The sequence below is a fragment of the Chiloscyllium punctatum genome, chromosome 27 (assembly GCF_047496795.1).
Source record: "Chiloscyllium punctatum isolate Juve2018m chromosome 27, sChiPun1.3, whole genome shotgun sequence".
NCBI classification, from domain to species: domain Eukaryota; kingdom Metazoa; phylum Chordata; class Chondrichthyes; order Orectolobiformes; family Hemiscylliidae; genus Chiloscyllium; species Chiloscyllium punctatum.
In genome coordinates, this window is record NC_092765.1 from 25,985,099 (window position 1) to 26,115,402 (window position 130,304).

The 130,304-nt window shown below is 41.5% G+C and overlaps 1 protein-coding gene across 2 annotated transcripts; it reads right to left on the reverse strand.

The window, feature by feature from the left end:
• Window positions 1-11,890: 11,890 nt before the first annotated feature.
• On the reverse strand, window positions 11,891-98,328 carry ncmap (non-compact myelin associated protein). Of its 2 annotated transcripts, none has more exons than XM_072548364.1 (4): window positions 98,036-98,328; window positions 26,923-27,006; window positions 19,015-19,099; window positions 11,891-14,235 (listed from the first exon to the last, which is right to left on the reverse strand). In XM_072548364.1, exons 1-4 carry the CDS (start codon window positions 98,046-98,048, stop codon window positions 14,097-14,099), a joined length of 321 nt encoding a protein of 106 aa, XP_072404465.1. In that variant the 5' UTR covers window positions 98,049-98,328; the 3' UTR covers window positions 11,891-14,096. The 2 variants fall into 2 exon arrangements, with proteins under 2 accessions (XP_072404465.1, XP_072404466.1); XM_072548365.1 differs by lacking the exon at window positions 98,036-98,328 and adding an exon at window positions 97,776-97,797.
• Between the last annotated feature and the right edge of the window lie 31,976 nt (window positions 98,329-130,304).

Consider the following 130,304-nt stretch of genomic DNA (forward strand, 5'->3'; position numbering starts at 1 on the left):
AACATTTAGAATTCTTAAGGAGCTTGACAGGGTAAATGCTGAAAGGATGTTTCCCCTCATGGGAGAGACGAGGGCCAGATAGCATAGTCTTAGAATAAAGGGACACCAAAATAAGCCTGAGATTAGGAGGGATTTCTTCTCTCAGAGGGTTTCAAAGGAATCTTTGGAATTCCTTGACAGAGAGCTGTGTGGCAGAGTTCATGTGTATATTTAAGACTGAGGTAGATAGATTCTTGATCAGTGAGGGAATCAAGGGTCATGGAAAAAGGGCAGAATGTGAGGAATATTGAATTAGCATGATCCGATTGCATGGCAGACCAGGCTGAATAGGTCAAATGGCCTACTGCTATTCCTATTTCCTGTGGTCTTATGGTCGTTGAGTCATAGAATCATAGAGATGTTCAGCACGGAAACAGACCCTTTGGTCCTACCTGTCCATGCCGACCAGCTATCCCAACCCAATCTAGTCCCACCTGCAAGCACCCAGCCCATATCCCTCCAAACCCTTCCTATTCATATACCCATCCAAATGCCTCTTAAATGTTGCAATTGTACCAGCCTCCACCACGTTCTCTGGCAGCTCATTCCATACACGTACCACTCTCTGCCTGAAACAATTGCCCCTTAGGTCTCTTTTATATCTTTCCCCTCTCACCCTGAACCTATGTCCTCTAGTTCAGGACTCCCCGATCCCAGGGAAAAGACTTTTTCTATTTATCCTATCCATGCCCCTCATAATTTTGTAAACCTCTATAAGGTCACCCCTCAGCCTCTGACACTCTGGGGAAAAGAGCCCCAGCGTGTTCAACCGCTCCCTTAAGCTCAAATCCTCCATCCCTGTCAACATCCTTGTAAATCTTTTCTGAGCACTTTTAAAAATTTTTTAAATTATTTTTTATTTCACTCCATGTGAAATAGGGCCAGCTTTATTGCCTACCCCTAGTTGTCCTTGAGAAGGTGGCGATGAGCTGCCTTCTTGAACCACTGCAGTCCACATGCTGCAGCTTGACCCACAATACCATTAGGGAGGACATTCCAGGACTTTGACCCCGTGACACTAAATTAACAGCAATATATTTCCAAGTCAAGATGGACAATGGTTTTTTGGGGGGGGGAGTAGGGAGGTGGTGTTCCCATTTAACTGCTGACCTTGTTCTTCTAGATCAAAATGGTCATGGGTTTGGAAGGTGTTGGCTAAGGATCATTGGTGAATTTCTACAGTGCATCTTAAGAATGATACACACAGCTGTCACCGAACATGGGTGGTGGAGGATGTGGATGCTTGTCAATGTGGTGTCAATCAAATGGGTTGCTTTGGCCTTGATGGTGTCAAGCTTCTTGAGTTTTGTTGGAGCTGCAATAATCCAAGCAAGTAGGGAGTATTCCTTCACACTCTTGACTTGTGCCTTGTAGATGGTGGACAGACTTTGGAGAGTCAGAAAGTGAGTTACTCACCATGTATTCCTAACCTCTGACCTGCACTTCTAACCACTGTGTTTATGTGGCGAGTCCAGTTGAGTTTCTGGTTAATGGTAACCTCCAGAGTGTTGATAGTGGAGGATCCAGTGATGGTAACATCATTGGATGTCAAGGGGCAGTCACATCACATTCCAGCCTGACCATGGATGTTGTAGACTTCCTCACTCTCACAGGTGCATGTCTTATTATCTTGTCACCACTGATTACTATATTTGGATTTATACCAACTGAAATGAACAACTAATATTAAAATTGTTGAAAACCTGAAAGCCTTCTTTAGCTGTTATTGTGTTCCAAATATTGTGATGAGTGAAATGGCCCTCAGTTTCCAAGTAAAGAGTTCAGGCACTTCATAAAGGATTGGCAAATTTAACCCCATACACCATCATGGCACAGTGGCTCAGTGTTTAGCACTGTAGCCTCACAGCACCAGGATCCCAGATTCGATTCCAGCTTCGAGTGACTGTCTGTGTGGAGTTTGCACATTCTCCCCGTGTCTGCATGGGTTTCCTTTGGGTTCTCCGGTTTCCTCCCACGGTGCAAAGATGTGCTGGTCAGGTGAATTAGCCATGATAAATGGCCCATGGTATTAGGTGCATTCGTCAGTGGGAAATAGGTCTGGGTAGGTTGCTCTTCAGAGGGTCAGTGTGGACTTCTTGGGCCAAAGGGCCTGTTTCCACACTGTAGGGAATCTAATCTAATATTCCATCACTACATCATTCCCAATCAAGTCAACAGGCCAGGTACAATGAAAATTGCGAAAGGAATACTAAAGAAATTGAGAAATCCAGCATAAACTGGTATGGAAAGTAGTCCATTCCAAAGACTAGTGTCACACTGCACCCAAATTCCTCTTCCAGTTGTGAAAATCTATTGAAACCAGAAATGGAAACAGGCATGAGTGACAAAATTACAGTGATATGGCAGAATGTCAAATTTCATCTTGATGAACTGCTGAGTCTTTACAAGAGCTGAGCAATGCAGACCCAGTCTTTGCAATGTGGGACCTTTGTTAGAACAGATCAATTAATTCTTAATCAGTGTACATGAACAACCAGTTCATCCTACATCCAAAACCTCAACCTGAGCTACAAATCTTCTCAAAACTCACTACAACCACATCTATCAACTTAAGTCACAGACATCTACTTTCAACTAGGGAAGCTGTGCTCTGCAGGCCGTGGAACAGGAAGACATAACCTCAACACCTGCACATGATACAGAACAACCATTAGTCCAAGTGGTCCACTGTTCCCTAGTGACAGAAATGGATCAGCAACAAAAGTTACCACAGCATCAACACTCACCATGGGAGGAACACTTCCTGAAGAAGAAACATTCCTCTAGGAATGAGCAGGTACATGATGAACAGCCAATAACAATGTGAATGTATTCTATTTGGAATCGTGAATGATCTAAAGACTATCGATGCAATGCATGTGCAAAAGCTGATGAAAATGTAACTGACGAGAGTTAACACACGGTAAAAACAATGACTGCAGATGCTCTCTCCACGCTTCAGGCTCACTGCCTTTATTCCTGAAGAAGGGCTTTTGCCCGAAACGTCGATTTCGAAGCTACTTGGATGCTGCCTGAACTGCTGTGCTCTTCCAGCAACACTAATGAGTTAACACACTGTTTTGTAATTGAATGATAATTTCTTTAGAGATCATGGATATTGAGTAACTTGCAAACTTGTTACTGCAAATTATAATACATACTTTTTTATGAAAATGAAGATGTTTGCAGAAATGCAATTGGACCTTTAGTTCACTTGCCATTGTCATGTGATTTCTTCTGCTGTTAGTGCTTTTAAGTAGCCATCAAGCATACATCACTTAAAACAGAGTCTGTGCATCACCTTATATCTATTCTCGGCTGTTTGGAATCTTATTTGCTTTAGACCCTCCACAGCCTCTGACTAAGACGAGTATTGACTCTATGTCCTTTTTGTTATACTTGAGATTAACAGATAAAGAACTTTATGCTCAGTGAAAGCTGCAGAGGAAGTTATAAAGCAGCCCAATAAGCGGCATAATCCATAGCATATCCTTTTGCCAACTACACCAACCAACAGTGAATCTCTGTGCCATTTACATTTGCCTTCAAATAAGACCATAGTGTCAGCTAATTATGATGTCTTAAAAGCCATAATACAGCTGTCAAGTTAAACAAAGTTATAGGCAGTCCCATCTTGTCGGATATGAGAATGTTTTATTTGATAGAAGGGGAAACTTGCTGCATTAGTCTTTTGAAAGTTCCAAGCAATGTTTGACAATTTTGACCTTGGTTTAATTTGAAACAAGCACCAATGTTCTTCGAATAAAACATCTCATTCAAAATACATTCTGAGACAGATATAAACATAACATGCAGTACTTGTTTATAGCTGAAAAATGTGTTGGTGGAAAAGAGCAACAGGTCAGGCAGCATCCAAGGAGCAGGAGAATCGACATTTCGGGCATAAGCCTGAAGAAGGGCTTATGCCCGAAATGTCGATTCTCCTGCTCCTTGGATGCTGCCTGACCTGCTGTGCTTTTCCAGCAACACATTTTTCAGCTCTGATCTCCAGCATCTGCAGTCCTCACTTTCTCCTAGTACTTGTTTATATCCCTGATATCTTAATTTTGTGTAACAAAATTAGCTGGATTCAATCTAGAGCCCTGCAAACAATTATGAATCCCGACTTGTGGAAGATACTAGGAGTAGAAATAGCCTTTCAATGCAATCATAGCAATTCCCCACATCATCTCCATTATTATTTTTGAAGAATCAGTCCAGTAATTAATCTGTAAAACAGTTAAAAACTAATAATATGAATATTTATTCTCTGCCAATGTGATCATTAAACTCCCCATTCCAATACCAAACTGAAGTCTTTAGCCTATTTAAAAGTATGGCTTTGCAATTGCCGAGCTTCAAGCCTTGTCAACCCCTCATGTAAAAACTAAAACTTGGATTTGACTTTATTTTTGATTGTGGTCTGAATTGGGAAAATAGCTGTCTTATAACAAAGGATGGAGGAAGTAAGTGACTGAAACTCATTTTAAGTTGTTTTTACACTGCTGCTTTTGAGGCACTGAGGCAACAATGTAAATACTGTAGATGGCACAACACCGGGACTTTCCTACAATGTGCGATTCAGCCAGCACAGTTAGCTGATTGGCCTCTGGAACTGTGACCAGCTGTGCTCGCCAAATGTCATTAGCCTGAAGACAACTCTCTGATTGGTTCCTGTGTAGCTAAACAGCATGTGGACGTGCACAGTACAGTGAAAATCTCTCAGACCTCTGAAAGGTAGGAAGTGCGCCTCTCTCAAGTAATATAACTGAAGCTAAAGAAAGTTCTGAGGAAGGGTCACCAGACCAGAATGGTTAACTCTGATTTCTCTTCACAGATGCTGCTAAACCTACTGACCTTTTCCAGCACCTTCTGTTTTTGTTTCTAAAGGAAGCTAGTTGTTTTCTTCCACCAGTTGCTGTAATCTGTTGTTTTAATTAATAAATCAGAGACTTTATAATTTGTGAATTAGTTGCACTGTGTCTGCTGCAAGGATTAGAAACACCTGAAGGAAAAGCTCAGAGAACAAAAAGACTTGGAGAATGAAAGGAACCCCTCCATTGAATCCTAAGATCTGCTGCCATTGAGCTATTTCCTCAGTATTTCTTTTCTCCCCTCTCCTCCAAACATAACACAATGTTTCTTTTGTCTGGTTGGGTCTGTCTATATGTGTGTCTAGGTGGGTCTTAGAAGAGGGTTAAAGTTTTAACTCATAGAGTAATATGTCAACAGTTCATAGTTGTTTATCTGTGGTTAGTAACTATTTATTTGTAATAAATAGTAGGTCTTGTTAAGCACAGAAACCTGGTTTATGTTTTCTGTTAACCTGAGTCTATGAGACAGGTAAATTGGGGATTTTGTATAAATTGATAAGATGTTTAACATATGGCCAGGAATAACATGACTTGATTTTTAGTACACTACCCCAGTAAGATGTGATGCTAGTCATTCAGGAATTTCAAATACAGCATTCATGGACCTGTGGAATTTGCTCTGTCCAATACAACAACTTAGCTCCTGGGCATACAGAAATGCTATTGCCAGACTAGGCTTGAGCAAAGGCTCAAAATACAACTGATCAATCAAAAGCCTGTGCCCAGTGGTGTGCCACAAAGATTGGTGCTGGGTCCACTGCTTTTTGTCAGTTACATAAATGATTTAGATGTGAACATAGGAGGTCTGGTTAGGAAATTTGCAGATTACACCAAAATTGGAGATGTAGTGGCCAGCGAAGAAGGTTACCTCAGAGTACAAGAGGATCTTGAACAGATGGGCCGATGGGTCGAGGAGTGGCAGATTAAGTTTAATATAAATAAATATCAGGTGCTGCATTTTGGAAAGGCAAATCAGTGCAGGACTTATATATTTAATGGTAAGGTCATGGGGAATATTGCTGAACAAAGAGATCTTGGAGTGCAGGTTCATAATTCTTTGAAAGTGGTATCACAGGTTGAGAAGATAGTGAAGAAGGCAATTGATATGTTTTCCTTTATTGGTCAAAGTACTGAGTATAGGAATTGGGAAGTCATGTCACAGCTGTACAGGACATTGGTTAGGCCACTTTTGGAATATTGTGTGCAATTCTGGTTTCCCTCCTATACAAAGGATGTTGGGAAACTTGAAAAGGTTCAGAAAGGATTTACACGGACATTGCCAGGATTAGAGGGATTGAGCTATTAACTGAATGGGCTGGGCTGTTTTCCCTGAAGTAGCACAGGCTGAGGGGTGACCTTATAGAGGTTTATAAAATCATGAGAAGCATAGATAGGACAAATAGATAAGGTCTTTTTCCTGGGGTGGGGGAGTTCCAAAGGGTCTGTTTCCATGCTGTACATCTCTATGACTCAAAACACCAGCAGTTGAATAACTATGTGGTATAATAAGACAGAACACCCTTCTTTCCCCTCAGTACTTTCATATTTATTTCACAGCAATACTAGCTCTCCTTTTTATGAGAATAAAAGTAAAAATCTTTACCTTAGTTTGTGTACAAGTCTGCCAAAAGCTGATGCCCAATTGACCCACCAGGGGGATCTACAGAACTGACATAGCATGCAATACTTAATTTTCAGACGAGTATACCAGCTGCTATACCTTTGATTTACGTCAGACATGTGCAATAAAATGGGAGGTTTCCCTGAGCAATTGGAGAGGAATGTGTAAAACAGAATGAGGGGACAGAGTCTCGGGTTGAGGGGTTAGTCATTTGTGACTGAGGTGAGGAGAAATTCCCTCAATCAGATGGTTGTGAATCTCTGCTCTTCTTATTGCAGCGAGCTGTGGATGCTCAGGTGTGGAGTATATTTTAGGTTGTCATCAGGATCTTTGGTACAGAGGGATTGGAAAAGGGCGGGGAAGTGGAGGTTAGCATGAATGGAAGAGCAGATGAGATCTATCCATACTCATCCTTATTTTATTCTTAATTTAGGTGCCAAACCAATACATTATTAACAAAATCATGAATGTTGACCATTTTGGAACTATAAAGTCATCAATTCTTAAAAGAAAATTTATATTTGTTCGCTCCTGTGTCTATGCCAACTCTTTGGAAGATATTCAATTTAGTAGCACATCCGAACCTTATCTCCAAAATCTTGCAGATTAGTCTCCCTCAAGATCCATTGGTAACGCATAAAGGAACATTGTCCCCCATGTTCAATGCTTTTGTTTCAGGGCACAATGCCTGGATAAATTCCTCTTGCCTGCAGAGGATGGGAACCTGCACATGAATTTATGTAGCTTTGAACAAATACCAGTAAGTCACAGCTTGACCAAACAGTGTTGTCTTGCCTTTTATAATTTTCAACAAAAACATAGGATTAATTATTGAAAACAAAAAATGTGTCAGCTCTGACAAAGAGTCATCTAGACTTGAAACGTTAGCTTGCTTTCTCTCCATGGATGCTGCCTAACCCAATGTGATCTCCAGCAATTTTTGTTTTCAGTACAGATTCTAGCATTTGCACCACTTTTCTCCTTCTTAGGGGTAACTATTATCTAGTACATTCTCTGTGGCATCATCTCAAAAAGAGTCCATGTACTACGTGGCATGGTGGCTCAGTGGTTAGCACTGCTGCCTCCCAGCCCCTGGGTCCCAGGCTCGATTCCAGCCTCGGGCGACCGTCTGTGTGGAGTTTGCACGTTCTCCCCGTGTCTGCGTGGGTTTCCTCCGGGTGCTCCAGTTTCCTCCCACAGTCCAAAGATGTGCAGGTCAGGTGAATTGGCCATGCTAAATTGCCCATAGTGTTAGGTGCATTAGTCAGAGGGAAATGGGACTGGTTGGGTTACTCTTTGGAGGGTCAGTGTCGACATGTTGGGCCGAAGAGCATGTTTCCACACTGTAGGGAATCTAATCTAATCATACTAGCCAGATTCCATTCGTGATTAGTTGGCACCTTGTTCTCCTGCAGTTTAAATTATTATTCATTTTGTATTCTTGTATTTGTCTTGATGAAGCTTAGTAAAAAAGTTGACCCTTACATCCTTATTAAATCTTTTTCCTCTCACCTTAAAAATGTGCCTCCTAATTTTGAACTCCTCCACCTTAGGAAAAAGACCTTGGCTATTTCATCTTATCGCTGCCCCTCATGATTTTAGAAACCTCTATAAAATCACCCATTAACCTCTTATACTTCAGTGAAAAAAGTCCCAGCCTATCCAGTCTATTTTTATAATTCAAATCCTCCATTGCCTGCAACAACCTAGTAAATCTTTTCTGAACCCACTTCAATTTAGTAATATCCTACCGATAACAGAGCAACTAGAATTGCACACAATACTCTCGAAGAGACCTCACCAACGTCCAGTACAGCCTCAATATGACATACCAACTCCCATTCTCAAAGATCTGAGCAATGAAGGCAAACATGCTAAATGCCTTCTTAACCACCCTATCTACCTGTGATGCAAATTTCAAAGAATTATGCACCTGAATCTCTAGGTCTCTCTGTTCTACAACATTATCCAGTACCCTACCATGAATTGTATTCTGTTTGCTTTACCAAAATGCAATACCTCATATTTATCCAAATTAAACTCCATCTGCAACTCCATAGCCAATTGGTGCAATTGAGAAGATCTCTTTGTAATCTTAGATAACCTTCCTCACTGTCCACTATATCACCAATATTGATGTCAACTGCAACTTCCTAACCATGCCTTCTATATTCTCATCTAAATAATTTATTAATGGTAATATAGTTACAATTCAAAATAAAATGTGGCAGGAAAGAGAACGTGCAAGTGGTGTTGTTCATATGTATTTGATACCATCACCCTCTGGTGCAATGGTGACCAACAGGCACACTAATCTCCATTTTGCTGAGAGAAATAGAATGCCCTTGGAATGATGCAAAGTAAACAGATTATCATGCTGTTCAGTATGTAGCCCCAATTTATCACCAGCACTGCCATTTTGGAGCTCAGTGCTCTATCTCTTCGCATCACAAAGCTGAATAAAGATTCAGCAGCAAGAATCCATCACAGATATTTGAAGAGATTAACAACTTTAAGTGTAGTTGCTAGTGAAGTAATTTGCCACTGTTGTATCAGGATTTTGAACTAACCCCAGGGGCCAGTACCACCCTCAAAGTCCCCCTTTACTTACACAGAGAGCCCTTGACACTGATCCAGCTCTGTCAGAGCCGGCTGTCAGAGGGAACATAACCTCTAACAGTCCTGTTTATATCTGTCAGCCAGGGCTCCCTGATCAGACCAGATTAACAGTCCCAATCAAGGAACTCATATTATATGAGGTCCACCTGGTTGACCGTATTATAATCACTGCAGGTTTAGTGCTTCTCTATTTAAAGTTGTTAAAATCTGCAGGGAGTGGTGAGGCATGTGCTGAAGGATTTCATTCTGACTTTAGACATTTTGCATAAACCACTTGCTCCCAAAAATGGATGCAATAGGAGGATTCACCTTTGGCTAAAGCAGGACAGGGTGAATGAACAGAGGTGATACAGAATTGGACAACTTGCTGGAAGGAGGAAGAAGAAGTGGCATGAGAGCATTACCAAAGTCTAGCTGACAATTTAACTAAGGCAGAAAAGAGAAATAATGCATGCTTAAACACAATGATTGGCATCACTGTTGCATATTTTCTATCCACTTTAAACTTACTCCTTGGTTTTAGTTGTGCTGGTCCCTCCCTTAAGCAGTCCGTGCCTTATGTTCAAGGCTGTACCCAATGTTTCAGCAAAATAAACCATAACTCAGAAGTGAAATAGCAGTTCCCTCTTTGTGACCTGAAGTCGTCCTAATAAACGCTTCTCCAATTTTTCACTAAAGCAACTGAAAACACATTGATGAGACAGGTCCAGATATAATCAGTAAGTCATTTTAATTTACAAATAAGTGAACATTCAGCGTGAATTTATAATCAAAACCTATTTCACTTAATTTCAAATACATCCTTATCATTAAAAGTTATAATAAACCATAGTGCACAACCCCACCTCAATAGACAAACTAAATCTTGTGTTGTTAAGTTCTGATTCTGTTTGGTTTTGAACCAAAGGAAACCAAGGTTTTCTTCAGTTACAAAAACAGAAATAGCTGGAAAAGTTCAGCAGATCTGGCAGCACCTATGGAGAAAAATCAGAGTTAATATTTCAGGTCTGAGGAAGAGTCAGTCAACCCAAAATGTTAAGGGATCCACAGATGCTGCCAGACCTGCTGGTCTTTCCCTGCAATTTCTATTTTAGTTCTCGATTTCCAGTATTCATAGTTCTTTCACTTCTTCTTCAGTTAGCTGCACTCCTTTTTGGATCAAAAACAATTGACTTGCTTGGATAGTTTTATTGCTTTATGACCACAAGAATTGGCACGGCTGTCTTTACCGTAAGCCAGTTGCCTCACCCTAAGGATGAATTCTCTGCAGACTCAGTATGTTGGCCTCAAGTGAGTCCAAATAGGTTGGTCCAATTCTATTAGCAACCATTTCATTCATCCATGCAAAGGGAGATCTGATGCACACAGGAGCCTAAATGTATGTTAATGTGCTATGTTTGATGACAAATTTACTGTGGATATATTGCTAAGTAAAACCTGGCGGCAGAGTGGGAGGGCCCCTTCAAGTAAGTGCTCAAACCATTTTTATGATGAGAGAAGGGGGAGTGGCTTTGCAGGATTCCAAGAAATATGTTCAGAGTTAACCCTATTACCATCACTGCAACTCCCATCCCCATCCCAGGACTTGGCTTTCTCCAAATTGGGTCAGACTTCAATGACATTGTCTGATTCTAGAGCCACCGGCTGTATCAATGTAGTACTTTAGGACATGCAGCTTGCTGAAAAATGTTGATTAGATCCACCTTTGACATGGATGGCCCACAGTCACAATGTCCAGGCAGTCAGCCAACCTGCTCCACCATCTGGAAATGACGTCAATCTTTTCATCTCAATTGAAATCATTCAAGTGGGATGGTTTTTGAATGGATTTTGTGTAATGACCTTTGAAAAGGCCAATGAGGCAACTGATTTGCACACACGGCACCCAAAAAGAGCAAATAAAGACGAGAGACCCAGTTCACTCATGTTGGTACAAAAAACAGAAATTGCTGGAGAAACTCCATAGGTCTGGCAATATCTGTGGAGAAACAGAATTAACATTGATTACAGTGACCCTTCTTCAGAACTGAACTTTAGGATTCTGAGTCCTGAAGAAGGGTCATTGGTTTCAAAACATTAACGCTGATTCTCTCTTCAAAGATGCTGCCAGAACTGCTGAGTTTCTCCAGCAATCTTTGCTTCCATTTCAAATTTTCAGCATCTGCAATTTTTGTTTTGCGTCCCTCAGTTTGGTGTTGCTGTTTAACAATCATTGCTCAGCACATCAGAAGAATGCTCATTGTCTTCATTGGATCTTTCATCAAGACAAGAACTTAGTTAATGTCTTGTTAGAAAGACAACACCTCCAAATATGTATCCCTCTCTGTGCAGCACAAACGTTTCAGCTTGGACTATGAACCCACATTTATGAAGCAGGACTTGTTCATATAGCAACAATTTAAATGCAAGTTGCCACTTAACCATGCAGCCAAATGCATGAAAACAATATCTTATGGATGTATTTTGCAACTAAAATTTAGTTATCAAGTCTCAAAATAGGCAATAACGTGGAATGAGCATAATGAATACATTTCACAATAGAATGTGTATTTTCATGGATTCATATTAACACTGCACTATGTTGTAAATAATATCAATTAACCTGTGAATACAGATTTTACATTTTTTGTTAAACATCACACAACACCAGGTTATAGTCAGGTTTAATTGGAAGTTGGACTATAACCTGGAGTTGTGTAATTTTTAACTATGTACACCCCAGTCCAACACCAGCATCTCCAAATCATGACTACATTTATTGTGCACAGGAAATTGCATGACAGGAAGGCATCCACATCTTAAATTCAGCAAAAGTCTGCTGTGCAATAGTAAAAGCAGTTTCACTTTGTGTCTTGATCCTTTAATGTGTCACTTTGAATGTAAACAATGAACATTCTCTCCATAATTTCATGTACAATTCTCTTGCCTTTAAAAAGGTCAGACTTGACATAATAAAACATTGCAACACCTTTAGAATAAGTTGGGCATTTACAGATTTGCCCTATATTTTTGAAATTCTCTTTCCTTAAAACAATAATTTGCTCACAGGATTTTTACCAGCATTGTATTCAGCCCAAATAAACCCTGGGATCTTGCTGTTTTTGCATGATTTATTTTCCTTGATGGCTGTCCACATATTGAGTGATCTACTTACAGCGATTAGGGGTCAGTAAAACTGTATAAGTCAATTATATTGGTCTACTAATAGCAGATTGCTCTAATTCTAATATATGCATTTACATAAAGCAATTTTTAAAAACTATTTAATAGAGATTAGTCTGCTCAAGTATCAACTACACTATTGTATAGTAACTGCACTAATTTCACTTGGCTGTGACATCTGCCAGTATTGCTCATTGCCAAAATACATGGCCATACAGTACTCTGAGAAACATCTTGTGACAAGAGTGACCAAAAAAATTGCAAAGTAATTAGTGACAGTATAATTGCAGAAGTAAAATGCATCCAATAACCTCGACACTGGAAAATTGAAACTTGAAAGCAAACAACGTCAGTGATTCCATGGCTTATGGATACAGTATTGCCTTTTAAATTAAACAACTTGGGTTTGTCAAACCTGGAGAGATAAATAGTCTTAACTCATTACATTCTTTTTTACAGAACATTTCTTGAATGGCAGGAGCACAAATGGGAGAGCATTAAGGACTCCCACACTCTCACTTTAAATCAATCTCTCAAAAGACAAGACAGCAAACTTGTTCCGGGTAACTACAGGTCCATTAACAAGAAATAAAACAATACAATTTATTCCAAGCAACATGTTGAAAGAGTATTCATAAGCAATAACTTAAAAAGCAAACTGGATTTAAAACATCCTGCCCAACTTCTTCATTACTTTGAGGGCATTACGGATAAAATAGCTGTCAGCTTACCCTTGATAGTGTATCAGAATTTTCAGAAAGCTTTTGAAAAAGCTTCACATAAACAAGGTTATTAAATGGAAAGTTGCACAAATGCAGGTAGAACATAGAACTAGATAGGACTGTGTCTTATAAATAGGATACCAAAATCATGAAAGATGTCATGAGAGAATGAAATCTTTCATGATTCAGTGTTGTTTCAAATATACTGAAGTAATCCAAGTAGCAAAGCTAACTACAATATTGTCAAAAATTGCTGCCAAAGGAAAATAAGAGAAGCAATAAAAAAGCATATTTCAAAAATGTTTACATTAGTTACATATCTGGATACAGAGACAGTAAAGTATATTTAACACTGATAAATGTAAAGTATTGCACGTAGTCAAATAACAGATCACAGTTACATACAAATGGCGCTAAGTTAACACATAGAAACTAGAATGAAACTTGCAGTGTACAGATAAAGTCACATGAAGTCATTAAAAAATGAAAATAAAGTTAGAAACATCAAATACTTTGGAAGAGATGCGTCCACTATTAGTCTTGGATTCTTTTATCAGTTTCTCTATTATAACAATTCCATTCATCTAGAACTTTTCAATCAAAGTGATAAATATTTAAGATAATTTACCAAGCAAGTTAATAAAGACAAAATCTTTTCAAAATAGAATTGGATGTTATGAGAGTTAGAAAACACAAGTGTTGGACATTTTATGTTCTTGATTTTCTCATGTCTATATTCTAAGCCAGAGAAAGAGAGAAATTAATTATTTCCACATCAGTCAAAAAATGTAGAGATTTCGTGAGAAGCTATGATCGCAACCCTTGCTCAGGGAATTACAATTGTTGATGTAACTGCTTTCTCTTCAAAATTCTGCAGTCTGGAAAAATAAAGTGCAGTCCAGAAAGTTTGTGAACTCAGAGATAATGGGTCCTTTGAAGAATGGATACAGATGGTAATTTTAGTAACATATTTTTATTTCACACTTCTGTGACCCAAATTATCCAGATTCAGTCTGTAATAGCTTGCTTCTCTGTCCCATTACATTGGGATTTCAGTCATTATTTCCTTTCCAATGGAATATTCAACGAACTAGAAACCTGTGACGTTTGCCGGCTGTTGTCAAGACCAGTCTGTGGAAGTGGGTTTGAAAGTTGCTTTGATGATTTTGGCGCCAGATCTCTTTTCAGTCGGCTTTGTCTACAGGATAACATCAATTGTTAGTGCGGGGACATTAGTGTAATATTTATATCCAAGTTATATATTATTTTATGTCCATCAGAATGTAGACAAAAAAAAGAGATGATTATAGACAATTTGGACATTTCTAGATTCTGACAAATACAATGTTAACCATCCGACATCATAAAATATCAATCACAATGCACAAGGCAACCATTGCAGTACTTTGACAAAAGTGTTTTGTTCCTGCTTCCTGCTCACCAACTTTTTTCTGACTTTGTATCATTTTAAAACAATTTGTTTATCTGTCAGCAAATTTTATATCCTCTTCCATTCAGTTTCCATGTCATTACCTATTCCATCCCTTCACCCTGCTTTACAGGGTGCCTTCACCCTGCTTTACATTAGTCTGGGGCAACAATTTAGAAATTTACACATTACAAAAGGAGCATTATGCTCTTTCTTCTCAAAATGCAGGTGGAGTTCCAGATGAATTGGAACAGTTACATTGCCATACTGGTGAAGGTTATCCCCATTGTCTTGTATGCAATAGCAAATAAATACAGTTTGAAGTTTTTGTTTTGTTGACACTTACATCGCATTGTTTGTTATTTTATGTACTGCCTTCTTGACTTGAGACCTGGTTGTTGCGCATGCTTTTGGAGCTGGAATCCCATATTGGGTGTAGTGTAGACTGCAAGAACAGCCCTATCATATCAATCATTCTTTCACACACAATATCTGTACCACAACTGAACCCAACGTCCAGGTCAAGTTTACAACTTTGGGAGCAAAGCAGAACGTAGGCCTGGATCCAAGGATAATAATGGGCCGAAGCAGGGAAAATCATTTGTAGGCATTTGTAACAATTATTTTTATATATAACCTTAGTGTTTTTCGTTTCTGAATTGGAAAACATTTATGTGGAAAAGAACATGCTGTTAGGACGAGAGAATAAATTCTTCCTATTTCAAACGCTGGGTATTAACATCAAACATGCTCGCATCAGGGAAATCTCAGCCTTAACATTAAGAAACCAGAGGAACACTGTTGCACCAGATGGCCACATCTCCCATGGCATTTCCGCCAACTCCAATTAGACCTTCTCTACCCCTCTCTGCCTTCCGTAAGGACTGTTCCCTTCATTACTTTTTGGTTCACACCACACTCCCCACCAAACCCCCTAACCACCCCGCAACTGTAAAAGATGTGAAACCTGCCTGTACACCACCTCCCTCACCTCCATCCAGGTTCACCTGCCTCTCCTCCAACCTAGTTTACTGTACCAGGTGCTCCCAATGTGATCTTCTCTACATCGGGGAGACCAAATGTAAACTCAGGGCACGTTTCGCTGAGCTGCAGGGATCGGCCTGACCTCCCAGTCACCGCCCATTTCAATTGCTTTTCCCATTCCCTCTCCAACATGACCATCCTTGGCTTCCCCCATTGCCACAGTGAATCAGACTGCAAATTGGAGGAGCAACACTTCATCCTCCACCTGGGCAGCCTACAGAATGAAGGACTCAGCATTGAGCTCTCCAATTTCAAATAACCTCCATTCCCATCCCCCAACTCCCTTCCCAGCCCCTCCTCCTCCTCCCTCTCATTCTACTTACTGACCCTTCCTTCCAACCACCAACCAGATTCATTCCTCCCATTGACACCTCGACCTGTGTTCACCTATCACTACCTCACCACTCTGCTCCTCACCCCACCCAAAACCCTCCCCACTACCCCTTTATCTGCAGCTCCCCTCAACCCCATGTCCTGAAGAAGGGTTATACCCGAAATGTTGACTCCTCCCTCTCCTGATGCTGCCTGCCTTGTTTTGTTCTTCCAGTCTCCTGGCTTGTCTACTTTGGATTCCAGCATCCGCAATTTTTTTTGTCTTTAACATCTCCCATGCAAGCCATCCACTAATTTCATGGTAAGCTTGTGTGAATTAGTATTATGTGGACTTGTTGGGCCGAAGGGCCTGTTTCCACACTGTAATGTAATCTAAAAATCTAATCTAATCTAAAAAAAACTAAAAGATGTCTGTACGGTAGAGGTTGAATCAAGATTCTTCAAGCTTATCTCATGTATGACCATTCTACTCAAGTGGAAGAGAAAACTTGGATCTCTTCATTCTGCTTAGATTTCAATTCATTTCCTTGAACAATGGCTAACCAATTGCATTAGCGAAAATACTTTTGGCTGTATATTATTTTGTGTTGTACACACTGGCCTGAAAGCAGAATGGAAATGGTCAATACAGCTTGAAAAAAAATGGGATTTATGGATTTGATTGGTTCAATTTGCAGAATTTGCCTTCAAAAAATGGGCTGGATTCTCTGAGGAGTAGCACAAAACATGGTTTGGGGCTACTGCAATCCTTCTTTTATATAAAAGGAGGGAGCTCTGCCTTTCTGAGAGGAGATTCCCACCAGAGCTCCATGACGAAGGTGAAGCTGTACTTCCACTCTGACATGCACTTTCTAGCACAGAACTGTCAGAGGAGGGCAAACCATTCCTCTTTTCACAGCAGTCAGCTGCCTTATTCAGACAGCCACTTTGACAGTGTGTGTGGGAAGTCAAGGTGGGTAGGAGAAATCGGATTTAGCAAAGTGACGCCTGGGTGCAGAGTGGGGGAAGGTGGATTGGAGAAGTGGGGAGCTTCTCTAATTTTGGAGAGAATGGGCAGGGGAAGGGATCAGGTGCAGAGGTGGGGAAGGGGGTAATGTGCGCTGAAAATGTGTTGCTGGAAAAGCGCAGCAGGTCAGGCAGCATCCAAGGAACAGGAGAATCGACATTTCGGGCATAAGCCCTTCTTCAGGAATGAGGAAAGTGTGTCCAGCAGGCTAAGATAAAAGGTAGGGAGGAGGGACTTGGGGGGGGAGGCGTTGGAAATGCAATAGGTGGAAGGAGGTCAAGGTGAGGGTGATAGCCCGGAGTGGGGTGGGGGCGGAAAGGTCAGGAAGAAGATTGCAAGTTAGGAAGGTGGTGCTGAATTTGAGGGATTTGACTGAGACAAGGTGGGGGGAAGGGAAATGAGGAAACTGGAGAAATCTGAGTTCATCCCTTGTGGTTGGAGGGTTCCTAGGCGGAAGATGAGGCGCTCTTCCTCCAACGGTCGTGTTGCTATGGTCTGGCGATGGAGGAGTCCAAGGACCTGTATGTCCTTGGTGGAGTGGGAGGGGGAGTTGAAGTGTTGAGCTACGGGGTGGTTGGGTTGGTTGGTCCGGGTATCCCAGAGGTGTTTTCTGAAATGTTCTGCAAGTAGGCGGCCTGTCTCCCCAATATAGAGGAGGCCACATCGGGTGCAGCGGATGCAATAGATGAAGTGTGTGGAGGTGCAGGTGAATTTGTGGCGGATATGGAAGGATCCCTTGGGGCCTTGGAGGGAAGTAAGGGGGGAGGTGTGGGCACAAGTTTTGCATTTCTTGCGGTTGCAGGGGAAGGTGCCGGGAGTGGAGGTTGGGTTGGTGGGGAGTGTGTACCTGACGAGGGAGTCACGGAGGGAGTGGTCTTTTCGGAACGCTAATAGGGGAGGGAAGGGAAATATATCCCTGGTGGTGGGGTCCGTTTGGAGGTGGGGAAATGACGGCAGATGATAGGCTGCACATGGAGGTTGGTGGGGTGCTAGGTGAGGACCAGTGGGATTCTGTCCTGGTGGCGATTGAGGGACGGGGCTCAAGGGCGGAAGAGCGGGAAGTGGAAGAGATGCGGTGGAGGGGGAAATGACAGCGGATGATATGCTGCACATGGAGGTTGGTGGGGTGGTAGGTGAGGACCAGTGGGGTTCTGTCCTGATGGCAGTTGGAGGGGCGGGGCTCAAGGGCGGAGGAGCGGGAAGTGGAAGAGATGTGGTGGAGGGGGAAATGTGTCCAACAGCTGGGGGGGAAATGGGGTTCAGCTGAATACTTATTCAGGAGTCAGACTGCATATTTAAGTCTAACTTTTCCTGAGTAACTATTTATTTAATTTCACTTGAACTCTCTGAATTCTTTGATTTAAATGGACACTTTTGGAGGGTTCTAGATGTAAAGGAATTACCCAAAAGAAAATTCAATTGCTTGGGCAAAAGCTTTGGAATCTGCTTTGATGCATGGTCCCCGACACCATGCCATCTTGGTTTTATGGGTTTCTTATTTGTGATTGGTATTTGTTTTTTCTACTTGTGTAAAGGTTATTTTAAAAGCTAATGATTATTTAAATTAATAAGAGAAGGGAAAGCTACATTACACACCTGGACTTTAGAAAAATTCTCCCTTGCACATAACTATTTTATACTTGTGAATAGATTGTCCTTTTATTCCTCTTCAAAGCACGCACCATCCTAACTTGCAACCACGTCACTATTTCTTGACTGTTGCTCGGTCAAAGTCCTGAAACTCCACCTCTAACAGCATTATGGTGTTCTTGCATCCCAAGGATTGCAGTGATTCAAGGTGGCAGCTCACTATCACCATCTGCAGGACAGTTAGGGATGTATAATAAATGCTGGCTTGTCATGTCCACATCTCATGAATTAGAGTCTTAGAATCATAAAGATGTATAGCGTGGAAACAAACCCTTCGGTCCAACTCGTCCATGCTGACCAGATATCCCAAGTTAATCTAGTCTCACTTGCCAGCACCTGGCCCATAATCCCTCCAAACCCTTCCTATTCATATACCATTCAGATGCCTTTTAAAAGTTGCAATTGTACTAGCCTCCACCTTTTCCTCTGACAGCTCATTCCATACACGCACCACCCTCTGCATGAAAAATTAATTTTAAAAAACTGTAAATGATTTTTCACAGCTACTTTATTACCTGTTATAGTGCTTTAAAGTGAGCAGTACCAGGGTAAGTATGATTATTACTCCAATTACAATGACAGCTACAATTGCACCAGAGCCTGGAACACAAAAGGAGAATTCAGTTAATGTGTAGCTCATATTCCCACTGACATCACTCTTTATCAGAAGAGGGGGTGTGGGAAAGCTAATGTTGCTTGAGTGAAGTTCCCTTGCCTTATATATATTGAATTGTTAATACAATACATTGTTTATAATGGAAGCTTTTGATTTGTGGACAATTGCAAAGATTAACTTAGTTTGATGACAAAAATATGATGATTCTAATATTTATCTATAATATTCAAAAATGCACATGTTCAGCTTATCATAAATCAACAGTGGCCTGGATTTTACTTGCCCTCACTTGGCCAGAGTTCAGCTGGGCAAACGGAGTAAAACAGGTCAGATGCCCAGATCACCATCATACCATCCGTTCCCAAACTCACCTCATAATACATTGCATGAGTGAACAATGAAATTGGCAGCAAAATATCTAAGTAATTGGAAGATCAACAATATACTGTCCAAATAATAATATCTGGGCACTTAGGTTGGATTGGCCAGGCCATTTTGTGTGACCAACATGATCAAAGACAGGAAAGGGATGGGGAGCACCTCATTCAGGGCAGTGCCCTGTGCATATTGGAGGGACATTCTTCCCAAAGCTGTCATCCCATCCTTCTGCACTGCCTGTCCAGAGCGTGGTCCCTCCACCCACCTCTCACCCTGCCCAGGTCTTTAGCTTGCACCCCTGGCTGAAACCCTGAGACCTAACTACTCAGGGTAGCCATGCACTTTCTTGGGCAACATAGACCACTGAGCTCTGGTGATGCCGAGACTGGTGGAGCCATTTGGTAACCAGACAAGGAGATCCTCCCAAGTGAGGGCAGGACAGGTGAAAGGTGGCCAATTTAACAACTTGCAGCATGTTATACCTGTAACTTTCAAGAAGGGTGAAGGCGTCCAACCAATTTTTCTTGGGGTGGGTATGCAATATGCCAATCCCCTTTCGATTCAGCCCATTATCAGGATTTTTGCTCTTCACTTTCAGAATCCTAAAAGCCCATAAACATTTTATACCGAGCCAGATTTGCAAAGTGAATCTGTGGCAATAGGTTTGAGAGCACCAGGAGAACATGACTTCTGTCCACACGGATAATAACCACGTCACGCAGATGTTCTACTTTTTTTGGTATTCCACTGACAAGTAGGTTGGTAACCAAAGGAAATTGATTTAAAGGTAAAAGAACCAGAGGCAAGAGGAGAAGATTGTCTTTAACACAGCATGGTCCAAACTGAGTGTGTGACAGAAGCAGCTTCAATGGAAACTTCCAAAACTAAATTTTGGATATCTCCAAGACGTTTGAGAAAAGGGCAAATTTGCTTACAATTTCACATAGCCAGCACAAGCACAATTAGTTGAATAATTCCCTTCTGTAAGATTGCAATTATATGATTTTACTCATTTTCTATTTGCTAATACAAAAGGTACATATGGCCACAGCTCATTCATATCTGAATTTTCACTTTTCAATTTAACGTCTCTCTCTCTCTCTACATATCTTAATTATTTGTGACATCAGCAGGTTACAAGATGAGAAAAGAAACAAAAAACCTGAAATACTTTGCATCATCCTCTGTGGATGGTGAAACAGAGGTAACATTTATTAACCATAAATACTGACTGTGTCCTTTCTCCACAGATGCTGCCAAGTAGCTCCAGCATTTTCTGTTTTTATTTCAGATTTTTGCAGTAATTTGCCCTTGTTCATGCCAAGAGAAGTTGTCAAGCAGGCCTGATAGCAAGCTTGTGGATTGGCCTGCTCACTCCTGCAATATTATTACAAAGCTCTGCATCACAGATCCTTTGCTTCCACTCAACATTCTGTCACATTAAGCACATTCCATATTTAGTCTTTGTTTTGATTTTGTAATAAACAGAGACGTGTGAGTACAAAACAAAATCCATCAACTAACCAGTAAGTTGTCGATCAGAGTTAATGGAACACAAGTGAGACAAAAAAAAATTATTAAGCATTTACAATTCGGGCGTCAAAAGGCGAAAAGTCTTTTTTGAAGATAAAATTGGCAAAGCCGTAGGGCCAGATTTTCACAGAGTCAGACAGACTCCAGTAACATTTTAATAAGTAAAAAAAAATCTTACATGGAAAAGAACAATCTGTAATGACATTGCATCAAGGACTATTTCATCAGCACTCTCTGTACTTTTTGAATTTTTAAGATTAAACAGGCTGAGGAGGCACCTTCATGCTGAAGCACTGTCCTAGTTTTTTGCAGCTGACTGCTTCTTTGAAGCTGGAAAATTTCTGATTGGTCTTCCAACTTAGAGATCCCATTTATCAACCTTAATTTGGTGACAAAACCTGGCTCCAAGCTCATCTAAAGGATGTCAAGGTCAAAATTCTTATGTGTTTTTTTATACTTCATAGGAGCAGTTGCATTCTGAAATAGTTTAGGATTCCTGCCTCCAAAATGAGACTTAAGGAAGCTGGGCTTCCTAGCCTTAATCAGGGGTTGTAGAAGAGAGGTTAAAATTACCCTCAGCACCCTTGAATTGGAGGGCTGATGGGAGGTATGGCAGGGCGGTGGGACAAAATCTGTGTGTGGAATTGGCCCAGCCCCTGAACCACATGAGCAGGATGGGTCATCTGGGAAAACAGCGCAAGATCAGCAGAAATTAGGTTCTCAAAATTGACAGCAAAAATTACAACTCTCTAACCAAGTTTTGAATGATGAGGTGAGAATTTTACTAGTAAGTGGCAAAAGGTCTATTGGCATCTATTTGTATGCATTACTATGCTTTTATTACCTATTTTCACCTCATTTACATGCAGTTTCCCATTTCCCTACCTGGTAGGTGGGAACTAGACAATGACAGACCCTGACATGAGGGTTTAAGTGGGTACCTAATGACTCCAGGTTTCCATTTGCTTCACTGGGCCTCCACCTTGAACAACAGTGACCAACATCTCAAGGTTCACTCTTTGGCCAGCAATTGCCCACACCCCTCTGTAATCAGACATTAGCTTCAGTCATATACCAGCCGCTCTGCCCCTTCTTGGCACATATATGTATATGACCATCTTACAATATAGTCTTGTACCTCAGTGCTGTACTTTGGGGCATAACAGCACTCATCATTGTATTGCTGCTGCCAGGACATTTTGCACATCGGGCCAGGCACCCACCCCATGGATTGAACCAGAGTACACCTCAAAGGTCCTTGGGTATTCAATCACATTGCAACTATTTGGACGTTCCCAGCATCTCAGCCTTGCTTTTCCTTTTTGTGTTTTACTTCCTCAGCCAGAGTGTAAAGATACACAGTCCTTCTGTCTTGCCTTGCCGATTAGTGCAGTCTCGAATCAAGGCAGCTTGTTATGAGGGTTAACAAGGGGTGGACATGTTGCAATTTCACATCTGTGCTAGTTGCTAGCAGCATGCACTACAACACACTGCAAATGTGTCAACCTAATAGCCATGTCTCAAGGTTTATGAGGAGTAGTCCTCAGTCAGGCCAAGAGGCCACTCAGGGTTATCAAGGCCAGAATTAGTAGGGAAACTAACATTCACAACTGACTTAGATTTAGTTAAAAATCACACAAGTATAATCTAATACATTATTCTGATTAACAGCAGCCAATTAGTACTGTAATATGATGTGATTTTGCTTAGCTTCAATTGACAAGGAAATGCAGCATGGGATTGCAAGTAGAGTGAAGACAATACACTAATGCTTTAGAGTTACAGCTGCAAGGCGAAGGGGCCCAGGTTTAGCTTATCTGCAGCCTGTATCCGGACTTCCAAAGGTTGATTCAGGCAGCGCTGGTATCCTCCCAGCTTATTAACCCTTATCTAGAAATCACAGCCACAGATGTGCGGCTGTACTAGTGCTGATTTAATTTGATTTACACGTGAGGTGATTCTAGGTCATCAAACCTAATCTTTGTGTTGCAGTTAAACTTTGTAAATTTTTAAATTGTATGATCCTTCAGATTTTCATCAGAAGACTATGTATTAAATAATGTTCACATAATTCTTTAACAATTTTGTTTAGCAATTTGTAATCACTGTATTAGTTTTTATATAGTTTTGTAGGTTTAGGAAATATTTTATACTATACACTTTGCCTTTTAGAAAACAAGGGTAGTATTAACACTTTCCAAGCATTCAAACACAACAGCGACCAAATGACTCACTGTTCAGATTTTGCTTAAAGTTGTAAACATTTGATTTAATGGGTATCATGAGCTAAATGAGATGAGCTCAAATATATCTATCATTGAGACCTGACTGCATTTCCTCCCTATACCTAACAGAGGGGTATAGAACATTTCAGACTATACTGTTTGTTAAAAAGTCAAAAGGAGACAACAAATGGACCATAGTGAAGAGGATAAGCATTTGGATAATTGATAACTAAGGAACCAAATCAGGAGATAATGGGAAGTAACATCTGTAAATTTCCATCACCCTTACAAGTCAATTAGAAATTGATCATGTTTCCCTGAAAGCAGTTAGCAGTTAGCCTCACCTACTCTAGACCAGTCAGAATGGAATGATGTACTTGCTCATACTATAGGTTGTGGTTTGGAAAAAAATGATAGATAACAGCTTTCAGTGATGAGCATGACCAAGAAGTTTGGTCAGTGAAGTTACCCTGCTGTCCAATCAAAAGTGGAAGCAGAAGGTTCTTAAAATGTTGGGATATATCCAGGGCTGAATGACAACTAAATAGAACTACAAAGCAAGAGCCCTAATATATCAAAAAATGAAAGCCTGCTTTCATAGGCATCATTTATAAGCTAAGTAAGATTTCCTGAGTTACTCTTTCATCTGCCTCCTGTTGCCTTATTGGATAAAATCTTAAATAAACACATTGATATTGGATTTGAATTTAAATTGTGACCCATAGATCTTACAAAGAGGTCTGGTCAATCATCCGTCAGGGCTGTCCATCCACGTCAATCGGTGGTTGGGTGTTGGGGATTCAGGGAGGTTGAGTCATGGATAGCGTTAGCGTCAGCATCAGCTCAATGAAAGTCAAGGGGTTCACATCAGCAGCCACTGCTGTCACAGGAAATGTGGTAAAAGTCAATTTTGGGGATTGGAGGCAGCATACAGGGATGAGTAGGGGACAATAATTGAGAGGAAGGAATGTGCATAGTACATTCAAAAACCTGGGTTACTGCAGGAGGTTGGGGATCAAAGATCACCTTGGCATTGATGGGAGAGAACAATGCTGCCTGATGTTTGGCATGACCAAGCTGTAGGTTACACTGGGCTTTGTGGAAAGAGTAGCACATTATGACAGGGTTCTGGGATAGGATGAGGTTAAGTACAGGCAACCTGTGTAGCTTGGTTCCCATATATATTTATAAATGTACACTTGGTATGTGCAATGAAACAGTGCTGTACATGTATCCACTGAAAAGTCTGTTTTTGGTTCCCCTCCTACTAAATGCATGCTGAAGGGCAACTCCTACCAGGCAGCACTTGATCTAGTACACAGGTGAGCTTTAAAATAACACTAGTGTCAGGAATTCCTGAAAGCCCTGGCAGTGATGCATACTTCCATCTCTAATGAGGGAGGATAGGACAAACCAGGTGCCACAGAAGCATGGTGCAGAGATAATCAGATGAGTATCTGAGAATAGAATGAGTAGAATGAGAAATCCCACGAGAACTCATGAAGAAAAGCCCTCAAGAAACTTGCTGAAGTTGACACTTGGCTGATTTCAGTCAGGACTTTCCATTCCTGATCCGGTCAGCTTTGCTAGAAACAGAATGATTGAACAGCACATGTATGTACAGTAGCTTGGGTATAACACACTAGCGCAGGATATCAGTGCAACACTCATTTTCTAAGTTCACCCATAAAAATTAAGCATTCAGTGAAGCAAAACCATACAACAACATAATACCATGAGAAAGAAGGGCGCAAACAGGAGAAAGCAAAAGAAAAGAAGAAATCTGATTATTGCACTCTCCAACTAGTTTAGGGTGAGGGGGAGGAACATTTTGTTTTTTTGAATTATTGAGGTCTGATTTTCCTTCTGGTTTTCATGTCCTCTTACAGTTCTCTTCCATCCAACTGACAAGACTTATTGTCAAATCAAAAAGGTGCACTTTATTCCTTTGTAGGATTTAATTGCTTGGAATTCAGTGACAAATACTGATGAATGTCAAGTTAAAAACAAGCCCTATTCATGAAGGAGGTAGTTGGAAGAAATTGGCACTTAAACATATTCCACTGCATCTATTGTTTCCTTTAGATATTTTTTAAAGCATTCTCTCAACCTCCCCCATGCTGGTTCAAAGTTTCTCTTGTATTCTACTCAAGATGGCTGGATGCAGGTACTGACTCATGTTGGGGTACAGATGGCAAGTCATGCTGGGTTGTAACTCGGTAGTTGCCATTGGCCCTCCAACATTTTGGTCAAGCAAGCAGCTTCACAGGTTAATCTAAGTAAATGAGTGCTGGCAGACTATTGACTAAATTAATATACATCTCAGCAGAAAATGTATTTGTAGCAATAAATTGAAATATTTCCTAATTGGCAAAATGGGTGATTTAATGGTGGTGGTCGATAGCTAAAAACCGAAAGGAAAGTCCTGGTGACTTGGTGCTGGGAAAGCTATTCAGTTGTGTGTGATAGCACTAATGGATATTAAAAAAGAAATATTCCTTTCTCTTCTTTTCTGATGGGTGTTCAAGTTATCTGCACATTAAAAAGAAAATATTAGCCTTGAAGTGGCTGTAGTATCAAAATATGACAATGATACCCAAGCTAAAACGTTTTGAAAATAAATTGTATTGACTTATCTTCTATTTCCTTGAGTTTAGAAGATAAAGGGACAAGTTATGGGGAAGAGATGGCATAGTGACATCATTACCAGACCAGTATGTTGGGTTCAAATCCCAATTAAGTAGATCATCCATCATAAACATCTAATGATGATCTTGAAACCATTACTGATTATCATTTAAAATTCACTTGGTTCACGAACATCCTTTAGGGAAGGAAAACTGCCATCTTTACCTCATTTGGTCTACATGGGACTCCAGAGCCAGTGTAATATAGTTGACTCTTAACTGCCCTCCAGCTGGCTAGGCCATTTCACTCAATTGTATCAACTGCTGGAAAGGCCAAAAAGGAAGAAAACCAGACAGACCACCTAGCACCAACTGACATTGTGTGTCTACTTATAGAAAGTGGACTATAGCAATTCAAGAAGCAGCTTACCACCTTCTCCAGGGCAAGTGGGACACACATTAAACACTGGCCCTGTCAGTGGTGCTCGTATTTCCATGAATGAATAAAATACAGTAATGAGGATGATTTAAAATCTTGAGAGTAAAAAATTGATAAACCATTTTTCCTGGTAGGTGAGTCCACAACAAGGGGACATAGCCTTAAAATTCTGCAGGATCATTTAGGGATGATCCTTCACAACGTGTTGATGGGAGGCAGGGTGCCAACTGAAAATGTCTAACTTGAGACTGAAAAATTATGTTGTGTAATGATGTCAAGGGAAATGGAATAATGTGGATAAATAACTAAAAGTTCAGGTCAGCAATGATGGAATTAAACAGGACAGCAAGCTAGCAGAGCAAATTGGCCTCCTCCGATCTCAATGACAGTTGTTCCCTCTTTGGTTGAGACAAGATCATGGGATAGAGCCTGGAGAGAAAGGCTGGAGACTGAATGTTTAGGGAAACTCTCCTCCTTTCTTTGTTGTACTAATAAGCATTTATTCACCAATTATTCAGTAAAGTTAAACTTGGACGCTCGTTGCACTGTTTCTCCATATAAACCAATTTACAAAAGGAGAAGGAAGTTACAAGCAGCATACTTACTCTGGTAGAGAATTTCTTCAGGGGATTTTGTGGCCATCGTTGTGATGTTTACTTCTGTCGTATTGACAGTCATGCTGATCATCACTGGCAAAAGGGAAAAACAAAACCAGGTATTAGTGACGAGTCTGTTTTAGGTGGCCAATATTTAGTCACAGGAATCAAATATTATTGGGCAGAAGAATAAAATGGGTTGTCAAAATCATTTACACCCAATATTCACAACTCTGCCTTCCATCTTCCCCTCTAGCCAGTCAGTCAGTTTCTCTAAACTCTGAAAAGCTCTATTTGGAGTCTGTACCTGACAACCATTAGTTCAGAAAGAACCCACAAGGACACGTGGAGCCTCATTCCATTTCCTAGCCTGATAGGTTAAGGCAACGTAAGTGCCGTTGTAAAAATGCAAATTAAAAGATACAAATAGGAGTCAATTGCTTAACAATTTGAAGTTTGGATCACTTTGGATGCAAAACAAATGACACACAGTAACTCACAAAAACACACAGGGACTGGGATTATCCACTACCATCATCTTATGGCACAGAAACCATGTAGCTACATTCCATCAGTAGGGCCCTAAAAGGTACCTTCAAAAATAACTCCTTATGGTCTAAAGTACTTTGATGAAGTTGGTACATGTATTTACTTTTCCTGTCTGATTGTAATGGTGCATCGTTGATGACACTATTTGCCAATTACAAGGGGCAGGCAGCCAGGCCAACATACATAACAATAACCCCATATCCAGGCAATGCACAAGTTCCAAATTTGAGGCAGGATTAATGTGAATGATGGCTTGGAAATGCTGAACTATAAGTGAAATACGGCATCTCTATCCATAGACGTTACATGTTGTTACATTGATAGTAATCTGACCAAACACAATACATCATCTGTTGTAATAAAAAAAAACTTTTCTGACACACATCTTAAACAAACTTAGCTGACTCAATTATTGGAAAATCTTGCTATTAAAATAACATTATACATCAAAATATTGGCTCCCCAACAGGTGTGTAGGAAATCAATACTTGGCCAGGTCAGAGTTGATGACACTGTTGGATACAATAATGCAAAGAATCTGTTACAGCCAACCAACATTGACACCCAAAAAACTGCCTGTGGTGTATTATACCATTGTGTACTTTCCATCACTCCTGGGGCCAGCTAATGTCCCCAATTTAATGCACATAATCCTATGAACATCAAACATCAAAATCCAATCACAGACACAAGGACTTAAACTTGCTAGAGGTCTTAAGAACATTTTGACAGACCTTAAAAAGAAATATTAAAATGGAAGGATATGCAATCATATTGTTTTGGTTTCTTCCAAAAGTTTATAAAGTGCTTTCCAAAGTAAACACTTTTATCATTAACAATCACTGAAGTGATATTAGAATTTTTTTCCCCCCAACTAGACCATGTGGAGGAATTTCTTCAGAAATTGCTCCCAACTTTACTAGTATCACAGAAAATAGGAGCAGGAGTAGACCATTTGGCCCATCAAGACTACTCCACCTTTCAACATGATCATGGCAGATCCTCCATCTTAATACCATTTTCCAGCTCTGTCATCATGCCCCATAACAATTTCAGTCTCTAAAAATCTTTTTCTTAAACATATGAGTGACTATAACTCCACAACCTTCAATAGTAGAAAAGCCTACAGGTACACCATGCTCTGAGTGAAGCAATCTCTCCTTGCTCAGTACAAAATGGTCTACCCTGTGTTATGAGATTGCAACCCTTTGTTCTAGACTGCTAGCTGGAGAAAACATCATCCTTGCATCCAGTCTATTTGCCCTGTCAGAATTTTTTACATTCAATAAAATTCCCCCTCATTCTTCACAAGTGCAGGCCTAGTACAGCAAATCTCATCATATGACAAACCTGCCATCCTAAGAATCAGTCTGGTTAACCTTTGCTAAATTCCCTCTGAGGAAAGTGTATTTGGATAAGATTGCTGAAACTGCACAAAACACTTCAGGGCCCTCTATACTGCAGGAAGACATTCTTGCTCCTGTACTCAAACCCTCTTGCATTATAGACCAATGTACCATTTGCCATCCTAACTGCACCTGCATGCTTGGTTTCAGTGAATGCAGTACAAGGGCACACAGGTTCCTTTCTACATCAATTATAATTATAATTTAAATAATACTGTCATTTTTTCTACCAAAATGAATAACTTTAAAATTATCCATGTTTTATTCTATCCACCATACATTTGTCTAAGCACTCAACTTATCAAAATAATTTTGATGGCTTTACACTTTGAATTTACTACTCAAACTTGCCTCACTTTGTGTTATCAGCAAACTTGAAAATATTACATTTGATTTCCTAATCCAAATTGTTGATATGTATTAGGAATAGCCAAGGCCCAAGCACTGATCCCTGCGATCCTCAATTTGTCACAACATCCCACTCCAAAAAAGGCCAATTATTTCCTTCTCCCTGTTTCCTATCTGCTAAATAAGTTTTATTCCATGCCAATACATTAACCCAAACCCCATGTCTTTTCATTTTGCAATATAACCTCTTCCGAGTCTACATCAAAAACTTTTCAAAAGTCCAAATGTACCACATTGACTGATTATCCCTTTTCTGTTATACTAGTTATGCCCTCAAAAAATTTCAGTGGGCTTGTCAAACATGATTTTCCTTTCATAAATCCATGGTGACCTTGTCTAACCCCATTGGTCATTTCTAAGTGCGCTGTTCTAATTCTTTAAAACATTTTGCAGCATTTTCACTGAAACAGATATTAGGCTAAGTGATCTGTAATTCCATGTTTCCTCCTTCCCAACTTTTTAAAAATAGTTTTGTAGTGGAAATATTCTTTAGCTTTTGTGAAGTTGGCATCGCAAAATAGGCTTTGGGACCTTTATGGATGAGTGAGATATTTGTATGTGCAAATTGTTTGAATAGAAAATTTCAACCATAAACAGCAATAAATGATAACTAGACCAACAGGTAATAAACACATCCGCCAATTGAAAGCAGGAATAAAAACTGCCAATCATGGGAGTTTCAAATAACAATAATCAAAATGGACAACCAGAGGCAGATATGACAATATTAAATGATTTATTATTTTTTACAAGGCCTTTCATTGATCTTTGTTTTTTCCACTTAATGCAAGTATTACCAAGAATAAGATAACATTATAAAGATATATGACATTAAAAATCCACCAAGTAAAGTTAGTTATGTAACAGCAATTTTTTTGGTCACTATTTTCCACGAGATGCCTGTGTTAGAAGCTTAAACTTCAAGCCCATGGAACTGCAGATATTCAGGCAATAAGTATTCCCAATATGCAACCATGCCTTAAACGGCTCCAGGAATTGTTACTTACAAAATTAAAGAACTAAATCTCCAGGGCAATAATTGTTAGGTGAACTTGAATGGCTTCATTTTTGTATGTGAACCAGCAGAACAAGTTAGAATTAAGGCTCTACAACTTATTGTGAAAAAAACTTTAAATGTTAAAAAACAAATTGCAGTTATTGATAAATTCAACCACAAAATAAGGAGAAATGTCTTTATTCAGCATGTTTAGAATGTGGAAATCATTACCACAGGAAGTGGTTGATGCAAATTACTTGGATGGTTTTAGAAATAAACTGGAGAAGTAAATGCCAGAAAAGGGAATAGAAAGATAGACTGAAAGACTGATGAGATATATAGAATGAAACACATGTAGCGTAAAAACACCAGCACTGGTCAGTTGCAGCTCAGAATCTATGGCACAGAAACAAGACCTACGGAAAGTGGAAGTGTTGTCCTTAGAATAGCGAAGGTTAAGAAGAGATTTGACGGAGGTGTTCAAAGTAATGAATGATTTGGATAAAGAGAGAGAAACTTTCCAATGTCAGAGGGGCCACTAACCAAAGGAGATAGAATGATGATAGGCAACAAAATAAAGAGACGTCACAAGGTTAATTTTTTTTTACATGCTATGATCTGGTATACATTGCCAAAAAAGTGATAGGTGATGTGCTACCAATAGTTTAAACAACAGCTGGTATGATATGGTTTGATATATCTTCTCCTACATGATAGCTCACATGGCATACACCACAAATACTGGGCTCTTCAGAAAAATGTCCTGAAATTTATTTGCAGCCCTATTTATATTGCATTAATATCACAACTTACACATTTAACATTGTGTCTGTCATTGCTCTTGTTGCTGTATATTACATACACATAACTGACTGACTGAATCCATTACACTGACTCCTTTGCACTGATACAGTGACTGAAAAGTAAGGAGAGTATCTTTATTCTAGAACATTACAGGTCATGATGTCAGATAGTCCCAAAAGATACACTGCCTACCTGGTCTGGAAGCTATGTAATAGCACAATGATGGGAGCAGATTCAGTCACAATCTTCAAAAGGGAATTGGGGAAATACTCAAAAGGGAAAGTAGTAAAAGGGCTACATAAAAAAGGGGGGTTTACAGGGATATGAGCCAAATGCTGACAAATGGCACTAGATTAATTTAGGATATCTGGTCAGCATGGATGAGTTGGATTGAAGGGTCTGTTCCTGTGCTGCACAATTCTATGACTCCATGCCTGCAGCAAACTAGTAGGGGTGAAACTAATAGGATAGACCTAGCAAAGAGCTGGCAAGGTCTAAACAGGCCAAAAGGTGTTGCATCATGCTGTAACATTTTATGATTGCGTCTGAAAAAAAGAAGTAATTTTTTAACAACTTTGATCAACACTGTAGGCAAATTAATAAATCATTTTACTTACATAAATACAATTATAATCTGCACATAACCTTAACATTATTTAGGACATGAATTTTTACAGTGAAAGCCATAAAATTCCATGCTTTTTTTTAAACCAGTTACCTTTCTAAAGTACCTAATCTTACCATTTATGAATTAAATAAACATTTAAACTCAAAAATTTTGTTACAAAGCTCCTTTGAAATTCAAGTAAATAGGTAATCATTCCAGAATGGGTTAATCAGGAAAACCCAGATGTTTCTTCAGGTTATCAGAAGTTCAAAGGAAAAGTCCAATCATTAAAAACCACATGTTTGAGTTTTAGAGCTAAAATCACATCTTTCACATTGTACTCTGACACATTATTTAATATTTATTTTGTCAAAATTTGAAAAAGTTGAGGTTTCATGTAACAGAAACAGTTTTCAAACCTTTCTACATCAAACATTCTCTCTAAGCATGCCTGTATTTTGTCAGCAGACCTTTCAAATCAAACATTGTAATGATGAGTAATTAGCTAGTCACTGCATTAGATAGCAGTATATGATCCAGGACACACCAATGATTTAATTATACTGTACATGTTCCAACATAGCTCTGACAATAAAACAAAATCACTGATTTACTTTGCATTGCTGAAATCTGTATCCGATTTTAAGAGCCTGACGTTTATAGGCTCAGTGTTTGATCACCGAGGAAACATGTGTAAGTCAACACATGGAATTTCATCATTAAAAATATTGCAGTTCAGTCTTGAACTGATGTTATGACAAAAGATCATCACTTTTTGCAGTCAACCATTTTCCACTTCTCCCTGACAAATTAGCAATAAGCTTTGAAATAAGTGGACACTTTACTTTTTCTTTTATTGTCTCCATCTTTGCCTGATGATTGCTTCTCAAGTTGAGAGTTTTAACTTGCAGGGGAATGGAAATCCTGTACAACCAGGCTACACAGTGAACACTGGAAGCCTATTTAGCATGGCACAGTGATAAGTAAAGGGCAACACGAAATGGAATTTCTTATTATTTTGTAATCAATACTATTTTCTACCTTATTATGTAAAATTCCCAACAACGGAATATCCATTATTTCATCTAGTGATGGGAATTGAACCAGAGTAAGTAAGTAAAGTAACAGAACAAACATTTAGACAACAACAACAGCCATAACTAAATATACTTTATGGTGATGATAAGACACAAGTCCTATGTCAATAATTCTAGGACATCCCATAGATGAATTATATGTGCATATTTATAAATAAACCAGGGAAGAGGCAATATTATGCAAATTATAATTTTGTTTCCCATCAGTAATGGTCATTTAGATGGTGGTGATGGGCTGCTTTCTCAATCTGTTGCAGTCCTTAGTGTGTAAATACTGACTTTCTCATGTGTTCTCATCTGCTGCCCTTGTCATTCTAGATGGTAGAGATTACATGTTTGGAAGATGCTGGGGAAAGAGTGTTGCAGTGCATCCACTGGCTGCACCATGCATCTGTGATGAGGGGAATGAATGTCACAGGTTGTAGGTTAGGTGCCAACCAAGTTGGTTACTATTTTGACAGGGGTGGTCTTGTGTTTTTAGATTGTTGTTGCAGATGAACTCATCCAGGCAAATGCAAAGTATTCCATCACAGCCCTGATTGTGCCTTGTTTCTGTGCCATACACCCTGTGTAATATCAGCTGAACTCAAATAAATTAACTGACATTTCTGCTATTTACAACTGAACCTACTGTAATGATTGTAACTAGGTCAGCCTGGTAGACCTCTTAATCTGGTCCAATCAGGTAGCCCTGGTTGACAGATATAAACAGGAGTGACAGAGGTTCTGTTCACTCTGAGAGCTGGCTCTGAGGGACCTGAAGAATGTCAAGGACTCTCAAAATATAAATAAAGGAAGAAAAAAAAATAAAAAAAATAAACAGGAGTGTCTCCCCTTCACTGTTTGATCACACAACATTGCCCTTTGATGTGAAGGGCACTGCTTGTCACAAGCCACTTAGATGTTTCTTTTCTTCCTGGGTGGTGGAAACTGAATCAAGATTCATGCACCTTGTGTCTTTCACTGTGTCTCACACCTGCACACACACAACATGGGTGCTGGGGAAAAATAAGCACTAACGCAGTTAGGCGGGAGTGTAGGGGTTTAAAAAAAAAGAAATCGAAAAAAAATTTAAAAAAAACAGGAGTGACAGAGGTTCTGTTCACTCTGAGAGCTTGCTCTGAGGAAGCTGGACCAGTGTCAAGTGTTACGCACGCGGCAGATATTGGCCTCTGAGGAGTTAATTCAAAGTTGTTGAGTGTATTTATAACACAGATAAATAAGTCCTTGATTAGTAAGGGCATCAAGGGCTATGAGTAGAAGGCAAGAGAATGGGGTTGAGAAACATATCAGCCACGATCCAATAGCAGAACAGACCCAAATGGTCATATTCTGCTCCTGTATCTTATGGTCTAAGCACAAAAAAAAAATAAACAGGTGTGTCAGAGGTTCTGTTCCTTATGAGAGCTGGATCTAAGGGAGCTGGATCAGTGTCAAGGACTCTCCATGTATAAATAAAGGGTGTCTTGGTGACCTGATACCAGTCTCTGTGGAGTTATTTCACCTATTATTGAATTAAAGACCTTATATCTGCACCTTCGGCCACTTTGTTTTGTACACAAGCAAAAGCAAATCAGAATTCAGGTTTAAACATACTAATTTGCTTTCAGTTTGTAAAGCATGAGTAAAATTTTACTTTAGCACAAAACCAGTTTTTCAGCTTATTTGCATGAACCAGCTGACCATTTCCTCATATTAACATTTTATTCCTTCTGATTTGTCTCATCAAGCCTGCTTCAAACAATAATTTACCACTTCAAAATAGGACAGTCACGATCAGAACATGTGATGCATAAATGCCTAGGGATTTATAATGAAGAGATAGTTCTGTTGGTTGAATAGAGTCTTTAATAAGCTGGAGTCAGGCCAAGTAGACCATTTATTCTGTGGTCTCTCTTGGGTTTGACTTAGACAATATCTGTCTTGCTAATCTCCTCTTCAAGTCACACACTGAGGTGGGATGGACAGAAGGGGAATACTGTATTATACCTGGTCGGCATGGACGAGTTGGACCGAAGGGCCTGTTTGTGTGCTGTACAACTCTATGACTCAATAACACCACTGCTACAGAACTACTACCCAGCTATTACAGATCTAAAATGCATGATCGCTTTAATTTGTATTTAATGCGTAGCATGCACAGGTATTGTGGCTTTGAGCTATGAGTTTGGGGAAATTAGCTAAGAGTTTGGAATTCCACAAATCTACCACCTGGCCTCTAAAATTTGACAGAAAATTGTATGGTCTACTGGTTCACCATTTCTGCAGACAGTTCAGCACCCATACGTCCACTGACTTGCCTTCCAAAAGTGTTAGTGAATTGTTTTACAGAAAACTGGCAAGAAAATAAAGTTTCATATGAGTAAAAAAAAGAATATCAATCTAACATTAGGCTGAAATGTTAACAGCTTTTGGCATTATAATCTGTATTGCTTAACCATGATGAATCATATTTCACTGAAGGCATTGCAGAACCAAAAAAATACATGCCATAAGATTCTGATCATATTATAATTATTAATTGCCATCTGATCCAAATGTCTGTTCTGTAACCCCTGAAACTAAATTCAAAGCCAGCCTAAATTCTTTGATACAAAACCTTCTCCCTATAACTCTCACAGTAGGCTGGGAATGTCTTACATTAAGTAATTGTAAGTAGATTGCAATTGACCATAGATTAGAATCCCAAAGAGTGTTTCTAAAAACTTTTAATTTCAGAATGTTTTTTGTAAGGAGGACTTCTATAGAAAAATTGAGGATTTAAGTTCAGAGACCAAGCAAATGTTTCATTTGTTATAGGGAAGTTTCAACCAAGGAGAGACTCAACTTGAAGAGATAATGAGGTAGGCTGACTATCTTTTACTTTCAGAAGAAATTCACCTCTTGGAGATATGTCTGTTCTACCCTCCCGGGATAAGCAGAAACAAAGGAGCTAAACAGCTAGTTTCAACGCTACAGTCGTGGATTAGTGGGACTGAACATTCTTATGTACAGTATCCTGGACTCAAGTACTAATATGCTAAGTAAATCATTGTTAGAGAAAAAAAACTTTCAGTTACCTGTGATCCAGGTTAAAAAAAACCTCTTTAAGTCAGAATGCTGCAAATTAGTTAAATAGGAAACAGAAAACAAAAAGGATTCTTTCTCATCCTTAACGATGGAAATCAATCCTAGTCAAAAAGAAACAGAACTACAGAATCGCGAATCAACTGCAAAACTAAGGATCGTAAGGCTGACTGTTCACCTACCAATGTCAATATAACAGTAATATTATCTCCATTGCAACAGGCTCAACATTCAACTCTGTTCTAACGCTAAACTAAATAGCTGGCGGGGGGGGGGGAGACAAACTGGAAGTTTAAGAAGGAAATTGAAGGGAAAGTTAGAACAAGGGAAGTCAAGAAAGACAACATTATCAATGAAGCAGAAAACGGATCATGCCGTAAGGTTGAGTGAAATAGGGATTGATAGGAAGGGCGAGGGCAGTAACAAATTAAAAATACTATATATGAATGCACGAAGTATTAGAAATAAGATGGATGAGCTTGAGGGTCTTTTGGAAATTGGCCACTACGATATTGTGGGGATAACTGAGACGTGGCTTCAAGTGAACAGGGCCTGGGAAATGAATATTCAAGGCTATATGTGGTATCGTAAGGACAGACTAACGGGCAGAGGGGGTGGGGTGGCCCTGTTGGTAAAGGATGATATTCAGTCCCTTGTGCAGGGGGACCTAGAATCAGGGGATGGAGAGTCAGTGTGGATAGAGCTGAGAAATTCTAAGGGTGGAAAGACCCTCTTGGGAGTTATCTACAGGCCCCCAAACAGTAGTATGGATGTAGGGTGTAAGTTGAATAAGGAGCTGGAATTGGCCTGTCATAAAGATGTTACTACAGTTGTTATGGGGGATTTCAAGATGCAGGTAGACTGGGAGAATCAGGATAGTATTGGACCTCAAGAAAGAGACTTTGTGGAATGCCTCCGAGATGGATTCTTAGAACAGCTGGTGCTGGAGCCTACCAGGGAGAAGGCAATTCTGGATCTGGTATTGTGCAACGAACCAGAATTGATCAGGGACCTCGAAGTGAAGGAGCCATTGGGAAGTAGTGACCATAATACAATAAGCTTCAATCTGCAATTTGAAAGGGAGAGGGTAGAATCGGTAATGACAATATTTCAGTTGAATAAAGGGAAATATGGAGCTATGAGGGAGGAGCTGGCCAAAGTTCAATGGTGCAATACCTTAGCAAGGTTGATTGTGGAGGAACAATGGCAGATATTTCTGGGTATAATACAGAAGATGCAGCATCAGTTCATTCCAAAAAGGAAGAAAGATCCGAGGAGGAGGCATGGGTGACCGTGGCTGACGAGGGAAGTTAAGAAACATATAAAGTCAAAAGAGAAAAAGTATAATATAGCAAAGATAAGTGGGAAAATGGAGGAATGAAAAGCTTTTAAAGAACAACTGAGGATTACTAAGAAGGAAATACGCAGAGAAAAAATAAGGCATGAAGGTAAACTGGCCAAAAATATAAAGGAGGATAGTAAAAGCTTTTTTAGGTATGTGAACAGGAAAAAAATGGTTAAGACTAAAATTGGGCCCTTGAAGACAGAAACAGGGGAATATATTACGGGGAACAAAGAAATGGCAGAAGAGTTGAATTGGTACTTCAGATCTGTGTTCACTGGGGAAGACACAAGTAATCTCCCTGAGGTAATAGTGGCTGAAGGACCTGAACTTAAGGGAATTTATACTTGCCAGGAATTGGTGTTGGAGAGACTGTTAGGTCTGAAGGTTGATAAGTCCCCAGGGCCTGATGGTTTAATTCCCAGGGTACTGAAGGAGGTGGCTCGAGAAATCGTGGATGCGTTGGTGATTATTTTCCAGAGTTCGATAGATTCAGGATCAGTTCCTGCGGATTGGAGGGTGGCTAATGTTGTACCACTTTTTAAGAAAGGTGGGAGAGAGAAAGCAGGAAATTATAGACCAGTTAGTCTGACCTCGGTGGTGGGAAAGATGCTGGAGTCAATTACAAAGGATGAAATTACGACACATCTGGATAGCAGTAACAGGATAGGTTAGAGTCAGCATGGATTTATAAAGGGGAAATCATGCTTGATTAATCTCCTGGAATTTTTTGAGAATGTAACTCTGAAGATGGACAAGGGAGATCCAGTGGATGTAGTGTACCTGGACTTTCAGAAAGCCTTTGATAAAGTCCCACATAGGAGATTAGTGAGCAAAATTAGGGCGCATCGTATTGGGGGCAAAGTACTGACTTGGATTGAAAATTGGTTGGCTGACAGGAAATAAAGAGTAGTGATAAATGGATCGCGTTCGGAATGGCAGGCGGTGACCAGTGGGGTACCGCAGGGATCAGTGCTGGGACCGCAGCTTTTTACAATTTTTATTAATGATATAGAAGATGGTATTAATAGTAACATTAGCAAATTTGCTGATGATACAAAGCTGTGTGGCAGGGTGAAATGTGATGAGGATGTTAGGAGATTACAGGGTGACCTGGACAGGCTAGAGGAGTGGATAGATGAATGGCAGATGCAGATTAATGTGGATAAATGTATGGTTATCCACTTTGGTGGCAAGAACAGGAAGGCAGATTACTACCTAAATGGAATCAAGTTAGGTAAAGGGGCAGTACAAAGAGATCTGGGTGTTCTTGTACACCAATCAATGAAGGTAAGCATGCAGATACAGCAGGTAATGAAGAAAGCTAATAGCATGCTGGCCTTCACAACAAAAGGGATTGAGTATAGAAGCAAAGAGATTCTTCTGCAGTTGAACAGGGCCCTGGTGAGACCGCACCTGGAACACTGTGTGCAGTTCTGGTCTCCAAATTTGAGGAAAGACATTCTGGCTATTGAGGGAGTGCAGCATAGGTTCACGAGGTCAATTCCTGGAATGGCGGGACTATCTTATGTTGAAAGATTGGAGCAACTGGGCTTGTATACCCTTGAGTTTAGAAGACTGAGAGGGGATCTGATTGAGACATATAAGGTTATTAAAGGATTGGACACTCTGGAGGCAGGAAACATGTTTCCGTTGATGGGTGAGTCCCGAACCAGAGGACGCAGCTTAAAAATAAGGGGTAGGCCATTTAGGGCAGAGATGAGGAGAAACTTCTTCACCCAGAGAGTGGTGGGTGTGTGGAATGCTCTGCTCCAGAAGGCAGTGGAGGCCCAGTCTCTGGATTCGTTTAAGAAAGAGATGGATAGAGCTCTCAAGGATAGTGGAATCAAGGGTTATGGAGATAAGGCAGGAACAGGATACTGATTGAGGATGATCAGCCATGATCATAATAAATGGTGGTGCAGGCTCGAAGGGCAGAATGGTTAATCCTGCACTATTGTTTATTGTCTATTCTTCACTCTGCTGAAAATGTGTTGCTGGAAAAGCGCAGCAGGTCAGGCAGCATCCAAGGAGCAGGAGAATCGACGTTTCGGGCATGAGCCCTTCTTCAGGAATGAGGAAAGTGTGTCCAGCAGGCTAAGATAAAAGGTAGGGAGGAGGGACTTGGGGGAGGGGCGTTGGAAATGCGATAGGTGGAAGGAGGTCAAGGTGAGGGTGATAGGCCAGAGTGGGGGTGGGGGCAGAGAGGTCAGGAAGAAGATTGCAGGTTAGGAAGGCAGTGCTGAGTTTGAGGGATTTGACTGAGACAAGGTGGGAGGACGGGAAATGAGGAAACTGGAGAAATCTGAGTTCATCCCTTGTGGTTGGAGGGTTCCTAGGCGGAAGATGAGGCAGTCTTCCTCCAACCGTCGTGTTGCTATGGTCTGGTGATGGAGGAGCCCAAGGACCTGCATGTCCTTGGTGGAGTGGGAGGGGGAGTTGAAGTGTTGAGCCACGGGGTGGTTGGGTTGGTTGGTCCGGGTGTCCCAGAGGTGTTCTCTGAAGCGTTCCGCAAGTAGGCGGCCTGTTTCCCCAATATAGAGGAGGCCACATCGGGTGCAGTGGATGCAATAAATGATGTGTGTGGAGGTGCAGGTGAATTTGTGGCGGATATGGAAGGATCCCTTGGGCCTTGGAGGGAAGTAAGGGGGAGGTGTGGGCGCACGTTTTGCATTTCTTGCAGTTGCAGGGGAAGGTGCCGGGAGTGGAGGTTGGGTTGGTGGGGGGTGTGGACCTGACAAGGGAGTCACGGAGGGAGTGGTCTTTTCGGAACGCTGATAGAGGAGGGAAGGGAAATATATCCCTGGTGGTGGGGTCCGTTTGGAGGTGGCGGAAATGACGGCGGATGATACGCTGTACATGGAGGTTGGTGGGGTGGTAGGTGAGGACCAGTGGGGTTCTGTCCTGGTGGCGGTTGGAGGGGCGGGGCTCAAGGGCGGAGGAGCGGGAAGTGGAGGAGATGCGGTGGAGGGCATCGTCGACCACATCTGGGGGGAAATTGCGGTCTTTGAAGAAGGAAGCCATCTGGGTTGTACGGTATTGGAACTGGTCCTCCTGGGAGCAGATGCGGCGGATACGAAGGAATTGGGAAAATGGGATGGCGTTTTTACAGAGAGCAGAGTGAGAGGAGGTGTAGTCTAGGTAGCTGTGGGAGTCGGTTGGTTTATAGTTAATGTCCATGTTGATTCGGTCGCCCGAGATAGAAATGGAAAGGTCTAGGAAGGGGAGGGAGGAGTCTGAGATGGTCCAGGTGAATTTGAGGTCGGGGTGGAAGGTGCTGGTAAAGTGGATGAACTGTTTAACCTCCTCATGGGGGAGCACGAGGCAGCGCCGATACAGTCATCGATGTAGTGGAGGAAAAGGTGGGGGGTGGTGCCAGTGTAGCTGCGGAAGTTGGACTGTTCCACATATCCTATGAAGAGGCAGGCATAGCTGGGGCCCATGTGGGTGCCCATGGCTACTCCTTTGGTTTGGAGGAAGTGGGAGGATTGGAAAGAGAAGTTGTTCAGGGTGAGGACCAGTCAGTCAGTCGAAGGACGGTGTCGGTGGAAGGGTACTGGTTGGTACGGCAGGAAAGGAAGAAGCGGAGGGCTTTGAGTCCTTCGTGATGGGGGATGGAGGTGTACAGGGACTGGATGTCCATGGTGAAGATGAGGCGTTGGGGACCAGGGAAGCGAAAATCATGGAGGAGGTGGAGGGCGTGGGTGGTGTCCCGAACGTAGGTGGGGATTTCTTGGATTAAGGGGGACAGGACCGTGTCGAGGTATGCAGAGATGAGTTCGGTGGGGCAGGAGCAGGCTGAGACAATGTGTCTGCCGGGGCAGTCAGGTTTGTGGATTTTGGGCAGAAGGTAGAAACGGGCGGTGCGGGGTTGTGGGACGATGAGGTTGGAGGCGGTGGATGGGAGATCCCCTGAGGTGATGAGATTATGAATGGTCTGGGAGATGATGGTTTGGTGGTGGGAGATGGGGTCATGGTCAAGGGGGCAATGGAGGAGGTGTCCACGAGCTGGCATTTAGCCTCAGGGGTGTAAAGGTCGGTGCGCGAAACTACTACCGCGTCTCCCTTGTCTGCCGGTATGATAGTGAGGTTGGGGTTGGAACGGAGGGAGTGGAGGGCTGCACGTTCCGAGGGTGAGAGGTTGGAGTGGGTGAGAGGGGTGGAGAAGTTGAGGCGGCAGTTGGCTATGAAGAGATCGAGGGCAGGTAAGAGGCCAGCACGGGGTGTCCAGGTGTGTTGGAGGCGGGAGAAGGGGTCATCAGAGGGTGGGTGAGAATCCTGGTTGAAGAAGTAGGCAAGAGGTGAAGGCGGCGGAAGAATTGTTCGATGTCACGCCGCGTGTTGAACTCGTTAATCCGAGAGCATAGGGGAATGAAGGTGAGGCCTCTGCTGAGGACTGATCTTTCATCCTCAGAGAGGGGAAGTTCTGGAGGGATGGTGAAAACACAGCAGGGCTTGGAGCTAGGACCTGGTGTGGGGCTGGAGCTGGGAGTGCGGGTGGGGTTGGGCGTGGGGGCGGGGATGGTGATCGGCGTGGGGACGGGGTTAGGTGGGGTGACGGAGATCGGTGTGGGGGCGGGGACGGAGATCGGCGTGGGGGTGGAGTTAGGCGTGGTGACGGAGATCGGCGTGGGGGCAGAGATGGATGCGGCGTGGTGGTCGTGCAGGTTAGTGATGTCACTGGGAGCGGAAGTGGCTGCGGTGACGGCAACCCAAGGAGCGGAAGTGGCTGTGGCAACGACAGAAACGGTGTTATTCCCAATAGCTGCGGAGGCCGCGAATCTGTTGGCGATGGTCTTCCTGGCGATCGTGGAGGTGGCTGTCTGGGCGGTGATTGCGGAGGCTGCGAGGTCGGTGGGGGCGGAAGTGACGTCATGGTTCGCGGAGGCGGTTGTTGCCGCAGGCGCTGTAGCGGCCGCATGGTTAATGGCGCCGGAGCGATTTCGGAGGCCGATGGAAGATTCTGGAACAGTTGAGGAACCCAGAGTGTGGGGGTAAGTACATGAAAGTTGTACATGAAAGTTGTACATGAAAGTACATGAAAGTTCTTTCTAGCCATATCGGAAATTAAAGACAGTAAGTACCAAAGCAAATCCTCTTTGTTCTTCACTTTTCCCAATTCAGAGACTGATCCATATAATGGTTTTCTCATCATCATCTTTTTGGATTCAGATAATATTTTAATTTGTGTGTATATGTGTGTTGCATTAGTATTTCTTCTCATGCATATTATTTAATAAACTCTCCCTACTTGTTAATTTCAAAAAGCCTGGTTAAATTGGGTCCTTTTAAAACACAAAGTTTGTTTGGATCTGCAAGAACGCTATCCACAAGGGAGAGGATCCCTTTCAAATTACAACAACTGAGGCAGATGTGGATGAATAAGGAAGACAGATGGAGAGTCAGTTCATCTCCTCTCAACGGGGAGTTTAACAGTCTGCGATATCCTATCTGGAACTAGAGCAAATTGGGAAATCTCACCAGCCTTCAACATAAAATTACCCTCACTCCAGCCCAAATTGGCAACTTCACTCAATGTTTACAGGAATGACTAGTGTGGGACAGATAATGTTCACAATGAGCTATTTGGAACAGCCCTTTTGTGGATGGTCTAGTTCTCTGCTTGTGGTCAAACTATACCTGACCCAAAGCATTCCACACTTAAACATGAATGTTGCACATTTAACATCAGATGAAATCCATTGCTTTACATGGAGGTTTGACATTTTCATTCATCTGATTTATGAGTTTGGAATTCCATTTGTGATTCATAGATTCATAATAGGATGCCAATGTGCTGGATACTCATTAAAAGATGAAGGAACCAAATATCAGTAATCTCAATCGAACTGCCTGAATTATGCTAGTGTGAGCCACGCTGCACCAATGACTTATTATTCAAATTGTTTTTAATTAATTGTAATGTAAGCACCATTGGTTTGACCAGCAGTTAAGAATCAACCCCATCAGGTAGTGATGGCAGATTTCCTTCTCCAGAGGATGTTAGTGAACCAGATGGGTTTTTAACATGGTCACTATTAGGCTAGTTTTTTCTTATTTCAGAATTTTTTCTAATTGAAATCAAACCTCGCCATCTGTCAAGATGTAATTCAAACCCACATTCTTAGAATGTTAGCTTGAGGTTCTGGATGTTTGGGCCATAGACATTACCACCATACCATCACCTCCCTGAACAGCTGGACTGATGGCAAATTGTCATTGGAGCAGAGAGAAGATTGAATCAAAATGTAGCCTCTCAAGTAACCCAAGCTACGAATTAACTTTGACATTAAAACCTGATGTCCTGTTAAAATACTCATGTGCCTGTTTTCTGGAAGTTGTCACAAGATTTCTTCAGCCAAGTGGAACTCAGGAACAAATGATAGTTATATGTTATAGGGATAATTGTGTGAGAACTGAGTATGTGCATATCTATAATGATGGGAACAAATACCCCGTGTTAGGGGAACTTTGTGAACCAAATCAAAGTAAAACTGATTAGGCCTTTGCCTAATCAGCACTTCACCTCTGGTATTTAATAGTGCCCACTACAAACATAATCAGAACAGTTATTGGCTCTGCAAAATAAATGAGTTAAAAATCGTTTTCATTCCTTTGTGATTCATGGCAGGTTAAAAGTTCACAGTGAAACAATGCTGAACAGAATTATGGCAACAAATGTCAAGCAAAGGATAAATATTCCTGTAGACTGCTTTTGATTTTCTCTCCATTTTCTTGCACACCTCAACTTAATAAATCAGGCCAGGTTTCTACTGACTGTTTGAGTGACAGATATTTGAAAATGGGCTTAAATGCAGGAAAATTGCAATTGCCATTATTTGTAATGGAAGCAAGGATAATCAGAACAGTTATTGGCTCTGCAAAATAAATGAGTTAAAAATCCTTCTGATCATTTTGGGGTAACAAAGAGTAATGCAAAAGATCCTAAAAATAGGGGAACATAAATAAACAGCAGTCACTTACATCCTAATTCCATTAAGTTCCTCATTCTTGTGCATTATTCCAAACTGCCTAAGGTGCAAGTAGCTGAGAAAATCCAGAACAATAGTAAGGAGGTATAAATTCAAGGTTAGTACTTCAAGCAAAAAAAAATCTAGTTACAGATTTATTACAAAAAAAGTTACTGTTGGAATAGGGTCAAACTAATGACATTTACAAAATACCACGCAAGAACTATAACAAACATTACATTGGACAAACAGGCAGAAAACTAGCCACCAGGATACATGAACATCAACTAGCCACAAAGCAACATGACCCTCTCTCATTAGTATCCTTACATACAGATAAGGAAGGACACCACTTCGACTGGGATAACACATCCATCCCAGGATAAGCCAAACAACAACACGCACGAGAATTCCTAGAAGCATGGCATTCCAACCGGAACTCTATCAACAAGCATATTGAGTTAGACCCTATCTACCACCCCCTGAGAAAAAGAACAGGAAATGACATCACCACCCCAAAGAAACACAAACATATAAATAGAAAGCAGGAATTATCAGCAGTGTTTCGCCCGGAGGTCCACTGAAGATGTTACCGAGTAAGGTGATGAAACGTATGGAAATGAACCTTCGAGCTCAGCGAGCAAACTTACATCCAGTCAATCTTCATTTCTAGTTGAACATGTGTAGTGACTGGAACCAGGCTAACGTTATTGACTGTGAGGTTGTTGATTAACCTGGGCCCTGGCTGACCAATGTAACCAGAAGAAAGGAAGAGTGAAAAAAAAAGAACAATATATATAACCAGAGAATCAGAATCTCCTCAGTTCAGGCAACTGACTCCAAGCTGGCTGGCCACAGTGTGCACAATAAACAGTGCCTTGGTGATGGGATACCAACCTCTGTGTAATTATTTCAATGTGAAAGGTGTAAAGTGAGCAGGGCTAAACTGCTGCTGTGCCCATCAGTGACTGGTTCCCTGCATTGGAGACAATACAGCAAAGATTCATTAAACTGGTCCATGGAATGAGGGGTGATCCTTTGATGAGAGCCTGAGTAAATTGGATCTATCCCCTCTAGAGTTTAGAAGAATGAGAGGCGATCTCATTGAAGCATACAGGATTCTATCGAATAGACACAAACAGATTTCCTGCTCAGTGAAAACAAAAGCACACGGGTAGTCTCAGGATAAGTTAGGACTGTGACAAGGCGAAATGACTTCAGCCAAAGGATTGCGGATCTTTGGAATTCTCTATCCAAGAGAGTTCCAGATGCTCCACTGTTCAATATGTTTAAAATAGGGTTAGTCAGAATTTTGGTCGCTCAGGGGATCAAAGGATTTAGGGAGCAGGTGTTAAAAGTAGAATTGTAGCTCAAAATCCACCACAATCATATTGAATGGCAGAACAGGCTCAAGGGGTCACTCTTCCTTTGGTGTTCTTGTGATTAGGGTAGACAGCACTGAATACAATTGGCTAAAGTACTAAAGTATCTCTTCCAGCACCAAAGTTTTACGACACAATACAGTTAGTGTTGCAGATATTCGAATGTCATTTTCCTTTTTTTACTGAAGTGGATGGGTTTTAATGGTATCAAATTATGTCCCTGAGCAAGCCAATGATCTCCTCTCATTCCTGTGTTGTCATCTTAAAAAAAAATGGCAAAACAGATCACATTTCTTGCTGGTAGGAAGACTGTCCCATGAAGAAATTAAGTAGAATTGGTCTATATAATATTTGAAGTTCAGAGTGATTAAATTGAAACATACACATTTCTTAGTAAAAGGACAAGATGCTGAAAGGTTTTCACCCCTAACTGAAAATTCTAAAAATGGGAGTCATGGGGCAAACATCTAATTGATATCATCCATGGGGAGTGGGTTGGTCAGAAATTCAGGAGAGTCCATAATTCAGGACTCTTCCAAAAATTGTGCAGATCTGCCCTTGCAACACCTCTCTGATTGATAACTGGGCCCTCAGTCAGGGAGGGAACTAATCTTCAATGGCTCCAGCAGCAGGTAAAGTCGTCATTGTGACAATGGGGTTGAGGGACTGATTGAGCAGAGTAGGGTGACTGTTTATTTCAGGGAATGTGGGCTAGGGGTGCAGGTGTGGTGGGAGGAGTAAGGGCCTAATCATAGAGTCCTTGCAGAAAGGCTCTTGGATTCTGAAAGTAGGAATAAACTTACTTATCTCCTGAATCAATCACTCAAGTGCTTTTGGGGCTTCATGCTGATAGCTACCAAATTTCATAAGTTGAATGACAGTGACAGTGAGATTCTCAATCTTATTCTCATTACCATAGATTCAAAGAAGTAGGTTGAATTCATTTGTCATTGGCCCATCTACTGGTTTCAATTAAAATTGGAAATGGGGAGTGGGATGCTGATTTCTCACACTTTAATGCCCCCACCCCATCCAGAACCAGAGAAGAATCACATCTGTTTTATTCAGTTAAAGTCAGGATAATGAGTCCACCCTTTTGTCTGAGCATGAGGGTTGTGAATCTTTGGAACTCTCTACCTAAGAGCTCTTGGATGTGACTTATTGGGTAAATTTAAGACTAACAGTGATACATTTTGGTACCAAGAGAATCAAGGAATATAGGGGCCAGGTGGAAGTTGGAGTTAGATTAGATTAGATCACTTACAATGTGGACACAGGCCCTTCAGCCCAACAAGTCCACACCGACCCACCGAAGCCCAACCCACCCATATATTTACCCCTTCACCTTACACTATGGGCAATTTAACATAGCCAATTCACCTGACCTGCACATCTTTGGACTGTGGGAGGAAACTGGAGCACCCGGAGGAAATCTGCACAGACACAGGGAGAATGTACAAACTCCACACAGTCAGTTGCCTGAGGCGGGAATTGAATCCGGGTCTCTGGCGCTGTGAGGTAGCAGTGCCACTGTGCCACCCACAGTTGAGGTACAAGACAGCACTTGAGGTACAATCTTGAGGTACAAGATTGTCTATGCCCTTTTTGAACACCGGTACAATCTCGAGGGATCATTTGGCCTATTCCTGTTTCTATTTCCTAGTTCCTTGGGTATAACCTCATTATTTAAAAAAAAATTCCCTGCATAAACATTGTTTGCAGAAGAGATGAGACAATTCACATTGTAGTTTAGTTCCCCTTCTGTGTGTTCATACAGAAAGCACCATCTATATTTTGACAATATACACAGTAGGACTATTTTGATGGGTTGGGAAGAGTTCTGAAGAAGGGTCACTTGACCCAAAACATTAACTCTGATTTCTCTTCCCAGTTCCTGATGAAGACCTTTTGCTCGAAACGTCAACTCTCCTGCTCCTCGGATGCTGGCTGACCGGCTGTGCTTTTCCAGCACCACACCTTTTGACTTTGACCTCCAGCATCTGCAGTTCTCACTTTCTCCTCCATCACAGATGCTGCCAGAACTGCTAAGCTTTTCCAGCAATTTCTATTTTTGCTTATGGTGGGTTGGGAGTTGTGGACCCAGAAAGAGAGTGTGGGCAGCCATGCCAGGATGGCACTCTATGATGCCAGTCTGCTCTGGGGATGTTTCGCAGTGGTAGGATTGGGTGCTGCCACATGAAAGGAGGCAGATGATTGAAGTATTTAAAAAGGACCTTACTAGGGTAAACAGGTCAGAATGGCAGGCATTTGGCAATGCAGAGGCCTCACAAATGCTGAGAGGCTGCCAGCTCCATTTGAATTGGCCTTTCTGCAGGAGATTGGGATGCTTTCAGAGCCTGAGGTTCCACACCTCTTAGGGGCCTGCAAAAGCACCCCAGTGGTCCATTCAGAAATGCCTATTGACTCGTTCTCCAAGTTATTTATCTTTTGAAATTTATCTCTGCACCCTCTCAAACTGATCTTTTGCAGAAGTTCCCATAGGTCTGCTGAGGCTCCAATGCTATCTACTTTTTCTTCAGTCTGCAGCATTAGAAGGTTACCTACCATTCTTAAATGAAAAGAGTGTTATCAAGTGCTGTCAAATGGCACTTTCTCAGCATTAATCTGCTCTCTAACACTCAGTTTGGGTTCCACTCTTCTCCTGACCTCATTAAGGTCATGGTCTGAATTAGAGCAAAAACAGCCAAACACAGGAGGGGAGGGATGGTTCCTGTCATCGACATCAAGGCAACATTTGACTTTGTGTGACATGGAAAGACGATACGAAGATTGGTGGAGTTGTGGATAGTGAGGAGGGCTGTTGTCGGCTGCAAAGGTACTTAGATATGATGCAGAGCTGGGCTGAGGAGTAGCAGATGGAGTTCAACCCTGTCAAGTGTGAGGTTGTCCATTTTGGAAGGACAAATAAGAATGTGGAATACAGGGTTTACGGTAGGGTTCTTAGTAAGGTGGAGGAGCAGAGGGATCTTGGGGTCCATGTTCATAGCTCTTTGAAAGTTGCCACTCAGGTGGATAGAGCTTGTAAGAAGGCCTATGGTGTATTAGCGTTCATTAGCAGAGGGATTGAATTCAAGAGTTGTGAGGTGATGTTGCAGCTGTACAAGATCTTGGTTAGGCCACATTTGGAGTACTGTGTGCAGTTCTGGTCGCCTCACTTTAGGAAAGATGAGGAAGCTTTGGAGAGGGTGCAGAGAAGATTTACCAGGATGTTGCCTGGAATGGAGAATAGGTCGTACGAGGATAGGTTGAGAGTGCTAGGCCTTTTCTCATTGGAATGGTGAAGGATGAGGGGTGACTTGATAGAGGTTTATAAGATGATTAGAGGAACAGATAGAGTAGACAGTCAGAAACTTTTTCCCCAGGTACAACAGAGTGTTACAAGGGGACATAAATTTAAGGTGAAGGGTGGAAGGTATAGGGGGGGATGTCAGGGGTAGGTTCTTTACCCAGAGAGTGGTAGGGGCATGGAATGCGCTGCCTGTGGGAGTGGCAGAGTCAGAATCATTGGCGACCTTTAAGCAGCAATTGGATAGGTACATGGATGGGTGCTTAAGCTAGGACAAATGTTTGGCACAACATCGTGGGCCAAAAGGCCTGTTCTGTGCTGTATTGTTCTATGTTCTATGTTCTATGAGTCAATTGTGTGATGGAATTACTCTCCACTTGCAAGGACAAGTACAGTTTAATCAACATGCCAGAAGCTTAATACTGGAGCGTGATCCCCTTTCAGGCCACTTGACTGTTAATATAGCTAAACAGTTTCAAACTTTATTCACTTGACCAATACTACTCAGTAGTAGCTGTGTGTATCATATATAAGATGCACTGTAACAACTCACTGAGGCTTCTCAAACAGCACCTTCCAAACCTGCAACTTCTACAATCGACAAGGACAAAGTCAACAGATACATAGAAACACCAGCAGCTACAATTTCCCCCTGAAGCCCCATACCTTCCCAATGTGGAATTACATTGCTGCTCCTACAGTACACTGGGTCAATATCCTGGAAACTTCATCCCTAACAGCACTCTGGTATACCAACAAATCGTGGACTGCAGTGACTCATCACCATCTTCTCAAGAGCAATAACTGAGGAACATTAATGGACAGCAATGCCCATGTCCCATGAATTAATGAAAACATGAGGGCGCCACTAGATTGCTGTCTTGCCTTTGAGGCAGGTTTTAATCAATTGCCCTTTGGAACTTCCTTTGTTCATATGAACCTAATATTAAGGATATGCTGGGGAGCAATTTGCTGACGATACATAATCTAAACCAATTTGCTAAAGTGTTTAACCCAACAATTTTGGTGCATTTTTAGACTGCTAAAAATGCAAGGTAAATGCAAGCTTTTGTTGTTAAATCGTACTTTTATTAAACTTATATTAGCTTCCATAACAGAAGCTCAGACAGCTGATTCAGCAAACAAGTCCATGTAAATGGAACAAACATTTGAACTCTGGACTCTTTCCTGAGTAAATTGCAGTCCAGCTGCAAAATTACAAACTGGAACACACCCAAATCCATGGCTCTATAAACACCAGTGAGTGTGCAGCAAGATTAGCAATGTGCTTTTGTTTTACTCAGTAATTTCATGGGACTTATCGTCACTGGTCAGGCCAGCATTTGTTGCCCATCTCTAATAGTCAGAGTCATACAGCACAGAAATCCTTTGAACTGAGAGCCATTTCAGAGAGCAGTGAACCACAACCACATTCAACCACAATCATATTGGCCAGATTGGGAAGGGCAACAGATTCTTTTTCCTAAGAATAATTCGTGATCGAGATGGACAATGATAGTGTCATGATCCGCATAACAGACAAAATTTTTTAACATCCAACAGCAGCCATTCCCGCCACCACGCTCAGTACCAGCAGTGCGTGCCAACTACAAGATGCTGTAGAAATTTGCGAAAGATACTTAGACAGCGCTTTCCAAACCCACAATCACTTCCATCTAGAGGGACAAAGGCAGCAGATACATGGGAACACCACCACCTGCAAGTTCCTTTCCAAGTCACCTACTACCTGGACTTGGAAATATATCATGATTCCTTTAGTATCGCTGGGTCAAAATCCTGAAACTATCCCCCTGACAGCATGGTGGGTCTGCCCACAGCAGTTCAAGGCAGCAGCTCACCACATTCTCAAGGGCAACTAGGGATGAGCAATAAATGCTGGCCCAATCAATGACACCCACACCCTGTGAGTGAATAAAAATAATATAGATTTTATCTGATACAGCAATGACATTTATGTTATCTCCCATAACGTAAAATGATGGGCTTGGATAACATGGTATTGAAGTGTCCAACAGATTTTTTTTTTACAATTCATTGTACCATATAGATGAAATCATCTTCCTAAGGCACATAATCGCTTAATTTGGAGACAGTGAGGTCTGCAGATGCTGGAGATCAGAATTGAGTGTGTGTTGCTGGAAAAGCACAGCAGGTCAGGCAGCAATCGAGGAGCAGGAAAATCGATGTTTCGGGCCGGAGCTCTTCACCCTGATGAAGGGCTCTGGCCCAAAATGTTGATTTCCCTGCTCCTTGGATGCTGCCTGACCTGCTGTGCTTTTCCAGCAACACACTCTCAACATAATCACTTCATATCAACTCAGCCATATATAGGAGACATCTTCTTGAGCAAATATTTCAATGGAGATATCTCTTCCACAAAGTAGGGAAAATATTGAAATAAAATAAAACAAAACCATGGCAGTGTTACAGAAGTTGCTCAGGCTGACACTGTCTGTTAAATATTAATCCATGTTGCCATGCGGCTGTCATCAGGAGGTGAAGCTTGTGGCCATGCTGCACTTTTGTTTAACTGAGAACTGTAATACCATCAGCAATGCAAGTACAACCAGGCACACACTTGATCATCTGATCCATGCATTGCTGCAATATAAATGACAGCCCAAATTGCCACACAGTCGGAAAAGTACCATCTGAAATGTTGTGAGCTCTTAGGATTCTTCTGCCAAACAAAACAGAGCAGTACTCATATCCAGCTTGAAAAGAGGAAGAGCTCTTCCCTCGGTACTTAGGATTTACTTCTCCTGGCATTGATATTTTGTGCAGACAACTTCTATTTGAATATTTGAGGAATATGCGATCTGATGGTCCCATTTTTCTTTAAAACACCCAAGTAAAAATGAAACTACACCAATCTGTATGGTGGTCAGCCTCCTAAATTACACCATGTTGCTCCATCTTATTCAGCTCCACTCTAAGCCACTTCTGAATGTAGACTTCCTTCCTGGTCAATAAGCATGAAACTATTGTCTGCTTGGACTTCCATTAGCTCCCTCCCCCTCCTCCCAAAGTATCAAGTTATTGGAGTTCTTTTGATAGATTTTCAATGCTCCCATAAAGCTGTATGTTTGCCACTACCAGATTACTTTAGCTGGTGTGTCATTGCTTATATTATCTTCCAGGCCACTGATAATGTGCAATTGGAAAGTCTATTAACTATTAGTACTCGCTGTTATATATCAACCCTATTCAGTGTCTGGGCTAATATTAAGCAGCATGATACACAGGACTCTATGACTATGCTTCCATGACAGTACTCGAGGCAGGATGAAATACAACATCACGTTACATACTGTGAGACAGAGATGATATCCTGAGCATGTCATTTAAAGCCAAATTGACTCTTGAGATATAACACAATATTTTCAATACCAGCCTACAGTGGTCCCCTTAGCAGAAATGTTCAGGGTATTTGTACACTTTATGGTAGCCTGCAACTTTGGAGTTGGACCAGTCAGCTTGAGACATGTGACAGTTCATGAATAGTTTCCTTTGTAAAGTGAAGCCTCCACAGCATTGGTTATAGAGTCATAGAGTCATAGAGATGCACTGCATGGAAACAGACCCTTCGTTCCAACCTGTCCATGCTGACCAGATATCCCAACTCAATCTGGTCCCACCTGCCAGCAACCAGCCCATATCCCTCCAAACCCTTCCTATTCGTATACCCAAACAAATGCCTTTTAAATGTTGCAGTTGTACCAGCCTCCACCACTTCCTCTGGCAACTCATTCCATACCCATACCACCCTCTGTGAAAACGTTGCCCCGTACGTCTCTTTTATATCTTTCCCCTCTCACCCTAAACCTATGCCCTCTAGTTCTGGACTCCCCGACCCAGGGAAAAGACTTTGTCTATTTATCCTATCCATGCCCCTCATAATTTTGTAAACCTCTATAAGGTCACCCCTCAGCCTCCGAAGCTCCAGGGAAAATAGCCCCAGCCTGCTCAGCCTCTCCCTTTAGCTCAAATCCTCCAACCCTGGCAACATCCTTGTAAATCTTTTCTGAATCCTTTCAAGTTTCACAACATCTTTCCAACAGGAAAGAGACCAGAATTGCATGCAATATTCCAACAGTGGCCTAACCAATGTCCTGTACAGCCGCAACATGACCTCCCAACTCCTGTACTCAATACTCTGACCAATAAAAGAACCTGGAGCAAGAGGAAGCAGACATTCGATTGCCAATGTATTCAGGTAGGCAGGCAAGTGGATTCCATGTGACATCGCTGATCCTGTCCAACATCATATTATTGTTTTTGTTCTTCCTCCGAAAGATCAAAGACACACAAAGAATGTCAAATGTGAAGTTCACCGTGCCCTGCAGGGGAAGAGTATTGCAGAATCTCACACACACACACACACACACACACACATACACACACACACACTTACAAACAGGTGGAGGAAGTTGTGACATCAAAAGTAAAAAAAAGTCACACTGAATTGGGTCAGGGATTTTGAAAAGCCTACAGAACAAATACCAGACTCTTTAAAGTATTTTCTAACTTTCCTACTGTGGCTAACCACCCTTCGTACCACGGTCCAACTGGAATACCAAGGAACAAATGATTCCAAAGGGCTGATTCGACTGTGGACTTCATTTGAAAATATCAACTTTCCATGCTACACAGAGTCAGGAGAAGTGAGACGTCAAGTAGCAATAATCCCACTTTCAAACCTACAATTGAAGTGAAGACAATAAAGGGACCAAAATCACAAGCTTGGTGGAACAAAACCACAGGATTTATTTGCTCTTGAATGTGTAACATAAAACTCAGTGGCAGGTGTATCTGGCAACAGATTACATGTCATATGAGCAACTCTATAATTTCATTCATCAAAATGTAATCTGCTTGGGACACTCCCAGCTCATTGCGAACAAAAACATCTTTGAAGCCATTGCATAAGTTCATGTGTATGCAAGGAACACAGGTGCTAAACCTCGAGTACTTCAGCTCTCACCACAGTTTTGAGTGAATGCCTAGCATGGAGTCACACTAAATCTCGCATGCTAGGAAAGGTCCAAGTTCAATTCCACACTCAGCTTATCTTAGCTCATCCAATTAAAGTCACTATATCTAGAGAAGAAGGGTGGGGAGATATCAGGCAAGGTTCTCACTCTACACTGCTTCTTTATCTGCAAAGTCCTTTGGTATATCACTTGAGTGGCACAGTGGCTTGGTGTTTAGCACTGCTACCTCACAACACCAGGTTCGATTCCAGCCTCAGGTGACTGTGTGGGTTTCCTCCCACAGTCCAAAGATGTGTAGGTCAGGTGAATTGGCCATGTGAAATTGCCCATAGTGTTAGGTGCCTTAGTCAGAGAGAAATGGGTCTGGGTGGGTTACTTTTTGGAGGGTTGGCGTGGACTGGTTGGGCTGAAGGGCCTGTTTCTGCACTGTAGGGAATCTAATCTACTTCCTGAAAGGTAGCACAAAGTTATTTCTTCATGCAGTGAGAATTATGGAAAGGTTTTAAAAAATAAAGTTTGTTAATTCTCAGGATATAGGCCTCACTGGCAAGGCAGGTAGACAAAACATTTGTGAGTTTATTGCAAAGCTGCAGCAAGAGATGGTTAAAGTCACTGGCTCTTTAAACAGTTTGAGACACCCATCCCTTCCAGGTTAATTGGTTCTAGACTGCCAACCACTCACAGTCAAAAGTGGTGGATGTAGGCCCTTTTCTGGGTTTACACAATATAAATGTACTTAGACATAGATGGATAGCATAATTAAGGATACTAATCTTTTGAAGCATGTCCTCTTTGAAAGCAAGAAGGTGTTTTCACTTATGATTTCAACTTTGATGCATCCTTATTCTGCATTAAACAGGAAGAGGTATTTGATAAGCTTGAGCTCCTTCATTCCCAGTTGTTATCTCATTACAAACCAGCATCCAATGAGGATGCAGAGACCCTGAAAGCACACCTGGCAGATATGGCACATGTATATTGTCGAATGTCTAAACTGACCAACATGAATGTCTGGTATTACATGATACTAAAAGCAATTCCTGATACACATAAAGCCAAAAGGACTGAAATAGCCATCCTCAACAAATCAACTACACCAATAAAATGCATACTGTGCTCAATGATGCCTCCCATTTTGTATCAATGGGACCTATCATTACACATGACTGCACAGCCAAACCTAAGGCCAAGGGCTAGTTGCTGAGGGAATTGTGGACTTGCATTAGAGTGTCAACCTGCATGAGGTGATTTATAACAGTCTTCATTTTCATGGTTCAGTTTCCACACATAACACACAAAAGCAATGCCCCTTTATGCCCTATTTTGTCTATGATTAGCTCTGAACAATATGCATTAGCCAAATGTTGTTAAGTTGGTGAATCTAGTTTTATAGTCATAGAGTCATTAAATGTGCTTCTCATACACTCTGAAGGATTATTTCACTTCTGGGAAGAACATACAAGTCTCACTCAGAGTAATAACATGTCCAATATTGCTGGCCTATTTACTAATGTGCCACTCAATAAGACACTGCCATGATAGATTAGCATAGTGTAAATGTCAATCTGAATCATGAACTTAGTGACTCATGCAGGCGAGTTCAATAGTAACAATATCATGTACACAAATTCAGATGTTGCTGCCAGGAGATTTTAATTAGGCCCAGCTTTTTCTAATATCTTTGTTGGATACCATGAGAAATGCAACTTCAAGAGAATGATCACCATCATCATAGCACTTGTATACTTCCAACACAGATATTGAAAATGGAGCAATTAAATAAGGTCTCGTTCCTTGACCTATTGGCAGTTTGCAACTAATTAATTTAGTACTATCTACCAAAAGCCTATGCTTACTGGTCAATATACAAGTTGGGATTGATTTAGTACCACACACTTTCAGATCGATGCCACTGGCAACCTCATGAATAATGCCCTCGACGTCTGCTCATGTGTAAGCTTGATGCTGAGACAGTGCGTATTAAAACTATTCTGATCAAAATATCACATACTATATATAGTGCAAAGTCATGATGTTGTTCATTCTGTGCCCATTCCAGGCCATTTTAAATTTATCCCCTCTCACCCTAAAGCGATGCCCTCTAGTTCTGGTCACCCCTCAGCCTCTGACGTTCCAGGTAAAACAGCCGCAGCTTATTCAGCCTCTCCCTCAGCACAAATCTTTTGTTGAAATTGTGTTTGTTATCAGTTTCTAAGAGTAGCTACTCGGACTATTCTGTGTTGCACTCAGGCAAGTCTCACATCTGCTCTTTAATATTGCTCATGTAGAAATCTCAGATCTTTAGGCTTCTGATATTAACACTAATATAGAAAGCGAAGGTGAGGACTGCAGATGCTGGAGGGCTTTTGTCCGAAACATCAATTTTCCTGCTCTTCAGATGCTGCCTGACCTGCCGTGCTTTTGCAGCACCACACTAATATAGAAGGGGTATGTCTAAGTCTGAGATTCCCTTGCCCACCTCATCATTTTTAAACTTGCTGTTGAGCATCAGGGGTGGCTCAAAGCATAATGCACCTCCCCTTTAAGAGTTGTAGACTAGGTTTCAATGGTGCTAGCCATTCACTGTATTGGTTGCCTGCTGCTGAGACATCCAGGCAACTGTACGTTTGACTGGATACAGCAATCAATCAAACAAGCAGACAGCATGAAGTGGCATGGCTGCTACAGTGCAATCAAATTCATGTCCATTGCAAATTATGATTCCCATGCCTATTTTCAGGGGCTATCGAATTCAGGCCTCTCAGTATCAGACTTGATTTCATCAAAGAGATTGCGAAGAGCAGATGGCACTTGGTTTGCTTTTGAGTGCTACAAAATGGAAGCCCAACGAGGGGTTAAGTACTCAGAAGAAGAGCAGGAAGAAGATTGCCACAAACTATAGCTGCTGCATACCAACTTAAAATATTCTCCTTAATGCAGGAGCCACAGTGCGGTGAAAATACATTCTTGAGGTGGACTTGTATTGTCATCTAAAAATTTGAAGTGTCCTCAAACCACAGTGGGAGTGTAAGTTAATATGAAAACCATATGATGCCCTTGGCAAAATTTACTATCGCTGACCCATTTGCTTTCATAGCATCAAGCTGGTTGAGTGTTTCATGCTGTGGAAAGTATCCATTTAACTCAAGCTCCCCACATTTTTACACCAAAACAGTCAGTCATAGACAGCAAGGAAGGATTTTCCACACTTATAATTTTCTCATGAAATATCCATTGTAAATATTATCTGAACAAGAGAATTACAATGTAAATCAATCAAGTATTATGCCATAATTGAGGGTGAAATCTGTATTTGCTTATCCTTCATCCCACAGAAGAAAATAAAACTTTGACTCAAACTGATCTCTGAACATATTCAGAGTTGGTCAATGAGCAAAATCTTCACTTCTTCAATTACCTAAATTTGCCTGTTCTTTAGCAACTAAACATTAGTAATAATCTATCTAATCTTGAAAAATATTGTGACCTAGTATTACCAATATACAAAACCTAATATGTACTCTTCCAAATATAACCTTACCATCAATATCGAGATCATACAACACTTTTACAACAAAAGTAGGCGCACTACTGGCTTAAGGCTAATTACGCAGCAAAGCTGGCCTTGATAGTTATGCAAAATCTCAGCCCTTAGACTTGAAGGGTAAAAATTCACTGATGCCAGATTCAATCACAAGCAACATAGTAACTGGTGAGAGTTCTACTTGTGACTTTAACAGCCATAGCTCAGGTCAAAATAAACTTCATAACTGAATCTATCAGCAGTCAGTGAACCAGTTTTCCAAACAGCAAAGAAAATCAAAATCTTTGGTCCTTATTTAGTTATTGTTATATAAAATACAACTGCCTTCAGATTGTGTCTGATTTTCCGGACAAACTGAATGCAGCTTTTTTCCATTCACATAGGTGACCAGGCTTTTTATTTATTTGGTAGACTATTCATTGATAAGGGGACTGATCAGATATGAATATGTTCTTCAGCAGTTTAGAGCACTGTAATATGTTGCTTTCTTTCAACCTGCTCATTGTCTTGCAGTAAAAAACTATCGATTTGCTGCCTTGATTAACCTTTCCATAGCTTCCCAACAGAATACATGTAATGGCATTTTCTGTTTGAAGCAGTATGGGCAACTGTTAGGCTGATGGGATAGGTTTTCTTGGAAAACTTATCATGTAGCTTGTGACACACACTGTAATTAATATAACAATCAGCCAATACATTCAAGGGATTAAGAAATACACCAAAAGTTGCGAGTGTCGAGAAGTTGCAGGTTGATTTATTCAACTTCCCTGCTTGCAACATGCAAATGACATCTCACCTTCAGCGGCGCTGACATTTTTAAGAACTTGTTGGCTAGAATAAAATTATTTTTTACTCATGCCAGAACTGTGTTTTTTTTCTTTTTGTAAATTGAACATTCAAGACATGGCATTTCCAGTATCTATACCAGCACAGCAGAGGATTTATCACAAATCAGCAATCACTCACAATTGAGCTGGTTATCATTTCAAAGGACATTCCAGTTTTTACCCTGTTTTTAATTTCCTGTTTGCCAGTAAAAACTTAAGGTACACAATATGTTGATTGCATCTGTGATACCTGCCGCCACTCAGTCTATCTCACTGCATTCAAAATAGTCATCAGGTAAAATGTTATGACTTTACAGTTGTTTCATTTGCCTTTGGATGCAAGTACAACAGTGCTGACAGCATCATCCTTTTATTATTTGGTATTTTGTTCAGGCAAGGCAAAAAGTAGTGACAGAAACCACTGGAGACACAACTTATGCAGTCTAATCGAGATTTTTTTGATTTACCAAAGACACTTAACTTATGCAGAACATTATAAAAAGAGTAATTTTAGCATTTAGTAATCTAGTACTATCTGCTCTATTCCATGCAATATGTTTTTAACCTTTGCTTTGTTGATTAAACAAGAATTCTGTGCTGATAAGACTGTGGCTAAAAGAACCTTGACTATTGGAATAGTAACCGAAGTTATACAGTTCAAATAATCAAACTACTAAAGGCTAGCATTTATTCTACTGAATAAAAGGGAAGCTCATACTGTTTGTTAAGCAAACACAGCCCTTATTTATATGAACCTGTCATTATACCAGAAAGATATCTGTTACATTGCCTCATGAATGACCCTATTTGAACACAATGCCTTTCCCCAAACAGGTTTGTGATTGTCAAAGTTAAAATAAAATGCTAGATAATTCTGAAGAAAATTAATGCTATTTATATTGGATTTTGGAATTTTGATGAAAAATGTTAGTAACATATCAATTAGTTAATTGTACAATTGTAGAAATGGAATAGATATTTGCAATGTACGAGTCTACAGCTGATAATATCCAAAGGTCCTTGTCACATTTATTGCAGAATTGAAGAATGCGGTACTGGAAAAGTACAATTGGTCAGGTAGCATCCGAGGTGTTTTGGGCATAAGCCTTTCATCAGGATTTATTTCAGGATTTGAAGTTCATTCAATAACATGTAAAACATCCAATTATTGAATTAACTCAGTCCAAATGTGCCAATTTGAATGCACTGGTAAAATCAGAGCACTGGGCCATCAAGTATTTTCACTTTGTTTTGGTATTGTTCTTATAATATGAATACAGTGCAAATTTGAATACAGGATCCAGCCCACCAGTAGAGTGACATCCCTTTGAAGACAGAGGTTCCCCATTCAAGTTGAGCTGAAATTCTGGCCTGAGATCAGACAATTTTAACACTATGGTAAAAACAAGGACTGCAGATGCTGGAAACCAGAGTCTAGATCAGTGGTACTGGAAAAGCACAGCAGGTCAGACAGCATCCGCGGAGCAGGAAAATTGACATTTCAGGCAAAAGCCCTTCATCTATGCTGAACATAATTTGAATAAAAGGTCCAACTCGTCTGCTCTAACCAGACCTCCCAATCTGACCAAGTCCTATTTGACAAGATTTGGTCCATATCCCTCTAGCCCCTTTCTATTCATTTACCATCTGGCAGCCTTTTCAATGCTGTAATTGTACCAGCCTCCACCACTTCCTCCGGCAGTTCATTGCGGACACACACCATTCTGAGTGAAAACGTTACTACTAAGTCCTTTTTAAACCTTTCCCTGTCACCTTAAACCAATGCTGTCTCGTTTTGGATTCACCCAAGCTGGGGAAAAAAAAGACTATGGCTATTCACTCCATCCATGCCCTTCAAGATTTTATAAACCACCTCAGGCTCCAACATTCCAGGGAAAAATAGCTCCAGCCTATTCAGCCTCTCCCTATATCTTAAATCCTCCAGTCCTGGCAACATCCTTGTAAATCTTTTCTGCATCCTCTCATGTTTAACCACATCTTTTCCATAGAAAGGTGACAAGAATTTTACATAGTATTCTAAAAATGGCTTTACCAACATCCTGTATAGCCACAACATGATTTCTCAACTCTTATATTCGATGCTCTGAGCAATGAAGGCAAAAAATTCAAATTTCAAAACATGACTTTTGGAATGGAAAAGACAGGGTTGTCTTGCATGTATTTGGAAAAGCAAGGACTGATTAGGGATAGTCAACATGGCTTTGTGCATGGAAAATCATGTCTCACAAACTAGATTGAGTTTTTTGAAAAAGTAACAAAGAGGATTGATGGGGGCAGAGCAGTAGACGTGATCTATATGGACTTCAGTAAGGCATTCGACAAGGTTCCCCATGGAAGACTGATTAGTAAGGTTAGATCTCATGGAATACAGGGAGAAGTAGCCATTTGGATACAGAACTGGCTCAAAGGTAGAAGACAGAGGATGGTGGTGGAGGATTGTTTTTCAGACTGGATCTCCTGCTCCTCGGATGTTGCCTGGTCTGCTGTGTTTTTCCAGCACCACATTTTTCAACTCTGGTCTCCAGCATCTGCAGTCCTCACTTTCTCCTAGCCTGTGACCAGTGGCGTGCCACAAGGATGGGTGCTGGATCCTCTACTTTTCATCATTTACATAAATGATTTGGATGTGAGCATGAGAGATATAGTTAATAAGTTTGCAGATGACACCAAAATTTGAGAAGGTTACCTCAGATTACAATGGGATCTTGATCAGATGGATCAATGGGCTGAGAAGTGGCAGATGGAGTTTAATTTAGATAAATGCAAGATACTGCATTTTGGCAAAGCAAATCTTAGCAGGACTTATACACTTAATGGTAAGGTCCTAAGGAGTGTTGCTGAACAAAGAGACCTTGGAATGCAGGTTCATAGCTCCTTGAAAGTGGAGTCACAGGTAGATAGGATAATGAAGAAGGCACTTGGTGCACTTTCCTTTATTGGTCAGAGCATTGGGTATTGGAGTTGGGAGGTCATGTTGCAGCTGTACAGGACATTGGTTAGGCCACTGTTGGAATATTGTGTGCAATTCTGGTCTCCATTCAATCAAAAAGATGTTGTGAAACTTGAAAGGTTCAGAAAAGATTTAAGGATGTTGCCAGGGTTGGAGGATTTGAGCTATAGGGAGAGGTTGAATAGGCTGGGGCTGTTTTCCCTGGAGTGTCAGAGGCTGAGGGGTGACCTTATAGAGGTTTATAAAATCATGAGGGGCATGGATAGGATAAGTAGACAAAGTCTCTTCCATAGGTGGGTTTAGGTTGAGAGGGAAAAGATATAAAAGAGACCTAAGGGGCAACTTTTTCATGCAAAGTGTGGTGTGTGTATGGAATGAGCTGCTAGAGGAAGTGGTGGAGGCTGGTACAATTGCAACATTTAAGAAGCATTAGAATGGGTATATGAATAGGAAAGGTTTAGAGTGATATGGGCCAAGTGCTGGCAGGTGGGACTAGATTGGGTTGGGACATTTGGTCAGCATAGATGAGTTGGACTGAAGAGTCTGTTTCCATGCTGTATATCTCTCTGACTCTATGTTTTGGTAAATTATATGTTGTGATCAATACTAGAACACATCTCCCGTCCTAAAATCTAAGCATAGGTATAAATCTTGTGTAAATAAAAGTAGTGTCTCCCTTCTACCTGCGTGAGGTAAATTACCAATCAATCGTTTGAACGTGTTCTTTTCAGAGATCACCTGGAGTGGGTGAGTCACTTGGTTTGAGGAGTTGAGCAACTATTGATGCTTTACAAACCTTTAATCTAAAATATTCTCACCTCATTACATAGACATTCACAAATTGAGTAGTAAACAATAAAGGATCTTAGCAACTGAATAAAAATTAATTCAGTGCCATTGAAGATCAAAATGTATTCTCCTGTAACTTTGATTGCTTCTACTTTGTGTATGTGCATAGTATGCATATTCCATCACATTTACAAATGCAGTTAATCGGCATTAATATGCCGATTCGATAACATGCAAGTGCACATTACTGTGAGGCCAAGTGATAACAACCAGGTAATCTGTATTGTTGACTGAGAGGTAGATATTGGCTAGGAAACCAGAAATAACTCCTCTGCTCTCGAATATTATCGTAAAAAAAATCTTTCACTCATCAGGATAATTCACAAAAAAATGCCAAAAGTCGAGGGAAAGCAATATTTATGCTGTATGAGGTATTTGCAATGATAGTGCACCAGTTAATGGTGCTTGAATGTTAACTGTCAAGCTTTATTTAAATTTTTAACAAGGCAAGTTGACTCTGTTTGGTCAAGGCATTGCTTTGAGAATAGTGTCCACCTATTTGGTCGTGTTGAAACTGGGACATGGAAAGAACATGTAGAGTCAATCTGCAAAGAACAGAGCCTCATATATTAATATGCTGATTCGATAACATGCAAGTGCACATTACTGTGAGGCCAAATGATAATCCTAGATTGGTTGTCAGCATTATTCTTCACGTACTGAGGATTATGTAGCAAAAGATGTCCAGTTGCAGACTTTCAATCATTAATATTGGACCAGCCTTGTTTAAAATTTCAAAAAGTGTGTAGGTTAGTTTTCATTAACTGTTGCATTACCAGTGCCTTGAACAACCAGAAATCACTTGCCAGGCAAAGCAGCACTCTCCTCTCATGCAATTAGTTTCTTTTTATATTGGTATTCTTGTGAATTGTTCTGATGTATGCAAAATGAAAAGCATCAATGACATGTATCATTTTTCAGCAATACTCAAGCTCAGTATTATGAAATGACTATCTCTGTTTTTCTTCAAATAGGATTTTTAACATCCAACAGAATAAACCAGAGAAAAACCAAAACAACTGCTCATGCAGTAAATCAGAAACAAAAACATAAATTGCTGGAAAAGCTCAGCAGGTCAGCATCTGTGAAGCGAAATCAGAGTTAACGAGGAAGGGTCACTGGACCCGAAACATTCACTGATTTATCTTCACAGATGCTGCCAGTCTTGCTGAGCTTTTCCAGCAACATTTGTTTTTGTTTCTGAATAAACCAGAGTCCCATCTTCCTATTTTCTTATTCAAAAGGTATTTCCGATAGCGCAGCACTTCCTCCATAGTGCAGCTTTGATTTGTTTTGCAAATTGCTCAAGATCTGGAGTGGGACATATACCCAGAACCTTGCAGTTCAGAGACAAGAGTGCTACTAACTGAGCCACAACTGACATTCAGGAAGTTTGTAAATATTGATTGCAGGTTAATATTCCCCACACGCCCTCAAAAAATGCAGGATCTAGATTTGAACGTTAAAAGAAATTGGACAATCAAATATACTTGGAACTGAAACAGAGCCGAAAATGCATTGCTGGAAAAGTGCAGCAGGTCAGGCAGCATCCAAGGAGCAGGAGAATCGACCGTTTTGGGCATGAACCCTTCTTCAGGAAACGTTGATTCTCCTGCTCCTTGGATGCTGCCTGACCTGCTGCACTTTTCCAGCAATGCATTTTCGGCTCTGATCTCCAGCATCTGCAGTCCTCACTTTCTCCTAGTTGAAACTGAAACACCCTTGGTTGTTTCATCATAGCTAATTATAAGAAAGGAGAACACACAGGGGCCAGAGCTGCAAAATGCTGAAGGTTTCCTTTTACATTCAGCACATTCCATGTGACAGAGGCATTTGTGTTTAGATACCAACATTAATTCTAAGCAAATATGTCCAGTCACAAAAAGTCTGTTGTTCTCAGTTGCTTTCTACATTCTTCTGCTCAACCATAAGGGCAGTTTGTGTTACAAGCACAACAGTAGGCTGAAAATATAAGAGCTGACATTTGGCTGAATATTGTAAGAAAAACAACAGTACCGACATTTGTACCTATTGGGCTGGGGATGATTTTCCCTTCCATTGATGTTGGTAAACTGCAGTAGCACTCTTGTATGATACTCTGCACTGTTCAAAGTGAAAACTAGCCCCAAACTTCCTTTTGGTTAATGTGTGTCCTTGGTTGGAACAATGAACAATTCACTTGGGTCATTTTGTAAATTTCTACCATGACGCTGTAGATTATGTAAACTATGAAATTTACAAGGAAACACCTTGGCACTCTTGACCTTAAATTATAGATGCCAGTTGTTTTTGCGACTTTCTTCTGAATGAACCAGACTCCTAACAGATTGGAGGTGACCTCTGTCACCTACAGTCTGTTCTGCTTTAACGTGCAATCCCATATTATATCAAAATCATGTAATAGCAATATCATTTAAACTAATGGGACTGGAATCGCATTATAACCAATACACAATTTAAAAGTTCATGTGGTAGAAACAGTGTCTCCAATTTATCAATCGTGTTGTACTGGATGCGCATTAACAAAATGCATGTTATAGACCAACCTGTAAGTATTGATGTTATATGCCTATGACAAACAGTGTTGATCTCTGTTGACTAATCTGAAATTAATGGGAAGTCAAGGTCATTTCATCAACACTAGCTCGCCACCAGAAAGGGATGAATGGGAGAAGATTCAAAGTTGGCACCACCTCACTATTATTCTGGTTGATATAAATGGGCAATGTTCTGGGAAGATGCAAGCCCACCCACTGGCAGATGCCATAGATACACCAAGGAGCTCAGGAGAAAGGAGACCAGACAAAGAAATTCCAAGCGTGGAAATATCCTTCCACAACTCTGCACTATTTGGGTTCATGAACCATGTTTGAGGCAGACAGATATTAAGGTACCGAACAGACTCCATTGTAAAGGGCATGGGTTGATGATTCCAAGAATTTGGATGATTTTGTAGTCCCTCCAGTGTAATCCTAGAGTTATTCTCAGTGTGCGGTTTAAATCCTGTGGACATCAGACCACTTGAAATACAAGTGTGTGAGCAACAAGGCCTTATTCAATGAGGTGAGTGGTACTGTTGTCGACATAACCATTATACTTCAAATTGCTCACCTTACGTAAAAATAATAAAAATTTAAAAGAAAATATCAGAGAGATCTTGACTGTTCAGATGAGCTTAAAGAAGATAGATTGACATTAATACCAAGAAGGTAAAAACAATAACAGCAGATGCTGGAAACCAGATTAATGATGAAGGGCTTTTGCCCGAAACGTCAATTTTACTGCTCCTGGGAAGCTGCCCGAACTGCTGTGCTTTTCCAGCACCACTCTAATCCATTAATAGCAAGAAAAATTGTTTTAATAAGAACAGGAAGGGGCCTAACATGTAACAGGAAACCACTTGATACTGTTGGTGAAGGTTCTTTTTCTCCCAAATAAGAAAATAGGGGCTTTCCAAAAATCAGGAAGGTTTGAGGCTCAGGTTCGAGTAAATCACCATTACCATTCAAATGGGGAACTGCACTGAATGTTCAACAAGTGTGGCGTTGTGTAGCTAATCCGCTGACTTCCTGAATTATTGACCACATCATTCTGACACTCACCAATCAATGATTGCACATTATTCACAGGGAATCACAGATCACATCATTACCAGCCCTTGAACACAAATCACAACATTAATCAAACTTAATCATTAAACATATTACTTATACTCACTTCGGCCATTTTGCACCACGAAACAAGTTGCCTATTTCTTTGTTTATTTCTGAAGCTTTGTTGAATGTAATTTTTGATATCAAAGCTTTCTTGAAGTTGTGATAGCTATACAGCATGGAGGAAATAAGATCGAAAAGCTCAAAAGAAGCACCAATATTATAACTACGCAGTGAAAGCAAGAAATGAACAGAGCAACAGATCAAAGTATTTTTTCTTGTATCTTATTTCAGTGATATGAATGTTATTCTTACAGCTCTAAAGACACAAAGTTTATGCTCACCCACTATTTGCCCTCTGTGACTCAATTTTTAATGCTTGATCATTGTCACAACCTTTCAGTGAGAATGGTTAGAGTGGGTGGACTGCTGTTTATACTTTGGTCACAGCTCCATGGCAGCCACTGCTTCCTCAGTGTTTGCAACCCCAAAACTTCGCAACACCACTTGGGGTACTGACCTTTACTTTGAGAGGTCCTATACTAGATAATGTACAATTGATCATGAAGAGCTGTTTCACTTTGTCCACAGCAGGAGAACCAGAGGGAATGGCATGTACTTAAAAATGGGGAATGTTTCAAACTGATCAGCAGAATCACTGAAGGATGGAGAGGAGTTAAGAATGTCAATCCACCTGTTCCATACATAGGTTATCATTTTGCAGGCAAATATTGAGATAATAAGATACAATATTTAATGGCTTATTTGTAGTTTCTTCTTTCATTAGTCTAGCTAAGGCATTCAACCTATTTACTTGAAATAGAATGACATCTCCACCAAAGCTGCAGAAAGAGGAATTCCAGACACATATGCTGAGAATTTATATTTTGATATGCCAAGACTCGTTTCAGGGACAATGAATTTAAATAAAGTATAGGCAGAAATTTATACAACAGCTCAGGATATTCCAGAATGTTCCATTAGCTGATGAACAGCAGTGACAAAATGAGCATCCTTAAGTTACAATGCATGAAACTGTGCTAAGATGGTAGCATATAAATGAATAAGTGGGGCATGCTACTGGACTATCCAGACTGGAAGAGTGCTCAACTAGTTCAATGATTGTTTGCTACAACAGACCCATATCTTGAAGTGAAGGAGGTTCAATCTTCAATCCCGCTGTGGATCACTATACGGTAATTGCTTCTAAATAACAACAAATTCTGGACCGAAACTTTAACTCATTGAAATTCTTTCCACTCACTCAGAGTTAAAATTGAGCCTTAGATGTATGAGGGTAGGATTGGGATTAGTCGACTGTATAATATGTTTTAATGATGCTCACTGAGGGTTAAAAATTGGCAAAGATACAACATATAACCGAGAAGATGCCGTGGGATTTTTTTAATATCTGAGCAGGGTAAAAGCAATGACTGCAGATGCTGGAAACCAGATTCTGGAGTAGAGTGGTGCTGGAAAAGCACAGCAGTTCGGGCAGCATCCGAGGAGCAGGAAAATCGACATTTCGGGCAAAAGCCCTTCATCAAGAATACCTGATGAAGGGCTTTTGCCCGAAATGTCGATTTTCCTGCTCCTCGGCTGCTGCCTGAACTGCTGTGCTTTTCCAGCACCACTCTACTCCAGAATTTATATCTGAGCAGGCAAATGGGTTGAAGGTTTCATCAAAATGGTGGGACCCCTGACAGCAGAGCAGTGCTCTGGAGTGCCAGGTTTAACGTTTATACTCAAATAATGGAGTAGGCCTTAGTCCCCACCCTGGTGATTCAGAGAAGACAGTAGCATTTTTTGACATTTCATGACACCTTTTCTTACTTAATTAGACGTGTTTGCAATTGGAAAATTATCTGGCTTTCTCATTTGCTCTCTTTTTCTTGCCATTACTTTGGTCTGTGCCCGATTTCATGTCCTCTCTTGCTCAACAATTGGGACATGCTCTTTCAATTTTATTTCCTTTGTTAATTCTTTTTCACTTTCTATTTCCCTTTATTCTTTCTCCCTCCGTCTCATGGTTCACAGGGAAAGAGGTGTCTAAATGATAACAATTGTGCCAGAATGACAGACAAGAGTTTTCTGCTAATTGTTTGGAAGAACAATCGTGTTTAATTCCACATCCCTGCTTTTCATCTGTAATTGTGTTCTTCACCTCCACAAAGGCAAAGCAATGTATAGAATGTATGCAGCACCAAATCCTCATTACTACAGGAACTACAGTTGATGTTCCAAATGCAAAAATGTTGAGCAAAATGTGTACACTTAAAAAAGCAAAATTCTGGCTGATGTATCATGAGAACAGAATGATGCAACACTAATGTTACTGGATTTATCTCATAGTGTACACTGATGGCAGATTGACAAATAAAATTAAGGTTAACAATGTTTAAGAACCATTATCATCTGTGTTTTGAGAATCAAATGAATGTCACAGGTCAGTGTTTTATTTCATTACAGTCAAATGCAATGGTGACATAAGAACAAATTAGAACAGCCTTTGTTTAAGAGTGTGTGTTAACTCTCTCAGCACTGGGAAATTAAGTGCTTTTTCTTTTCTGTTGGACTGAAGGCATGTGACTAGTAGTGCGCCACAACGATCGGTGCTGGGTCCACTGCTTTTTGTCATTTATATCAATGGTTTGGATGGGAATATAATACGTATGGTTAGTAAGTTTGCAGATGACACCAAAATAGGTGGTGTAGTGGACAGTGAAGAAGATAGATGGGACATAATGGGACCTTGATCAGATGGGCTAAGGAGTGACAAATAAGAGTTTAATGTAGATAAAGGTGAGGTGTTGCATTTTGGTAAGGCAGACCAGGGCAGGATTTATATACTAAATGGTAGGGTCCTGGGGAGCATTGCCAAACAAAGAGACTTAGGGGTGCAGATGCATTGTTCCTTGAAAGTAGAGTCACAGGTAGGCAGGGTAGTGAAGGCGGTATTTGGCATGCTTACTTTTATTGGTTGGAATATTGACCATAAGAGGTAGGATGTCATGTTGTGGATGCATAGGACATTAGAGAGGCCACCTTTAGAATAGTGCGTACAATTCTGGTCACCCTTCTATAGGAAGGATGTTGTTAAACTTGACAGGATGCAGAAAAGATTTAAAAGGATGTTGCCTGGATTGGAGGGCTTGAGCTATAAGGAGAAGCTGAATCGGCTGGGGCTAGTTTCCCTGCAGCGGAGGCGTGACCTTATTGAGATTTATAAAATCATGAGGGGCATGGATAAGACGAATAGCCAAAGTCTTTTTCCTCGGGTGTGAGAGTCCAAAACTAGAGGCATAGATTTAAGGGGAAAGATTTTAAAAAGGGCCTCAGGGGTAACGTTTTCACTCAGAGGGTGATGCATGTATGGATCGAGCTGCCAGAGGAAGTGGTGGAGGCTGGTAAAATTAAAACATTTAAAAGGCATCTCGACGAGTATACAAATAGGAAGAGTTTAGAGGGATATGGGCCAAATGCTGGCAAATGGGTTGAGGTCTGATTGGGATGTCTGGTCGATGCAAACGAATTGGACTGAAGGATCTGTTTCCGTGCTGTATAACGCTGACTCTATCTGGTCAGTATTGGCATGAAGGACTGAAGTTATACCGACCATTAACTAGATAATCCACAGAGGCTCCTTCATACCGCTGGTACATCTCTATATTGTTACACAAAAAGCATTTTGCACTCAATGAGCCTGCTCAAGGCAAATGCAAACATGTAAAAATAAACATACCAGTTGAAATAAAAATTCCTCTGGATAATGTAGTTGTACATTAGTTTCACAAAAAAATATTTACACTATATCCCATGAAATTGTGTAAATCTAGACTTAGGCTTGACCACAATGAATCCTCACTCCACTTTGTAAGTGGATCCTCAACTTACATAATTACTTCAGGTGTTCAGTTGTATTGTGTTGTAACCACAGGCTTAATGCTTCACAGTTCTAGTTATCAGTTTGCAACATGCATTACCAATCTTATTTTAATTTGACACTGATTAAGTGGTGCTAAAATCTTGAAAGCACAAAAATAGTAGTTATTGCAATATTTAAAGCTTTCTTTTACACAATCTTAATAATGCAATCTTCACATTCAGCTACCAGTTATCATTCCCTGTAAACAAGGTGATGATTAGCTCTTCTTGACAACACCCAAACAGATTCTCCACTAAATTCTCCACGCAGTTGCTGTGACCAATAGCGTTCAGTAGAAAGCAGTGTGTAACTAGTGCAGGCACTGGTTGCATGTTAATAAAATGTTTTGATGAGAGATTGCACAGCGAAAAACTGATTAGGAATCTTACTCTCCGGAATGAATTTTAATCAATGAATCTGTATTTAATTATTATTAAATGAAGAAAATGATTACTAGAAATCAAGAATATAAATGGAAGTTGAAAAAAGAATTTTTGATCCACCTAGTCTATGCTTTATGTAAACAATGTATAGAATCTCCCATCTTGATCTGTATTGCACTCACTTCATTTCCTGAAGAGTTAGGATTGTTTAAACATCCCGTCCCTATACTACATCAGTATTATGGCTATTGCAGGAAACATTGCAACAAGTCAACAAGGCTTCTTTATCAGCAAATAGCTCTACTACCAAGAAAAACATGGACAGCAGGTGCATGGGAATACCAGCATCCTGATATTCTCCTCCAAGGTTAGAATTTATTGAATTCAATGCTCTTCCCTAAACAAGTTTTGAACTCGGTTTAATCAGACAGGAGGGTGGCTGTTGGGGGTGCTGCCAGCTTCCCATCTTTACTTTACTCATGTCTGTGATGTGGAGGCTCACACACAGCCTTTTCACCCCACTGCAATTGAGGGCCTTAAGAAAGAGATCAATGCCTACCTATTGGCCTCACCCTGTTACTGAACCACATGATCTCTAATGAAACAAAGTCCAAAGTATATCCCAGGAACAGATGAGTGACTTGTCTTGCAGGGAATCAGAAAACCATAGCCCGGTCAGATCTACTTGCGAACTTCATTTGGGTATCCCTCATTCCAAGTCAGTCAGTGATTGAACAAGGGACTGGCATTGGGATATGGACTCCACGGAGAGCGACACTACAGTAATTGCCGTTGATCCCCGTCTCCCCTGTGGCTCCCCCTCCCCACTCACTCACATGTGGCCTATCTCTAGGACCTCTCCCTGAATGCATTGTTGGTCACTAATGCCACACCCCCCTCCCCCCCACCCACTTCCCCACTGGCACTGGCTGTAATGATCAGCTGCCATCCTTCAACTGGCCAGTTGCTTAGGGGATGGGTGTTGATGGCGGGAGGATTTCCACAAGAGGGGTCCTCCACTCTTGGGGAAGGCCCACCAGTGGCCATTCCATTGTTTCTTCAACACTTAATTCAAACAGACCTTTCCCAAAGGAGGAGACATGAGGGTCATGTGTAATATCCTCATCACCTCCATTAAAAACCCACCCAAACCACATATTTTCCCAACTTCATATATCACATTCCTCAATCCTCATGTAGTTAAAAGTAGCATTTCCTGACTTAACTAAAGTAGGATCTTCATCACAGAGATGGCAGTCATTAAAATTAACAAAAACCTAGTTGATGCACTGTTCCAAATGAGAGTTTATTGGTGCACAGCTGGATGTGTATTTGAGATACTACCAAACATTCTAGAAATGGATCTACGTGTTTGCTTAAAATTTGATATCAAGGTTCCAATTTATTAACCACACAAATAATTGTTCTTATCTAATTTTGACTACCTTTCATTGCTTTAATCCACAATTGCTGTTCCAATATCATGAAATTATATTCATCTACACTAAAACCCAATTTAGATTCATTAACCCCTTAACATAGACACAATCTATTGTTTGTTGTAATACTTTAGTCACATTGGTCATGTATTTGCTTATAATACAGACTATAAATCTGTCTTTTCTGCTGTCTCAGTTCTCAAGGGTTGAACTTCCGTTGAATTGGCCCACTCTAATGGACAATGTACTGTCGAATACATTGGCAAATGGCTGTAAGGTGGCTGGCCAGAAACTCTCCCAGTCTCAAGGTCAGCCTTCAGACGTATTGGGAGGATTTACAGCCTGTCAATCAATCTTATTAGTACCGTTACGAATACACCCACCATGTCCAATATTCCTGGAATCGGTTTTGAACCCAGAGCTTCTGCCCCAGCGGTAGGCAACTGTGCCACATGTGAAAACAGACTTATATGAACCAAAGTCAAGATGATCATATCCTAATCACAGTTCAGGGAAGAAACGCTTTGAATTGAAACCAAGTCATGCTCTTCCATTTTTTGTGAAGATCCCTTTGTTAGAAACAACACTAAGTTACAAGGCAAGCTCAAAAAATTAAGTTATACTCATGCACAATAAATCCAATTTAAATTTATTGTCCTTACCAATATATTACACACAACACCATGAGCTTTTATTTTCCACAATAACTTCTGATGTTATCACCTTATCAAATGCCTTCTGGAATTCTAAATACAATATCCAACCCCTTATCAATAGCACAAGTTACTTTTTCAAAGCACTCCAGTAAATTAGTTAAACATGATTTTCCTTTAACAAAGTCATATTGGCTTCTGCCTGATTACCTTGAACGTATCAAGTGCCCTGTTATAATGTCCCCGTGACAGACATTAAGCTGACTAGCCTGTAGTTTCCTATTCTCTGCCTCCCTCCCGTTTTGACTGTGTTCATACGCATGTAAGTAAACATAAGGCAGCAATGCAACTGGGAGGCATGGAGAAAGTGGAAAATAAACAAAAAAAAAGACAGGGAATGGAATTTGCTACCCCAAAGTGTAGTGAATGCTGGGACAGTGAGTAAATTTAAGAAGGAGTTTGACAGATTTTTAATTGGTAATGGTTTGAAGGGATACAGAGAGAAGGCAGCAGAATGGGGGTGAGGAGCATATCAGCCATGATCGAACTGCAAAGGAGACTTGATGGGTTGAATGGCCTAAATCTGCTCCTATATCTTATGAGGTTATGAAATGAGTACAGTATTACTAAAAGAAAAAAACATTGAATCAAGAATGGAGGGATACTGAGACAACAAAAATTTGTGATTGTCGCAACATGAAAATAAACAAAAGAAAAACCATGGGAATGTGAGAGAAACAGAAACACACTTAAGAACCAGAAAATAGACACATTTCAGATTGTGTCTTGTTTATGGACAACATATTTCATGCATATTCACTTGCATTAAATGCGGATTTTAGTATGAGTTGAGTGCATAACGGATCTTGCCTATTGCTAAGAATCCTCTGCATAATAAGGTTAAAAAACAACTTTTTAAAAAAGTAAGACCATCAAATAGAGAAAGGATTTTTCTGGGTTTTTTTCTGATCTCGTGGCGAGTTTGAGGATTTACAACCACCTGTAGGGAACAAAGAAACCACTAATGCCTTGTGTTTAATAGCATACTAAAAAAGAGATTACTGATCATTTATCTCATGACTGTGGAACTTTGCACACTGCTTTTTTAGTGTATGCTGACATTGCATTTACAGATTAATAAAGTAATTATTCGGCTGTAAAATAATTTTGGCATTCCAGAGGACTTGAACATTGCTTAATGTTAAGTATTACTTGGTTGAGGGCATCTTCAAAAGGAATTACCACTAAATAACCTTGGAACTGATCAGCAACATCTAGACCATGTGACTCAAGAGATTGCAACTCCACTTTATCAGTGAGAGTAATAAATAAGGTGTCACTTGATTATAAATCTCCTATCCCTAATCCAGCAACAACCTTGTCTCATTTACACCGAGGGTTACACCAGATGATTATTAATTTTATGCAATATTTGCATGATGATAATTTGGTGTCTGTTCTTGAGAAAGAAGGGCTGAAGGTATCCCTTCTATTTTGAGCAAGACAGTAATGTTTGCGACAGTAATCAGTCACAAACAGATCAGTCAGGGCTTCCAACGTTCTGGCAAACGTGGGAAAGTTGGAAGTCCATAACCTGTAGACAAAAATGCTGTCATTTTGGTATTTAGTAACTCCAAAGATCTACAGATATTGCTAATGACACACACCTACTTGTTTATCCAAATTCACCTTTTCACTTCATTGGGAAATTCCACAAGCTTGCCAATTAACACATATTGCTTTCAATGTCAGATCAAAATAGTGAACCTTATTTATCAAGCAATGATTTTCAAGTGAACATAAACTGCTTGTTTGTTTACAAAGAGCCATAGACAATAGACAATAGACAATAGACAATAGGTGCAGGAGTAGGCCATTCTGCCCTTCGAGCCTGCACCACCATTCAATATGATCATGGCTGATCATCCTTAATCAGTATCCTGTTCCTGCCTTATCTCCATAACCCTTGATTCCACAATCCTTGAGAGCTCTATCCAACTCTTTCTTAAATGAATCCAGAGACTGGGCCTCCACTGCCCTCTGGGGCAGAGCATTCCACACAGCCACCACTCTCTGGGTGAAGAAGTTTCTCCTCATCTCTGTCCTAAATGGTCTACCCCATATTTTTAAGCTGCGTCCTCTGGTTCGACACTCACCCATCAGCGGAAGCATGTTTCCTGCCTCCACAGTGTCCAATCCTTTAATAATCTTATATGTCTCAATCTTCTAAACTCAAGGGTATACAAGCCCAGTCGCTCCAGTCTTTCAGTGTAAGGTAATCCTGCCATTCCAGGAATTGACCTCGTGAACCTACGCTGCACTCCCTCAATAGCCAGAATGTCTTTCCTCAAATTTGGAGACCAGAACTGCACACAGTACTCCAGGTGTGGTGTCACCAGGGCCCTGTACAGCTGCAGAAGAACCTCTTTGCTTCTATACTCAATCCCTCTTGTTATGAAGGCCAGCATGCTATTAGCTTTCTTCACTACCTGCTGTACCTGCATGCTTACCTTCATTGATTGGTGTACAAGAACACCCAATCTCTCTGTACTGCCCCTTTACCGAACTTGATTCCATTTAGGTAGTAATCTGCCTTCCTGTTCTTGCTACCAAAGTGGATAACCATACATTTATCCACATTAAACTGCATCTGCCATGCATCTGACCACTCACCTAACTTGTCCAGGTCACCCTGTAATCTCCTAACATCCTCATCACATTTCACCTGCCACACAGCTTTGTATCATCAGCAAATTTGCTAATGTTACTATTAATACCATCTTCTATATCATTAATATATATTGTAAAAAGCTGCGGCCCCAGTACTGGTCCCTGTGGTACCCCACTGGTCACTGCCTGCCATTCCGAAATGGAGCCGTTTATCACTACTCTTTGTTTCCTATCAGCCAACCAACTTTCAATCCAAGTTAGTACTTTGCCCCCAATAACATACACCCTAATTTTGCTCACTATGTAGGACTTTATCAAAAGCTTATCTCCCTCATCCATCTTCAGAGTTACATCCTCAAACAATTCCAGAAGATTAGTCAAGCATGATTTCCCCTTCATAAATCCATGTCGTAATTTCATCCTTTATAATAGACTCCAGCATCTTTCCCACCACTGAGGTCAGACTAACTGGTCTATAATTTCCTGCTTTCTCTCTCCCACCTTTCTTAAAAAGTGGTACAACATTAGCCACCCTCCAATCCGCAGGAACTGATCCCGAATCTATTGAACTCTGGAAAATAATCACCAACGCATCCACGATTTCTAGAGCCACTTCCTTCAGTACCCTGGGATGTAGACCATCAGACCCCTGGGACTTATCAACCTTCAGACCTAACCGTCTCTCCAACACCAATTCCTGGCAAATGTAAATTCCCTTAAGTTCAGGTCCTTCAGCCACTGTTACCTCTGGGAGATTGCTTGTGTCTTCCCCAGTGAACACAGATCTGAAATACCAATTCAATTCTTCTGCCATTTCTTTGTTCTCCATAATATATTCCCCTGTTTCTGTCTTCAAGGGCCCAATTTTAGTCTTAACCATTTTTTTCCTGTTCACATACCTAAAAAAGCTTTTACTATCCACCTTTATATTTTTGGCCAGTTTACCTTCATACCTCATTTTTTTTTCTGCGTATTTCCTTCTTAGTAATCCTCTGTTGTTCTTTCAAAGCTTCCCAGTCCTCCGTTTTCCCACTTATCTTTGCTATGTTATACTTTTTCTCTTTTAACTTTATATGTTTCTTAACTTCCCTCATCAGCCACGGCCACCCGTGCCTCCTCCTAGGACCTTTCTTCCTTTTTGGAATGAACTGATCCTGCATCTTCTGCATTATACCCAGAAATATCTGCCATTGTTCCTCCACTGTCATCCCTGCTAAGGTATTGCACCATTGAACTTTGGCCAGTTCCTCCCTCATAGCTCCATAGTTCCCTTTATTCAACTGAAATATTGTCACTTCCGATTGTACCCTCTCCCTCTCAAATTGCAGATTGAAGCTTATTGTATTAAGGCCACCACTTCCCAATGGCTCCTTCACTTCGAGGTCCCTGACCAATTCTGGTTCATTGCACAATACCAGATCCAGAATTGCCTTCTCCCTGGTCAGCTCCAGCACCAGCTGTTCTAAGAATTCATCTCTGAGGCACTCCACAAAGTCTCTTTCTTGAGGTCCAATACCATCCTGATTCTCCCAGTCTACCTACATGTTGAAATCCCCCATAACAGCTGTAGTAACATCTTTGCGACAGGCCAATTTCAGCTCCTGATTTAACTTACATCCGACATCCAGACTACTGTTTGGGGGCCTGTAGATAACTCCCAAGAGGGTTTTTTTACCCTTAGAATTTCTCAGCTCTATCCACACTGACTCTACATCCCCTGATTCTAACTCGCCCCGCGCAAGGGACTGAATATCATCCCTTACCAACAAGGCCACCCCACCCCATCTGCCTGTCAGTCTGTCCTTACGATAGCACGTGTAGCCTTGAATATTCATTTCCCAGGCCCTGTCCATTTGAAGCCACGTCTCAGTTATCCCCACAACCTAACAGCATAGAATGTTAGTACTGGTCATTCTTCCATAATGCAATGGTTGAGTTGTTGTCCACCCCACATTATAGAAAAATTGTGCTTTAGAAACAGCACTTAAAGTGTTGGCAATGTAATCGCGTTACAGCCAACACAAGTTTTAAATGTTTGTGCTTTAGAAACAGCATCCCCAATTCATCAATTGCATTACAGCGAATTCACGTTCACGAAACGCACATTATAACAGAACAACGCGTAGGCAGCTTCATAATTGCTGCAAGACAGGTCTCTGCACCTAGCTATCCTTGAGAGAAGGCGTTCATCAGTGATACTGAGATTTTCCACAACCAAACAGACATAGCAGGGTTTGGAGTATGTCATGGATGCACTAAGTTGCATTTTAATTTCACACAGAATATTGTTTCAGCAGCTTTAAAAGGGGACTATTTAGTGAAGTGAATTCCGACTGACAATGTCAACCGAAGGATCACTCAAAAAAAGGGAGAAACTTTGCTTTTGTTTGCCTTAAACTCTTCAAAGATAGCTCCAAATGAAATGCAATTACTTTTACTTTTCTAAGTACAGTATCTTATTGCTTTCTGAGTTATTATGATTCATCTGCTATTCAGATGGAGGAGTGAGAACCTTTACCATGTGCCAGTCAAGCTACACTGTTAACATCAGACCATGATGGAGTTAAACAATGTGAGTATGAATTTAATGGATCTGGTCCCTTACAAAGGAACATCCAGTTGACCCAGAACAAGGAGTGCCTTTGAAATACGTTACTTCTGCATTAAATAGATAACTGGATGGATGCAGGCCACAATGCTGCTTACCATTTTGTGGAACTATATTAATTTTGAAACTAATCAAATTTCACTACTTACGGAATTGATTTCCACAGCTCATCATATCTTGGTCAGTCATGAAATATCAATAAAGCTAATTTAGCAAATCAAGCACATGCACATTGCATAGAGTAATAACTTTACTCTCAAATAAGTTTAAACTCATCAGAAATGAGCCCTGGAAATCATGTTTTACCCCTGAATGTGGAACTTATACTTTCACAGGGACGGGAATGGGTCAGGTGAGGATTTGCACCTGGTGTGGCTGATGGAGACAGCTGGCCATTTAAATTATTAGCTGCCTCCACCAAAGTCAGATTTTGCGAGCTGGGCTCCTGTGGAGGGGTTGGGTACCCCGTGGTATCTAGTCCCAGGACACTTTTGGGGGTAGGCCTGGTGCCATTTGGAATTGTTATACGTAGACATAAGTGTGCATAAACATTGCATGAATGCATTACTGTTGCAGTCATTTGGAGTGTCAAACAGACCTGTCAAAACATCAGGAGAACCTGTCAAAGAGATCTGTCAAGAGAAGGTGTTCAGCTGACAAGGTCTTTTCCCTTCCCCTGCCCTTTGATGCTCTGGAGAAAAACATCCTGATGTGTTCAAAAGTCTTTTTTGTTTGCTATATCATCCTGTCTGTCAACATAAGCTTGAGTGTCTCCATGATTGGATTGCTGCTCCACGGTTAATTCACAACCATCCGATATCACAACAAGGTGCGTGCAATCACCAGCTACAAGTAGTCATAGACAATTTGATATGGGACTATGATTTCCAACACTAATTATTGCTATTTGATGAATGAATGCAGTGGGTGTAAAGGAAATACTGAGAACCACAGGTTGGCATGAGCTGGCACTAAATTGACACAATCTTCCTGTTTCTGCACACGATAGCATGAAGTGAAAACACAACATATTTCATCCAAGTAAAGCCAGTTTCTCATGTCTTGAAAGAAAATGTAAAATGCTTAATTGCAATGTTTAATTACTGGCCATTTAAATTTGTCTCAAAGGAGCACATGATGTTCAAGAAGGATAGGAACATAGGTAAAGATTCAGGGGTTAGTGCAATCATTAGAAATGACCTTAGTTCAGGACATTATGATGCAGAATCAGTTGTGGTGGAAATGAGGAATAGGTATGGGAAGGAAGTCATTGGTGGAAGTAGTCTACTGACCCAACAGTAACCTCACTGTGGGACAAAGCATATAACAAATAACATTGGGTGCTGGAGATAAAACGATGGCAATAATCATAGGTGACTTCAATCTATACGTAAATTGGTAAATCATACTGGCAGTAGTAGCCTGGATGAGAGGCTCATAGCATATATTTGGGATCATTTTTAGAGCAGCACATTCTGAATTGTGAGCTACTGAGATTAGGGGAATGAAGGTATGATTATTAAAGTTGCACATGACAAAGATAGTTGGCAAGGTATGTTGTGAAGATAACTTGAGGAGGTCATAAAACTCATTGAGGGCTTCCCCTACCTCTTTAAACTCCACACACAAGTTCCCTATGCTATCCCTGATTGGCCCTACTCTTTCTTTGACCATTCTCTTATTCCTCACATAAGTGTAAAATGCCTTTGTGTTCTCCCTAATCCGTTCTGCCAAGCCTTTCTCGTGCCCCCTCCTGGCTCTCCTCAGACCATTTTTGAGCTCCTTCCTCGCCTACCTGTAATCCTCTAGAGGTGAGCTTGACCCTAGCTTCCTCCACCTTATGTAAGCTACCTTTTTCCTTTTGATGAGAAGCTCCACCGCTCTCGTCATCCAAGGTTCCTTTATCTTACCCCTTCTTGCCTGTCTCAGAGGGACATATTTATTCATCACTTGCAACAACTGTTCCTTAAACAGTCTCCACATGTCTATAGTGCCTTTACCATGAAACAATTGCTCCCAATCCATTCTTTCTAACTCATGTCTAATCACATCATAGTTTCCTCTTCCCCAATTAAATGTCCTCCCATTTTGCCTAATCCTCTCCTTCTCCATAGCTAAGTAGAATGTGAGGCAGTTGTGGTCACTATCAGCAAAATGCTCTCCCACCACAAGATCTGATACCTGCCCCGGCTCGTTTCCGAGCATCAAGTCTAGAATGGCCTCTTCCCTTGTCGGCTTGTCAATGTACTGAGTTTGGAAACCCTCCTGCACTCATCTTACAAAAATAGCTCCATTCAAATCTTCTGCTCAAAGGAGGTTCCAATCAATATTGGGAAAGTTAAAGTCACCCATTACAACAACCCTACTACGTCCACACTTTTCCAAAATCTGCTGACCTATGCTTTCTTCCATCTCTCTACTGCTATTGGGCGGCCTGTAGTAAACCCCTAACGAGGTGACTGCTCCCTTGCTGTTCCTAATTTCCACCCATACTGACTCGGTAGGCAGATCTTCCTCGACAATGGAAGCTTCTGTAGCTGTGATACCCCCTCTGATTAGTAGTGCTACACCCCATCCTCTTTGTCCCCCCTCCCTATTCTTTTTAAATGCTCTAAACCCTGGAACATCCAGCAACCATTCATGCCCCTGAGAAACCCATGTCTCTGTTATGGCCACAACATCATAGCACCAGGTACTGATCCATGCTCTAAGTTCATCACTTTTATTCCTGATACTCCTTGCGTTAACTGATCCCTTGGTTCCTTCCCAGTAAAATCCTTCCCACTAGCTGGTCTACCTCTTGCTATTGCCTCATCTGCATCAACTCTCAATGTAATGTGCAGTTACTGTACACAATCCTGAAAACTAATGGCATGATATCCTTTATCAAGAGAAAATGTGAACACGGAAGCAAAGAGGTTGTACTTTGGTTATACAAGACAATATTAAGATCAAATCCCAAGACTATGTGAAGTTTTGGTCTGCTGACTTAAAGAAGGGGCTCTGACTCTCACCCTACCCCACGTTTTTGAAGTGGTTCTTTCTTGACTATGGCTTCTTACATCATCATTAAAGGAAAGATGTAAATACATTGGAAAGGTTCAGAGGAAGTTTACCTGGAATTCGCAGGTTGCCTCAGGCAAAGGTTTGGACAGACTGGCCTTGTTTTCATCAGAGTGTAGATGAATCAGAGTGACTTGACTGAAATCTACAAGATCCTGAATGACCTTCACAAAGTAAATGTGGAAAGGATGTTTCTGCTTCTGGGACACTGTTTCAAATGAGGGAGTGCTCTTTTAGGAGAGATATGAGGTAGGTTTTTTTTTCTCAGGGCTATGCATGATGGATTGGTTGGAGCAGCAGTTGGAGGCAGCAAGGAATTTACAGGAACCAGGGGTTGTGATAGATGGCAGTTGCAGGAAGGCAGAAAAAGTGCAGATACAGTCAGGTAGATGGGTTACCTCTAGAAAAGATGGGAGAGGGAGGCAGGGAGTGCAGGAGTCTTCTGTGGTTATCCCCGTCTCAAACAGGTATGCTGTTTTGGAAAATGCTGGAGGGGACAATGTAATCTCAGGGGAATATAGCACGCACAGCCACGCATCTGGTACTGAGACTAGCTCTAATTTAATGAAGGGTACATCAGGTACCAGGTGATCAACTGTGATTGGGGACTCTCTAGTCAGAAGCACAGACAGATGTTTCTGCGACAGACAACGAGAAATCAGAATCATGGATATCTTGGAAAGGGTGCAGAATGCTCTCAAAGGGGAGAAGGACCAGCAGGAGGTTGTTATACACTTACCGGAGTGGGAGGGAAGGAATGTGAAGGAGGAGGGGAAGTGCCGATTTTGATTATGGATAACATTATGGATGTATTTGGGGAGGATATTTCTGGATGTGGGTCCAATTACATTATTTGGGTGGAACTGAGAAATAAAAAGAAATGATCACCTTATTGGGATTGTACTATAGACTCCCCAATAGTCAGTGTAAAATTGAGAAACAAATTTGTAAGGAAATCTCTGTTATCTGTAAGAATAATAGGGTGGTAATGGTATGTGGTTTTAACTTTTCAAACATGGACTGGGACTGAGTAGCGTTAAGGGTTTAGATGGAAAGGAATTTGTTAAGTATGTAAAAGAACATTTTCTGATTCAGTATGTGGATGTACCTATGAGGGAAGGAGCAAAACTTGACCAACTCTTGGGAAATAAGGCAGGGCAGGTGACTGAGGTGTCAGTGGGGGAGCACTTTGGGGCCAGCTACCATAATTCTATTAGTTTTAAAATAGTGATGGAAAAGGATAGACCAGATCTAAAGTTGAAGTTCTAAATTGGAGGAAGGCCAATTTTGATGGTGTTAGGCAAGAACTTTCAAAGGTTGATTGGAGGTGAATATTCACAGGTAAAGGGATGGTTGGAAAATGGGAAGCTTTCAAAAATGAGATAACGACAGTCCAGAGACAGTATGCTCCTGTTAGGGTGAAGGGCAAGGTTGGTAGGTGTAGAGAATGCTGCTTGACAAGAGAAATTGAGGTTTTGGGTAAGAAAAAGAAAGAAACATATGTCAGGTATGGACAGCAGGAATCGAGTGAACCCTTAGAAGAGTATAAAGGCAGTAGGAGTACACTTAAGAGGGAAATCAGGAGGGCAAAAAGGGGACATGAGATAGCTTTGGCAAATAGAGTTAAGGAGAATACAAGAGATTCTACAAATACATTAAGGACAAAAGGTTAACTACGGAGAGAATAGGGCCCCTCAAAGATCAGCAAAGCAGCTTTCGTGTGGAGCCGCAGGAGATGGGGGAGATACTAAATGAGTATTTTGCATCAGTGTTTGCTGTGCAGAAGAGAACGGAAGATACAGAACTTTGGGAAATAAATAGTGACATCTTCAAAAATATCCATATTACAGAGGAAGTGGTGCTGGATGTCTTAAAACGCAAAGGGTGGATAACTCCTTGAGACCTGATCAGGTGTACCCTAGCACTGTACGGGAAGCTGGGGAAATGATTGCTGGGCCCCTTGCTGAGATATTTGGATCATCAATATTTTAAGATAAGGTGCTGGAAGACTGGATGTTGGGTAACGTGGTGCCACTATTTAAGGTGGTAAGGAAAAGCCAGGAACTATAGACTGGTAAGCCTGACATCAGTGGTGGTCAGGGGTTGGAGGGGTTCCTGAGGAATAGGATTTACATACATTTGGAAAGGAATGGAGAAATGTGGAATAGTCAACACAGCTCTGTGTGTGGGAAATTATATCCCATGAACTTTATTGAGTTTTTTGAAGAAGTAACGAAGAGGATTGATGAGGGCAGAGGTGTGAACATAATGTATATGGACTTCAGTAAGGTGTTTGACAAGGTTTTGCATTGTAGACTAGTTAGCAAGGTTAGATCACAGGGAAAATTCGCTATTTGGATACAGAACTGGCTCCAAGATAGGAGACAGAGTGTAGTGGCGGACGGTTGCTTTTGAGACTGGAGACCTGTGGCAAACAGTGTGCCACAAGGATCGGTGCTGGGTCCTCTACCTTTTTTCATTTATTTAAATGATTTGGATGTGAACATAGGAGGTATAGTTAGTAAGTGTGTAGGTGACACCAAAATTGGAAGTATAGTGGACAGCAAAGAAGGTTACCTCAGAGTACAACTGGACCTTGATCATATGGGCCAATGGGCCGAGGAGTGGCAGATGGAGTTTAATTTAATTTTAGCAGGACTTATACACTTAATGGTAAGGTCCTAGGGAGTGTTGCTGAACAAAGAGACCTTGGAGTGCAGGTTCATAGCTCCTTGAAAGTGGAGTCGCAGGTAGATAGGATAGTGAAGAAGATGTTTGGTATGCTTTCCTTTATTGGTCAGAGTATTGAGTACAGAAGTTGGGAGGTCATGTTGCAACTGTACAGGATATTGGTTAGGCCACTGTTGGAATATTGCATGCAATTCTTGTCTCCTTCCCATTGGAAAGATATTGTGAAACTTGAAAGGGTCAGAAAAGATTTACAAGGATGTTGCCCGGGTTGGAGGATTTGAGCTACAGGGAGAGGCTGAACAGGCTGGGGCTATTTTCCTGGAGTGTCAGAGACTGAGGGGTGACCTTATAGAGGTTTACAAAATTATGAGGGGCATGGATAGGATAAATAGACAAAGTCTTTTCCCTGGGTTGGGGAGTCCAGAACTAGAGGGCATAGGTTTAGGGTGAGAGGGGAAAGATATAAAAGAGACCTACGGGGCAACTTTTTCTCACAGAGGGTGGTACATGTATGGAATGAGCTGCCAGAGGAAGTGGTGGAGGCTGGTACAATTGCAACATTTAAGAGGCATTTGGATGGGTATATGAATAGGAAGGGTTTGGAGGGATATGGGCCATGTGCTGGCAGGTGGGAATAGATTGAGTTGGGATATCTGGTCGGCATGGACGGGTTGGACTGAAGGGTCTGTTTCCATGCTGTACATCTCTATGACTCTATGACTCCAGATAAGTGCGTGGTGCTATATTTTGGAAAGGCAAATCAGGTCAGGATTTATATACTTAATGGTACTGTCCTAGAGAATATTGTTGAACAAAGAGACCTTGCAATGCAGGTTCATAGCTCCTTGAAAGTGGAGTCTCAGGTAGATAGGATAGTGAAGAAGGCGTTTGGTATGCTTGCGTTTATTGGTTAATGCACTGAGTTGGGAGGTCATGTCGTGGCTGTACAGGACATTGGTTAGGGCACTTTTGGAACACTGCATTCAATTCTGGTCTCCCTGCTATCGGAAGGATGTTGTGAAATTTGAAAGGGTTCAGAAAAGATTTACAAGAACTTTGCCAGGATTGGAAGGTTTGAGCTAAATGGAGAGGCTGAATAGGCTGGGACTATTTTGCCTGGAATGTCCGAGGCTGACAGATGACCTTATAGAGGTTTATAAAATCATGAGGAACATGGATAAGGTGAATAGACAAGGTCTTTTCCCTGGAGTCCAGAACTAGAGGGCATAAGTTTAAGATGAGAGGGGAAAAACTTAAAAGGGACCTAAGGGGCAACTTTTTCCAGACAGGGAGCGCATGTATGGAATGAGCTGCCAGAGGAAATGATAGTGGCTGGTGCAATTACAACATTTAAAAGATATCTGTATGGCTATTTGAATAGGAAGGGTTAGAAGAAATGATGGCAAATGGGACTACATTTTTTAAAGCTACCTGGCCGACTTGAATGAGTTGGACCATAGGGTCTGTTTCCATGTTGTACAGCTCTATAACTCTATGACTTTGAAACTCTGCCTCAGGCGATGATGGAGGCAGGATAACTGAGGGAAAAAGTGAGGACTGCAGATGCTGGAGATCAGAGCTGAAAAATGTGTTGCTGGAAAAGCGCAGCAGGTCAGGCAGCATCAAAGGAGCAGGAGAATCAACATTTCGGGAATCAAGGGCTTATGCCGGAAATGTCGATTCTCCTGCTCCTTTGATGCTGCCTGACCTGCTGCGCTTTTCCAGCAACACATTTTTCAGCAGGGTAACTGAATATGGTTTAGGTGAAGGCAGATAATTTCTTGTGAGGCAAGGGAATCAGGGTTATCAGGGGTAAATGGGAACGTGGAATTCAGAACACAAACAGATCATCCATGTTGAATGACAGAGGAGGATTGGGGGTCCACTTCAGCTCCTAATTTGTTTGTTTATAGGTTAATGTTATAATGCGTCCTTCAATATATTCTGACATTCTTAATGTTCCCAGAGTTCAAAGGTAGAAGACAGAGAATGGTGTTGGAGGGTTGCTTTTCAGACCGGAGGCCTGTGACCAATGGAGTGCCATAAGGATCGGTGCTGGGTCCACTACTTTTCATCATTTATATAAATGATTTGGACGTGAACATAGGATGTATAGTTAATAAGCTTGCAGATGACACAAAACTGGAGTGTGAAGAAGGCTACCTCAGACTACAATGGGATCTTTATCAAATGGGCTGAGGAGTGGCAGACGGAGTTTAATTTAGATAAATGTGAGGTGCTGTATCTTGCAAAAGCAAATCTTAGCAGTACTTATATACTTAATGGTAAGGTCCTAGGGAATGTTGATGAAGAAAGAGACGTTGGAGTGTAGGTTCATAGTTCCTTGAAAGTAGACTCGCAGGTAGATAGGATAGTGAAGAAGGCATTTGGTATGCTTTCCTTTATTGGTCAGCGTATTGAGTACAGGAGTTGGGAGGTCATGTTGCGGCTGCCCAGGACATTGGTTAGGCCACTGTTGGAATATTGTGTCCAATTCTATCAGAAAGATGTTTAGATTAGATTACATTACATTACAGTGTGGAAACAGGCCCTTCGGCCCAACAAGTCCACACTGACCCGCCAAAGCGCAACCCACCCATACCCCTACATTTACCCCTTACCTAACACTACGGGCAATTTAGCATGGCCAATTCACCTGATGTTGTGAAACTTGAAAGGCTTCAGAAAAGATTTACAAGGATGCTGCCAGGGTTGGAGGATCTGAGCTACAGGGAGAGGCTGCACAGGCTGGGACTGTATTCCTTGAGTGTCAGAGGCTGAGAGGTGACCAGAAAGTTTATAAAATCATGACAGGCATGGATAGGATAAATAGAGAAAGTTTTTCCCTAGGGTGAGGGAGTCCAGGATGAGACGGCATACGTTTAGGGTGAGAGAGAAAAGATATAAAAGGGACCTAAGGGACAACTTGTTTACGCAGAAGGTGGTGCGTGTATGGAATGAGCTGCCAGAGGAAGTAAAGGAGGCTGGTACAATTGCAACATTTAAAGGGCATCAGGATTGGTATGTGAAAAGGAGGGTATAGAGGGATATGAGCCAACTGCTTGGAAATGGGACTAGATTAAGTTAGGATGTCTGGTTGGCATGGACGAGTTGGACCGAAGGGTCTGTTTCCATGCTGTACATCTCTATGATTCTATGGCTCTATAGTGTTAGATTATGATTGTTGCACTTCAACAAGCAACTGGCCAATTTCTGAGTAGTTCTGAGGCTATATAAGGTATAAAGCCCATTATGTTTTCATGAAAAAGACAATACACTTCATCATTGTGACGTTTTGCCCATGCGTAATTATGATAGAGGAATAACTGATGTGACATCACTAAACTGCTAGTGAGTACACCACTTTAATATATATCGATAAGGATTACCATCAAATCACTGGCCCAGATTCTGTTCTTAGTGGTAAAGGAATTACTTTCTCAATACACCTCACCACCTTCTGCGTAAAAAAGTTGTCCCTTAGGTCCCTTTTATATCTTTTCTCTCTCACCCTAAACGTATGCCCTCTCATCCTGGACTCCCTCACCCTAGGGAAAAACTTTCTCTATTTATCCTATCCATGCCTGTCATGATTTTAAATCAGGAATTAATGTGGTGACAGGGGTTTTGTCCACTGATTGACAAACTGGTGGGAGATCCACATTCCTTTTCTCTGGAAAGTCTAAGTCAAGTTGCTATAGTCTTACCAGACCATATGGCTGCTCTCTCATTAGAGAGGCATGACTGGTGACAATTTAACCCTAGAGTCACCACATCTCAGGTGAGGGGAGAGATTGACAAGGAGAGTCCTTCCTGGGAATCTCAGCCAGTGTGGGGATTGTACTCATGCTGTGGGCATCCCACAGCTTTGCAAACCAACACTCCAGCCAATTGAGCTAAATTGACCCTCTCTGGAAGGTACAGCACTATGATACTCCAATCAAACACTTACCTGGTTAGATTCAGCCCTCCCGACTGATGCAGTCAAATGCAAATCCTATCGCTAGGACTTTCTAATCAATCAGAAGCTCACAGCTCTGCAGAAATGGCAGACTAGTGGGAGAAGTGGGCACTGCCATTACTACATGTGGTCTTCACCAGGACTTGCCAATAGATCACTGAAGAGGTGCAGGAGGTGGCTTCTTGCAGGCTCCCCACTTCCCAGTACTGAATGCCAGCAGCAGCAGCAGTGGAAGCCCTTAAACAGTGACATAATTCAAAGACCTGGACTGAGAAAGCAACTTTTGTGCCATTATTTTTCCAAAATAAACCTCACAAAGCTGAGAGACAAGAGCAATTGCCAACAAAGAAAACAACAGCGATTGCAGGCTTGCCAAAGACACTCGAGCTTTAGGTGTGAAAACTCCTTGAACTGAGAAGCCTCTAGCAAAACGTAAACATTTTTAATTCTGGAAAATTGTTTGCAAGGGGCTTCAGGCAAAAGAAAATTACTGCAGAAAGCAAAAGACAGATGATAATCATTTGGACAGATGCAATCATGGATTAAACAAAGACTATTGAATATTATTGAGTATTGCACTTTTAAAAGAAGGTTCAGAAATATAATTTGTCAATAAGTAAGGTCACCCCATTCCATGAAAAGAAGGTAGGAAAGATTAAACATGTCGACCTGTACTGGATTTGAAAGGGGAACCCACAGAGAGGAGTGTATAATCACTGCAGTCAGTCACTTCTGATGAATGTGTGACCATAGTTAATAACATAACTGAGTAAGATATTGGTAAAAGATGTTTATCTGCTGGAAGGAAGACAACATGTTTGAACATTCTAATGCTAGATGTCAGTGAAGAGTCAACTTGCTTGGAGTTAATTAACAAAGCAGGTACTGTATACTGTTTTTTTCCCTCAGTTCATTAAACCTGGGAACAATTTTCTGTAACCATTTCGAATATGCTAAAGTCATATTTGTGAGTACAAATGAACTACACTAAGTGTAACAACCACCTAAATGAGTCAATTTGTTCTTTGTAATTTGCACGAGAAGCAAACAAGTACAGGGAGTTTTATGAAAGACAGGAGTTCCTACAGTAAAATAACATCTGGATTGGATGGCTCTTTGCAAAGTCTTCCTGTCCCAGATTTGATCAGAGGAAGATAGGAGGATGACTGCATCTCCACCTCATAGCTTCCCAGCGGAGTACAGGGTCACTCCCAACTTCATGTTTGGGGAACTAAATTCTGTCTATTAACTTGTGTTGAGGAGGGTGAGGGGTAACTTTTTATAAGTTTATACAATCATGGGGGGCATGCATAAGGTGATTGGCAAAGGTATTTTTGCTGGCGGGGGGGGGGAGTAGTTCAACACTAGAAGCCATATTTTTAAGGTGAAGGGGGGGAAGATTTGAAAGAGATCTGAGGGACAACTTTTTCACATATATGGTAGTTCATATGTGGAATGAGCTGCCAGAGGAAGTGATAGAGACAGGTATAGTTACAACATTTAAAAGATATTTGGATCAGTATATGAATAGAAATGGTTTGGAGGGATACAGGCTAAACACAGGCAAGTGGGACTAGTTTTAGTTTAAAAAACTTGGTCAGCAAGGACGAGTTAGACCAAAGGGTCTTCTTCTGTGCTTTATGACGATGACTTTCACAGCATTGTCAGCACAGTCAGGTAGTGCAACATGCTCCACAAGGGGCCTACAGTACCTGTGATTAGGATAAGCAACAAAGTGAATTCTTATTGAATCATAAATCTAAACCAGGAAGTCAAAAAGAAAATAGCAAATATAAATTATATTTATATCACGTACAGGAAGTGAAATGAAGATTGGGAAATACAGATAGGAATGGGGAAGAGATATAAAAGCGACTCAGAAAAAAAAGTCTTAAAAAAAACTCTTCCCAAAATCTGTGACAGCAATTTTCTTCCATGAAATATTAACTCTACCCACCCCACACTCCCTCAAGTTTTTCACTCCTGGAGGGCCTGTTCAGTCCTTAGAAGTGAGTGTTTTGGAGCGAAGTATCCAGTCATTTTAGTGTGGAACTGGTGGGCAATGACCCCAAAATCCATGCGGTAGATTTGACACCTGAAACCAAGACAATTGTCTCCTATTAAACAGCGCGGTTTCTCTGACAACAACTTTTAGACTTCCATTTCAAATTATGCATGTGCGGTCATCAGAAGTTGCTACTAAACATATCCTTGAGTAACAATGAGCACTTACAATTTCACCATTGTTACTGCAGCAAAGTCTCCAAATCCATGATCTTTGGTTCATTTGGATAATAGAAATTGAAAGTTTTTCTACAATTAGAAATTCCTTTGAGAGACACCAAGAGCTTCTGATTCTCCCAGCTTGATCCCCCACACCACTGAATTGTTGAGTTTTACACTTAAAGATCTCATGTCATCATTTTGCTGTATCACAGACAAGTGCAAAGTTTATATGTATGCAATATTACCCCACCAGGCAGAGTTCAGCTAAAAACAATTATCACATTAAAGTTGTTCTGTATAAATTTCTTCTTGCCAATTTTTATTTTAGCTTCAATTTCTGGCCTTTTATTTTGTTCAGTTACTTTCTGCTAGTTCTAAATCTCTGAGTTCCTCCCATTGTAGTTGACACTTCATAACTTGCTAATAGAGAATAATAGATGTGCCTTCTGTCTGTATAGTAGCTCATCTGTTACCTTAGTGAACTAATAACCCAGAAAATCAGGCTCATTATCAGGAGGTATGAGTTCAATCTCTACCCGGGGGATTTGGGAACTATTAAATAAAACGGAATGAAAACAGCTAGCAACAGCAACAATGGAACTATCACATTGTTGTAAAAATCCATCTGGCTCATAAATAGGCTTTACCAAAGGAAAGGTGTCTTTGCGTCTCCAGACTCTCAGCAGGGTACTGTAACCACCGTGTAATGCAGCCTAGCAAGTCATTAAGACTCCCAAGAAAACCTACAACTCTATGGACTGCTGTGTTTCAAAAAGGTGGCTCCCACTAAATTCTCAAATGAAATTAGGAACTGGCAATAAATGTTGGCCTTGCCAGTGATGCCTACATCCTGTGAATGAATAAATACACGTTTTTAAAAACGTGTCATAAAATCAAGCACTTGAGTTCTTCCAAAAAATATTTTAAATAATAATTTAGAATGAAAATATTTGATATTTTAAAAGATGGGCATCTTTCTGTTGGTAGTCAAAAGCCAACACTAATCTCACCTTTTATACCCTTCCAACAGGAGACATTGGATAGTGATCAGGTAAAGATAAAGTCACTGTATTCTTAACGAACCACAGGACACCCTCTCATTAGAGATGACCCATGGTAGTTTAAGCTGAGGATCACCTTGCTTCAGGGAAGGGGAGAGGTTGGGAAGGAGTGTCCTTCATGGTAACAACCATCGCAGGAATTGAAAGCACACTGTTGGCATCACTCTGCTCAGCAAAACTGCCATCCAGCCAACTAAGCTAACCAACCCCCCAAGGAAACTGAGTGATTCTTCCTCGCTGACCTGGACAAGATGGGGCACAGGATCAATTGCTACATCATTGCCAATGCCCTAGCTACATCACCTAACTTTGCTATGAGAAAGTGAGGACTGCCGACACTGAAGATCAGAGTTAAAAAGTGTGGCACTGGAAAAGCATAGCTGGTCAAGCAGTGTCCGAGAAGCAGGAGAGATGACATTTTAAGCATGAAGAGCTTATGCTCGAACCGTCAACTCTCCTGCTCCTTGGATGCTGCTTGACCAGCTGTGCTTTGTCAGCACCAAAATTTTTTAACTTTGCTAAGACCCAGGGATGTTGTCAGATTCATAAGAATAAAATCATATGTTGGGCAAGAGAACACAAGAAACTTAGTGCACATGGAAACCTGATGTAGTAAAAATTAACACATTTGGGCAGAAGGGGTGAAAATTTACAGAGGAAGTTGCTGAGTAAAATATTTAAGTGAAATAAAGACTGTTTCTCAAAATTTAGGCTACGTTTCCTTTTAAATAAGAATATTGGTGTATCATATAACTCAAATCTTCACAGAGGAGAAATGTTCACTCAGTCCTTGAGGTGGCATGGTTGGCACTGCAGCCTCACAGCACCAGAGACCTGGGTTTGAGTCCACACAAGTGACTGGCTGTGTGTAGTTTGCACGTTTTCCCAGGTCTGCGTGGGTTTCCTCCCACAGTCCAAAGATGTGCTGGGTAGGCGGATTGGCAATGCTAAATGCCCATAATGTGCAGGCTAGGTGGATTAGCCATGGGGAGATACAGGAAGAGAATCGGGTGGGGGGTGTCTGGGTGGATGCTCTTCAGAGGGCTGGTGTGGACTCGATGGGCCAAATGGCCTGTTTCCATACTGTAGGGATCCTATGATTCTAGTCCATACAAGGGAATTATTTTCAGAACGAAAAGTAAACAAATTGTTTACCAAATAGTATGTAATTTACACTGACCCAGACCTGACGTTGAATCATGTGTGACTCTTAACAAGCTTTTCATACTCAAAACTGCGGTGACTAAATACACTTCAGTTTGACACGTAAGGTTTACAAGCAGATGGAGTCATGGCATTAATTCACGCAGCAGGTAATTTTCTTTCAGGCTTTCTGACAAAATAATTTAGTCACTGCCATTGCAATAAACATCAGCTGGCATTTTCTGCCATTGTATGGAGTTTGTGTGTGTAGTATCACCTGCCTGTTCATTCTAAATTGTGCAGCACTCCTGTGTACATGCCTTAGCATTCTCTGCCATTTTGTAAGAATTTTTCCATACGACAGCAATGTATTAGTTGCTGATATAATTTTCCATACTTGACAAGTTTGATCTTCTATTCATTATCATTACATAAAGCCACATGCACTGAATCATTTCCTGTGCATAATTGCAACAGAAGATTACTGATTCAAGGTTAAGATATTCAAACTTCGATTGAGCAGACTATCTGTCTGGCACTCCTCAGTTACATTGGATACATTTGATTGCTACATATTTATATCTTGCTTAAAGGCCCCATGTTATCTTGCCGCCTGTTAAGAATTAACATCAACAGCTTGAAACATTGGGGACAGCAACATGTCGCCGCTTGTTTCACAGATTCAGTGGCAGAGTACATTTGGGTAGGCGAATCAGCCAGAATGCCAAATAGAAACACCTGCTGTCTGTTTCAGTACAGTACTCAGCCATAAATGTCACAGCTCATGTGACTCGCTATGAAATGGATAAGCCTTTCGGCTGACAAAATGAACAACAATATAAAGATTGCTTACACGGACAGGATCAACATGTCAAACCATAGACATTTGTAGTTACAAAGGAAGCCATTCAGCCCATCTTGACTGCATTGGCTAGGTGTTAGTCCAATGTAAGACTAATCTCATTGTCACGTATTCTTCCCAAAGCCTTTTAAGTTCTTCTGTTTCAAGTGTTCATCTGCTATTCCATTAAAAGATGTAACGGTCTTCATTTCAAATACTCCTCAGAGCAAAACAATTCATGCTCCAGAGAACCTATGTGTAAACAAATGTTTCCTCGTCTCTCTCACTTCTTTTCAAGTTGATGCCATTGATTCCTAAGCAGAGAACATTGTCACTCCCTATTTGACCAACGAAATCAGTTTGAACTCAATGGTGTTTAGAAGGATGAGAGGGATCGGATTGAAAATTACAGAATATTGAGAGGCCAGGATGGAGTGGATGCAGAGAAGATGTTTCCACGCGTAGGACAGACTAGAGACCAAGGGCATAGACTCAAAGTGAAGGGATAGCCCTTTAGACCCGAGAAGAGGAGGAACGTTTTCAGCCAATAGATGGTGAATTTTTGGAACTCATAGCCACAGATGGCTGAGGAAGCCAAGTCATTGAGTGTATTTATGACAGAGATAGGGAGTTTCTTTATTAGTAGGGGAGCAAACGTTACTAAAAGAAGGCAACAAAATGGGGTTGAGAAACAGCCACAATCAAACGGTGAATTAAACTGGATGGGCCAAAAAGCCTAACTCGGCTCTTATATTTTATGGTTTTATAATTTTAAAGAATATTTTAAATCTCAAATGACAAGTTTTTCTGATGCTGCAGAAATTGTTAATATCCTTTTTATAATAGGACACTGAAAACTGCATGCTGAACAACTTTATATTGTTGTTCATTTTGTGAGCTGAAAGGCTTAACCATGCCCTCATCACTATTATAAACAAATTAATTCTTATTTCTTTAGTTTTATAATCTGTGGCATGGTTTATAAAACCCAAGATATAGTAACTGGAAAAAGAAACAAAAGTGATATGAGCAAAGCAAAAATGTCATGCAGTGAGTGGTTAAGTGATGGAATGCATTGCCTGAGAGTGTGGTGGAGACTGGTTCAATTGAAGCATTCAAAAGGGAACCCGGTTGTAATCTTAATGGAAAATGTGTGGCGTTACACAGGAAAAGGCGGTAGAATAGCATTAAGTGAATTGCTCATTCAGGGAGTCGGTAAAGACATGATGGGCTGAGTGACTACACTAACAACTCTGGCTATGATATTGTAACCTGTTGCACATTCAAAGAAATGTCATTGAAATCATAGGTCTCTCTATTCAGTCATAACATGAATATACATCCTCATTCTATGCTCTTGTTCTAAATAGTAACCCCACAGAGTTTCATTTTATACTGCCTTTAGAGCACTTTGTGGAGTTCTGATTGCTGCATTATAAAGAAAGAGGCACAGTAGAGGGTCCAAGAAAGATTTACAAGATGATACCAGAACTTCAAAGTTATCAAAGTTAAAAATCACAAACACTAGGTTATAGTCCAACAGGCTTATTTGGAAGCAGTAGCTTTCGCAGCGCTGCTCCTTCGTCAAAGTTATCCTTATAGGTTAGTGGCTTTTGCCTTGGGGGAAACATTTTGATAATTACTCTTTGACTTGTGGGGAAAAACATAAGCTCGAAGCCTTCAATTATATGAGAATGGTCACCAAGAAATCAAAAAGCAAGTCCAAAATAAATTTATTTACATAGTGACTGGTGAGAAGGAAGAATTTGCTGTCATAGAAAGTACAATAGCCAATGGAGAACAGTTTAGATGCAGCTAAGGAGAATCTAAATAAGCACATCACAGAGAAGGAAATTGGTTAGGTTGTTAAACTGGGATTGGGGAAGGCTCAAGTGGAGCACAAACACTGCCAAAGACCAGTTGAGTTGAATGACATATTGCAATCAATGTACTTCCACGTACATCCAATACAAATTCTAATAAAGTGTCTATGATTTACCAAACCCCATTTTGTCTCATCAAAAAATTTAGAAATAGTACTCCCAAGGTCCAAAGTCTGAAACCTTTGAGAACAAAAATTGATCCATAATCAAGTCCTGGAAGATAGTTTTTTTCCAAACCTATCAGAACATGAGGAGTGCAGATTCTGGAGATCAGTCAAAAAGTGTGGCGCTGGAAAAGCACAGCCAGCCAGGCAGCATCCAAGGAGCAGGACAGTCAATGTTTCGAGCACAAGTTCTTTCCTGAAGGAATTCCCGATAAAGAGCTTATGTTCGAAATGTCAACTCTCCTGCTCCTCAGATGCTGCCTGACTAGCTGTGCTTTTCCAGTGCCATACTTTTTGATTGGAGAAAATCTATGTTAATTAACTCTACTCCATGGTTCCCTGACCACCTATGAACTCTCAAAATACACTGTTACATTTCCCTTTTATCAAACTGGAATTGTTGCAATAAACCTCAGTGATATGCTTATTGGAAAACTTCTGAACGTTACTACTTCTGCTGCATTTGATTTATACATCTGCCTTTATCATCACTTCTTCAAATGGGATCTATTAAACATGGCATCACAGTGTGTCGATTGTATTTGATAATTCTCTGCATTTCAAAACACTCAGTCATTTTTATCCCAAGTTCAGGACTTAGCCCACTGATGACACCACAATAACTGGCTTGTCCTCTGCATATGCAGGTTTTATGTGTGAGACTCTCCAGTCAGCCAACACTGTTTACAGTTATGAGAAGAACTGAAAAATTGCACTTAGTGTCTGTGTTACTTCCTCTTTAAATATCTTAGACTGTGTGGTCTTCAGCATCTGCTGACTTATCCACCCTGCTCTCTCTAACCATTTTAGAAGCTATGGTTTTTCTAATTATCTCAAACAACTGTTCAGCATCCTCCACTGATACATCCAGACATATGGGGCTATCACTAACTGTAACGGCAACTGTACCATTCAAGAGCAGAGACGGTTACAGAGAGTGGTGAACTCAGCTCGGATAATCACAAAGGCCAACCTTCCATCTATAGAATCCATCTACCAGGTCCGGTGTCAAGGAAAGGCCACCAGCATTCTCAAAGATCCATCCCACCCTGACAATGTTTTTCTACAACCTCTACCATCAGGAAGAAGATACAGATGCCTGAACACACGCACCAGCTGGTTTTGAAACTGTTTCTACCCTACTGTTGTTAGAATACTGAATAGACTCACAAACTCTTAACATTCGCCTGTACCTGTGTTTTTGTTTGTGCCACTGTTTACCTATTATTTACTTATCTATGCTATTTAACTCTGTTACCTGCCTGCATTGCTTGCAAGACAATGCTTTTCACTATGTCTCTGTACACGTGACATTGCATTCCATTCCATTCTGATTATCACTCCCATTTGTAAACATGGACACCTCATAGTTTCCTCTTTCATTCTAAGGGCTTCATGGTTTTATATAGCTGTTTTAAATGCCTTTCTTTTGAATATTAGTTGAAGAATCTAAGAACTAGGGGCAGTAGTGAGCAATTCAGTCCCTTGAGCCTGTTCCACCATTTCACACCACCATGGCCAATCTCAACTTGGCCTTACCCGTCTGCCCGCATTAACCTTTGAATCCATTAGTAATGAAAAATCTACCTCCAACTTCCATTTATTCAGTGTCCTGGAGCCCACAGCGCTCTGGGGTAGTGAATTCCACAGATTCACAACATGTTAAGAGAAGTACTTCCTCTTCATCTCAGTTTGAAATCTGCCACCCATCAGTCTAAAGCCTTTAGTTTTAAACTCCTTTTACTCACAGGACTGTATTCTTTGATTTGTTTTATTTTTGTCTCAAAGGAACATATCAACTTTATATTCCATATTTCAGGTTATCCAATCCTAATCTTCTGCCTTGTTTGCTAACTTCATAGTTAATAACTTTTGTACCTGAGAATTATGTAACAATTTGAATGGTAGTCAACCAACATATTTACTCATGTTCTACAAAACACCAGGCAGCTACAATGCTATTCATCTTACAGAGCAAATCACCAAAATTAAATCAGAAAAATCAAGCCATGAAAACCACCAAAACCACCAAAACTAATCAACAGATCATGTAATATATGAGTTAATAGTGTGGTGCTGAAAAAGCACAGCAGATCAAGCAGCATCAATGTTTTGGGCATAAGCCCTTCATCAGGAATGAGGCTTGTGGGCCAAGGGGGGGCTGAGAGATAAATGGGACTGGGGGAAAGGTAGTTGGGAATGTGATAGGTGGATGAGGGTAGGGTAAAAGAGATAGGTCAGAGAGGGGGGTGGTGACAAAACATCTGAAAACAAACCTTCCAGCTCAGCGAGCTTACATTCTTACCATTAACCTGAGCTACAAATCCTCTCAAAAATCGCTAATCACAGCATCTGTTAACACCAGTATGCTGAAGACCACTTAGCTTCAGCTCACCATCAACACTACTAACTCTTTCACTGTCTACACTGTCAGACCACTTATCCCATAACCAGTACTGGATGAACAGGACTTTCTTCCAACTAAATATTGGGAAGACTGAAGTCAATGTCTTCAGATCCTCTTTAAAAAAACACTGTTCCCCAGCCACCAGCTTGATCCCTTTTCCTGGAAGCAGACTGTTCACATATTTGGTGCATGTTTGACCCCAAGATGAGTTTCCATCTGTATTTCCACACCATCATTAATACCACCTATTCCCACCCCAAAACATCACCAGACTTCACCATTACCTTTGCTGTTCAGCTGCTGAAATTCTCATTCCTACCTTTGGTCCCTCTGAACTCGACTATTCCAGAGTATTCCTGGTTTCTCCCCATCCTGCATGTCTAAACCATACCTTGGGGAATTTGAACGTTCTGCACTGATTTCCACTAAGTCTTGTTCCACTCATCTGATTTCAATGCTTGCTGCCTACACTGGCTCTGGGTTTTGTAATGTTTTCATTATAAAGTTCTTGCTTTCAAATCCTGTCGCGTCTCAGCCTCTCCTTGTCTCTTCCAGCTCCACGATCCACAGGACTGTCTGTGGTATCCATCAGTATCCCGTGTTTAAACACTCCAGTAAGGGCAGCGGTGCCTATAACTGCCAACAGTTTACACTTCCTCGCTAAACCTGCCTTCAATTGCTTTGTAATGGTAGTCTTTAAAACGCACCTCATTAACCATCCTTTTGTCATCTGCCTGACAGCTCCATTGACTTGGTGTCAAATTTTGTTGCACAGCGTTTGGGCTGTTTCATGGAGTTAAAGGTGCTATATAAATACAAGGTATTGTTGTGAGGTTTGACACATCAACTGCATTCATGTCAATGGCTGCTCGGTGAGGCACAGTAACACTGAAAAGTTTAACTTCCACTATTTAAGATCACCCCGCACCGTCCTGTGAACGCAACTAACCTGGCATTTTTCGTTACTTTAAGAGGAATTTTGTCAGCATGCAGCAATCCCAAACTGCGAAAAATAAACGAAACCTCGCACAAGTCAGCGATAAATCGAACCTCCCCACGTCAGGGGAAGGTTTCTGACTAAATTGCCCTCCGTTTCTCTCTCTCGCTCTCTCTGGTAGATCCCCACAATATTGCTCGCATGCACTTTAACGCCAGTTTCACTGAGGAATGAGTGAATTCGTGAAGCTCATGAAATCCCATTGTCTTTACCTGTCCCTGACATTATAACGTCGCCTCCAACACACCGTGTGCTGTTGCCACCAGGTAACCCTGGCACCTCCGCTTAGTGACTGCTTGCCTTTTCCCTGCTGTCGGCAGGCCGGTAGCGAAGGTGTTTGTTCAGGGGGTGGGGGAACTTTCAATGGGGCTAGAAGCTGCTCTTCCAACCACCCATCCCCATGACGGTTTTGTAATGAGTCGGACCTGGTTGGACAGGTTCAGCAACTTTTCCGTCTCGTCAGGTAACCAATCCGCCCTGCCGGCTCTGTCCAACTGCTCTCACTCTGGATCCATATACGTAAAGCAATCCCCCAGCATTGGACAAAGGAGAGAAATGAGTTTAGTTAGTGCCCTCTTCTGTTTGTCCTTTCCTGATGCGTCCCTATATAAAAACAAAGACGCCTTTCAACACCTCAGGACGTCCCAATCGGTTTCACAGCCAATGGACTATCTCAAATTGTCCAATTCCCGCATAATAACCAGCCACAACAGAAGTCTAAAAATAATCTGTTGTTGAAAGTCAACCTCAATTAAATGCAGCGTCAAAGTTTAATTCCAGCTCCACAACACAGGAATGTTCAAATTTGCAATTGTGCTGAATAGACCACTGTGCGAGATACCCAAACAAAGAGTGGCCCAGTTTGTGGGCTGTCACACGCTGATGAGGCAGTATTCCTTGACTGAGTGCTAAAAGGTTATTTATATAAGAACTATGCGATGGTTTTGGCTGGGGCAACCTTGGCAGTGCGGTCTCAGGGAATAGGCCAGAACTGCACCATATACACCAGCAAGGAAAGGACCTCACATTTGATGCTCAAGTTTGTGCCCTCAGTGAACTCCTACGTGCCCATTCTCTGCTCTACTTCGGTGACCTGCTCATCCCTGGTTTTAGCGCACACCCCAGCCCCTGCAAACCACACACCCAGCTTCTGACCACATCTGACCTGACGGTGAAAGGGATAAAGGAACTGTCAGCCCAGCTCCCAAAGAGCATGGCCTTGCTCTTGACTAATCTACCTTGACTCCTGAGACCAGTTCGAACTGACTAAAGATGCTCATGAATCTGCATGCAGGCGGTGGACCCAAGCAGACACTGGCGGTGCTACCCACACACAGGAAGGCTTCGAAGTTGCAATCTCTGCTGCCTGGGGTCATCACAGCTCTGAGGCCTACATCCTTCCCGATGGACTTAGCAAAAGGATATACACAACACACGAGCAAGGCAGGATAGTGAGGGCTGACCTTGGCTCCAGATTTGATGAGGTAGTTTTCTGCACTGGGCATCATCCGGCACCATAAGGTCAGTGGAGCAAAGAGGAGGTAGGGTTTATGGCACTGTGCATGCAGCAGGGATTGTGGGCACACTGCTCAGCCATCAAATGGAATCGTTGCTACACTGGCATCATAAAGACTGAAGAGAAGGGGGCAAGGCTACCGATCACATTTGGGTTTCCATTTGTCTGAAAGGGAGGCTGCAGCTAGCATCGGCAGCACAACTTAAATCCTTAGCCAGCCTTGCAAACCCACAACTACTTCGATCTAGAAGAACAAAGACAGTGGATACATGGGAGCAAATTCCTCTCCAAGCCACTCATCACCCTGACCTGAAAATATATTGCTGTTTCTTCACTGTTGCTGGATCAAAACCCTGGAGTTGCCTCCCTAACAGCATTGTGGGTCTAGCTACAGCACATGGACTGTAGCAGTTCAACAAGGCAGCTCATCACCTGGGCAGACTGAATGATCTTTCAGGAAGCTCAGCTTTCTGCTCTGACCTTGGTCATTTGAGCACTGCTAGGACCACATCTTTGGAAGGCCTTGTAGAATTGGCCTGCCTTCTCTAACAGGTTGCACATGCTTCCTTTGTAGTCCTTAGTTAAATGTCCCTCTTGCTTGCAGTTTCTACAAAGGGTTAACTTGCAGTCGACCGCCATTCCTCTTGTTTTGTCACAGATCAACACGCCCCAGACTGTCCTGCCTACACAAAATAGCTCTGACTCTCTCTGTTGGCGGAGTTGGAAGATGGGAGGACCATGGTCCCAGTGGCATCCTCCTTCACAGTGACCTGTTCTTTACTCGTCCAGTTTCCAGAGGATCCACCATCTCAGTGCGGTTACCATTCAGCTGAATGCACCAGTGGAGGAACAATAAAACATCAGCCACAGGGATATACACCTGAACACTAACCACACACTCATCTCCAATGGCAGAGGAAACAAAGGCTTGGCTGTAAGTGCTAACATGGTCCCCTGACATCCTTACTCTTCAAACATTATCAGCTGTCAAATGCAAGCTGAAATAATTTCTAAAGTGCCATTTAAGTAGCTCTGCTGGAGAAAGTTTATAGACAGATCCCCACAGCGGCCAAATGACACTCTCTTTATGAAATAGGTCCAGTCGACAGGCAGGTTTTCATCTAACCTCTTTACAGTCGATCGGACTGTATTATGGAGCTCTTAGATCTCAGAGGTTCCAGCAGACATGGCTGGAGGATTGAATGATAGCTATTTCAACATTGGGCCTAAGCCAGTGTTGAGATCCATCAATAGCAGCAAAGAATCTAAAGATTCACAATTTGGGACTCACATTTAGTCAAAAAGCTGAGAATCCATGTTCTACTTTATCTGGAGGTCAAAGTGGACACCATGTGCAGATCTGTCAATGAGAGGAGGGATGAGTGTACCCAATGTTGTTCTCGTCCTGGTGGCCAACGTTGTGTGTAAACCCTTGGTAAACAAACAGAGTCACTTTGTGCTGAGGTTCTATCCAGCTCTCGTGTTGCGAAGGATGATTCTGGTCACATTACTGTGGAATGCTCCAGGTAGTTGGATCATACCATATTACCTGCCCCTCATGGAACAGTTTGTGCAGGAAAGTATCATTGATCATAAGCCTACCAAGCAGTGGTCAGCACATAATGTCTTCAAAACCTTGTCGGAAAAGGAGCTGATTGATTGTACCGGTGGATCATGGGCAGACTGTCAAAGGCTTTCACAGAATGCCTCATCGCCAGCACTTTCAAACAACATCAAGATGTAGCTTGGCTGATAGTGAGAAGGATACTACCCATCATATCATTCATTTACACTCAGACTCTCCGCATGACCACACATTGCCCTCAAGATGGCTGTGCTGGTGAACAGACCATCACATATATCCATCTGGACTGTATCTTTGCACAGAAGGTCTGTAGAGAAACACAGTGATTTTGGACTAAGTTTGTCCAGAGCAGCTCTGTGACACATGACTCTGTGCTCTACAGATTGTTACTAGGGGCCCACACTGACACAAACATCAGCCCTGCTTGGATGACCGTCAACTTGGTGAAAGTTGCCCCTTGGACTGCTCAATACCTATTGGGCTTCCAGTGCAAAGAATTGTTCTCAACCGTGTTTTGCAGACTGGTACATTCAGGATCCAGATCTATGTACTGAGGGATATGGTCAAGTTCAAGGCAGCTGATGCCAAGGCACAGTAGGGAACAGCCTCTGTCTAAGACCCTCAGTCATGTACTGAGGGTCTGCTAACTTAGAATCCTTTGGGCTCAGTTAGCTCAGTTGGCTGGAAGGCTAGTTTGCAATGCAGAGTGACACCAACAATTCCTGCAACAATTGAGGTTACCCTGAAGGTCCTGTCTTCTCAACTTCACCACTTATCTGAGGCATGGTAGCCCTCCAGTTAAACTCACCACCAGACATCTGTCTAATGAGTGAGCAGCCCTATGGTCCTCTGGCACTTTTGCCTTAATTCTGGAGATGGACTGTACATAGTCCTTGTCATGTATGTTACAAATGGATTGAAACACCTATGAATGCAAAATGCTCAACTGAGAAATGTGATATTTTATTGTGTTTTTGTTAATATACAACATGGAATGTTTTATATTGTACAGATAGATATTTTATGACTGAAGCATATTTTGACAAGTAAATAAACTTGAACATTCCTTTTGTTGAGAAGCATTGTAACATCCCCTTTCACAAGCTTGGAAGGTTTCTTGCATTTGCCTTTACTGTTAACTGGGCCACAACCTAGTTAAGGAATCACATGTAGACTGGATGAATAGATCTATTCATTAAACCAGGAGGTAAATGAACATTTGTTATTTGTCTCCTTCAGCATTCACCCATTCTAAACCATGAGGATTGCTGGAATTTGGTTTCACAGGCAGCAGGAGTGTGCCCTTCTCAACCTCAAGGAGCCATTCTTCATTTGTGAGCTTTAAGAATGCCTTGTACTGTGATGTGAGGCACTGCTGCCAGATATGGGACATTAGCCACCTTTCCAGCTTCAGCAACTTGCATCCAACAAGGCCACTGAACAGTCGTTTCCATGGAAGGTGGAGGGAACTAGAAACACTGATCCCAAAACACTTGCAAGAAATCCCGTAATGTCAGGTAATAAAAGCAGGACTTGATTTATGCAGTCACATAATCCAAGCTGTAGTAACAAACCTGGCTGATTATCTGCCTCCCTAGCCCTTAGCTTGGGTGGTAGCCATGTTACTAAATTTAACTTTTCTTTTCCTGGGCAAGGGAGAGTGGAGGAAAAAGGATATGAAGAAGCAAATAATTTGCATTTATGTAGTGTATTTTGTAGTTTCAGGATATCCACTTGCCATTCGTCAAGGTGGTAAAAACAATAACTGCAGATGCTGGAAAGCAAATACTGGATTAGTGGTGCTGGAAGAGCACAGCAGTTCAGGCAGCAAGTCTAGTCACTGTTGGGAATGTAGGAAATGCAGAAACAAATCTCAACATAGCAAGATCCCATAAACTGCAATGGGAGAGTGAGTGGATCATTTTTTTTGTGTGCTGTTGGTTAAATGAGAAATATTGGTCAGGATACACAACAATCTGAATTTGAGGCGAAGGGGGGGTACCTCTGAGCCAAACTGACACTTCGGCCACGATTTTCCATTCTGACACGAAAGAATGGCATGTTCAAGGATGTCACTTCCACCCTGGCCCAGAGCGAGTTACTTTAAATGAATAAATGCTTTTTGCCTCATTATATATGCAAGTGAGTTTTTATGCTTGTTAATTGGTAAAAGGAATGGGGTGAGTGGAGATGAAATTCTCACACCAGGTGTGACCTTCCAGACTTATAGGTTCTAGAGGTCAGAGAGTCATAGAGATGTACAGCATGGAAACAGACCCTTCGGTCCAACCTGTCCACGCCGACCAGATATCCCAACCCAATCTAGTCCCACCTGCCAGCACCCGGCCCATATCCCTCCAAACCCTTCCTATTCATGTACCCATCCAAATGCATCTTGAATGTTGCAATTGTACCAGCCTCCACCACATCCTCTGGCAGCTCATTCCATACACATACCACCCTCTGTGTAAAAAAGCTGCCCCTTAGGTCCCTTTTATATCTTTCCCCTCTCACTCTAAATCTATGTCCTCTAGCTCTGGACTCCCAGTCTCCAGGGAAAAGACTTTGTCTATTTATCCTATCCATGCCCCTCATAATTTTGTAAACCTCTATAAGGTCACCCCTCAGCCTCTGACGCTCCAGGGAAAATAGCCCCAGCCTGTTCAGCCTCTCCCTATAGCTCAAATCCTCCAAACCTGGCAACATCCTTGTAAATCTTTTCTGAACCCTTTCAAGTTTCACAATATCTTTCCAATAGGAAGGAGACCAGAATTGCATGCAATATTTCAATAGTGGCCTAACCAATGTCCTGTACAGCCGCAACATGACCTCCCAACTCCTGTACTCAATACTCTAACCAATAAAGGAAAGCATACCAAATGCCTTCTTCATTATCCTATCTACCTGTAACTCCACTTTCAAGGAGCTATGAACCTGCACTCCAAGGTCTCTTTGTTCAGCAACACTCCCTAGGACCTTACCATTAAGTGTATAAGTCCTGCTAAGATTTTCTTTCCCAAGATGCAGCACCTCGCATTTATCTGCATTAAAGTCCATCTGCCACTTCTCAGCCCATTGACCCATCTGGTCAAGATCCTGTTGTAATCTGAGGTAACCCTCTTTGCTGTCTACTACACCTTCAACTTTGGTGTCATCTGCAAACTTACTAACTGTACTACTTATGCTCACATTCAAATCATTTATGTAAATGACAAAAAGTAGAGGACCCAGCACCGATCCTTGTGGCACTCCACTGGTCACAGGCCTCCAGTCTGAAAAACAACCCTCCACCACCATCTCTTCTACCTTTGAGCCAGTTCTGTATTCCAATGACTAGTTCTCCCTTTATTCCATGAGTTGTAACCATGCTAATCAGTGTCCCATGGGGAACCTTGTCGAACGCCTTACTGAAGTCTGCATAGATCACCTCTGCCCTTATCAATCTTCTTTGTTACTTCTTCAAAAAACTCAATCAAGTTTGAGAGACATGATTTCCCACGCACAAAAGCCATGTTGACTATCCCTAATCAGTCCTTGCCTTTCCAAATACATGTACTTCCTGTTCCTCAGGATTCCCTCCAACAACTTGCCCACCACTGAGGTCAGGCTCACCGGTCTATAGTTTGCTGGCTTGTCTTTACCTCCCTTCTTAAACATTGGCACCACGTTAGCCAACCTCCAGTCTTCCGGCACCTCACCTGTGACTATTGATGATACAAATATCTCAGCAAGAGGCCCAGCAATCACTTCTCTAGCTTCCCACAGAGTTCTCGGGTATACCTGATCAGCTCCTGGGGATTTATCCACCTTTAACTGTTTCAAGACATCCAGCACTTCCTCTCTCAATCTGGACATTTTGCAAGGTGTCACCATCTATTTCCCTACAGTCTATATCTTCCATATCCTTTTCCACAGTAAATACTGATGCACCACGTTTAAAGTCCGACTGGACATCACTTGCTGAAAGCCAACACCTTCAAAGGAGCTGGTCTTAATCATTCGTTGTCCCCATGAAGAAGTTACAAAATACACAGAAGCCAGTCCCTGCAGTTCAGTATTATCTCAGGTGTGGTTCTGCTGGATACAATCTACAAAAGAAGGAAGGTCCTGTCCCTGTTGGATGGCACCGGGAGGCCCTCCCATCAAAGTGGTTCAACTAGTCCCAGGTAGCGTTGTGAGATGGAGCAAATAGACCTCTGGAGCAAACCTGGATGCAGTGGAAGAAGGAAATAAATTACCTCAGCACTCCTCAAATGTAAATGCCACCATCTTCTCCCATCTAACTCTCACTCACAGAGGCACCACTCTAATTGTGCCATTGCATCAGCACATCAAATACCACATGCATAACGTACTTGGATGGGTTTAAACCCACCTCATGTTCTCAAAAAAAGTCCCAACTTTTCCTGTGTTATCTCCTTGCAGATTGGCACACCCACAACTGTGCTAGGTGGGTCAAGACCAATAGATGGATACTGGACATTGAACTTAGCACTCTCTTCCAGGAGTGTGCAACTGAGCTGGTTGGGGAAGACGAGGAGTCCCCCTGTGTCAGTGCGAGATGGGAAGGTCCCTGGGTGTGCAGAAAGGCAAGCACACTGGTTCACAGATTGTGCACCCTCAAACACTTATCCTTTCTTCTTTATATGTCTAAGGGCCAGACAATGGCCAGACAAGTGCAAAAACTTGAACTTCTTCCCATCAGTACCATCAGCTTTGAAGGTGAATGCAAAAAAAGCTCAGAGGACTCACTGGCAAGATATTCCCCTGCATCCTCCACTATCACAGTGACAGTCATTTCAGTGGGTACATTAGACAGGTAGACGTGGGTATACAATCTGATTAGCACTTCACTGACATGGATCTGCAGCTGATAGCAGAAGCAATGCTTGAGGTCTCAGACCTGCTAAGCCTCAAGTCAGACATGCCTCCAATTGGCTATCAGTGATATCAGTTACATGCAACGATAGGTCGGGTAAGATCAGGCAGTTGTGCCAGAACTCTCTGCAAACCGGAATGCAAGGTAGATGATTTTGTCTACTTTCTGACAAATGCAATGGTTCCAACATGTTGGCACGTGGCTGCCTCCACAGAAAGGGCCTGCCTTGGACACCCCAGATCCAGCAGAACACTCAGTGGCTTCTGAGTGTTGCTATTGATGCTTAGCATTACCTGCAAAGTGAGGGGAGAATGAGGCACCTGGACTTTATTCCAGGTGCCCTACCTCTCAAGGACACTGCGAGGTATCAGTGAACATCCAGAGGGAGGAAGATGGCTAGCCAAAACATAGGAAGGGTCACTGAACCTGAAATGTTAACTCACAGATGCTGCCAGACATGCTGAATTATTTCAGCTTTTTCTGTTTAAGTTTCTGATTTACAACATCCACAGTTCTTCTGGTTTTTATTTAAGATGGTTAGCCAATTACCCCATCAGCATTACCAAGCAGCATTACCGCATCAGCATTACCTCAGCAACATTATCCCATCAGCACTACCCCAGCAGCATTATCCCATCAGCATTACACCAGCAGCATTACCACATCAGCATTACTCCAGCAGCATTACCACATCAGCATTACTCCAGCAGCACTACTCCAGCAGCATTACTCCAGCAGCATTATCCCATCAGTATTACTCCAGCAACATTACTCCAGCAGCATTACCCCAGAAGCATTATCCCAGTAGCACCACCCCAACAGCATTATCCCATCAGCATTACCCCAGCAGCACTACCACATCAGCATTACTCCAGCACCATTACCCCAGCAGCATTACCCCAGCAACACTACCCCAACAGCACTACCCCAGCAGCATTATCCCATCAGCATTATCCCATCAGCATTACCCCAACAGCACTACCCCAGCAGCATTATCCCATCAGTATTACTCCAGCAGCATTACCACACCAGCATTACTCCAGCAGCATTACCCCATCAGCATTATCCCATCAGCATTACTCCAGCAGCATTATCCCATCAGCATTACTTCAGCAACATTACCAAGCAGCATTACCCCATCAGAATTGCCTCAGCAGGATAGCCCCATCAACATTAACCCAGCAGCATTACCAAGCAGCATTACCATAACAGCATTACCCCAGCAGCATTATCCCATCAGCATTCCCCAACAGCATTACCCCAGCAGCAATATCCCAGCAGCATTAACCCATCAGCATTCCCCAACAGCATTACCCCAGCAGCATTACACCAGCAGCATTATCCTAGCAGCATTATCCCATCAGCATTACCCAATTAGAATTACCCCATCACATTACCCCAGCAGCATTATCCCATCAGCATTACCCCAGCAGTATTACCCCATCTGTGATCAGCAAAGGTTTGGAAAGAATTCTGAGGGATAGGATATGACTATTTGGTAAAACATAGTGTGATTAAAGGCAGTCAGCATGGCTTTGTGAGGGGCAGGTCATGCCTCACACATCTTATTGTGTTCTTCGAGGAGGTGACAAGACAGGTCGATGAAGGTCGAGCAGTGGATATGTTGTATATAGACTTCAGCAAGGCATTTGATAAGGTTCCCCATGGTAGGCTCATTCATAAAGTCAGGGAGTATGGAATACAGGGAGATTTGGCTATCGGGATTCACAACTGGCTGGCTGACAGAAGGCAGAGAGTGGTTGTAGATGCCTGGAGGTCAGTGATGAGTGGGGTCCCGCAGGGCTCTGTTCTTGGGCCTCAGCTGTTTGTAGTTTTTATAAATAACTTGGATGAGGAGGTTGAAGGGTGGGTTAGTAAATTTGCAGGTGACACAAAGGTTGGAGGTGCCATTGATAGTATAGAGGGCTATTGTAGGCTGCAGCATGACATAGACAGGATGCAGAGCTGGGCTGTAAAATGGCAGGTGGAGTTCAACCTGGATAAAAGAGAAATGATGCATTTTGGAAGGTCGAACTCGAATACTGAATATAGGATTAAAGACAGGATTCTTGGCGGTGTGGAGGAACAGAGGGATCTGGACGTGCAAGTACATAGATCCCTTAAAGTTGCCACCCAAGTGGATAGGGCTGTTAAGAAAGCATATGGTGTTTTGGCTTTCATTAACAAGGGGATTGAGTTTAAGAGCTGTGAAGTTTTGCTACAGCTCTACAAGTCCCTGGTGAGATCATACTTGGAATATTGTGTCCAGTTCAGGTTGCCCTACTAAAGGAAAGATACAGAGGCTTTGGAGAGGGTGGAAAGAAGGTTTACCAGGATGCTGCCTGGACTGGAGGGCTTGCCTTATGAAGAAAGGTTGAATAAGCTCGGATTTTTCTCTCTGGAGAGAAGGAGGAAGAGAGGAGACCTGATCGAGACACAAAATAATGAGAGGAATAGATAGAGTTAATAACCAGAGACTTTCCTCAGGGCAGGATTGGTTGGTACGAGGGGTCATAGTTTTAAGATGTTAGGAGAAAGGTATAGAGGAGGCTTTAGAGGGTGTCACTTCTGCCCCCATCATGGCCACTCCCACAACCACTTCCGCCCCTCACAATTCCTCATACATCACACGTGACATCACTTCCGCCCCCTTACATCATCGCTGATGTCACACGCTCAGTGACTTCCGCCACCCCTACTGCCGTGTCTGCCATCACTTCCGCCCCCACCAATGCCACTCACCTGCATTCTGCTGACACGCCCCCCGCATATCCCACTGTCACCATTCCTGGCCCCCAGAACCCTGAGGGGAGCACCACCCCAGCTCATGACTCAACCCCCATTCCCGCCACGATCACACCCACTCCAGTTACTGGCTCCGCCCCCACTCCCAGCTCCACACCCACACCAGATCCCAGCTCCCAGCCCTGCCGAGTTTTCACCATCTCTCCAGACCTTCCCCTCACTGAGGACGAACAATCAGTCCTCAGCAAAGGACTTACCTTCATCCCCCTCCATCCACACATCAATGAATTTAATATGCATCGTGATGTCGAACACTTCTTCTGCCGCCTCCGCCTCTGAGCTTACTTTCACAATCAGGACTCCCGCCCACCTTCCGAGGACCCCTTTGCCCATCTCCAACACACTGCATCCACCTGGACACCCTGCGCTGGCCTATTACCCGCCCTCGACTTCTTCATTTCCAACTGCCACCGGGACATTAACCACCTTAAACTGTCTACCCCCGTTCCCCACTCCAACTTCTCACCCTCACAATGCGCAGCCCTCCAATCCCTCTGCTTCAATCCCAACCTCACCATCAAGCCAGCAGATAAAGGGGTGCAGTGGTAGTCTGGCGCACTGACCTCTACACCGCTGAAGCCAAACACCAACTCGAGGACACCTCTTACTACTGCCTCCTCGATCATGACCCCACTCCCCCCCATCACCAAACCATCATCTCCCAGACCACACAGAACCTCATCACCTCAGGAGATCTCCCATCCACAGCTTCCAACCTCATAGTCCGGGAACCCCGCACTGCCCAGTTTTACCTCCTTCCCAAGATCCACAAGCCTGACCACTCTGGCCGACCCATTGTCTCAGCATGCTCCTGCCCCACTGAACTCATCTCTACCTACCTCGACACTGTCCTATCCTCCCTAGTCCAGGAACTCCCCACATACGTTCGAGACACCACCTATGCCCTCCACCTCCTCCAAGACTTCTGTTTCCCTGGCTCCCAACACCTCATCTTCACCGTGGATATCCAATCCCTCTACACCTCCATCCGCCATGACCAGGGCCTCCAAGCCCTCCGTTTTTTCCTCTCCCGACGTCCCCAACAGTACCCTTCCACCGACACTCTCATTTGTTTGGCCGAACTGGTCCTCACCCTTAACAATTTCTCCTTCGAATCCTCCCACTTCCTCCAGACCAAAGGGGTAGCCATGGGCACACATATGGGCCCCAGTTATGCCTGTCTCTTTGTTGACTACGTAGAGCAGTCGATCTTCCGTAATTACACCGGCACCACTCCCCACCTCTTCCTCCGCTACATTGATGACTGCATTGGCGCCACCTCATGCTCCTGCGAGGAGATTGAGCAATTCATCAACTTCACCAGCACATTCCACCCTGACCTTTAAATTTACCTGGACCATCTCTGACACCTCCCTCCCCTTCCTGGACCTCTCCATCTCCATTAATGATGACCGACTTGACACTGACATTTTTTACAAACCCATCAACTCCCACAGCTACATGGATTATACCTCTTCCCACCCTACCTCTTGCAAAAATGCCATCCCGTATTCCCAATTCCTCTGCCTCCACCATATCTGCTCCCAGGAGGACCAGTTCCACCACAGAGCACACCAGATGGCCTCCTTCTGTAGAGACCGCAATTTCCCTTCCCACATGGTTAAAGATGCCCTCCAACGTACCTCGTCCATATCCCGCACCTTCGCCCTCAGACCCCGCCCCTCCAACCCTAACAAGGACAGAATGCCCCTGGTGCTCACCTTCCACCCTACCAACCTTCGCATAAACTAAATCATCTGCCGACACTTCCGCCACCTCCAAAAAGACCCCACTACCAGGGATATATTTCCCTCCCCACCCCTTTCCACCTTCCGCAAAGACCGTTCCCTCCGTGACTACCTGGTCAGGTCCACGCCCCCCCTACAACCCACCCTCCCATCCTGGCACCTTCCCCTGCCACTGCAGGAACTGTAAAACCTGTGCCCACACTCCTCCCTCACCTCTATCCAAGGCCCTAAAGGAGCCTTCCACATCCATTAAAGTTTTACCTGCACAATCACTAATATCATTTATTGCATCCGTTGCTCCCGATGCGGTCTCCTCTACATTGGGGAGACTGGATGCCTCCTAGCAGAGCGCTTTAGGGAACATCTCCGGGACACTCGCACCAATCAACCACACCGCCCCGTGGCCCAACATTTCAACTCCCCCACCCACTCTGCCAAGGACATGGAGGTCCTGGGCCTCCTTCACCGCCGCTCCCTCACCACCAGACACCTGGAGGAAGAATGCCTCATCTTCTGCCTCGGAACACTTCAACCCCAGGGCGTCAATGTGGACTTCAACAGTTTCCTCATTTCCCCTTCCCCCACCTCACCCTAGTTCCAAACTTCCAGCTCAGCACTGTCCCCATGACTTGTCCTACCTGCCTATTTTCTTTTCCACCTATCCACTCCACCCTGCTCCCTGGCCTATTACCTTCATCCCCTCCCCCACTCACCTATTGTACTCCATGCTACGTTCTCCCCACCCCCACCCTCCTCTAGCTTATCTCTCCACGCTTCAGGCTCCCTGTCTTTATTCCTGATGAAGGGCTTTTGCCCGAAACATCGATTTTGCTACTCCTTGGATGCTGCCTGAACTGCTGTGCTCTTCCAGCACCACTAATCCGGAAAGAAATCAATAAAGGTCAGTCTGGGGGAGTCAATAGCTGCTAATGGGGACCATGGATGATGGGTTGCTTATGGTTGCAGCCCATATGATAAACAAGACCCGGTGTGTCGGGGTTGGGGGTAAAGAAGGTGGGAGAAGGTGCTTAGGCCCTAAAATTATTAAATTCAATATTGAGTCCACAAGATTTCTGGGTCCCCCAGAGGAAAATGAGATGCTGCTCTTCCAGCTTGTGCTAATCTTCGCTGAAGCAGTGCAGCAAACCTGAGACAGAGATGTTGGAAGAGGCAATCTACACTGTTGCTCACCTTGGGGTAGTTGAGCTGCCACAATCCTCCTTCAGAGTACGAAAGTACAAGATCCACTTGGACTAGAATGATAGAGGAAAACCACTTGCTACTCCACCAATAAGGGGGTATTGTCTTAAATAAGGTTTTGTTTATTGCATGTTGGCAACTAAGTACAAATTACACTGAAGTAGAGTCATAAAGTCATTGGGATGTACAGCACGGGAACAGACCTTTCGGTCCAACTCATCCATGCCGCCTGTATATCCTAACCTAATCTAGTCCCATTTGCTAGCACTTGGTCCATATCCCTGTAAACCTTTCCGATTCATATACCCATCCAGATGTCTTTTAAATGTTATAATTGTACCAGCCTCCACCACTTCCTCTGGCAGCTCATTCCACACACACACATCATCTTTGCATTAAAAAGTTGTCCCTTAGGTCTGTTTGATATCTTTCTCCTCTCACCCTAAACCTAAGCCCTCTAGTTCTGGACTCCCCCACCCCAGGGAAAAGATCTTGTCTATTTACCCTATCCATGCCCCTCATAATTTTATAAACCTCTACAAGGTTACCCCTCAGCCTTTGACACTCTGGGGAAAAAAGCCCCAGTCTCTTCAGCCTCTCCCTATAACTTACACCCTCCAATCCTAGCAACATCCTTATAAATTTTTACTGAACCCTTTCAAGTTTCACAACATCCTTCTGATAGGAGAGAGATCAGAGTTGCATGTGATATTCCAAATGTCACCTAACCAATGTCCTGTACAGCTGCAACCTGACCTCCCAACTTCTATACTCAGTGTTGTAATCATAAAAGAAAGCATACCAAACGCCTTCTTCATTATCTGATCTACCTGAGACTCCATTTTCTGATAGATATTTTTGCACAGACCATGAAGAGGTTTGGGTAGTATGTCTTATTCTCTCAAGGTCCTCAGTTGTTTCTTCTACCAAATCGATGTGACATCATCGTAGTGGATGATGTTTCCAGCACACCTTGGTGTTATTGCTTTCAGTCTCTGACAGTCTTATAAAACAAATTTGATTGCACATAGAAAAAATCTTTCGCTCTCTCTAACCCCATCAAGAACAACATTAGGGGTTCCAAAATGTGTCACAATAATCTTCAGCTCTTAATTTCTCAAAATAAATGTAAAAGAAAATTTTATTCTGCTGTCACAGGATCATACAGCGCAGAAACAGGTCCTTTTGCCCACCATATCAAGGCAGACCAACAAATACCAAACTATATGGAATGCCATTTACCTTTCTCTTCCTTGTTTTCTCATTGTTATCCTTAGTCATCTGGGGTACTTTAGCTTCGGATTCCAAGGATTTACTTCTCATGGGTGTGGATCCAGCTTGCACCCTAGTCACCCCTCTTTTTAAAGTCTGCCATTCTTGTCCCTCTCATTCATATATCTTAACGTTGACTAAAATCACTACTTCTCTTCTGGTGCACTTGTATAACCAACAATTTATTTTTAAAAATTCTTTCACAGGATATAAGCTGGCTACCTTTTTGAACTGTTGCAGTTCCTACAAATCAATTAGTCTCACAGATTCTAACCTACTCACACCCTTCTGTTACGCATTGCATTGAGGCACCCTCACCTTCTCCCAGCCCCTGAGCAGCATGGGTAATAGCAAGTCAGTTGAGAACTATGGAATGGAAAATGGCTACTTCAACTTTAGATGGGGCAAAATCAGCATCTTGCTATTGGGCAGCATGTACTAATCATAGAATCCCTATAGGCCATTTGGCCCAACAAGTCCACACTGACCCTCTGAAGTGTATCCCACGCAGACCTATTCCCCTGCATTTCCTCTGAGTAATGTACCTAGCCTACTCATCCCCAAACACTATGGGTAATTTATCATGGCCAATTCACCTGACCTGCACATCTTTGGAGTGTGGGAGGAAACCCACACAGACACGGGGAGAATGTGCAAACTCCATTCAGAGAGTTGCCTGAGGCTGGAATTGAACCAGGGTTCCTGGTGCTGTGAGGCAGCAGTGCTAGTCACTGAGCCACTGTGCTCTAGTGATTTTATCCTGTGAAAAGGTGAGTTGCAGAAAGCAGTGCTTACATTTGACTGAGCCAAGGTGGCTTGATATTGACCCCTGCGCTACTGGATTAGAGTGAAAAAACAGTCTTTCAGTCACTGCAGCTGAGACTGTTAGTGTATGCTCAACAGGATTGGACTCATCCTATGAAGACAGGGCTAAATGAGCAACTTGCTATTGGGCAGTGTTGGACCTATTTGCACGCATTAACATCTCATTTTTATCTAACCTGACCTCATTTATATATGAATTACTATTTTCCCAGGCTTTGGAGATAATTCAAATGATGACAATTCCCAAAGTGAAAACCTGAGCAAAAACATGATGGCTTCACTCTTCAGCATCTTCTCTGAATTTTCACTGTAGCCAGAATTCTCCAACAGCTCAGCAGCGATTGCCTGTAACTTCCATCCATGGATGCTGCCAATAGCAAAGCACCAGTCTTACCACATCACCATAGTTCATTTGAGACTCACTTACAGAATGTCAGTTTTGCACTTAGGAGCTCACCACACCTTACATTGAAAGGCTGCCAGGCCCTTCGCATTCGGTTAATTGGCACCCAACTAATGCATTGGAACAGGGTGCATCTCAGTGATCTCTACCTTCTTTCCTCAAATTCTCCCAAATGGATCTCTCAGCAAGATTTATTTCATGATAGGATGGAGGGGGGTGGTGGGACACTGATATAGTCTGGCCCGTGGAGTTTTGCTTTACGGAGATACTGTTATTCTGGGTAACGACGAAGTAGACACTAGTCTTCCAGTTATGCATGTTCCAATTCTGAAGAGATTGATTCTTTATTCTATGGGTTCTACTCTTTATTCTAACCAAGAAAGCATGATTCATTTGGGAGCTTTGATGGTGATTTGCAGCAAGCTACTAAATCATGAACACCATCATAGGAAGAGTCCAATCCTGCTGACCGTACACTAACAGTCTCAGTTGCAGCTAGTGGAAGACTATGTTTTCACTCTGTAATCCACTAGTGCAGGAGCCCTTGTCAAGCCACTTTTGCCCACACTTTCTACAGCTCACCTTTTCATTGGATAAAACCATTACAGTGCTCAAAAGACAAGTTAAGTCATACACTTGCCTAATTTCAATTTTTCATACTGTCATTGTCTCCAAAACTATTAGCGAAAGAAGTTCTAACTGTTTGAAAGTAATCAGCTTGACAATGTTAGTTCAGCTACATTCTAACAACACAGAAGAGATTAAGCATCTATAATGATGACTATAACTTGTGTTCAATTTAATACAAATACCCTTGGAAGGCACAAGATGATACTCTGAAAACGCAGTATGCAAAACATTACTGCATGATCACCTTGTCTGCTGGAATTGAAAAAGCACAGGGGACTGTCAAATATTAAAAGAAGATCCAAGATTGGAATGGTTGACCTCTCTCTCTCTCTCTACAGCCTCCAACACTGTTTTAATGAAACTCAATGTATGTTTAAGGAACAGCACCTCATCTGTTGATCAGGCACTTCACAGCAACATGGTGACTCAGTGGTTAGCACTACTGCCTCACAGCACCAGGGACCTAGGTTTGATTTCATCCGTGGGGCGATTGTGTAGAATTTGCACATTCTCCCTCTATGTGCATGGGTTTCCCCACTCCAAGCTCCAAACTCCACACACATATCACTGTTGAGGAAGCCCCTGTATGCCATAACTGTATACTGGAAAGTGGTGGAGAATGTGAATGTAATTGGGCTCACCATCTCTATTTCAGCCTTGAATTAATTCAAAGACACAACCTGTGTTACTTTCTGGGAAAGCGAAATCTGAGAGAAATAAAAATTTCCTCATTTCTGACTTAAAAGGGAGATGACTAATTCTTAATTGCAAGAATTACAAGGCTCACATTTCTGTTCTCCCTCACAAGACAAAATGTCTCTTTCAGTACAAACCTTGTCAAGTCCCCTCAGGATCTCATATGTCTCAAGATCACATCTCATTCTTCTAAATTCCAAGTGACCTTTCCTCATAGGATAATTTCCTTGGCTCAGTAATCAGATGAGTGAACCTTTTCTGAACTGTTTCAAACACAATTTTACTATTTTTCAAAAAAGGAACCAAAACTGTGCATCAGATGTGGTCTCACCGTGACCATGGACAGCTAAAGTAAAAGTTCTTTATTTGTCTATTCTATTTCTTTCATGATAAACACAAACACACAATTTGCCTTCTGAATGACTTGCTGCATACTCATTTTTGAGATTCATGTTTCAGCACACTCAGATCCCTCTGCACCTCAGAGATCTGCAAGCTTTCTCCATTTAAATGATATACCCACACTGCTTTTCTAATCTTTCTGCTGAAGTTGATAACTGTACATGTTCACACACGATACTCCATCTGCCAATATTTTGTCCATTCTGTTATTTCTTAACAACCCAAATAAGACTCATGTATCCCTACCCTCGGCATCCTGTTTGCTAGCCAGCCTTTATCCATGCTATTATGTTACTCTCTACACCATACATTCTAAGCTTGTGTCCTTGAACCTTATCATATGTGCAGTGAACTTGCGGCATCATGCCAGTTTAACATTCAAGGTAAGGCGAGTTGCAAGATTCAGGAAAACACAGCAACAATTACAAAAAGTATGTATATTTTGCTTGGTTGGAGGGTCCCTGGTTTCAATAAAAAAAATTAAATGTCAGACAACGTAGTACTGCATCTGTGTAGAGGCCTGGAAGTTTAATATTCGCCATAATTGGGATTTGCAAAGAAATGTACAGACTGTTGCTGTGTTTCACAAATCTTACAACTGGTTTAACATTTAAAGTAAGAAATTGTTGCTGTCTGGGTGTTTGTTTCCAGTTTAGAATTAATTTTGGCACAATGGACTGTCATTTTTAACACATTAAGTTACACGTAACTCTCACCTTTTGTACTCATAGAGCAATGCTCCACCTACTGGTGGAATGGCCATAAATAGATCCTGTTGGAAATCCAAGTACATGTATACCTCGTCAGCTGGTTGTCCTTTATCCATCTTGTGGTCTGTTAGTTCCTCAAAAATTCTAATAATTAGTTAACCAATTAGCTAATCTTTTCATAAATCCATGTTGCCTCTACCGTACGACTTTGTAAGTATCCTGCTATGACTTCCTTAATATTGGATTCCTGCAATTTCCATAAAACAAAGAGAAGCCTATCTAGTCTGTGATTTTCTGTTGTCAGTCAATCTATTTTCTTGAATAAAGATGTTTCGTTGACAATTTTTCAATCTGCTGGGACTGCCCTAGAGTCTGAGACATTCTGTCAATGATTGGATAAGTAAGAATGGAGACCATCACTGGCACTTGGAGGGAAAAGTTAAAAATCACACAGCACCAGGTTAGAGTCCAACAGGTTTACTTGGAAGGACAGGATTTTGGAGTGCCGCTTCTTCATTTGGGTAGCCAGCCTGTTGGACTATAATCTCGCATTGTGTGATTTTTAACTTTGTCCACCCTAGTCCAATACCTGTGGCTCCACAACCTGAAGGGCAGACATTTACATTTTTTAGCATAATGTTTGTGAGCTGCCAATATCTCAATCATTTAGTTGCATTATTTAATTTTTGTATTGATTATTCCTTTGGAGATCAATGGAGTAAAATCCTTTATTATTCTATCATGGGGTTTTCCTGTTATAGTGGTTGTGGGCCAGGAAATGCATAACGTCTTTTGCTTTGAATCTTTTACATTCTTTTCATCCTATGGAACTTCCTGCTTGTGTCTTGCGATCTTTGCATTCCATTAGAAAGGTGCTGTATCTAGGAACAGTGAACCTGGGACCATGAACTGGTCTGTATCTCAAAAACATCCAGAAACAAAAATGTTCAGTCCAGTCTGAAATTTCACTGCACTGGGGAGAGCATACTAGGCAGCAGTGATGCTGCAAGCATTTTCCAACAGTCACAGATTACTCTCACTTATCCCCCTTAGACACTTGAAGTATTGTTCCTCCTAGCAACGTTCACACTTATCAGTATATCTGTGCAGATGGACAATGATGCACCGGTGTCGCTAAACATCCTGAACCTCCAATATGGTGTCTCATTCATCTCACCCATTCTTCAAACAGTGTCAGTAATAATTTCGACAAAATTATGAGATTTTCATGAAAGGTAGATCATAGACCTGTTGAAATTCCTAAGTACGGTCTTCTGAAGACGTTCTGAAGGAAGGTCACTTGACCCAACACATTAACTCTGATTTCTCTCCACAGATTCTGCCAGACGTATTGAGCTTTTCCAGATATTTCTGTTTTTGCTTCTGCTTGAACCATTGGAATCATTGCAACAACATTGTTAGTTGAAGAACTCCAGAATTCTCGCACTTCTGAAAGAAATAGAAGTTCAAATCTGGTGGGATGCAAGTTGCAGAGTAACCTGTGGGCAATAGATATTCTCAGAACAATGCTGCAATTAGCCAAATTTACTCAATATAAGTTGTTGTGTAATTCTAGTCAAACCTCACGAAGAAGGAAGCTGTAAAGGGTTCCTCCACTTCAACTAGTAGCTTGTCTACTCTATGTATCAGTGCAAATCCAGGTGATCAATGAAATAGCAGAATAAGGCTACATGGGATAAAATTGTATTTACATGATTTTCAATCTTAACATTTTAAGCTATACAGCTCTTAAATTCTGAATGAACAAATTGTGGGCTGAGTTTCTGGTCCAACTTTCTGATTTTGACACAGCCAACGAACATTAACCCATGGCTTGCAGCTAAGTAACAAGATGATTTCAACAGATCATTTTGAACCATTCACCACTTGCACTGGCCATCCCTTGGATCATCATTAGCAAAATTACAAAATCAAGTCTGGCCAACCTCTGATAAAGAGAGTATGATTTCAATGAACTTTGCACGATTCACCACAAAATGAAGAATGAATGAACTATACAACAGTGAAATAACTGACTGTTTCCATTCAGTGGGCATACCAACCAGATTGTGAAAACATATCTGAACTTCAGCCTGGTTTACTCTGCAGCTTCGAATTTCCAGCTAGTTTGTAATAAAACCCCAATGTTAACAGCAAGGCATTATTTCCTCTCCAGCCAGAGTCAAGCCAAATTACACAGTAGAGTTAGGACCAATAGAAATACCTAACAGAAACTTCACGTTCTTTTTCTTTCTCGTGGTGAGTAAATATTTAACGTGGTGACTGGTAATTTAATATCACTTTGTACATGAAATGAACTGAGGCATGGTGCTGTGCAAACACTGAGATCTCATTCAGCTCACATTGCATTCATCCAAAATAAATGTAATCTTGAAGTTTTAAATGTTCTTGGCGTGGAACTGGATACAGTGACCACTTGTCTTAAAGCTTCAATTCTGGAATTACCTTCTTGACAATGAGCTCAATAACAGATCAATCAAGATACATTTAATAGATTCTTGGAACTTGGTTTCTCCAATTTTCACGTTGACTGAAATAGCCAGTGAGAATATGAAAAGTGATAGTATGTAAATTTGTTTTTTGATGGAAATGCTGTGCAATTTGTTTTCTCATCCATGAAAATAATTCAGTGGGAGTTGAAATAATTTAGTTGATTCTCCTGAATCGACCTGACCAACTTTAGTGCAGTTGTCTGTGTCAATCTCAGCTCACAGTCAAAAGGTTGTCAGTTGAAATTCCTCACCAGTTTATTTATCACAAAACCTAGATTAACCCTCCAGTGCAGCACTAATGAAAATGTAACATTGAACTGGGCAAATTTCCAATGTGATGTTAAACTGTGGCCCTGTTTGTCCTCGTGGGGGAAAAGCTTACTACTCAAAAAAGGAGTCAGACCATTCTCCCCACTGTACTGCCGAGTATATTTACTGCTTGCCAAACATGACATTCATGCATTGACGTGTGAGAGAGTTCGCTGTGTGCAAATTGACTCCACATTTCTGATGTTATGACAATGACTATGTTTCAAATGTGCTTAATTGGCTGTAGGCACATTGGAAAAAAGTGAGGACTGCAGATGCTGGAGATCAGAGAAGGAAAGTGTGGCACTGGGAAAGCACAGCAGGTCAGGCAGCAACCAAGGAGCAGGAGAGTCAACATTTCGGGCATGAGCCCTTCATCAGGAATGTGGCACATTGGGACATTCTGAAAATGCAAGTTTTTCTAATCAAATAAAATTTATTGTACTTTTGTCTGGCCTTCTGTCTTGCACAAACTTGCCAGCTTTTAATAATTTTGTGACACCAGAGGTTGAGAAACATAGTCAATTCCTCTCATTTCTCAAAAGCATTCATTGAATTATTTTGAGTTGCAATGACTGATATCTCCTGGGCTGACAAAGGAGAACTTGGAGAGAAATTTTCTAAACTTGTTTCCCAAATAATTTTGTTTCGTTGTCTGTGTTTTTTCAGTTTTCCAGGAGATTTCACAGACATGGGTGTAGACAAAATGTCTCCATTGTGGAGTCTTGAGTCATCAGTTCTGTTTCCAAAGAAAGCAAAAAGGTGAATTACCAATTAATTTGATTTTTACAGAGTTGGTTCAGGGAAAAATATTGGTCAGAACATAAGTGAACACTTAGGCAATTATGCAAACATTTTGTCCAAACAGGTTTTGGTTTGTCAGTTTCTTACATGATAAGTGCTTATCTTTACCAGCTGGAAAAGAATTCAAACATCAAAAATTCGCTTATTTTAAGAAATGTTTTTATTTTTCCTTTAGCTATTTGCACTCTCTATATCTTGTGACTTAGTAATTTTATCAAACTGTTTTTGAGTCATTTACAATTACTCAACAGGATATTTGATTGCTGATTAAGTAGTTCTGCCTGTACGACAGCACAATCACTACTTTTTAATCATGTGGATGTGTGTGTTTCCCAAAGTACACAATTTTAGGTGTGGTGATATTACAGAACATAGATTAAATGTTTTTAAATACGTAAATAAATATTATTTTGAACAAGAGAAAAGTCAGTTATAGAAAGGAAATAGAGAAGAGAAATAAAGGCAGCTTTTTTAAAGAAAGTAAGCTTGAACAGTGAGAGTAGATTGTGTTTGGGGACCACTTCTGTCACTGTTTCGGTGAATAATCCTTAACACAAGGACCGGCAAATTTTTGAATGATCTTGAAACAGTGGATATTGTAATGAAGTCTGAGGACAAAGAAAACTGTTTTGTCAAAAGGTAGTATAATCAGCAAAAAAACATGGCAGGTAGTCAACATTAGAAAATGTGAGGTGATATATTTTGTCCAGTCCAACAAGTAAGTAAATAGTCCCTGGTTCTTGGGAATGAGGAGAGCCAAGTACATCATGTGACAGTGGAGGAACAATTAAGGAAGAGTAATCATTATGTCATAAGGTTTAGGATGACGGTGGAAGATGACATTGGTTAGTCCAGAGTACAAATAATCAACTGACAGAGAGCAGGCTTCAGTAAGGTGAGAATGAAGCTGGGAGAAAGTGAGGACTACAGATGTTGGAGATCAGAGTTGAGAGTGTGGTGCTAGAAAAGCATAGCAGGTCCGGTAGCATCCGAGGAGTAGGAGAAGCGATGTAGCTGAACAATGGACTACCTTCGAAGAGGAGATAGTTTGGGCAGAGCTAAAGCATCTTCCCTCAAAAGGGAAAGCTGGGACAAATGAACCCAGAGCTCACTGGATGACAATGGAGATAGAAATTAAGTTGAAGAAGAAAAATTGTCTTTTCAATTGTGTCAGATAGTAAATACAATTGGGATCCAAGCCGAACAGAGAAGGATCTGAAGGAAGGTGAAAAAGCAAATACAAGAAGAAAGAAGGATTATGTGAAAAGACTGGCAGCTAACATAAAGGAAAATGTCAAAGTCTTCTATGAGCACATCATTGGTAAAAGGTCCAGAGAGGGAAAGAATTAGGGACCACAATGAAGATTTATGCATGAAGACGAGGGTGATAAATAAATACTTTGAGTATGTTTTTACCTACGATGCCCAGGCTGTGATGACAGAGGGAGAAACTCAGTCACATAAAGGGTTTAAAGTGCATACAGGGGAGAAATTGGATAAGATGAGAGCACTTAAACTTGGTAAAGCATAGGATCAGATAATGAAGGAAGTAAGGGCAGAAATTGTAGAGTTATTGGCCATAATCTTTCAATCTTCCCCAGCTTTGGGGGTGGTGCTTGACAATTGGAAAATTGCAAGCATCACATTTTTGTTTGACAAAAGGTTGTAAATTTAGACCCAGTAATTACAGACCAGTCAGTTTAACTTCAATGTTGTGGAAACTTGTAGGAACAATAATTTAGGATAGGGTTAATAGACACATGGAAAAATATTAGCGAATTAAGACTCAGCAAGGATTTCTTAAGGGAAAATCATGTTTAACTAACTTTGAGTGTTTTTAAGAGGTAACAGAAAGAGTTGGTGAGGGGAAGACTGTTTTAGAATTAGATTCCCTACAGTGTGGAAACAGGCCCTTTGGTGCAACAAGTCCACACCAACCTTCTGAACAGTAACCCACCCAGACCCATTCCCCTATCTTATATTTGCCCCTGACTAATGCACCTAACCTACACAACCCTGAACACTACGGGCAATTTAGCATGGCCAATTCACCCAACCTGCACATCACTGGATAGCAGAAGGAAATCCACACAGACACGGGGAGAATGTGCAAACTCCACGCAGACAGCCGCCCAAGGCTGGAATCAAACCTGGGCTCCTGGCACTTTGAGGCAGCAGTGCTAACCACTGAGCCACTGTGCCACCCTTGATGTGGTGTTCTTTCACTTTCCAAGAACAGCTTTGTGAGGCAAGTCACTGGTCATGAAATAAAAGAGGCAATAGTAACATAACCACAAAGTTACTTAAGGGGTAAGAAACAGAGTGGAATGGTTGTTGGTATTTTTCAGACAGGAGGAAGATTTTTAGTGGAGTTCCACAGGGGTCAGTATTGAGACCTTTGCTTTTCCTGCTAATATAATCTGGATTTTGGTGTGCACAGGACAATTTCAATATTTGTGGGTTTAATTCCTGCACCAGCTGAAGTTACCAAGAAGGAATCCCCTTCTCAACTGTTCCCCTCACCTGAGGCGTGGTGACCTTCAGGTTAAACTAACATCAGCTGTCTCTCTGTCTAATGAGCAAGCAGCCCTATGATCTGATAGGAATACGGTAACGTGACCTTATAGTCCATTAGAGATTTGGAGAGTTCCTTACCACAAGAGTCATTCTAGCAAGTATACCATCAACAGTTCCAAATAGAACATTAATTTCTTCTTGAAGCATAACAATTAAGTTTAACCTAATTTATTCATACAGTAAAGATTATGGAGTAAACACGAATATAGAACATAGATCAATAAAGATTATGGAGTAAACATAGAACATAGAAAGTTACAGCGGAGTACAGGCCCTTCAGCCTTGATGTTGCGCCAACCTGTGACAATAATCTGGAGCCCATCTAACCTACACTGTTCCATTATTATCCATATGTATGTCAAATGCCCATTTAAATGTCCTTAACGTCAGCGAGTCTACTACTGTTGCAGTCAAGCCGTTCCACACCCCTACTACTCTCTGAGTGAAGAAACTATCCCTAATATCTGTCCGAAATCTATCACCCCTCAATTTAAAACTATGTTAGCCTTCACCATCTGAGGAAAAAGGCTTTCACTGTCTACTCTATCTAGTCCTCTGGTTATCTTATACATCTCAATTAAGTCAACCTTCTTCTCTCCAACATAAACAGCCACAGTTCCCTCAGCCTTTCCTCATAAGACTTTCCTTCCATACCAAGCAACATCCTAGTAAATCTCCTCTGAACCCTTTCCAAAGCTTCCACATCCTTCCTATAATGTGGTGACCAGAAATGCACGGAATACTCCAGGTGCAGCCTTACCAGTGTCTTGTACAGCTGAAGCATGATCTCATGGCTCCGAAACTCAATCCCCCTACCAATAAATGCTAACACACCATATGCCTTCTTAACAACCATATCAACCTGGGTGGCAACTTTCAGGGATTTATGCAATAGGACACCGAGACCTCTCTGTTTATCTACACTGCCAAGAATTTACCATCGGCCCAGAATTCTGCATTCCTGTTACTTATTCCGAAGCAAACTACCTCACACTTTTCCGCATTAAACTCCACTTGATACTCCTCAGTCCAGCTCTGCATCCTACCTATGTCTCTCTGGAACCCACAACATCCTTCAGCACTATCCACAACTCTGCCTGCCTTAGTGTCATCTGCAAATTTACCAACCCATCCTTCTACGCCCACATCCAGATCATTTATAAAAATGACAAACAGCAGTGGTCCCAAAACAGATCCTTGCAGCACACCACCAGCAACTGAGCTCTAGAATGAACATTTCCCATCACCCACCACCCTCTGTCTTCTTTCAGCTTGCCAATTTCTGATCCAGACTGCTAAATCACCTTCAATCCTGAAACTCCGTATTTTGTGCAATATCCTACCATGTGGAACCTTATCAAAAGTCTTACTGAAGTAAGATTAAATACAGATTAAAGCAACAGATTCAAGATGTACATATTCTAGGCAAAAGAAAATAAATAATGGAAATAAAGCCATAGCAATTAACGCATCTCATTCCAATTGCCTTGAGTATGGTCGAAAGCACAAGTATAAGAGATTAATATTTCACTCTGGAATAAAACCTGGTTATGTTAAAAGGCTTTTTGTTCAGAAACAATTGAGCTAAGCTTTTGACAGCTGTAGCCAGGGAATTAAAGATCCAAGTTATCAGGTAATTATCAGGTTGTCATTAAGTGATATATAATGCTGGCATAACCTGAATAAAAAACGCAAGATCAGATTGAGAATTTAACAATGTTCATGTTGGTATTTAATCTTCTGTGAGGTGTAAGTTTATGAAATAGGTATATCAGTTATTTACATTTTATGTAGTTTGACCTGCAACTAATAAGGGCATAACATTTGCAAATAAAAGAAAGGATAAAAAACTTAATTCTGCCTTTCAGTAACTGACATAATGAAGCACAGTGGATTATTTATTAGTTTATTTCCTGCAAGTTAGAGTGCACTTTAAGAGTAGTTGCTGCAACTGTTTCTACAAACTACAGAGAAATTAAAGGACAAGGCAACAAATTAGGTAGTTCAAGTCATTCTTTTTAGTAATTCCTTGTCCTTGGTTTCCAGGCTATCCACTATGTTTGCAACCAATTACCAAAATGAAAGTAATATTGAAGATACTTGTTAGGCTACAGTTGAGTATTAGATATATAGTTGAAGTCAATCATTAGAAGCATGATAACGTTATGGAAAGAATGTCTGGGATGAGAAGCATTACAGCTGAATTATAGATGGACTATCAATATTCAATTTCCATCATTTGACTTTAATACCAGTGAATATGTGACTCTCATGGAATAAAAATCACTTTAAAAAGGATATTTCTAATCTAAAATGGCTGTTTTGATCAACTTTCATGCCTAGGCAACTCTCATGGAATATACAAAATGAACACATTAGATTCTTATTTTAAGCAAAAGGCACTGAAACTCAGTGAGACAGAAAGGTTTTCCAGTCCAAATGCCTCACACCTCTTCACCTCTTCCCCATTCCTCCATCATATTTCTCATGGCCTTCCATTTACGCTAACCTTGTATGTACTATGTGTAGAACCTATTAATGATATAACAAGAACTGCAAGTTTCACAATAAATGTTCACAATAAAAGAACCATGTAGACATATTCTTTGAAAAAAACATCTGGCCATCTGTGTCTGTTTGAGTTTCCTCTGGTTGCTCCAGTTTCGTCCCACAGTCTAAAGATGTGTAGTTTGGGCAGAGAAACCATGCTAACTTGCCAATAGTGTCCAAAGATGTACAGGCTAGATGGGTTAGCCATGGGAAATGCAGAGTTATAGGAATAAGGCAGTGAGATGGGTTTGTGTGAGCTGTTCTTTGGAGGGGTGGTCTGGATTGGTTGTGCTAAATGGCCTACTTCCACACTATTGGGATTCTATGTTCTGTTTCTATTGATATGATTGCTAGGTGGCCTCATTATGAATGCTTAGCTGAGTTCCAAAATTCAAAAATGCATTAGCTCAGCATTAACTTTGGTTGGTTTGGCCAGATTGAAGTGGTGTGTTAGTTTGATTGATTGATAACTTTACCATTGTTAATATATTATTCTTTCTTTGAATGATTCTTTCAATGCATGTATGTTTGTTTGGACAAGATTGAGAAGTATGAAGTTGGGTAAAGCTGCAATTTTTGAAACTAAGAAAGGCAAAATGAAACTAACAATTTTTAAAGTTGTATGAGTAGTAGTTTTTGTTGCGCCCTTGCCATTTCCAGTGTGACATAGTTTTCATTTCAATATTTAAACATCCTAAACTCAAATTAATACATGATTTCTCCGCCACACACGAACAAAAACAGAAGTTGCAGGAAAAGCTCAGCAGATCTGGCAGCATCTGTGAAGAGAAATTAGAGTTAATGTTTCGGGTCAAGTGACCCTTCCTCAGTTATGAGCAAGGGTCACCCAACCCGAAATGTTAACCCTGACTTCTCTTCACAGATGCTGCCAGATCTGCTCAGCTTTTCCTGCAACTTCAGTTTTGTTTCTGATTTACAGCATCCACAACTTTTTAGTTCATACTTTCTTCCCTCTGCATTTCCATCATATTAAAATCAAAACTTTGATCCTTAGTCAAGACTTCAAAACTGTGCATTCTTCACTGAAATGCATAGGTGTTTTAAGTAAGTGAAGTAATAATTTCGCCACATACCTGGTTTTTTCTTTTATTGGTTTCAAACTTGCGCTTTGGCCCTTGTGTAGTTTCTGAAGTAACTCCACAGAGACTGTTATCCCGTCATTAAGTAACCCCTTACTTACACGTGTAAAGTCCTTGACACTGGTCCAACTCTCTCTGAGCCAGCTCTCAGCTGGATGTCTGACAAACCTGTTTTTATCTGTGCCAAGACCAGATAAACAGCCCAATCAGGGAATTCATATTCCATGAGGTCCATCTGGCTAACCTTGTTACAGTCGCTACAGTTTCCTTCTGGATTGCTGAAGTACCAAATGGATATAAGAAAGATCTTTCAAAGCCAACTGCCAAGAAATGATGCTGAGATTTCAAAGGATTCACAAATATATTTTATGGAAATAAGTAGCATGATTAATAAATAGCTTGAATAACAACTTTTTTAAAAAGAGCACTATCTTAGGTACCTGTGCCCTCCTCAATACTCCTTAATTTGATTACTACATTTGTTTCAAATAAATATAAATTTATATGCAATCTTTTAGTCTCTTGCCACAAGTCTGATTCATCCACTGATTGGAACTTGGCCATGCTTTTGCTCTTTATCCAACTCGATTTTAGTGCTTATTGCCAATATGGAAGAGAAATTTTAAATCTGACAAACACAAAATCAGAAATTGCTGGAAAACATCAGCAGGTCTGGCAGCATCTGTAGAGAGAAATCTGGTTAACATTTTGGGTCCAGTATATTTAAATTTTAATGTTATATATGCCAGGTAATTTTGTTGACATTGCAGCTGAGGCGTTATACCAAATGATAAATGATCAGGTAGCTTCACTGGGATTGGAATGCATTGGAAAATAAATGAAACACAGCATTATTAGAGATGAAATATAATTGCGGTACAAAATTCAAAACCATCAAACCGTGGGCCTATATTTCTCTGTGCATTTATTAAAATGAACAACTTTACTTGCAATTTAAGGAAGCCATTCTTCTTAATTAATTTTTAAAAATTGAGTTTTATCAGAAAATTGATATAATAATCCATAATAGTGATCATAATACAACATTGATGTGATTTATTGGATACAATCAATGAAATTTATTTCATTTTGTAATATTTCTATATTAAAATTTCAACCAGCTATTCTGTTGATTTAATTTTTAACTCAGCAGTGTTAAACTGTCTATTATAATCATTCTTAAAATATTAATGTTGCAGGTTCCTTGCTGCTTAGCAATAAATGCATCACACTGGATGGTACTTAGCTATGCAAATCAAGAAAGATTCAGACTTTGCATTGCCAATGATAATGTATTATAGCAATGGTGGTAAAAATGGCTTTTCCAACAGAAGGTGAGGGAACAGCAACAATTTATTTTAATTGATTCGGGGGTTTGGGCACATTGGCTAGACCAGCATTTATTGCTCATCTCTCGTTGTTCTTCAGAATGTGGTGGTGAGGCGCCTTCTTGATTCACTGCAGTCCATTTGGTATAGATATACCCATGATGCCTAAGGAGAGAGATGCAAGATTTTGACTCAGTAACAGTGAGGGAATGGTGATAATGTCCAAGTCAGGAGTGTGAGTAATTGTTCCCGTAATTAATGAATTTTCCATTGACACATATGGTCAACACACAGAATAGTTACTTGATTTAAATACCAGAAACTTGCTCGAGTATTAGTTTTCCAACAGTAAGATGTGCAGTCTTTGATTAGGCTTGTCTGATCACAGATCTTTATACAGTGCTTGACTGCTTTAGCCTGTGAATGGGGCTAATGAGATAAGTGACTTATGCTTGACTCAGTCAAATTTCTACAGAGATTGGAGATGATGCTCCTGCTTTATCAGTATTACAAGTTTTGTAAAATTCTAAGATGGTTTAAGTCATCAAAAGAATTTATGCATTAATTTGAAGTAAATAAGGTAAATTTTCAAGAAGACTACAAATATAGATTAGATTACTTACAGTGTGGAAACAGGCCCTTCAGCCCAACAAGTCCACACCTACCCGCAACCCATCCATTCCCCTACATTTGCCCCTTTTACCTAACACTACGGGCAATTTAGCATGGCCAATTCACCTAACCTGCACATTTTTGGACTGTGGGAGGAAACCGGAGCACCCGGAGGAAACCCACGCAGACAATGTGCAAACTCCACACAGTCGCCTGAGTCGGGAATTGAACCCGGGTCTCTGCGCTGTGAGGCAGCAGTGCTAACCACTGTGCCACCGTGCCACCCACCATATCCTGATCGTACAGTATTAACATTAAATAAATTTGCCATAGTCCTACTGAATCATAGGGTTCTAAATCATTTAAAAGAGACAACTGCTGGTGACTTAACCTGATGGTCACCGTGCCACTAATAGACCCCATTGACTCATAGAGATGTACAGCACGGAAGCAAACCCTTCAGTCGAACTTGTCCATTCTGAGAAGATATCCCAACCCAGCCATTATTCATTCTCCCAGGCTGACCTTTACCCATTCCTTTGTCTGCCCAACCATTTTTCTCTCTCTTTGGACTCCATCTACACTTATCATTTACTCCACGCCCTTGCTCACTCCATCTTCAGCATATATAACAACCCCTTCCCAGTACAATCAGTTCTGAAGAAGGGTCACTGGACCAGAAGCGTTAACCTTGCTTTCCTCTCCACAGATGCTACCAGACCTGCTCAGGTTTTCCAGCAATATCTATCTTATAAGGCAAGTTGGATAGATTGGACTTTTTTTTATTGGAGTTCAAAAGAGTGAGGAGTGATTAAATTGAATTATCTAAGACCCTGAACAGTTTGATAAAGTGAGTAGTATATATAGTGTAATCCTGAACGGTCTTACTAAAGTGAACAGGAGAGGGTGTGGATGAGTGCAGTACTGCTTTAAAATTAGTGGTTGCCTATTCAGGAGAGAACGGAAAATTTGTTTTCTCAGACGGTTGTGCAACTTTGGGAACTCTCAGCCTCACAACCAGGTGGAGGCAGAGTTACTGAATATGGTAGAGGTGGATGCATTCTTGTTATTGCAAGGGAATCATATTGGAATTTGAAACACAAACAGATCAGCTATGATCTTAATGAATGGTGAAGTAGGCTTGAGGGGCCAAACAGACAATTTTGCCCCTAATTTGTACGTTTGTACCTCCTGGGAGGCTTTCACTGCTGTTATATTTGCTAATGGAAATGGCAGATGGAATTTAATACAGAGAAATTTAAGGTGCTTCATTTTGATAGGAAGAAAGATACCAGACAAGCTAACTTGTGCGATTTTAGAAGGAGTGCAGCAACATAGACATAGAGATACTTGTGCACAGAATCCAGAAGATAAAACGATAGGTTGATAAAACAATTTATAAGGGCAGAAGTGGGTACTGCAGATGCTGGAGATTGGAGTCGAGATTAGAGTGGAAAAACACAGCAGGTCAGGCAGCATCCGAGGAGCAGGAAAATCGACATTTTGGGCAAAACCCCTTCATCATTCCTGAATAAAGAGAGAAAATCAGAAATTGCTGGAAAAGCTTAGCGGGTCTGGCAGCAGCTGCGGAGAGAAAACAGAATTAACGTTTCAGGCCTAGTGACCCTTCTTCTTAACTTGTTCAGAGTTCTGAAGCTATTAGATGCCCACCAGCCCAGGAATTCTCTCTACTTTTTGCAGTAAAAGCCTAAAGAAAGCCAATTTATTTTCCCTTCAGCAATTGTAAGTTGTAGCAATTTATTAATAAATCAGAGATTTTTTATAAGTGTGAACCAATCTCCCTGAGCCTCTGACCAACCAATAAAAGCATCGAGACAAGGAAGGGTGAGAGGCAGCCTTCTGATTAGCATAAGATTCATTTCAGTAGATTCTGTAAACAAGGTGCACTAACCTGCCTTTCTCAGTGTTTCCCACTCTCCAGAACACTCATATTTCTTTCCCTGTTTGTGTGTGAATGTAGAGTTTATATAGGACTAGAGATTTTACCAGAAAAATT

What these genes read in the sequence shown, in the direction of transcription:
- ncmap (XM_072548364.1), bottom strand. An exon ending in TGAAGAAATTCTCTACCAGA is followed by an intron (nt 19,100 to 26,922) that starts GTAAGTATGCTG and finishes TTTGTGTTCCAG; the next exon opens with GCTCTGGTGCAATTGTAGCT. An exon ending in ACTTTAAAGCACTATAACAG is followed by an intron (nt 14,236 to 19,014) that starts GTAATAAAGTAG and finishes GTTATCCTGTAG; the next exon opens with ACAAAGCCGACTGAAAAGAG.